General features: G+C 43.0%; 1 protein-coding gene and 1 long non-coding RNA gene across 22 annotated transcripts; one reads left to right on the forward strand and one right to left on the reverse strand.

The window, feature by feature from the left end:
* Positions 1-38,855: 38,855 nt before the first annotated feature.
* Positions 38,856-61,911, reverse strand: LOC146339449 (uncharacterized). Its single transcript, XR_014784253.1, has 3 exons — positions 61,667-61,911; positions 48,408-48,553; positions 38,856-39,593 (listed from the first exon to the last, which is right to left on the reverse strand). It is a non-coding gene; the product is annotated as an uncharacterized LOC146339449 (long non-coding RNA).
* On the forward strand, positions 56,192-100,517 carry RESF1 (retroelement silencing factor 1). 21 transcript variants are annotated; one of them, XM_084809436.1, is made up of 7 exons: positions 56,192-60,838; positions 61,926-62,095; positions 83,497-83,568; positions 87,218-87,304; positions 87,817-92,894; positions 97,232-97,309; positions 99,121-100,517. In XM_084809436.1, exons 5-7 carry the CDS (start codon positions 87,830-87,832, stop codon positions 99,270-99,272), a joined length of 5,295 nt encoding a protein of 1,764 aa, XP_084665562.1. In that variant the 5' UTR covers positions 56,192-60,838; positions 61,926-62,095; positions 83,497-83,568; positions 87,218-87,304; positions 87,817-87,829; the 3' UTR covers positions 99,273-100,517. The 21 variants fall into 21 exon arrangements, with proteins under 21 accessions (XP_084665562.1, XP_084665549.1, XP_084665564.1 ...); XM_084809423.1 differs by having other exon boundaries at positions 87,218-92,894; XM_084809438.1 differs by lacking the exon at positions 61,926-62,095.
* The last annotated feature ends 39,527 nt before the right edge of the window (positions 100,518-140,044 follow it).

Raw genomic sequence — 140,044 nt, forward strand, 5'->3', positions numbered from 1 at the left:
AAACAAAGCGGAGGTTAGCTATATCCCAAAAACTGAACTTTTTGCCCCTATGGAAAAATGTGCAAAATATTAGTGTTCCCAACCATAATTATGGGTGGCACAATCCGGCCACCCACAAATAGACCTTACTCTAACCTCATAATCCTAGATAACAACTGACACACAAACATGATGCTTTTTCAACATGTATTTATCCACAACTGATTCAACATTCAGTATCCATGTGTGAAAAAGTATGTGAACCTTTACAATCAGTAACTGGTGGCACCCCCTTGAGCAACAATGACTTTAAGTAAGCATTTCCTGGAATTGTTGGTCAGTCTCTCACTTCGGTTTTGAGGAATTTTGGCCCATTCCTCCTTACAGAACTATTTCAACTCGGTGATATTTGAGGGCTTCCTTGCATGAGCAGCTTGCTTCAGGTCCTGCCACAACATTTCAAGGGGGTTTAGGTCTGGACTTTGACTAGGCCATTCTAAAACACAGAATGTCTTCCTCCATAGCCATTCTTTTGTAAGTCTGCTTGTATGGTTAAGATCATTGTCTTGTTGCATGACCCACTTTTGGTTCAGCTTCAGCTCATGGATAGATGGCCTGACATTCTCCTCTTGAATCTTCTGGTACGGTGCAGAATTCATGGTGGTGTCAATGAAGACAAGCCATCCAGGTCCTAAGGCAGCAAAGCAGGCCCAAACTATCACATTCCCACCACCATTCTTGATGGTTGGGATGAGGTTCTTCTGTTGGAACTCAGTGTTTGTTTTTCACCAAACATCACGTTTCTCATTGAGGCCAATAGTTCTACTTTTGACTCATCTGTCCAGAGAACATTGTTCCAGAAGTCTGGGGGATCATCTATGTGATCTTTAGCGAACTTCAGATGGGCAGCAGTGTTCTTTTTAGAGAGCAGTGGTTTCCTCCTGGCTATCCTCCCATGAACACCATTCTTGTTAAGTCTTTTCCTCATTGTTGAGTCATGAACACTCACATTAGCCAAGGTGAGACTGGCCTGCAGATCCTTGGATGCTATTCTGGGGTTCTTTTTGATTTCCTAGATGATGCACCGGTTTGTTCTTGGAAAAATTTTGGTAGGATGACCGTTCCTGGGTAGAGTGACTGTGGTCTTGAACCTTCTCCATTTGTAAACTATCTTTCTAACAGTGGATTAGTGGAGCCCCAAATCCTTAAAAATAGTTTTGTAACCCTTTCTAGGCTGATGAGCAGCAATAACAGATTTTCTGAGGTCCTCAGAGATGTCTGTCTGTGGCATGACATGTTTCCACACAACTATATGGTGAAGACCAAACTCACAAAATTTCTGATTCTTTTATAGAGTGGGGCCTCCCAAACTCACCCCTGAAGATCTACATAATTACTTAAACACCTGATTCTACTTTTTCCCCTTAACTGAGTTGATGCAACCAGGGGTTCACTTACTTTTGCACATACCCTGACTCTTAAGTGCTCATTGTTCGCCTAATTTGTACATTGCTTTATTTCACAAGACGTGGAATTGGTTAATATAAACCCCATTGGGTATTAAGACAAGGAGTGGTTTTGATTCACAAAGGCTACCATGGTAAAACTATGGAATTTCTGTAATTAACATTAGGGTTCATAAACTTTTTCTCGCCACTGTAGGAGAAGACTTTTTGGGAAAAGGGTGGACTTTTAGGGAAGAGGGAGGCCTAAAGTGTGACCTAGACCAATAGATTTCAGAATTTCAGAATACGTATTAGAAATAAGGTCACCCATTAGAAAGGGGAGAGGGTTCCTCTCCACCAAGAATATCTTTAAAGAGGATGCAACTTCCAATTAATGAAGGTGGGTTCGGTTTTCCGGATCTAGCTATGTAGCATCGGGCCTATTTGTTGACCTCTACTAAATTTTGGTCTTTTCCACTCAAATTAGATTTTCCTCCGTGGTCAGTATTGGAACCTTCTTGTCTGGAGCCTCTCTTTAAATGGATGGCATTAGGTTCTCGGCATATTAAGGTAGACAGAGCTCCTCCTGCAATTTTGGCAGTTAGGGAAGTCTGGCATATAATGTCACGTCAATTACAGTTTGATCCATTTTCCCATGCTAACTTGACATTATGGGGAAATCCAGATATAAGAATTGGCAAGAAAATATTTTTATGGTGGACCTGGACAGATAAGATGATCTTTACTTTAGATCAATTAGTGGGGGTTGATGATGAGTTTTTGGTATTTTCAATTTTGCGAGATCAATTTGATCTGCCGGCTTCAACAGAATGGCAGTATTTGCAACTGAAGCATTTCATAGAATCATAGAACAGTAGGGTTGGAAGGGGCCTACAAGGCCATCGAGTCCAACCCCCTGCTCAATGCAGGAATCCAAGACAGAGCATCCCTGACAGATGGCTGTCCAGCCTCGTCTTGAATGCCTCCACTGTGGGAAAGCCCACCACCTCCCTAGGTCATTGACTGCATTGTTGTATTGCTCTAACAGTCAGGAGGTTTTTCCTGGTGTTCAGCCGGAATCTGGCTTCCTGTCACTTGAGCCCATTATTCCGTATCCTGCACTCTGGCAGATCCTGGCCTTCCTCTCTGCGACAACCTTTCAAGTACTTAAAGAGCGCTATCATATCCCCCCTCAGTCTTCTCTTCTCAAGGCTAAACATGCCCAGTTCTTTCAGTCTCTCTTCATAGGGCTTTGTTTCCAGTCCCCTGATAATCTTTGTTGCCCTCCTCTGAACCCTCTCCAGTTTGTCTGCATCCTTCTTAAAGTGTGGTGCCCAGAACTGGACACAGTACTCCAGATGAGGCCTAGCCAGTGCTGAGTAGAGCGGAACTAGTACTTCCCAGTATTTGGAACCTATGCTTCTATTAATGCAGCTCAAAATGGCATTGGCCTTTTTTGCAGCCACATCACATTGTTGGCTCATATTCAGCTTGTGATCGACAACAGTTCCAAGATCCTTCTCGCTTGTAGTGTTGTTGAGCCATGTATCCCCCATCTTGTAACTGTGCATTTGATTTCTTTTTCCTAGGTGCAGAACTTGGCATTTATCCCTATTAAATGTCATTCTGTTGTTTTCTGCCCAGTGCTCCAGTCTATTCAGATCACTTTGAATTTTGTTTTTGTCTTCCAGGGTATTAGCTATCCCGCCCAATTTTGTGTCATCTGCAAATTTGATCAGCATTCCTTGCACCTCCTCCTCCAAGTCATTAATAAAAATGTTGAAGAGCACTGGGCCCAGGACTGAACCCTGCGGTACCCCACTCGTTACCTCTTGCCAGTTTGAGAAGGCCCCACTGATAAGCACTCTTTGAGTCCAATTCTGTAGCCAACTGTGGATCCACTGGATTGTTGTTTCATGTAGCCCACTTTGAGCTAGTTTGCTTATCAGGATATCATGGGACATTTTGTTGAAAGCTTTGCTGAAGTCGAGGTATATTATGTCTACAGCATTCCCACAGTCCACAAGGGAGGTGACTTGATCAAAAAATGAGATCAGATTCGTCTGGCAGGATTTGTCTTGACAAATCCATGTTGGCTTCGAGTAATCACTGCATTGTTTTCAAGGTGCTTACAGATGGATTGCTTTATCATCTGCTCCAGAATTTTCCCAGGGATTGATGTCAGACTGACTGGTCTGTAGTTCCCAGGTTCCTCCTTTTTACCTTTTTGAAGATAGGGATGGCATTAGCGCTCCTCCAGTCATCTGGCACTTCACCTGTCCTCCATGATTTCTCAAAGAGAATAGACAGCGGTTCTGAGTGTTCTTCTGCCAGTTCCTTTATTACTCTAGGATGCAGTTCATCTGGCCCTGGAGATTTGAACTCATTCAGAGTAATTAGGTGTTCCTTGACCATATGCCTATCGATCTCAAGCTGCAATCCTGCCCCGTCAGCCTGTACTTCACCTTTGCCAGGGGGGTCATAGACGCTCTTTTGGGAGAAGACTGAGCCAAAGTAGGAATTGAGCATCTCTGCCTTTTCTTTGTCATCTGTTATCCTTTTGCTATCCTTATTTAATAGCTGAACCACCATTTCTTTCCACTGTCTTTTACTGTGCATGTAGCTGAAGAAAGCCTTTTTGTTGCTTTTAGCATCCCTCGCTAACCTCAGCTCGTTCTCAGTTTTAGCCTTCCTGACGCCATCCCTGCAATTCTGTGCTACCTGCCTGTACTCTTCCTTTGTTGCTTGGCCTTCTTTCCACTTCCTATATGTGTCCTTTTTTGTTTACAGGTCATCTCTAAGCTTTTTGTGAAACCACATTGGCTTCTTCTGTTGTCTTCCACCTTTTCTTCTTGTTGGAATTGTTGGTAGTTGTGCCTTGAGAATTTCCTTTTTTTAAAAGCTCCCACCCATCTTGGACTCCTTTTCTCGTTAGAGTCACTTGCCGTGGGACCTTACTGATCATTGTTCTGAGTTTATTAAAATCAGCTTTCCTAAAATCCAGGGTACGCGTTTGACTACACTCGGCTTTTGCTTCCCTTAGAACCAAGAACTCAAATGCAACATTTCCCCCAGAGTTCCTGTAACTGCTACTTTATCCACTAAGTCATCTCTGTTGGTTAGGATCAAGTCAAGGATAGCCGATCCTCTAGTTCCTTCCTCTACTTTCTGTAGGAGGAAGTTATCTGCCACATAAGTCAGGAATTTTCTGGAGGGGCTGTCAAGGGCTCCTTGGAGGGCTCTCTCAGTCTAATCCAGTAGCTAAGTCCAGACACAGACAAAAGGATTCCTTTCAAAGCTTTATTCTTCTTTTACAACTTAACAACTATACCGTTTGCAACTAGATCTGAGCAGCACAGTACCTATGCCCTAAGTTGGAACAGTTGGTCCCCGTTTGAAAGGGAATTACTGGCAGACCCCTGAATTTAAGGACTAGGGAGAGTCCCTCCCCTTTTCCCTTGGATCCTCTGGGCGCAGCCGTTGTTTGCGCGCCAACCGGGCACTACGCCTCCTTTCCGCGCCCTCCATCTGGCACCGCTCTCTGCGTCTGCATCGCGCATCCACCAAGTCTGCTTCCTGTGCTCGGTCACTCCCTGGACTGCTAACTAAACTAGGAATGCTGGTGGGAGGAATCTCCGTCAGCTGTTGGTCCTGGGAAAGAGGAGCGCACTCCTCTCCCAGGAGCGACTGCTCTTCCTCAGAACCAGAACTACTCTGGGATTCTATGGGCTCAGTGTCCACCCTGACAGGGGTCATGTTTTGCAGAATTTGTCTCCCAACAAATATTGAGGAAATTGAATTCCCCCATTACTAATACATCATGCTATTGGCTGTTTGCTTTTCAAAATATAAACATTGGCTATTTGCTTTTCAAAAGTTTCATCCTTGTCTTTTCCTTGATTGGGTGGCCGGTAGTAGACTCCGACCACCAGGTTCCTTTTATTCTTTGCTCCATTTATTTTGATCCAGATGCTCTCGATGGGGCTACCAAGCTCATCCTCCTGTATTTCTGTGCAGAGATATGTATTTTTCACATACAGTGCAACCCCACCTCCCTTTCTGTTCCTCCTGTTCTTTTTGAACAAGTTATATCCTTCAATTGCTGTATTCCAGTCATGGGAGTCATCCCACCAAGTCTCAGTTATACCTATCAAGTTATAATTTCCCTCTTGTATTAAGAGTTCAAGTTCGTTCTGTTTGTTTCCCATACTCTGGGCATTAGCGTATAGACATCGAAGACCATGTGCTTCATAGTCTGGCTTTCTTCCTACATGTTTCTGAAGACTATTATTGGGCACTATTAGAGCTGTTCTCTCTGTTGCAGTGCATGAGCCTTCGTCCATTGTTACCCCCAACTTTACATCTCCCTCCCCTGTAGGATTCAGTTTAAAGCCCTCCTGATGAAGTTCTTCACACTGTGGCCAAACACATTCTTCCCATCCTTTGTGAGGTGCAACCCATCCCTTGCCAACAGCCCATCTTCCAGGAAGTATAGGCCGTGGTCCCAGAATCCAAATCTCTCTCGTCGGCACCACCTTCGTAGCCAGTCATTCACCCGGAGTATTTTTCATTCCCTTTCTATCCCTCTTCTAACTATTGAAAGGATGGATGAGAAAACTATCTGGGCACCAAAGTTCTTGAGTTTCCTTCCCAAAGCTTCAAAGTCTGACATGATTTCTTCGTAGCTCCCCTTGGCGGTATCATTTGTTCCCACATGGATGAGAAATTTGTTGGTATCTAGATTCAGTCCTGCTGCTTTTACTGCCTCAGAGTTTCCTTTGCTATTGGAAATATTTATTGAAGCTGATCAGATATATCCTATGTTTATAAACATTTATTATCAATGAATAAATATGACACAAGTGGTTTACAGCAGGAATGGAACAGGGAATTGGAATGTCCTATTTTGCTTAATCAATGGACTGCTGTTTTGGCATCTGTATCAGACGTTTCAATGGATCTTTGGTTATGCTTTATTCAGCAAAAGCTCTTGTTTTGGGTCTATTGGAGGCTACAATGTCTTTTTAGTAAAGGCTTGTCAAATTCGGCAAATTGTTGGAGGTGTAATGTACCCAATGCTTCTTTTATTCATATGTTTTGGAAATGCCCAATGGCTGCCTCCTTTTGGGAGGAAGTCATTGTATGGATAAATGTTGTATTGGAAAGCTCTTTATTATTTACTGATGTAAATGTTCTTTTAAATTATTTACCTGTTTCTTGGAACGTAACACATGGTCAGTTAAATGGATTTTTTGTGCCCTTTTGGTTGCTAAAAGACTGATACTACGATATTGGAAGGATAAAAGTGCACCGCCTATAACGCAGTAGACTGAAGACTTAACACTAGCAACATTTGAAAGAGTGGTATATAGGCGTAACTTGCAAATGGACTTATATGCGGATATTTGGTCTGTTTTCACTGAAATGTATGTGTAACCTTCCCTCCCCCCTTTTTCTCTCTTGAGTATTATATTGTTAGAAACTGAGGATTTTGAACATGTTGTATTTTTATTTTTATTTCATTCTTCTTCTTTTAGGTTTTGTAATGTTTTCAGTTTGTTTTGTTTTGTAAAAATTCACAATAAAAGAGAAAAAAAATTAGAAAGGGGCATTTAATTCCGAGCACAATGAGACTTGGGGTCCTCCTCTGCATTGCAGGGCCTTGACAGTCATGTATTGTGAGAAGGTGTGAGTGGTGGCCATTTAGCCACAGGTTTTGTGAATATGTCTTATCATTGCTTTGCTGAGTGAAGGGTTTGCATGTGTGTTCAACTTTCTTTATCTTTCCTTAATAAATGCATTTTGCTTATGTTGGCGTTTTAGTCCTTATTTGTAGAATTTAAGTGAATTTGAATGAATGCGGACATTCTTGCTCAGGTCATCGAAGGAACTTTGCCTACAACATTTGGGACAAAGTGGGGCTATTTAAAGAAGGTGTGCCCAGGCATCTAATACCAGGGACCCTGAAATTTGTTTGTTACATTTATATCCTGCCTTTTTTCCTCCTTAAGGAACCCAAGGCAGTGTACATAATCCTCCTCCTCCATTTTATCCTCACAACAAGAACCCTGTGAGGTGGGTTGGGCTGAGAGTCTGTGACTGGCCCAAAGTCACCCAGTGAGCTTCCGTGGCCAAGTGGGGACTAGAACCCAGATCTCCCGGCTTCCAGTCCAACACTCTAGCCACTATACCACACTGGTGGCCTCTAGTTTTTCTCTCACACACTGATTAGGCATTTTGTGGTGGTGGCCGTGGCAGCTTCTCAAATTCCCAAATGTGCCCACAGGTCCCAAAAGGTTGAGGACCCCTGCTCTCCAGGAACACAGAAGGGTCAAACTATAGACATGCCAAGCAGAAATTTCCCTAGTGGCTGCTTCTACATATTTACATTCCCAGCACTACTACCAGTGATTTATTTCAGATTTCAAATGCAACTGCTACTTATAAAACATTGTCTGAGGATAAAGAGCATACAAACTGTGTGCTGCTGACTTGTGATGTAGCCTAATTAAAGACCCGCATTTAGTCCCAATTCCTTCTTTCCATAGAATGGCAAGGGTCATGCTTTCCATACAAAGTGTAAACAAATACATTCCCCGATTGCCTCAGAATTCCCCTTGCAGCTCCTTATCTCAAAGCCTTCCATAAACCTGTCAAATTATCCCCTTGTGCCATTCTCAGGACAGGAGTACAAAAAGGCACTTTTTCTGTTTTTTATCTGCTGTGTTTGCTAGCAAAAAATAAAATGGCAATGATAAGATGAATTGCTGCTGGATTACAAGAACACCCTGCCCCAAAACATCCTAAGTAAATTGCTCCACTCTCTTTGCCTGAGTTTGTTTGTTTATTTATTTATTCATTTCATTTCTATACTGCCCAATAGCTGAAGCTCTCTGGGCGGTTCACAAGAATTAAAACCAAACAGCACACAATACCAATTTAAAATATTTTCCAGGCATTTTAGGCATTTTTCCAAGTCTGGAAAGCTAAGATGCTAAAATGCCTGGGAAAATTTTATTTTAGAACATTAAAACCACAATATAACAATACAACCACAATAAAACCTAGCAGCAGTGCAGGAATTTAAAATACAGATTTAAAACAGCAAAGCTAAAAATCTGGAAAGCTAAAATGCTAAAATGCCTGGGAAAATAAAAAGGTCTTCACCTGGCGCCGAAAGGAATACAATGTAAGTGCCAGGCGAACCTCGCTAGGGAGCTCATTCCAGAGCCGGGGTGCCACAGCAGAAAAGGCCCTCCTCCTAGTAGCCACCCGCCTCATTTCCTTTGGCAGGGGCTCATGTTGAAGGGCCGCTGACGATGATCTTAAGGTCCAGGCAGGCACATATGGGAGGAGGCGATCCTTCAGATAACCTGGCCCCGAGCCGTTTAGGGCTTTGAATATTAATACCAGCACTTTGAATCGGGCCCAGAAATGGACTGGCAGCCAGTGCAGCTGAAAAAGTACTGGCGTAATATGAGCTCACTGGCCAGTCCCTGTTAACAGTCTTGCTGCCCTATTTTGGACCAGCTGAAGTTTCCGGACCATTTTCAAAGTTTCTACGTTTAAAACCATTTTTGTACCTCATGTTTCATCCAGCACTCTTATTATATATGCCTCCCAAATGCAGCAACCTCCCCTTGAAAAATCCCTCCCCCCAACCTTCATGATGCAATGATGTTTTTTAAAAGCCTCCATTAGTGTCAATGGAAGCTTTTTAAAATCCTAATTGCCAGTTGAGGGGAGGGCAGCATTATCAGGAGGGGGGAATGTGTAGTGTGTGTTTCTGGCCAATTATGTCAAGGAGCCACATGGCATCAGTGGGGTGGCACTGCCCATTGCTGGCATGTGCCTCCCCCCCCCCATGTGCTTGCCAGGAGTCAATTCTGCCCTGAGGCCAAAAAAGGTTACCTGCTGTAGGGAATTAGAATTTACTCAAACCACCTGTTTAAAATTGTTCCACGTTTTCATTTCCTGTCTACTAAAATTTGATGCAGGCTAGTGAGACGGGAGACCCATTCCCGTTCCATCCGACAAGCATATTTCTCTTCTTTGAACAAGTGTGTCTGTGACTCACCTGACCAAGAGAGAAAACAGCAGGGATATAGACAGACCCCACTCAGCAACAGATGTATGAATCTCAGCTGAGTATTCTGGGCTTCAAGAATTGATATCAGTTGTGGTCCCTGAAACATCCTTCACGGCAAATAACACAAGGGTAGGGTTTAGATGATCATGGGGGTAAAAGAAGCCATTGTGGCTCCCCCCCACCATGCATGTTGTGCATGTGGCCACTATTTACATAATTACCCACTATGCAGCATGGGTTGCCATGTCGTCTGAACCCGGTGCACAGCATGGCAGGGGTAGCTTTGTATCCACCCTACAACCCATGTCTTGCAAAGAATAACAAAACTTTGTTATTCTCTGCAAACAAGCAGAACAACAGATAAAACAAGCAAAACATATTACTCTATGCGATACAATTAGGATGATTAGAAGCCTAATAGCTAGCTAATGGCTAGCATATTTGCTAGTAAAATTAAAGTTCGGTTCCTCTCAACCAACAAAGCAGTTATCATTAAGATTTCATAGTTAGCTGTCTGGCAAGCATGGTTGGCAGAGCTTAGGTAATCATGTTTGGTAGGCTTCTCATTCTCCCAGGATCTCTCTGGGCAATCAGATCAAATCCTTGCCTTTTAGAACCCCTGTGTTGATGACCTCATCCCAGATTTTGGACCTGGTCATACCACTACTCCTATTTCTACCATTTTACCCTAATCTAGCAGCTCTAGATTTTTTTTTAAATCTTAAACACACAATGGCACATCTTGACTTTTTGGACTTAGTCATAGCTTCTACTCCTGACCTCAGGAGGGCCTCTCCCTAATGCAGCTGGGCTTACAGCTTACTTCAGAAGCAGCTTTGCAAAGGTCCATCATCTCATGAAGCAATGAGCTTTTCACTTCCAAGAATACATTTCTGCACTTTAAGCTATTTTATAGCATACAAAGTTAATCACTCTGTACTTACAGTTAGCGTACACAGATTATTATGAATAGCACTCCCATGAAATACAACAAATTATTATCAACAATACACGTTACATTCATACTTTGTGACGCTAGATGCGCTGATGTCTACACACCCATATAATTGTTTAACAGAACAGAATGTTTTTATTAGGAAAAAAGTAACATGTACACAAACTTTTCATGTTTAATACAGAAATAGAAAAAGAATAGAATTAGCTTACTATATTCACCGGTAAAGGACTGTCTTACTTCAAAGACACTTTGTATGGGGTTGGAAAAGACCCTAGGAAACTTGAATTAAGGCCGAACATGGCATCTGGGGTGAGGCTCTATTTCATACCCTTTCATAAAAGGCATATGCCAATTTCCATGCCTATTTCCATACTTGGTAACTATTATGTTTTAAGCTTGTAACTGATTATCATAAATTTTCCAAGCCCCTTACTCGAAAATTGAGTACTAATGTCACCTCTGACATCCTTGTTTATTCCAAAGAATCTTGAAAAGTCCCCAACTTCTCCTTAAGCATCCTCTCTCTGTACCCTGCAGTTGGGAGCTCACTGAAAAAAGGTGCATCAACCACAAGCTTTTCCCCTAGACTTCTCTCTTTTGCAAAGTCAAAATTATTCTGCTACCTAACAATCACTTCCCAAAATTCACTTTGGCTTAAACTAGGCCCATAGAACCAATCTTAAATCAGGCATAACAATCCAATCTTTGGCTCTTCTTAGCTAACCTGCCAATACCTATCTATACTATCTTATGCTGTCTTATGCTATCTGTGCTGCTCTTATTGTAAACAAAACCCTTTGGGCAGGTTCATATGACCTTCTGCCCTACATAACCTCTGTTACATTGCCTTTTAAGCTTCTTACACCACTGCTGATATATGCTCTGTAACAGCGTAGTAATTATTTCTACATTTTGCTTATTTTATTTATACCCCACTCTTCCTGACAAAGAGCCCAGGGTGGCTAACAACCTCTATAAAACACAGTACACTACATAAGCAACATTAGAATCATGACTTTAAAACAGGAGCGGGCAATTTGTGGCCCTCCATATGTTGTGGCCTACAACTCCCATGATCCCTCACCATTGGGTACACTGGCTATGGGTGATAGGAGTTGTAGGCCAAAAGATCTGGAGAGGCACAAGTTGCCTACCCCTACTCCAAAATTGCAAATATATAATAAAATAGAAGTATCGACACAATCAATTAATCCTATTCTGTTCAATTCTTATATGTTTCCCAGTATTTGTTCTGAACTGCCCAGGGAGCTCTGGCTATTGGGCGGTATAATAATAATAATAATAATAATAATATCCTCAGGCAGCGAGAAGTTTGAGGAGTAGCAGTACTACCCAAAGGTTTATTTCCTTTGGAGGACAGCGCACTGGAGGCTTATGGCATTTTTGTAATATGTGCTTTATTTACAGATATACAAATAGAGCATAAGTAGAGACAAACAGCATGCACACTCTTACCAGGGACCAGATGTGGTATTTTGCATCAGAACCACAGAAAGAGGTACCCTGTGTCACAAGATGCTTCCAGCCTTCAGCTCATATCTTCCTTGCCCTCTGTTCTAAAACTTCTGCTTCTGTTCCTGTATGCATGCACACACTATACGTCTGTCCCCTTCCTTTAGCTGGGGGTGGTGAAGGGAGCGTCACCTTCCCCAAGTTCTGATATTGTCATCACCACCACCACCACCACCACACATTTATTGTACAAGCAAAGGACCATGACAAACAAAATATCACATCAAAAAATACAAATATAAAATAAGATTTTTTTTTCAAAATTTAAAAAAAGAAATATGTATACAGTACAGTGTGGACCTAGGCCCCAGGTTCCTCCAACATACCAAAAAAAAATTGCTCTGATTTTCTTTGCTATTAGTGCAGACATTGATACTCTACATCCAGGTCTGACAACAAATTAAAAAAAATTTTTTTTTCTACATCTGAAGCAAACTCATGAGATCCTAAGATACCAGCTATAAATGTAACTCTAATGTTATTGAACAACATCTCTTTCTTGGTCAGTCACTCCTAGCTCAGACCAACTTATATACGAAGTTGGGATTTTTTGTCCCAACATGCATCACTTTACACTTGCTTATGTTGAATTGCATTTGTCACTTCATTGACCATTCTCCCAGTTTCTCGCAGTCCCTTTTCGTTTTAACCATCCTAAATAATTCATTGCCATCAGCAAATCTGGTCACCTCACTGCTCACTCCTCATTCCAGATCATTAATGAACAAGTTGAAAAGCTTTGGTTCCAATATAGATCCTTGTGAGATCCCACATTTACATCCCTCCATTAGGAGAAGTTACCGTTTATTCCTATTCTCGGCTTTCTGTTCTTTAACCAGTTTCTGATCCATAAGAGGACCTCTCCTTTTATTCCATGACTGCTAAATTTCCTCAGGAGACTTCGCTGAGAGTCTTTGTCAAAAGCCTTTTGGAAGTCAAAGTAAACAATGTCTACCGGATCATCCTTGCCTACATGTTTATTGATACTCTGAAAGAACTCCAAAAGGTTAGTGAGACAGGATTTAGCTTTCCAGAAGCCATGCTGATTTGCTTACTAGTTTTATCTTTAATCGTGCTTTCAACCAGTTTAACAGACTTTAAGGTAACTGTCCTGTAATTTCCTGGATCCCCTCTGTATTTTTAAAAATTGGCATTGCATAAATGTGTGCCTTTGTGCTGGGAAAGTCAGATTATCCAAAAACTTAGCTTTATCATGGGCCCTTCTAAGGTGAGGGTTGAGGCTTTATCATTCCAAAAGAGATCTCTGTATCAAGAAACCATCTTTTAATAATGAACTCTAATAAAGAGATATCCTGTAGTCATCCTGGGCCATTAAAAGCATTGACATTCTTTTGTCAGATCTCAGATTCTGACCACACATTGCTTTAAGGTAAAACCATAGTGATAGTCCCACTAGCAACAATCAGACAGCAAATCCATAACAGTAGCCTAAGACCTGAATAGGACTAATGTTTTATTTAAATCTTGTAACACTAGTGTTTCAAATACTTTTCTCAATGGCTGTAAAGAACCAGGTTGTATCAATGTGAAGGGAGGACAGAAAGATTTCTTGAGCATATTGTCATGTTTGTTCTTACTTATCTGTATATAAAAAGTAATATTTAAAATTGTAACAAAATGAAAAGGTCATTTCTGTTATGTAAAGGATGATGCCTGGGAATGGGTAGAGTTTGCATTTATTTAATCTCATTCAAGCTGTTGTCTGAAGGCCAGCCAGGTTGCATTATTTATCCCTTTCTCTTTCTTAATTAGAAACATTTCCCTGCTTTGCTTTATGATTGTTCATCATTTTGTACTTATAGTTTGCAGCATTAGTACACTGCTATTGATGCCATTTATTTAATTTTTATAGTGCTGTAATATTATAGCGCCATTCATTTCATTTTTATCCCACTCTTCCTCCAAGGAACTCAGGGTAACACACATGGTCCCAGTCCCTTTATCCTTACAACAACTCTCTAGGGTAAATTAGGTGGGGGGAGGGGGGAGATTGAGAGAGAGAAGATCAACCAATGACCTTCATGACTAAGTGGGGATTTGAACAGGAGACTTCTCAGCCATATTCTAGCACCCTGGCCACTATAGGCACATAACACTTTGCAGAGTAAGATAAGCAAATAATGACAGCAGCGGGGCTAGGAGTACTTTTTATCAGTTACATCTGTTGTGAGAATTTCCAGAGCATTGGTGAGCTGATTAGCATTAACAAAAAACCTTTTTCCCTATCAAGCCATAGGAGATGGTGTTTGAATTGTAACTCAGCTGTTTCACATGCATTACCTGGAGAGCTTCCTGATTCATTTTTAGTTCCTACTCCCTTTTTCTGGTCCTCTCTGGCTAAGAGATTGTTACTCATAGAAATCTAAAATTTCAGTGTAGCTGTGGATTGGGCAGGAATGTGTGTATCCTAAAACAAAAGGTAGCAACAAAGGGGTTGGACTCCATGGTCTTGTAGGCCCCTTCCAACCCTACTATTCTATGATTCTGTGAAGACAGGGATTCATGCCTTTTCTAACTCAGGCCTTATTTTATGCAAAAAAAGTCCTCCCACCCTTACGTTTGTAAACCTTAAAAAAATTACCCTGCCAATGCAAATAAAGTCTACTGTTATTATACCCATATTAGTGTAACACTGTGGCTGAGAGAGCATGAGTTACATCAGCCCAGCAAAGTAGCTCAGTGTTGTTATACCCAGATTGCTTCATTTCCCTAAAATTTCAACTGCATCTAATGAAGTGGACTATAGTCCACAAAAATCTTGTGCCAGAATAAATTTATCAGCCTTGAAGGTACCACAAGTCTCTTTGTTATTTTTTTTTCTAAAAATGAACCACCACCGCTTGAAACAACAAAGTGTGGTTTGAGCGTCAGGAATGTTAAATAGTGCTTTAAAATGCTGCAGAAGAAGTTACTATAACCACTGCTCAGCCTCATCTGATCGCGTTCTGTCAAAGGTTAGTTCATGTTTCCAGCCAAAAATTCCCACCCACAGAACAGTTCCACAGGTCACAGCAAAAGTCCAAAGAGCAGGGGGTTGGACTCGATGGTCTTGTAGGCCCCTTCCAACCCTATGATTCTGTGATTCTAGTTCAATTGTTCCCTCTCAGACTCCCTCCCAACCCAAATCCAGTATTCAGTTACATGCAGAAGCCTCATTCTCACTTGACCCGCATGCAGCCACATGCACACTGTCCAGGAAAGCATCAAACACTGGGGTGGATCCAGACATCATCATCTTCTATTTTAAACTTCCCTGTGTCTCCCCACCACGTACCAGAAAAAAAAAATTAAAGAGGAAAGAAGTGGAATCCCTGCACAGTGCCTTTTGACTAGTAGCGCTAAGAGCCCTCTGTTCGGAAGCACCCCTCAGGGTGCAATCCTATGTATGTTTAAACAGAAAAAAGTCCTACAACTCCTAGTATGCCCAAGCCCTTAGTCTTCTCTTTCAGATGCCTGAGGTAAGCCTGTAGTTGCCAACCCCACTCTTTCCCTCTCCTTCCTAATCCCATATTTCCTATCCCCATGCAGCTGACCTCCAGCCCTACAAGGAAGAGTAATAGTTCATGTTCTCAAAGGGCTTGGGGGAAGTTTGCAGAAATTTTAGTAAGTAACAGCACCATGCTATTGCATGTCTACTGAGAAGTACATCCAATTGAATTCAGTTGGCCTTACTCTCAGGTAAGTGGATACAGAATTGGAGCCTTAATATTTTTTTTGGCAGCGGTATCAGAATCAAAGATGCCTTAAAGTATTAAGACTAACAACAACAACATAAAAAAACAAAAAAGAAAGAAAATGAAAGCACCAAACTACATACAGGGAGGAATATAGTAAGGAATTTCCACAGGTCCCTTCATGGATCACTGCCTTGTTGTGGCGAAGGGGCTTGCGTAACTCAGTGAAGCCATAAGCCATGCCGTGCAGGGCCACCCAAGACGGACAGGTCATGATGGAGAGTTCTGACAAAATGTGGTCCACTGGAGATGCAAATGGCAACCCACTCCAGTATTCTTGCCAAGAAAACCCCATGGAACGTACCACAAGGATAAAAGATATGACACCGAAAGATGAGCCCCTCAGGTCAGAAGGTGTCCAATATATTACTGGGGAAGAGCAGAGGGAATTTCCAAGTAGCAGCAGAAAGAGTGAAGCGGCTGGGCCAAAGCCGAAAGGACACTCAGCTGTGGATGTGTCTGGTGGTGAAAAGAAAGTCCGATGCTGTAAAGAACAATATTGTTTAGGAACCTGGAATGTAAGATCAATGAATCAAGGTAAGCTGGAGCTGGAGGTGGTCAAACATGAGATGGCAAGATTGAACATTGACATCTTGGGAATCAGTGAACTAAAATGGACAAGCATGGGCGAATTTAATTCAGGTGACCATTATATCTACTACTTTGGGCAAGAATCCCTTAGAAGAAATGGAGTAGCACTCATTGTCAAGGGCTCCTTGGAGGCCTCTCTCAGTCTAATCCAGTAGCTAAGTCCAGACACAGACAAAAGGATTCCTTTCAAAGCTTTATTCTTCTTTTACAACTTAACAACTATACCGATTGCAACTAGATCTGAGCAGCACAGTACCTATGCCCTAAGTTGGAACAGTTGGTCCCCGTTTGAAAGGGAATTACTGGCAGACCCCTGAACTTAAGGACTAGGGAGAGTCCCTCCCCTTTTCCCTTGGATCCTCTGGGCGCAGCCGTTGTTTGCGCGCCAACCGGGCACTACGCCTCCTTTCCGCGCCCTCCATCTGGCGCCGCTCTCTGCGTCGGCGTCACGCGTCCACCAAGTCTGCTATCCGCGCTCTGTCACTCCTGGACTGCTATCTAAGCTAGGAATGCTGGTGGGAGGAATCTCTGTCAGCTGTTGGCCCTGGGAAAGAGGAGCGTGCTCCTCTCCCAGGAGCGACTGCTCTTCCTCAGAATCAGAACTACTCTGGGATTCTATGGGCTCAGTGTCCACCCTGACACTCATAGTCAACAAAAGGGTGGGAAAAGCAGTACTGGGGTACAATCTCAAAAACGATAGAATGATCTCAGTACGAATCCAAGGCAAACCATTCAACATCACAGTAATTCAAGTCTATGCCCCAACCACTGAGGCTAAGAAGCTGAGATAGATCAGTTCTATGAAGACCTACAACACCTTCTAGAACTAACACCAAAAAAAGATGTCCTCTTCATCATAGGGGACTGGAATGCTAAAGTCGGAAGTCAAGAAATCACCGGGATAACAGGCAAGCATGGCCTTGGTGTACAAAATGAAGCAGGACAAAGGCTAATAGAGTTTTGCCAAGCGAACACGCTGATCATAGAAAACACTCTTTTCCAACAGCGCAAGAGGCGACTCTACACATGGACATCACCAGATGGTCAATATCGAAATCAGATTGATTATGGTCTTTGCAGCCAAAGATGGAGAAGCTCTATACAGTCAGTAAAAACAAGACCTGGAGCTTACTGTGGCTCAGATCATGAGCTTCTTATTGGAAAATTTTGGCTGAAATTGAAGAACGTAGGGAAAACCACTAAACCATTCAGGTATAACCTAAATCATATCCCTTATGAATATACAGTGGAGGTGAGGAATAGATTTAAGGGATTAGACCTGATAGACAGAGTGCCTGAGGAACTATGGACGGAGATGTGTAACATTGTTCAGGAGGCAGCAACGAAATCCATCCCAAAGAAAAAGAAATGCAAGAAAGCAAAGTGGCTGTCTGAGGAGGCTTTACAAGTAGCTGAGGAAAGAAGGGAAGTGAAAAGCAAGGAAGAAAGGGGAAGATATACCCAATTGAATGCAGATTTCCAGAGAATAGCAAGGAGAGACAAGAAGGCCCTCTTAAATGAACAATGCAAAGAAATCGAGGAAAACAATAGAATGGGAAAGACTAGAGATCTCTTCAAGAAAATTGGAGATGTCAAGGGAACGTTTTGTGCAAAGACGGGCATGATAAAGGACAAAGAAGGCAGGGACCTAACAGAAGCAGATGAGATTAAGAAGAGGTGGCAAGAATACACAGAAGAACTATACAGGAAAGATCTGAATGACCCTGATAGCCATGATAGTGTGGTCACTGAACTTGAGCCGGAAATCCTAGAGAGTGAAGTCAAGTGGGCCTTAGGAAGCATTACTAACAACAAAGCTAGTGGAGATGACAGTATTCCAGCTGAGCTATTTAAGATCCTAAAAGATGATGCTGTTAAAGTGCTGCACTCAATATGTCAACAAATTTGGAACACTCAACAGTGGCCACAAGACTGGAAAAGGTCAGTTTACATTCAAATTCCAAAGAAGGGCAACGCCAAAGAGTGTTCAAACTACCGTACAATTGCGCTCATTTCACATGCCAGCAAGGTGATGCTCAAAATCCTACAAGCTAGGCTTCAGCAGTATGTGAACCGAGAACTACCGGAAGTACAAGCTGGGTTTCGAAGAGGCAGAGGAACTAGAGATCAAATCGCCAACATTCGCTGTGTCATGGAGAAAGCAAGAGAATTCCAGAAAAACGTCTATTTCTGCTTCATTGACTACGCTAAAGCCTTTGATTGTGTGGATCACAACAAACTGTGGCAAATTCTTAAAGAAATGGGAGTACCAGACCACCTTACCTGTCTCCTGAGAAACCTGTACGAGGGTCAAGAAGCAACAGTAAGAACCGGACATGGAACAACCGATTGGTTCAGAACTGGGAAAGGAGTACGACAAGGCTGTTTATTGTCGCCCTGCTTATTTAATTTATATGCAGAGTACATCATGAGAAACACCGGGTTGGATGAATCACAGGTCGGAATTAAGAAAGCTGGGAGAATTATCAACAACCTCAGATACGCAGACGATACCACCCTAATGGCTGAAACTGAAGAGGATCGAAAGAGCCTCTTGTTGTGGGTGAAAGAGGAGAGTACAAAAGTTGGTTTGAAACTCAACATTAAAAAAACGAAGATCATGGCATCTGGCCCCACCACTTCCTGGCATATAGAAGGGGAAGAAATGGAAGCAGTGACAGATTTTATTTTCTTGGGCTCCAAGATCACCGCAGACAGTGACTGTAGCCATGAAATTAAAAGACACTTGCTCCTTGGGAGGAAAGCTATGGCAAACCTAGACAGCATAGTAAGAAGAAGAGACATCACCTTGCTGACAAAGGTTCGTATAATCAAAGCTATGGTTTTCCCAGTAGCAACGTATGGCTGTGAGAGCTGGACTATAAGGAAGGCTGAGTGCCGAAGAATTGATGCTTTCGAACTGTGGTGCTGGAGAAGACTCTTACGAGTCCCCTGGACTGCAAGGTGGTCAAATCTGTCAATCCTAAAGGAAATCAACCCTGACTGCTCATTGGAAGGACAGATACTGAAGCTGAAGCTCAAATATCTTGGCCGCTTATGCGAAGGGAAAACTCTCTGGAAAAGACCCTGATGCTGGGAAAGATTGAACGCAAAAGGAGGAGGGGACGGCAGAGGATGAGATGGCTAGATAGCATCACTGATGCAATGAATATGAACTTGAGCACACTCCGGGAGGGAGCGCAGGACAGGAAAGCCTGGCGTGCTGTGGTCCATGGGGTCACGAAGAGTCGGACACGACTTAACGACTGAACAACAACAACAAAATAAGGAAGGACAGGTTATGAAGGATACTGTAGCCTTTGGAAGTGAGTTAAGTTTAATAATAGTGCAATTCTATACATGTTTATGCAGCGGTAAGGCACACTGTGTTCAATGGGGCTTACTCTCAGAAAAGCATGCATAGGATTGCAGCCTTAGACTTCTTAAAATATATAATTATATATTAAAGGCAGCCGTCGGCGAGATCACATCACTCTAGTGCTGAAGGAGTTGCACTGGTTACCAGTTGTTTTTTGGGCCCAATTCAAGGTGTTGGCATTGACCTTTGTGGTAAGAGTAGAAAGCTACTCAGTAGGCGCGTGTCTAGTGTGGGTCCCGAATCAACAACGGTAGACACTGGGTAAGGAACAAGATTTTATTTGCTGCAACAAAGGCTGTCTGTTTCAAAACAGAAGTCAGCCCCGAATGCTAGTTACTCAGGCCTTTTATACAGTGATACAAACATGTTATACAACATAATATAATGTGCATGCGTAGGTCATATAGGACATGCATGGAAAGTACTGATGGAAAGTACTGATTACACAACTTATGTAAACATGTCCTTCTCTTACACGGACGTGTCATGTCAATCCCTTTGGTACTTTGGCGACGTGTCTTGTTATTTGCTGACTCTCTCAGCGTGTTGTTTGTGCCACGTACACAGTTCAACATTCAGGAAAGGAGAGAGGACTGATACACACAAGATGGCAACACTTTGGCTCAAATACATTCAGGTACATGAGTAGGTTCAGGCTTATTTCAACACCTTTAAAACCCTACATGGTTGCAGCCCAGTCTATCTTAAGGCGTGCCTCCAACAACACCAGGGACACTGCTCAATGAGATTGGCCTCGGTAGGCCTTTTGTCTGCCCCATCAGCCAGGACAGCTAGGTTGGTGAGGACAAAGGAGAGGGCCTTTTCTGTGGTGGCCCCCACTCTATGGAATTCCCTCCCTAGTGACCTCCGCCATGCCCCCTCTATGATGAGCTTCCACCGGGCTTTAAAAACCTGGCTGTTTAGGCAGGCATTTGGGGTATTAGGGGTTTTCAGAGCAGTTTTTGTTTTTTGTTTTGTTGTTCAGTTGATTGTGTAAATTTGTTATTTGTATTGTACGCCGCCTAGAGTGGCAGGGTAGCCGGCCAGATGGGCAGCTTATAAGTCAAACAAACAAACAAACAAACAAATTGACTTAGTTTTTATTTAGCCTTTGAGGGTTCAAATCCATGTAACATGCAAAAATATCTAAGAAGCTCCCACTATTTCCTTCCTGTAAAGCAACTTAACAATTTCCCAACTCACCACATGACTTTCCTAGTATGCAATTTAGGTTGCCCACATTTGGGGAACTGGAATTTGGCAACCCTACCTGGGAGCTACCATCTATGTCTTTGCAGCCTCTCCATTGACTTTTGTGAGGTTCTGCTCAGGAGTGCCTTTGAAAAAGGATGGAAACGCCGTTGGAAAGCATCACTTCTGCACAATGTGGCAGCCCATCTCCCTTCAGGAACAGGAAAATGTTACCATATATAACTGGTCCTTCAGCAACTATGCTGGGCTCTGGGATGTTATCACACGCAATTCAAGGTGCTAGTTTGACCTTTAAAATCCTGGATACCTTAAGCCTTGATGAGTACCTACTGTTTTCTGTTTATTTCATGCTCAGATGCTGCCAGTCACAGAAGTTTGGTTGATGGTGGGATACAGCAGGGCCTTTTCAGTAGTAGCCCATAAACTCAGGCTTTGTGTACCTTTTGGAATCAGAAAACCCTGTGCCTCATTGGGGATAATTTAATTTATATGTACTCCTTCTCCTTTTTTCTATATGCCTGCTTTATTGTTCTGTGTTTTTATTAGCTTGCGATATATTCTCGAGAGTATTTTTTCTTTACAGTGTAAACCATAGCTTCAAATTCTTTTGGATTCCAGTATAAGGTATATTTATTTTTTGTCTATAGAAATTTGCTAATTGTACATCCTGCCTTTTCAGCAGGACAGTATTTTTGAGCAGTGGCAACAGGTTGTCAGGGCAGGAGGAGATAATGCTGCCAGTAGTCCTGCTACATCATATCCCAGCTGTTGCTAATATACATCTGCAAATCAGACATTGTAAACAACTTTGGCTTCCATAGTAGTTCTCTTATCAGCAGGTTCATTTAGCTGTTTAGCCTTGGAAACGGTCCATCGTTTTTAATTATGTTTTCTCTTTTCCAGTTTCCCAGGCTGGTTGTAAGGCTCTGAGATGCGGTAAAATATTGTGGGAATTGTTTTTCTCAGCTGGACAATTGTAGATCTTTGAGGGATTTCACCACAAAGAATATCAAGCTGGGTCTATTCAGGTGCGACTGGGGGAAGGGTGATTAGGGGAACTACGATGCAGGGGGGGTGGGAAACCATGACACGTGCACCTGTCACACGACCGTGTGGCGCGCCGTAGTTTACTTACCCATCCCCACAGAGTAGTTAGTTCCCTGGCCCCCTGCTGGTTATCACACCGGCCATTGTGCTCGGAGAACATGCGTGCCAGCCGCTCCATCCATCGCTATGCAACAGTGACCATAGTGTCCAGCTGTGATGCCTAGAGTGCCACCAGAAGTGCAGGGTGCTCTAGGCCGCCATCTCTATGGCTGTAGCTTAGAAAACACCCGGAGCCCGTTTTAACCACTGGAGAGCCTGCCACACATAGCAGTAAGACCCTTAACCTGCTGCAGGGGGGTGGTTTACTAACCACCGCTGTTGGGATTTTCTCCCCCCATACGACACGCTAAGCCATCGTGGTTCGCTTAACAATGCTAACCACGGTGGTTTAGTGTTACGTGTGAACAGGGTCAACTGACCTCTGCTTCAGATTAGTTGTTGTTGTTCAGTCGTTCAGTCGTGTCCGACTCTTCGTGACTCCATGGACCATAGCACGCCAGGCCTTCCTGTCCTCCGCTCTCTCCCGGAGTGTGCTCAAGTTCATATTCATTGCATCGGTGATGCTATCTAGCCATCTCATCCTCTGCCGTCCCCTTCTCCTTTTGCCTTCAGTCTTTCCCAGCAGAGGTATCTTCAAATAGCTTTATGGCCTTGAAGTAGTTAAACTCGCTTCAGAGTTATGCAGCTTCACTGTCCTGAGTATAGTCATGTACGCCTCTAATAATTTTGCTTCCTTACTTCTCCAAAGTGGGCTTCTATCAGCCTTGCTGATTGAAGAAAGCTCCAAACTTTTCTTCACATTGCCAAGTTTTCATAAAGTCTGTGTTCAGACAACATAGTGACCCATGGTCCAACAAACAAACCATGGTTCAAAACAACCCACACTCAACAACTGAGTGTAGGTTAGCATGTTGTGTGAACAGCCCTAAATTCTTTCTGATTGTAAGCTAATTGCTTCTTATTGATGAAAGAGAGTATCATTTTCACCTCTCCTGCATTAAGTTATTTGAAAACTGTAATGTCATACGTTCTGTTTTTCTAAACCAGATGGACTTAGGTTTTCTACATGAGCAAGTCTTGCATTCATGCCATCCCTCCCTCCTCCTGCTCCTCTCACACACCAAGATTCCCTCTCTTCCTCTGTTAGCAAATCATAGTTTGTTGGTGTGAAGGAAGAGAACTGTCCCCCATTTTTGTATTTAGTTTGGGATATGATGTGGTTAAATTTGTGTGTGTGCGTGCTGGTGAATTTCAGCCAAAAGGTTAATTGTTTAGAGGCCACACATTCAGTGAGATTACAGGAGACAGGATGTCTGGTCAATTTGCAAGAGGTTTAACAGAAGGGCAAAGAAACAGGAGAAGAAAGAGAGGGAAGGAAAGAAACCCAGGGGAGGGATCTTCACGACAACAGAATGAGAAGCATGTTGGAGTATTACCTGGATTTTCATGGATCGGCTTTGCTCCATTAGGGACACATGAAGCCAGATAAACTGAGTGTACTGTACCTTTAAAATCTGGTTTTCAGGGGTCACACAGCACTTGAAAGGAACATACTTCCAGGTGGGTGGGGGGAGTAGAACTGAAGGTAATCAAATTGGCAGGGGCTGCTCAGCCAATGAGAGAGGCTCCCCCCTGCTACTACATTATTACGAATGGAGAGCAACTAATTTTCCCCATGGGTACAGTTTTCCCTGAAGAAGCCAAAATCCCCGGTTCTTGATTGCAGCATCTGAAGGCCCTTCCTGAGAGCTTCCCTCCACCCCAATTTACCCTATTCCAGCAATCTGCTGCAGAGTTATTGCTCCCACCCCATTTTTCCCCATGTGCGTACTTTTGCCTTGAGAAGTCAAAATCCCCGATTCTCGAGTGCAGCATCTGAAAGCCCCTTGAGAACAGCTCAGCCCCTCAATTTTGCCCCATTCCAGCACTCTGCCCGAGTTATTGCTTCTGTAAGAGAAAAGTTTCTCAAATGCATACTGAGCATTCACTTGTTAGATTTTTATTCAGCTGACACAGACACACATGTGTGAGAACAGCACCAGGACAGACTCCTCGAACAGTGGTTAGCACTCTTCTTATAGTAAGAAATAAACAGGATATCTATCTGATACTTCCAACCCCCCTCCCCACCGTTTCTCCTTCTCCCTGCTCCCAATGAGAAGCTCTTGTAAACCCGAAAGACCGTTACTGCACTAAAGTGGAGAAGGAGCTTTACATAACCACGGAGACACGAATTTCCATCAGAGAAACTACAGAACATCAAAGAAGCGCAACATCACTATTTAAGAGCGCAACCGAGAAGTGGAAGAGTGCTTTAGGGTGAGTTACTAAAGTTAGCCTTTAACCCTTTCGCTGCAGGGGAGTGAGATTTATTTCTTACTTCTGAGTAAACATACGCAGAAGGAGGATATGTTAATGATTAAAAGTAGGCTAGCTAAAGTAAATGAGTATCCTCACTACTGCGTTAATGTGAGGGGTTGCTGCTGCACTTCTGGAGATTTTCTTGACAAGAAAAACTACGTCCATTGGGGAAACAAGAGGGAATGGGGTGTCCCACCCCCTTGACCACGTCACTGCCAGGTCACAGAGGCAAGCCCAGGATTTAATGCAGTGGGGACATGGCCCATGTGGTAAAACTGCCAGGGAGCTGCTTTCAGTAAAGTCAGAGTAAAAGGAGTTTCAGAAAATGTGGCTTTTTAAGAGGGAAGTGGCTGGTTGGCAGCAGATTGGTGGTGACGTCATCTTTCGTGAAGGAATTCAGACTGCTCTAACTTTGCACTAAATTGCTCGTAAAGACAGCCCCAAAGAAAAGAGTCAGAGCTGTTGGTACTGCAGAACTGGTTGAGAGAGCACTGGACCTATGACAGTAAGATATTACTTGGATAAGAGTAATCCAAGTAACTTGGGGTTAGACTTGATGGCCTTGTAGGCCCCTTCCAACCGTACTATTCTATGATTCTAAGGGACCTGGATAAAATAGAGGCACAGTCGAGTTATGTTAGCTGGATGTGTTTATCCTGGGTTGTTTTATTACCCTATGACCTGGTTCACATGCCACAATGCTGGTGGGTTGTTTAAACCATAGGCTGTTTGTGACCACACAGGAGCGAGTGAGCCAGCAAGTGTGCTGCCTCCTGATTGCTCACTGCTTCAGCTTTGTTTCCTCTTCAGTAAACAACCTGTAGTGCCTCATAATGCTCCATTCCTGGTTGTTCACAGTGATGTCCAAATTTGGCACTCTGAATTGTTGAGGGGAGAAACAACCCAGCGTTTTGGTTAAAGCCGTCACCAAAATCCCAGTGCTTTTTCTGGGAAACGAGGCATGCACACTGTATGCGCCTTTTTCCCCCAGCAGAATTGCTGGGATCAGAGGGACATAGGGCAAATGCTGCCCACACCTGCAATATAGCTTGTGCAACAGATTTTTCCATCTTCCCCCTTTATCCTCACAAACCTGTGAGGAAGGTTAGCCTGAGAGATAGCATCTGGCCCAAGGTCATCTCAGTGAACTTCAGGGCTAAATGAGGATTTGAAAACAGATGGCCCAGGTACAAGTCTTATATTCTGTTAATCAGTACTCAAGTTATGGGAGAAAAGGCAACAGGGGCTTTAATGAAACCCACAAGCCTTACCCCTGACTCCTTGCAATTTTAGCCAAATTGCAAAAAGCAAGGAAACTGGGCCTCCTTTTCTTGCCCTTTGATTTGGATCCAGGGATCTACCCAACAGCTCTCACTTTTCCAGTCTTGGCCTGTGAAATAGTTAACACCACAGAGCACATGAGGGTCACTTCCTAGATAAGATATCTCTAGCATCTGAGAAGAAAACAATACACTTTTCTACTGCATCCTTAGTGAACCCTTTTTTTCTGATTATGATAGTATAAATTCTTTAGTGAATGTATGACAAGGGAATCAAACACAGGATAGATTCAAGAAAGCTCCTATTGAGCTAATGCTGCTTGATACTTAATTTGCCACCTGCTAGGGAACGTCCAGTTTCATGGGGAGAATTTTCAGGCAACAGGGACAACAATAATCCAAGAGCTGGGGGCAATTAGTCTGTTATGATGACGAGATAGACTCTTTGTTGTTGTTCAGTCATTAAGTCATGTCCGACTCTTCGTGACCCCATGGACCATAGCACACCAGGCCTTCCTGTCCTCCGCTCTCTCCCGGAGTGTGCTCAAGTCCATATTCAATGCATCGGTGATGCTATCTAGCCATCTCATCCTCTGCCGTCCCCTTCTCCTTTTGCCTTCAGTCTTTCCCAGCATCAGGGTCTTTTCCAGGGAGTTTTCTCTTCGCATTAGGTGGCCAAAATATTTGAGCTTCAGCTTCAGTAAGAGAAAACGGAATAACAAAACATTGCGATAGCTGACCCGTGCCCACCAAGAATCACTTCTGTCTCTGAACCATGCTTTTCTTCCCACAGATTTTGATAGAGGAAAGAGATGGGTGAGGAAATTCAGGTTAAGTGCAGCACCTGTAAAACTGAGGCATTGGGGAGGAGAAGAAAGGTAGAACAATACATACTCCTAGGCCATTCCTAGGTACTTTGGTTAAATCAAGTCATTTGCAGTGAATTGGGAATGCTACCCAATTCAACCTAAGATTGTGACTCTGTCATTACTTACATCTGAGGAGAAATCAGAATAAAGGAAAATGTTCAATGTTTGCCTTGCACTTAACTTGAGTATGTAAAGAAAGCAAAATAGCCAAAAGTTGAGGATGGGAATATCAGAGTAATTGATCACAGAAAAGCCCTAAATTACAGTTGGCTGATTTGAGCTAGAATTTTGGGGGAGGTGGCATGATTGTTGCTGTGCCTTAAAGCAGCAATTCAGCAGGTGAAGTTTTCTCAGCATGTAGAAAGTTGCTACCCCTGTCTTAGAGATTAATGGTACAGGAACCACACCAGGGGGAAAAATAACCAGTCCACAGAAGTCAGCTTTGGAAGGATGACTGCCTGTCTTGTGCTCTGAACAAGCACTTACTCACTTCCCCTTTCCTTCTCTACATGTTGCCCTCTGACACCAATCTGCCATGACAAAGCTGGGTATGCGTGTCCGTGGAGGAAGAAGGTAATTATTTACACAGACAGCCAAGTGATTGCTTAGTTAGCAAGTTAAGCTAGTCCACATGGATAGTACATTTTTCATAGAAATTATCTCTAAACATTGGTGACTGTATTGATCCTTCGGGGGGGGGGGGCATGTCTGGGTATTAAATAAATGTCAGACATCAGCTACTGTGAAGCATCTGCAATCTTTTATTCAAATTATAGCAACTAAAACGGCAAAAGGAACAGCAATCGCAAACCTTAACCTTATTAAAATTGCTTGCATGATCAAGAGCCTGTTCCTAGCCATGCTTACTTGGAAGCAAGTCCTGGTGATTTAAGTGGGATTCATCCTCAAGTAAGTATGCTGCAATCCGGGGCACACTTAACTTGGAAGTGAAGTGGAAAATTGTTAGCATGGGAATGTGTTGCTGAGGTGCCGAGAGTCACATATGCAAAAGGACATAGTGATTGAATTAGTGCTAGAGGATGGTGGCTGATTATTAACTTACTGCGCATGCCTAGCAGAGCCCTTGTCTCTGGAAACGGGAAAACTTCCTTTGAAGGAAGATTGTAGCCCCTTGACTCAGTGCTGCACCAAATACTGACCAAAGCTTATGTCACGTGCCTTGTTTACTTGTGTATAAATACCAAAGTCACCCGAGAGGCCACGTTGGCAACTCTTGACTGCACCACACCTTAGTGTTTGTAGAGGAAAACCACCGGAAGGCTATTATATATCGAGGAGATAGGGATGGTGTGCCACAGTTGTTCCTTCTATTCCCACATCTCCTGGAAGACCTTAAGACTTAGGCCTCCTTAAGGCCCTTGGCTTGAAATTTATTTTCCAAAGTCAGTTGCAGGTGGGGATGGTACCACCTTGGAATGCAGGAGGATACCATCTGGCTACTGTCGACTTGCTTGGGCTAATTTTTTGAGTGGTACAGCCATGAAATATGTCATCATGAGACTTAAGCACAACAGGTGTGATTAATTGAGGTGCCGTCCTAGGTGGCATGTAGCGCTCAAGAGATTAAGGTATAAAAAAAGCTTGGCAGTTCTGCCCAAGAGGAGCTTCGATGCAGACCTGACCGGGAAGGTGCTGCATGCCTGCCGCAGACTGGGGTCTCCTCATTGTCATCCAGTGGGGCTCCCGACAACTGATTGAGGAAAGCTTGCTTGGTATTGTATGTTCCTAATATCCTTTTGCCTGCTTTAAATAAAATCCTTTGACTTCAACTCACTTGTGTGCTTATTGCTCCTGAATCCAAAAAAGAACCCTTGCCTTTGGCAAGGCAGTGTTCTGTCAATAAACATCCGCTCCAATAAAAATCGGTGTCTGTCCGCTGGCTGAGCCTGGCAGAAGGGTAAAATTCTGCAACAGAATTAAATCCCATCGACACAATTGGACTTGCTTCCAAGAAAATATGGCTAAGAGCATGGTGCATAGTTGCAAGCCTGTGCACATTTACTTCCAAGTAAGTAATGTGTTGTTCCACTTCCAAGTAAATTTGCTTAGAATTGGGCTGCCCATGCTTAAAAGTGACACACAGAACTTGTACTTACTCCCATCTAGTCCAACCCCGTTTGATGGAGGAAACACAGAGCTAGACCATCCCCAAGAAATGGCTGTCTAGAAGGCCACAAGCATGGGGTCAGGGGAGGGAACACCACTCCTCTAGGTAGTTGATTCCATTGTCGGTGACTTGGAAATTATGGTTCTATAAATGCAGCTTAAAATTGCATTAGACTTCATTGTAACTACATCATAATGCTGATTCTTGTTCAGTTTATGATTGACTACAATCCCAAGATCTTTTTCACATGTATTACTGCTGAACTGGTTATTCCCCAGCCCATCCTATACCTGTGCATTTGATCCTTTTAGTATTTAATGTTTTGCTTTAAGGCAGAGAATGCTGCATTTGTAGTTGTTGAATTTAATTTTTCTAGATTTACTCCATTCTGTTAAGCTCATTTCAAATTTTACTCTTGTCTGACGATGTGTTTTCTATTCCTCCCAGTTCTGTCTCATCCCCAGTTTTGATAAGGGCTCCGTCCACCCCTTTCTTGAAGTCATTGATAAAAATGTTGAAAAATATCAGGCTTTTACAAAAGAGCATGACGTTGTATTGGTACCTGAATAATCTATCATTACTATGTTAAAAACAATTACTAGCATATTTCATAGATTACATTACATGAATTTACAACCTATACATACCAAATTCAGTAGAAGAATTAAACAAATTATTGTCTAAGTAGGACAGGAGATAAGAAAGATACAAGCAGAATACAAGAGTGTGGAAAGAAGATAAGGAGCCACCACCCATTTGCAGTTTAGGAGATAATCTAACCTTGGGCCTCTACTCCCTCCATAATAACAGTTTCCAGAAGGATAGTCATGTGAAGTCTGTTGCAGCAAAACAAAAAAGAGGGTCAGTTTGCACTATTAAATAAGCCACCGTGGGCTGCAGTGCATGCCAGCGCATGTGGGCGGCCATTATGAATATTCAAGCTGTGCCTGCGGTTTGCCATGTTTTCCAAACCCTGGCAGTGGGGGTTGTGTGAGGGTTAAACAACCCTTGCATAACCCACGGCCTGCTCTATCATGATCATGCAAACTGAGTCAATGTCTTGTGGCACATTAAACCAAAATAAATGTGTTAAGTCTTAACAAGACTCTTTGTTGTTTCTCCATAATAACAGAAAATCTTGTCAAGTGTAAGAGACTGAAAACAGCAAATCAGTTTATACAAAGGGAGCAAACATCCTTAAAAATTAAAAAAAGTAGCTGGAATGTGTTTTGTCCTAAAAGGTATACATTATATCATAATAGACTCTCCAGATTCTGATAAACCCAGAAAGGAATTTGTATCTTACCGAAAAAGCTGTTTAGTTTACATTTCAAAGCAGTGAATATCCAGGATTGTATCCAGAATCCAACATGCATTCACTAAAACTAGATTATAACTTCCACCTAAGTCAAGACTATTTTACGCTGTACTTTCTCATTTGCCCTGGAGGAGAGGCAATGTTTTTTTAAGAAAAGATTTTATTACTTTCTTGTTCACGTTCATAGTACAATTAATGTAAATTACAAAACGTAACAATGAAACCGCTAATACAGTGTTCTATACATGATTATATGACATTTCTATTGCAAGGGTGAGGAAGGCTTTGCTTGTAAAAACAATTGGTGTAAATTCTGTTCTTTAACTTTACACTTATAGTTTCCCTTCACTATTTTTCTTGTTTTGTTTACTGCATGATCTGGAGCTACCAGAATTAGGCACATTTTATTCAATTTGGACATGCATTCATCTTTTTAGGTGTCCCACTTAGGCTGGGTCAGTCAACTTTAGCACCAGCAGCATCTCTAGCAGGGAGGAGGAAATTAATTCAGCATCTGGATAATTTCCCTGCCTACCTTTTTGTGTTCCTTTTCACCTAATTGTTGCACTATCACTGGCTAGCCTGCTACTTAAAGACATTACCACTGATATTTTTATCTTCAGAATTTTTGCTTTTAATTGTTTTTCTTTTGATATTTTATTGTACATTTTCATTTGGATTACCAAAGCCAAATTACCAAATTAAGTGCACACTGGCTCTTTGCCTGTCAAACAAACAAATGGTAGCCAAGATGAGAAAAAGGACAAGGAGCACTAGCAACTGATGGCAATGGCAGTGTTGTTGTTTTGTCCTTCTGCATTTGGAAAAAAAATCTGCATGTTTAAAAAGAAATATTTGTGCCTTTAAAAAGCTTACTTAACTCTGCAGTTGAACCACACCAGCTTCCGTATTAGAAGGTTGGCCTGGAGATGATGCCTAAGCAGGGCTGGCATCGAGGGTAGGCATGGTTGGGCACCTGCTGGGGGCCCACACCCCAATAGCGGCCCAGTGACAGGAGCCCCCTGGAGTTGCTCCTCTTCTTCACTATTGCAACCAGCTTGTTCCCCTCTCTCTTGCTGTGGCTCAAACAATGGTGGTAGTGAGAGGGAGGAGCAGTAGATGGCACTGCCGACGTGCACACTGGCTCTTTGCCTGTCAAACAAACAAGTGGTAGACATGATGAGAAAAAGGACAAGGAACACTAGCAGCTGATGGCAATGGCAGTGAGAAGGTAGACTCAGTGAGGGAGGCCACTGAAGGTGTCTTGCCCAAGGGCCCTCCAAAACCTGGAGCTGCCACTGTGCCTGAGGATGCAACCGCTCATATTGCTGTTCACTCCTCTTCTGAGTGATGCTCACATTGCTGTATGGATAAGTGGTGGTATGGGAGTGGAGGCTGTATAGGCAGCGTCTCTGAGCATGATGCACCCACATGCATTGTCCCTGTCACTTTGTCACACTATAGCAAGACAGAGACATATGCCAGAAACTGGTTTCTCTGTAGGACACATTAAAGAAGCTACTCTCCTCATTGCACATTGATTTCTTCTGACTTTTAAATTAGATTGTATTATCATTATTATTACATTTGTTACATTTATAATCCACCACTCTACAAAGGAACTCCAGCCAGCATACATGGTGCTCTCTCTCCTTTACTTGTCACAACAATCCTGTGAGATAGGTTAGGCTGAGAGGCAATGACTGGCCCAAGATCACCCAGTGAACTTCATGGCCAAGTGAGGATTTGAACCAGGGTCTCCTAGTCCAACACTAACAGAAAATCACATGGGCTAGAAACTGCAAAATGCACTCAATTTATGGCAGGAACCAAATATATCAGGAGTGGGGAAACCTCACCCCATGGGCCAGTTTCAGCCTGTGAGGCCTCCACTGAGCCCCCTTCTTATCTCCAAAGCCCATTCCCCTTCTTCAGAGGCTCTGGTGGAGGCTGGTGGCTCCGATGTCAATGGGGCGGTGAATCCATTCTAGGTTTCAGTCAGAACTGCTCAGAACTCTTAAGGACCTATTCAAGGTATTTTCAGCACCTTGGATCGCTCCTTTAGAGTTCTGACCGGTTCTGACTGAAACCCAGAGCAGACTCACCGCCCCACTGACATCAGAGCCACCAGCCTCCACTGAGAGGCTCCATGCGTGGACCCACTTCGAGGTGCTTCCAGAGAGGTCCTCGTATAGATTGGCCTGCAGTGGCATGAAGGAGCAGCTTCCGTGGAAGCTGGCTTTGCTTGCCCCTCGGTTTTGGGACAGGCAAGGGGCACACGGAGCCAGCTTCCTCAGGAACCACCCCTTCAAGGAACCTGGAACGCCTTGAAGGGGTGGTTCCTGCTTTGCCCCTCCTGCTGCAGCAGCAAAGATGGAGCTGCTCTAGCTCTGTGTGAATGAGATATAAGTGCCTGTGAGGGGGAGAGTGGGGTGGCCCTGTACACTTTGGGTTCTTGCCATGTCCACTGCTGGCATGTGGCCCCCCAGGAGGTTCCCCCGGTGGCAATACAGCCCTCAGGCCAGAAAAGGTGCTCTACAGCCTAGTGTTGTGCATTTTTCAGGCTGCACTTTGCATGAGAGAATACTTCAGGTTGATGAAGTAAATGGTCGTAAGGCATCAGCACAGGCTACAAGGTATAACATGCTATCGGCCATTCAGTTCAACGTTAATTTCTATATAATAATAATTATTTTTTTCAGTTCAATTTTATTGCATTGACAACCAGTCATTTGCGAAACAATGAACCAGGCCGTATGGCTAAAACATATTTAAATTAAAAAACAAAAACAAAAAAAACAACAACCACTGGTTACCTCCAGAAATTCAACAACCCTTAAAATTTAGTATTTAAAACCTAAGACCAAATCATTTCGTCTTATCTTACCTTGAACTAAGCACAATTTGGGGGTTTGAATTCAAAGCCCCTTGTCTCACTTTCAAAGCAGAATTAATATATTTTGCCATTCTAAAAGCAACATAATAGTCCGATCCATTTAATAACATAAGGACCTTATCCCTTGATGTTTCCAACCTCTTTTTCTTTAGTAGTGGAAAAATATATTTGGATCTCAAGTTATCATATTTAGCACACTCTAGCAGAAAGTGAATTTGATCCTCTATTGTCTTGCAACCGAATGGACATAGCCGACATGGCCTGGATACATTATGAAATCTTCCCTCTACTTCCTTCAAGGGAATACTATTCAGTCGGCATTTTGTAATAAGAACCCGTAATGAATGGGGACATGGGTGTGCCAGATATTGTGCCGCCTGGTTGAATGTAGCTGGCAACCCAGCATATAATTCATTTGACCTGCAATTAGCCACCTTGGCTGTGTCCATTTGCCACGATGCATCTGCTGTCCTCTGCTTTATGAGCGATTTGGCCACATCATAACCCTTTGAGAAAAGGAATTCATATGAAAAACCAATCTGGGTCACATACTCTCTCATTGTACCTGACCATGACCTGGCCACATGGTTCATCTCTTCAAAAGCAGACTGACGCAATGGTGAGGTTAGCTGGAAAATCAATCTGAGCCAGAGACGAGCCGCTGCCTTCATTACCAAGCCCAAGATGGGTAAGACCCCTGTTTCAGTTCTTATTATGGCCCCTGGGGTGCTTCTTGCAACATATAGAGCTCTTGTTAAAAACCCATGTTGAACTGATTCCAGCTCAGCACCGGTTTGAATTTGCCCCATAAAGCATTTGTGGCAATAGTTTACAGCGATAAAGTTCCAAAAAGTGGGGAAATTAAGTGCCCTCCCCTCCCAGCTGAAAACCTTAGTATTGCCCCAGTTGTAATCTTGCCTTTTTCTGCCCTCCCTTTTATATGTTTATCCCATTTGCCAGCTTTTGAAAAAATGATTCCCAGATATTTATATTTAGTTACTGACTCTAGGTTATGGCCATCCAGCGACCAGTGATGGATCTTTCTAGATCTACCAAATTCCATAACCTTTGTTTTCTTATAGTTCACAGTCAACATTTCTTGCTGGCAAAACTTGGAAAGAGCCACCAGCAACCGTCTCATCCCTATTGAGGATGACAGCATCATCTGCATATAATAATACAGAAACTGGATGGTGCCCCAGAGAAGGTGGAAAGAACTGTGGACCAGACAGGGCATTTATCATGTCATTCAGATATATATTAAATAACGTTGGGGCCAGCAGGCATCCCTGTCTCACCCCCCTATTGACAGGGATAACTTTGGATAATGTTCCGCTGGTATCCAGTCTAACTCGCATGATGGAATTTCTATATAGTCCCTGGATTCTCTCTCCCAACCGGGGGTCAATTGAAGATCTCTTAAGTTTCTGCCATAGTCGCACTCTTGAGATTGAATCAAATGCAGCTTTCAGATCCACAAATGTTGCAAATAGCACTTTGTATGGTGGAGAAGTATATTTCCCAACCAGATGGTGTGGGAGCAAACAATGATCTATAGTAGAGCATCCCCTCCGAAAGCCTGCTTGTTGCTCAGCCAGGATTCCAGACTCTTCTAGCCAGGACTCTAATTTCTGTAAAAGGTATTTACTATGGAGCTGGCCAATCATGTCCAGGAGACTAATTGGTCTATAATTTCTCGGGTCAGATCTAGAATCACCCTTATGGATTGGGATGACAACTGCGATAGTCCACTCCTTTGGGAATACTCCTGAGACACCAATAGGTGTAAACATCGATGCAAGCAGTGGGGCCCACCAATTAATTCGATCTTTCAAAAAGTCAGCAGTTACACCATTTAAGCTTGGGGCTTTGCCTTTCTTTAAGCCTGTAATTAAGTTAATAACTGTTTCCGCGGTTACAGGGGGCCATGCTTGCTAGTTTACCAGGTCCCCTGGCCCCACATCTATCTCTGTCCCTAATACATAAAACAGCTTTCAAAAGTGATCATCCCATCTAGATGCACTAATGGGGGATAAACTTTGTGGAGGACTTGACTTGTGATGTTGATTTATCAGCCTCCAGAATGTTGTTCTATCCTTAGACTTCAGGGCTGACCCCAGCTCTACCCACTGGGAGAGGATGTACTCCCTTTTTTTCTTTTTAATTAGAGTTTTAAAAAATTGGCGTTGCTCAAAATACCAAATTGGGAACGGGGTAGTTGCCCTTCGTTTAAGCATATTATGAGCTTTGTTTAGTTTTTTCTTTTGTAGCTTACAGTCTGAATCAAACCATGGTTTTGAAGAGGTTTTGGGGCCTAATAGTTGTGGGGTACGGAATAACAAGGGTTCCAGCTATATAATTATTATATTATTACATGCAAGTTCCATTTTTCAATAAATGTGATAAAGTGGAATGGGACACAAATCCAGTGTGTATGCAGCTGCTGTAAAAAAAGAGGCAAACTCCATATTAGGCATAATTAGGAAAGGAATTGAGAATAAACTGCCAATATCATCATACTGCCCTTATACAAATCCATGGTGCAACCACACTTGGAATACTGTGTACAGTTCTAGTCACCGACGGCCAAAAAAAGATATTGCAGAGCTGGAAAAAGTGCAGAAAAGGGCAACCTTACGAGGGAAGGTGACAAGAGCCGGGATTGTTTAGCTTGGAAAAAAGGAGGATAAGACATGACAGAGGTGTACAAAATTATGCATGGTGTGCAGAATGCGGATAGGGAGACATTTTTCTTCCTCTCTCATAATACTAGAACCCAATGGGGTCATCCCATGAAGCTGAATGGTAGGAGATTCAGGACAGATAAAAGGAAGTCCTTTCAAAAAAGGAAATTCTCAAGGCACAACTACCAACAATTCCAACAAGAAGAAAAGGTGGAAGACAACAGAAGAAGCCAATGTGGCTTCACAAAAATGCTTAGAGATGACCTGAAAACAAAAAAGGACACATACAGGAAATGGAAAGAAGGCCAAGCAACAAATGAAGTGTACAGGCAGGTAGCACAGAATTGCAGGGATGGTGTCAGGAAGGCTAAAACTGAGAATGAGCTGAGGTTAGCGAGGGATGCTAAAAGCAACAAAAAGGCTTTCTTCAGCTACATGCATAGTAAAAGACAGAGGAAAGAAATGGTGGTTCAGCTATTAAATAGGAATGGCAAAATGATAACAGATGACAAAGAAAAGGCAGAGGTGCTCAATTCCTACTTTGGCTTAGTCTTCTCCCAAAAGAGGGTCTATGACCCCCCTGGCAAAGGTGAAGTACAGGCTGAAGGGCTTGAGATTGCAGCTTGATTGCAAGATTGCAGCTTGAGATCGATAGGCATATGGTCAAGGAACACCTAATTACTTTGAAAGAGTTCAAATCTCCAGGGCCAGATGAACTGCATCCTAGAGTAATAAAGGAACTGGCAGAAGAGCTCTCAGAACCACTGTCTATTCTCTTTGAGAAATCATGGAGGATGGGTGAAGTGCCAGATGACTGGAGGAGGGCTAATGTTGTCCCTATCTTCAAAAAGGGTAAAAAGGAGGAACCTGGGAACTACAGACCAGTCAGTCTGATATCAATCCCTGGGAAAATTCTGGAGCAGATGATAAAGCAATCCATCTGTAAGCAACTTGAAAACAATGCCGTGATTACTCGAAGCCAACATGGATTTGTCAAGACAAATCCTGCCAGACGAATCTGATCTCATTTTTTGATCAAGTCACCTCCCTTGTGGACTGTGGGAATGCTGTAGACATAATATACCTCGACTTCAGCAAAGCTTTTGACAAAGTGCCCCATGATATCCAGATGAGCAAACTAGCTCAAAGTGGGCTAGATGAAACAACTGTCAGGTGGATCCACAGTTGGCTACAGAATCGGACTCAAAGAGTGCTTATCAATGGGATCTTCTCAAAGTGGGGAGAGGTAACAAGCAGGGCACCGCAGGGCTCAGTCCCAGTGCTCTTCAACATTTTTATTAATGACTTGGAATAGGAGGTGCAGGGAATGCTGATCAAATTTGCAGATGACACAAAATTGGGCGGGATAGCTAATACTTTGGAAAACAGAAACAAAAGTCAAAGTGATCTTGATAGACTGGAGCACAATGGGCAGAAAACATGATTATATGATTCTACAAGTCCTTCTTCACACAGCACATAGGTAAACTATGGAATTTGCTACCGTAAGAGATAGCAAATTGGATGGTTTTAAAAGGGGATTAGACAAATTCATGGATAAGGCTATCAGTAGCTGCTAGTCCTAATGGCTATATGCTACGTCCAGTATCAGAGGCAGAACGGCTATGTACACCAGTTGCTGGGTATCATGGGCGGGAGGGTGCTGCTGCACTCATGTCCTTCTTGTGATTTCCCGTGGGCAGCTGGTTGGCCACTGTGTGAACAGCATGCTGGATTAGATGGACCCGTGGTCTGATCTAGCATGGCTCTTCTTATGCTCTTATGTTCATGCAATAAGTATAAAAAAGATGAAAGGTGTTCTGCTAGTTGCTATTTGTCTAATCTGTTTGTTTGCAGATATCCAGATGTCATTATTCACATTTTGGGGTGAATTGCATTTTGAGGCAAAAATTCTTTAGCTTTATTTTGTGTATCTTGTATAATTTTCTGTGTTCCAGTAGAAAAAAAGCAAATTCTACAATACCAAAATGATAATTCTTTTACTATTTAATATAGTGTTACAAATGGAGTAATAAGATCTGTTGCCTATGGCAGACATTTCAGAATCATACTAAATGTGACACAATAGATTCTTGAATAGGATCTCCTGCAATTAAAAAAAAAAGTTAATACCAGCTGCAGGACAAAGGATAGGTTGGATTGAGCCTACAGTACTGGGGGGAGTTTAATCCTTTCCCCCTGCACCAATTTTGTGGTTCAGATTGCCTTCCTATAGCTGTTATTTGCCCTATAGTTGCACTTGAGTGGTATTTATCACTCCAGAGAAAGACCAAACAGCTGAAATTGGATAAATATGAATCACTTGAACTAATTTAATAAATATCAGTATTAATCTTCTAATTCAATTAATAGCTTTTTGTGATGTAATCTTTGTATTAATTGCAATTTACTAATTCCTGCTATAATGTTGGTAGGAATATTTTAAGCACAGAATTATTTATTTAGGTTTAAACCATTAATAACCTTTAAAGGATTATGTTCATCTTTTCATTGTAATCTTTCTACCTACCTCGCTTCCCTTGGGTGGTATCCAAATCGCTGCTTTTTCTGTTACCCTAGAAAAGCATTAGTTATGTTGCACTACTGTTGGTTTATGCCACTGCAATGTCATTACTAGTAGCACTGCAATACAACTGGATACTACTCTTTCTTTCTTTCTCATTGTTAATAGTGAAGTGCATGAACTTCATTTTCTTATAAATGTTAATTTTATGTCTATAATTATTGCTTGTGTAAGCAATTATATCCTATTTCACTTTTATTTGTGACTTGCATAATTTGAAACCTCAGTTAAGTTGTTAAATAGCTAAATTAATATACCTGGAAATGGTCACACATTCCAAACTTAAGGGAGGAAGCTATTGGCCCATACTGCCCAAACAACAGATCAGTGTAGGTGGCCAAAATCAGCAATAACACAGGAAAGTAGATCAACCTGCCTGGGCCATCAGTAGCTGCTGGTCCTGATGGCTATATGCTACCTCCAGTATCAGAGGCAGAATGGCTATGTACACCAGTTGCTGGGGATCATGGGTGGGAGGGTGCTGTGGCACTCCTGTCCTGTTTGTGGATTTCCTGTCGACAGCTGGTTGGCCACTGTGTGAACAGAATGCTGGACCTTTGGTCTGATCCAGCATGGCTCTTCTTATGCTCTTATGCGGCAAATAGATTCATTAAGGAGATGTCCTATTGTTATGATAAAAATTACCTCCCAGGTCTCCAGCCAAATGATCAAGCTGACCAGAGATCTATGGGACTTTATAAGAAAGTAGATAAATGATACTCCACAAAGAGATTACACTACAATTCAGTTTATTATATCAGGTTAAAAGATGTCATACAGAAGTCTCTATTCCCTAACCAAGCATGCTTATGCACATTTATGTATTTTGATGGCCAGTCAGAATAGTAGCGGGTGTTAGAGGCTGAGATCTGACTGCATGCAGTTGCCTCTCTGAACTTCTTCTGCTGATCACCACCACTAGTAATGATGACCCCTTTTCTTTTGTTCTCAGTCCATTTATACCTTATTGTCTTCTGGTATCAAGTGGCAAATGCTGATTATAGTTATGTAAGTCAGTTACAACTCAGTGTCCAAAATACAAGGTGAGGTGGCACTGGATCAGAGTACATCTGGATTTCCTGATACCCAACTTCAAAGTGGCTCATGGTAAGCCGATATTGGTCATGCCTTGATATGGTCTGGTCACATTCCAATACAGATAACAGGCACCTCTGCCTCACATCTGCAGGCCAAATGCTGACATACAGTAGATGTCTTTTGCAGCATGACATTTGACTTCTGATCAGCTCAACCCTCCCCCCCCCCCCGCCTCTGATGCTGCAATAGAGACGTCCTGGCACATTATCACTCTCTCTACCCTTGAAACACATTCAGTTGTTTACCATCTTATCAGCATATTGTCACTTGCTGTCCTTGCAGTTTTCTTGTTGGTCAACAATATTGGACAGTCAGATCTCTAGCCTCCTAAAATAGGAATACACATACACACACGTTAACTTTTAGTAACTTTTACTATTAACACACAATGGTTACATGACAGATAAGTGGTATTAGATAATAATAGCAAATAATAACAAGCTATGCCATAACACTCTTATGGATTGGTAACTGGTTAAAGAACAGGAAGCAGAGAGTAGGATTAAATGGTCATTCTTGCAGGAGACATTGTCTCAATGGAGGCATCTCCATTTCTCATAATACTAGAATCCGGGGTCATCCCATGAAACCGATTGGTGGGAGATTCAGGACACAGCACATACTTAAATTATGGAATTTGGTTCTACAAGATGTACTGATAGAGTCAACCTGGACACCTTTAAAAGGAGATTAGAGAAATTCATGAAGGATAAGCTGTCAGTATTATGAGAGAGGGAGATAAAAGGCCAAGAACAATTCCTAGGATGGAGATTATGTAAGGCAGACTTCCCCAAACTGGTGCCTACCAGATGTTTTGGACTTCAACTCCCTGCAGCTCCCACCCAACATGATAAATGGTCAGAAATACTGAGAGTTAGTCACAAAGAACTAGAGGGCACCAGGTTGGGGAAAGCTGTCTTAGTGGCTATAAAAACCCCAGGTTTGCAGTCCTGGAGAAAAAGCATGACTGACCAAAGAGAGGTGTTTTGTTCTGACCATCACTGACCTGTTGGAGAAGTAGCTAGCTCTGCAGGGGTAAACACTCTCACCAGTCCTTAGTTACTATGCTGTGCTAAGCAGATCTGAGAAACAGCTAGACATTTTAGATTTGGTTTGACTTCCTTAACTGAGTAAGTGTGCTAGAGAGTGATGTGGTTTTTATGTTCAACGTGATTAATTTCTAACCAAGCCAGCTTCTGTGGTTACAAATAAGAGTTGATATATTGCACCAGACTCTTACTTGTCTGAGTTTCTACACCAAAATAGGAGATCTGTGTCTGTCAGTTCTTACCGATGTACTGACAGAATCACCTGTTGGGAAAGATCCAAAGGAAATCCTAACACTCTCTTCCCTTGCATACCTGTGTGGGGTGTTCTGTCCTAGCACCCCAAGTTGTTGTAGTAGAATGGAGTTTGGTGTTGTTTTTTTGCGTCTCGAGTCCCAGGGCATTTCTACACCAGCTTAAAATCCTGCATTTAAAATGGAGCTTTCCGCTTCTGTTTTAAATGCAGGATCACCACTGACTCCCTTTACATGCGCTCCCCCCGCCCCAATATCTGAGTCTTCCATTATCTTTCAGTGATCTTGCTCCTCTTCTTCACGGAGGAAACTGAAGCGGAACACAATGGGGGTAATGTGATAGCTCATTATCTGTGATCTATTTAAAAATGGAAGGGCATTTAATGCAAGAGTGTCACGGCAGGGTCACTGCATCATGTAAAGAGCTTACAAACTTCTGTGAAGGAGCAATCTCAATCGCAGGATAAAAGCTCCATGTGATGAAGCCCCCACGGTGAAGTATCTGTTAAGGTTCTAAGCAGAGAACTGTTAGCAATGTGCTCAAGTTCCTGTGTGTGTTGTGAGACCAGGCTGTTTTGCACTTTACATAGTTACCCATCACTAGAGTTCTTTCTGTGTAAGCTCTAAGGGTGCATGACATGGGGCCAGAGAGATAAAGCCCAGTGCTGTATGCCCTATCATCTGAATTAGGTTGAGGTTTATATAGCAGTGATCGTATGCCGAGATTGGATGCTGAGTTATACCACATCCCATGCTCTGGCATGGTGACATAGGTCAGGCAGTTGTTGACATGTGGACAGTTATTTATCTAGAGTGAATCAGATAAATCAATGAGAGATAAAATATTTGCACTGGGTCTGGGGCTTGAAAAATGGATTTATTCCCTTTATTTTAATTTCCTCTGGGAAGCATATGGAGAGTAACCATTATAATTTGCTCTGGGGAGCATATGGAGCCAGAACTACACTAAAAAATAAAGCTAGTTTAAAAATGTATTGAAATAACAGACAAAACGGTGAAAAGCTATAGATAATAATGAAAAACAGTGAAGACATGGTATAAAATAAACAATACATTGCATAATAAATAAAATGAAGTCACTACAATGTGACTACTATAAAGGCAATGATAAAAGAATGTATACAATATAAAACTTAATTGAGGCCTGCTATATGCCACACTTCCTTATCAGAAATCAAGAGTAATAAGTATTTGCACCCAAGATTCCTCCCTGGTACCAAGTAAAGAACAGATCTTATCAGTCACCATAAATCTGTCTTCCAACTTTTAATTGAAACAGGGAATGTGAACAGCCTTTAGCTTCAAAACTAAGATTGAAATAAAATAAAAACAATTATTGAGTGTAACAGCACATCAGTAACAGAAATGATAGGGCCAATGCTAGCTCACAAGAATCCAGAAATAAAGAGGGTAATAGAGATTCAAAAGAAACATCTGTGAAAAAACCTTCAATCCTTGACAGGGCTATAAAAAAAGCAAAAACCATATAAGGAACAGGGCTATAAGCACAGAATGGAAAACCTGCCCTCAAAAAGCCAAAGAGTACTGTTAACTATTATCAGAAACATAGGCTGGATCTACACTTACCGCCTTTTTTCGCTTCCAATGAGGTTTCACCGCCTGCCTTTCACACTACGCAGTAGCTGCCTCGAATTGAAACCAGAATTTCCCACTTCCGTGCTCCCGCTTTCAATACTCTAATATCCCGATATTTCCACTTAATGTGCTCTGATTTTCCGCCTTTGCTACCATATCCAGTTGTAGTCCCCTCCGCTGCCTGTCCATATGCGGCAGTGTTTGTATTTCCCTCCTGTCCAACCACAGCTCTCGACAGCCCCATGTCTTCTTCCGGCTACCGATCGCATAGCTTCCGCAGCAGCCCCCGTTTCCTCAGCAACAAGCAAAGGGCTGGATGTGTGCGCACTTGTCTGAGCTCAGAAGCTAAGCGGGGTCGGTCCCAGTCAGTGCTTGGATGGGAGACCGCCTGGGATTCAGGCTTCCTTCATTGAGCAGGGGGTTGTTGTATCCCTTCAAATGAGACTAAGTTTTACCCCCTCCTATCCCCCGCTCTGGATTTAAAAAAAAAAAATTAAGGCGTTATCCTCGCAAAATCGGGGCTTCTCTGAGATTTTTTTTTTCTAATTGAGGCATGATCTTCAAAGCTTCGAAGATCATGCCTCAATTAGAAAAAAACCCATCATGGAGAAGCCCCGATTCTGCGAGGATAACGCCTTAATTAAAAAAAAAAAATCTGGAGCAGGGGATAGGAGGAGGTAAAACTTAGTCTCATTTGAAGGGATACAACAACCCCCTGCTCAATGCAGGAAGCCTGATTCCCAGGCGGTCTTCCATCCAACTACTGACCTGGGCTGACCCCGCTTAGCATCTGAGATCAGACAAGCACGTGCAAGAAAACAGCAGGAAAAGAGCACAGCGCTTCAGTGTGAACCGAGCTCGCGCATTCGATGAAGCACAGCAACAGGGAAAATGGATGAGTGTGAATAATCACGTTTTAATGCGAGAGCGTTTAACCCAAAGGGACACCGAATTCATTGTGATGGCAGGCGCAATGTAGATTGGCCCATAGGAAAGTAAGTGTTAACTTTCAGAGGCTTGTAAGCAAGATATATTTTAAAATCAAATCACCCATCTGTTCACCCAGAGGAAAATCTTCTATGGCGGAATGTTACATTTCAACATAGCTCTGTAAGGAGACCCATAAAACAATAACCTAAAGCATTTTAGATCATTTTAACCTAAAGCATTTTAAGATCCTTTCTTGACTCTGCTCTGCTTGCTCCTTTACTAAGCACCATCCTAATTAGCTATTTTGCCATAACCAGACAAGCACAGCCCAGAGATAGACTCTCATGTTTGATGTTTATTTTACTTGGAGAGACTTTCCAGGTGTTGTGTTACCTTGGGAAAGAATCATTAGCCTTCACAATCTTCACAGTGCCCAGCTGAAAGGAATATCCATGCTTTATTCTACCCTTCACACTTCCATGTTTTATGGCATCAGAGCCTTTTTTATGGTGTTTCCTACATACCATCCTCAAGGACAAATTGCCAGGGTTTCTCTCTCTCTCTCTCTCCCCCCTTGCTTCCAGAAAAGCAGAGGAAAGCCACCATGGCATTTGGCTCACAAGAGCAATAAAACATTGGCTCACAGGAAGTCCAGGCTTTGTGGGCCTTTGTTGTTGTTGTTCACAATTCCCCAGAACCAAGAAAACAAGTCCAGAAATGCCCCAGTTAACAGGCACATCAACAGCGTGGCCATGGATTAAAGGGGTATAGGATACGGCATAAATGTACTCCTCCCCTGCATTATCCACATCTCTGTCCCATTTTAGCTGTTCTGCTGGTGCATATTTGCAAGTGAAACAGCTCTGCCAGCAGAGAATGCTGCCAGCATATTTGGAATGTTCCCCTGGTGTATTTTTCTGTGGCAGCAGTGTATCTTCATTCCACCAGTGTATGCGGCTTCCACCACATATTAAAGACCCTCAGGTGATTTATGTTCAGAATAGAATTGTGCCCTTTAAAATATTTACAAGTAATTTTTTTTTATCTGAAGTAAAGCTTTAAATTTATTTTAATATAAAGTGTAAAGCTCATTAAGTTCACTTTTTTTCCTAATCAAGTATTTCAATTTAGATACCTTTGGCTATTGGAAAAACCTCAGAAAGATTTATGCAGCGTATTAAAAAAAAGAAGAAGCATATATTGGCTTGGAGACATCCTGCTTGAGAGAGACATCTAAAAGTTAAGCTTTGGGTGAAAGACAATGCTGGGGCATCATGTAGAGGACAGTCCTGATGACAGGGATGTATGATTAGAGATGGGCCAAAGCTTCTTTTCAGAGGCAAAACCCTATTACCAATTAATCAATTAAGTAATTTGATCTATTATTTCAACCCAGAAGGATCCCCAAGGCCACTTACATACAGTAATATACATGAAAATTGGGACTGCTCTTAAGTAGCATATCCTTCCCTTTTCCCAAAGCTGCATGTCTTTTTACTTTCCAAGAGAGAGTGCTGACCTCATGTGTGTGTGTATTGGCAAGGAAAGGAAGCAATTTCTTTGGGGAGGGAAATACATCAAGTTTGAACACAATTAGCAAAAATTAAGCTTTGGAATAAAAACAATGCTAGGGGCATCTAGAACAGAGCAGTTTCCCAGTGGCAGGAGGTATGATTTGTGGTGTGCCCCATTTTGGTGTTGTTGGCAAGCCGCTTAGCACAAAGCATGCACAGACAATAGTTCTTCAGTATTTGGCAGAATATGGTGTTTTCAGTAAGAAACTCAGCCCAGAACGGAGCAAGTCCAGACTTGGAGATATTACAGGACTGCTTAGCAAGTGATCTTGCCATAGGGACATCAGCATGGAGTCACATAGAATCATAGAATAGTATAGTAGGGATGGAAGGGGCCTACAAGACCATCAAGTCCAACCCCCAGACCATTGAGTCCAACCCCCAGCAACACTACTCAGTCAAGCAGCACTAGATGAAATCCCCCATAATTAGACTGGGCACAGCAATCAGTGAAGTAGATATGCATGCACCCCCAGGCACAGGCTGACTTCTCCTCAATCACTGACAGGAAATTTCCCAATCTTTGGGGCACAGCACTGTCCAAATTAGGTTTTGCCCACCCCCAGTAGCCCTTTCAGGACCCATGATGGTGTTAGCAATAAGTCATTCTACCCTTTGTCTGGTTGCCTGAAACCAGTATTGACTCTGCCCAAGCATCTTCTCTCCTCTTTTGTTTTATTGTCTTTATTGTGCCCAGAACCTTTTGTAGTCTTTGTTTAAACCCTATAAGAACCCCTGACTTCATGTCCACAGTGTTCTGGTGACTCCAGCCAGTCACACTTTGCGGAAATCGCTCATACGGTTCCTGGCCTTCCCCACTTAGGCAGGATACTATACTCAATCCAGGTGCATGGCAAGCTCTGTAGCCTTCCAACGGCCTGATAGTCCTCACTCTCTGGTTGCATGACAAGACCAATTGCTGTGGTTGTGCCCGTTGGCTCATGTTCCTCCACTGAAATCACTTTAAGCCACATAACTTCACTACCTGCTTGTTCCAAACCACCCAGGTCTGGCCACTAAGTTCCCTGTTCTAGCTAAAACAATGGTCCACCTGCAGCCACTTTTGAAGATTCCTTCCCTTTTTACTGAAACCTCTGGAGTTTCACCACACCCCAGCACTGTCTGCAGGAAGGATCTAATGAGATCACAGGAAAGGTATCTTTCAAGCCCGCTCCTATCTTCTAGATGTCCTGGTGCATGGCAAGAATAAAGGTTCTGTGGGTGGGGAAACCTGCTGATTTGGGCTGGGTTGCACTCCCCCAAAAGACCAACTGTGCAGCTTGGGGGCCCTTCTAGATGCAGTGCTATCTATGGAAACAGGTGGCGTCAGTTACCAGGATTGCCTTCTTTGGCTGATTCACTAGCTGCAACCCCATCTAGAGAAGGTGGACCTTACCACAGTTATTAATGTCCTGTTTATAGCCATATTACACTACTGTAATGTGCTCTTATGTGGGGTTGCTTTTACTGATGGTTGAGAAACTTCCGCTGGTACAGAAGGCAGATGCTCGGGTTACTTGTGGGAGCAAAGTGGTGGGAACCAATAGTTCCCATTCTGTACCAGCTACACTTGACAGCGTGTTTGGGTCGAATTCAAAGTACTGGTCACGACCTTTGAAGCAGGCATGTTGAGTTTCAGGCTTGGGGTCCCAATCCTGTCCTGCTGGGGTTCCCCAGATGGCCATGCCCCTTTTCCCACATTACAGAGTGGTTCCTGCTTCCCACTCTCCCCAATCATTTGGTGGTTTCCCAGCTTTTACGCCATTCCCCCCCCCCTTTTAAAAAGTTGGAATGCCTCTCAAGTCCTAGTTACTAGCAGTTGAAAGCTTTAAACTAAAATACACTGATATTTTTGTCCCACTCCCTTGCCTTTGGCCCCACTTACCACTGGAGTGCTGCTCCTGAGAGAGGTCCTGCACCCATGCTTTAAAGCCATAAACAGTTTGGAACCAGATTATTTGAAGAACCTCCTGCACTTATAGCAGTTATTGGCTGCCTGCTGGCCTGAGAGACACTGTGTCCCAGTACATCATGTAACTTTACTTTAAGAAGCTCGGCCAGGCACCATGTATAAAGAGAAGGCTGGAAGGCTTCCATCTCCAGCTGAAATGGGCAAGACCAAGCAAATGCTTGCTGCATAGGCCATGAATTACTGGTCAGGTACAGAGGATTCAGCAATGTAACATAATTAGCCACACTAAAATGGAGTGTCTCACAATGGGATTAGGGCACATTAATCAGGAGTTATGCATGAATACAGCCAAGGCAAAGAGTCGCATACCCCTAAAGATGTGCATAACTATTGAAAAGTATGGTGGTCAGGTGGAGATCCCTGCCTCTAGGTGCAGCACTACAAGAAGATTCCATTCTTGATCTGATCAGATATAGTCTGTCCTGAGTAGAATTGAACAGAGGTATCTGCACTATTGAGAATATTGCTTGTTCTGGCTAGAGCTGTGTCTCTCCCTTCTTTGTCTAAGACTGAGTGATACTCTTCCTTTGTCGGCTCCTGCCAGCTCACCGCAGCTTGTGGCAATAAATCACGGGCTGATAACAGCGTGTAAACCTGTCCAAGGCTTGGAAGTGAAAAAGCAGCTTATAGCAGGGGATGTCCTACCCAGACAGTAAGTTCAAAGCATGGAGGCAAAGAGAACTCCGTTATCCAATCCGGGATCCAAACCACATGAGGAAACACAAGCAGAAAAGCAAGCACGGCAGTGCACAAGGGCTGAGGCTGAGAACCGGTGTGTAACACAATGTTGTTTCTTCAGCGGTCTAGCCCCAGCCTGCCAACCCCTTTTAACAGCCATGACTTGAGGCAGCTGTATCTAATCAGTCCTCCTGCCTCTGAGAGCCTCTCTGTCTTAAACAGACAGGGGCTCCCCTACTCTGCTCCGGGACATGCAGCTGCCTTTGTTCTGCAGGGGTCAGTGGCATTTTGCCCTCCGAATCCTGTGGGGAGACTGCAGCTGGGCCTGGAACCTCCATAGGGGGTGAGGGGGCTTAGGCTCCTTCTGTGCTGGTCCCTTCCCATGGGTCTGGAGCCTGCTCTTCCCCTTCATCCTTGGAGGAGTCCGAGGGGGGCATGACATCCTTTTGCTTTCCTTGTTTTAAACGTTGTATGAAAAACATGGGCTTCAGTGACCATTACTCCTGGCTTTCCTAAACTCCTGGTACCATGTGTTCGTGGCAACCTCCATGTTCTTGGCTGCTCCTGTTGACGCTCATTCCTCAAATCACTCCTACACCATGGAACCTGGGGTTCTGTCAGAGAGCCTTGTCAACCCTTCCCTTGAGCTCTGCTCTTGCTCAAGTGGAGACCAAAAGTGTAGCATATAAGAGCCTTGCCTACGGACCCAACTACACATTCTACTAATCATGTTACTGTAGTTCCGCCTGCTATTTTTATTTACTTTTGTGTAAGCCAGAGTTTAAGCTTCCCCTCTGTCAAGGTTCCACTTATGACCTGGACCCCTAGAGCAACCCCTTAAGCATCTCTTGCCTTCTTAAGAGTCCTACCTTCCTTCTTTTAAACGTCCCCTTCCCAGTAACATGGGGTTTAGGCTGTAGATGCGGGGTGACTGAACCTCTAGACACAGGGCTTAACTATAACAGTTTACTAGTAAATTTAAAGCAAACAAATTACAACTAAAGGTATTTACACAATAGAGCTGAGTGATACAAAAGGGATTAAAAGTGGCAAAACACAAGTTCATTTACCTTAGCTGTCCTTAGACTTCTCCAGGCTGCTTCTTCCTGCTCCCTCTTCAGACTCTGCTCTCACTTCAGGCTCTGGCTATCTCTGCTATTACTGGCTCTCTTGCTGTCTTTATATACTTCCTCCTTCAAAACCAACTGCTTCAAACCTGAAGAAATGAAACTTAAGTGGATAAATGAAACTGACACTTAACTGGAGAAATGAAACTATTCCTTTCAGGGTTACCCCCTCCCAACTGAAAACTCCAGGCCTCTAAGCCTGACCTTTCCCCCTTTGCCTCTGTAGGCCTCAAATATTCACACACCCCATTTCCCCCCTGAAATCCCATCCTCTTGGAGGTGGTGGTTAAAAAAAAGAAAAAAGTCTCCATTGATTCAGTGGACTTTTTTTTTTTTTAACATCTCCCCCCTGCAGTGGGCTGACTTTCAGAGGCAAAAAGGTAGGGGAGAGCTTAAACTCTCTTCTCCCAAAGCACTATGGTCCCTAGCTGTCAGGAGCGCCCTAGCTGCCTCTTATAGTCACCTCCAATAGCCAACTCAAGACACAGATGAAAAGGATTCTTTTTAAGGCTTTATCCCTTTTACAACTTAATGACTCTTTCAGATGCTAATCACCAGCGACTAAGCAAGGAACAGCCCTGGGGAAAGATAGAGTAGCCTAAGCTCCAGGTAAGGCAGTTGGTCCCCGTTTGAAGGAGAATCACGGGAAGACCCTGAACGTATGGGCTACGGAGAGATCCTCCCTCTTTCCCTTGGGTCCTCGGGACATGACCATTGCTTGTGCGCCAAACGAGCGCTATGCCTCCTTTCCACGCCCTCCATCTGTCGTCGCTCCCTGCGTCGGCGCCGAGCGTCCAGCAAGCCCCGCTCCAGCGCTCTCTCGCTGCCAGGGTCACTATCTATCCCAGGAATGCTGGCAGGAAGAATCTCTGTCAGCTGCTGTGCTTGTGAGAGATGAGTGAGCTCCTCTCCCACGGATTGCTGTTCCTCCTCAGAATCAGAACTGCTCTGGGGTCCTATTGGCTCAGTTTCCACCCTGACACTAGCCAGATCAGGACTGCACATGAACGTAAACAACGCAATTAGGAGAACATGTAGTTTAAAACATTAAATACATGCATAAAAATATTAAAACCAAAACAGCAACCTAAAGGTCCCCTTCCTGCAGCTGCGGTTTTTCTACACCACAGCTTCATCTGCAGGATGGTCTGTTGGGACTCTTATTGTGCAATTTTGTCAGTGTGTGGAGAGACCTGTGCTATGCAGATCTCTCTCCTTCTCTCAGTCACTTGATTCCCTCCCTCCCTCTGAAGCCTTAAACCCCCAATTTGTTAAACTCCAACCCCATCAGCTCTCAGGAAACCACAGTTCAATCCATTCAGGACAGAACCAGACAGGCATAGCTGCAGCCTAGTTTCTAAATGAAACTACCCTTAATTTAAACATCAAGCATTCCTGAAACGAATTTCTGCACCTCTGAATCTGTGTATGGATTGCTAAGGTGTTCAGTCAGTTTTCTGCCTTGTGTTTAATATGCCTAGGATTGTTCTATATGAACTGATTAATTCCCCATCGGAGTTTATATAATGTATATAATCAACAAGCTAATTCTCCAAGACTGATCATTTGTACATTTTGATTCTTATGTGAAAAACCACACCCCTTTAGAATAGAACCTGTGTGCATACATGCGCGCGCGCAAGTCAGTCGTTGGAACAAATCTGCTTAGACGTCAAGGTTATAAGATTGCTTATATATATGTATCTTGAAATGTCATTCAACGCTGTCCAGGCCCCAAGCTCAGCTGCTCACAGGCCAGTCATTAAGGTCAATCAGATTGGTGGGCACAAGAGACAGGGTCTTTTCAGTAGTAGCTCTGTCTTTGCTTGGCCTCCTCCTTAGCTGTTTTAAATGGGCCTTAAAGACATTTTTGTTCCCATTTGCTTTTAACTGGTCATACTGGCCACTGCTTATTATTTATATTTTTTTCTGTGGGTTTCTGGTTTAGGTTGTTTTCTACTGGTTTAGGTTGCTGTTTTGGTTTTAATATTTTTATGCATGTATTTAATGTTTTAAATTGTTTTTATGTTATTTCTGTGAGCCATCTTGAGATGATTTTTCTGCACTGAAAGATGGCAGACAAGTAATTAAATATAAACAAACACCATTACCTTCAAACAAGATTATTTCTTTTCTTCTTTTTTTAAATCTATTTTTATTTTGTTTTTACAAATAAAATAAACACTACCAACAATATAATCAAAATCTTCAGTTTCTGACATTACAGTATTCTAAAGAAAAGAAAAGGATAGCAAAAGGAGAAAAAAAAAGAATTATATTAACATTCAATAAAAACAAACCAAATATTCAAACAGTCTTATAGCACAGAAATAGAAGCAAACAATCCATTTCCATTAGCCATAAATTACTACTCAGTTAACACGTATTAATAAACATTAAAGGTTTAGCCGGCAAGGAACAGCAACAACAATAATCCCATAGTGCTATTAATGTAATAATACTAATGAAAAAGGGAAAAAAGAGAAGTTTAAGAGAAAGACAAAAACAGGAACAAATCATTTATATATTTTAAGTAGTATCATATCTAAAAATAGATTTATATGTGTACTCACACATATACACACAAATATGCACTTTACTACAATGTCATAAAGAAAGAGAAAGAAGAAAAAAAATGCAAACCTTTATCTTTGGCCTACTGCCTAACCGCTTATCAGCTAAAACCCAAACAAGACTTCAAAAGAACAGTGAAAATGGCTAAGTTCCAACTCCAGAGGCTGAAAGAGTTGGTTCCCTGAATTTAATTTTAATACCAATTAAAAATATTTCTGCAGCATCAGGATCCAAGAATCTTTTCATCTGCTCTTCAAAAAGAACACAAAATGTAGCTGGATATTTAATATGATATTGCAGGTTAATTTGCTTTGCCAAACCTCTTGCCTTGGCAAATTGCCTTCTTCTGTCTGCAGTTTCTTTAGTATAATCATGAAAGAGCATAATCTTGCATTTGCTGGTCCCCACCGGAGCTCACTTCTCTTGCCAGACATATAAGGTAGTTTTTTGTGGAGACCCGTGAAAATTGAACAATAACAGTCCCAGATGTCCCTTTAGTGACACGCATTGAACCAGGAATATGATATGCATGCTCAATATCAAGTAAAAAATCAGATGGTAAAGCAAATAGCTCATGCAAAAGTTTATCTATAAATTCTGCCAAGCCTATATCAGTAGCCATGTCTTTAATACCAAAGATACATAGATTCGCTCTGTGTGTGAAGGCCTCCAGTTGAAAGATTCGAGCAGACAGATATTATGAGACACTTTCATAGCCGTTTCATGCACAACAATCTGATCTTCAAAATCATTAACCTTCACTTCCATCTTTTGAAAAGAGATATTAATTAAATCCACAGCCCCCTGAAGGGCGGTTATTGAGTCCTGCATTGTTTCAAGTTTCTTGGACTACTCTCGTAGCTGCGAAGACATTTGTTCCTCAGTCGTTAAGTCGTGTCCAACTCTTCGTGACCCCATGGACCATAGCATGCCAAGCCTTCCTGTCCTCCGCTCTCTCCCGGAATGTGCTCAAGTTCATATTCATTGCATCGGTGAGGCTATCTAGCCATCTCATCCTCTGCTGTCCCCTTCTCCTTTTGCCTTCAATCTTTCCCAGCATCAGGGTCTTTTCCAGGGAGTTTTCTCTTCACATTAGGTGGCCAAAATATTTGAGCTTCAGCTTCAGTATCTGTCCTTCCAATGAGCAGTCAGGGTTGATTTCCTTTAGGATTGACAGATTTGACCTCCTTGCAGTCCAGGGGACTTGTAAGAGTCTCCTCCAGCACCACAGTTTGAAAGCATCAATTCTTCGGCGCTCAGCCTTCCTTATAGTCCAGCTCTCACATTCATACATTACTACTGGGAAAACCATAGCTTTGATTATACAAACCTTTGTCAGCAAGGTGATGTCTCTGCTTCTTACTATGCTGTCTAGGTTTGCCATAGCTTTCCTCCCAAGGAGCAAGCGTCTTTTAATTTCATGGCTACAGTCACCGTCTGTGGTGATCTTGGAGCCCAAGAAAGTAAAATCTGTCACTGCTTCCATTTCTTCCCCTTCTATATGCCAGGGAGTGATGGGGCCAGATGCCATGATCTTAGTTTTTTTTAATGTTGAGTTTCAAACCAGCTTTTGCACTCTCCTCTTTCACCCTCAACAAGAGGCTCTTTAGATCCTCTTCACTTTCTGCCATTAGGGTGGTATCGTCTGCGTATCTGAGGTTGTTGATAATTCTCCCGGCAATCTTAATTCCAACCTGTGATTCATCCAACCCGGCGTTTCTCATGATGTACTCTGCATATAAGTTAAATAAGCAGGGCGACAATATACAGCCTTGTCGTACTCCTTTCCAAACTTTGAACCACTCGGTTGTTCCATGTCCGGTTCTTACTGTTGCTTCTTGACCCTCGTACAGGTTTCTCAGGAGACAGGTAAGATGGTCTGGTACTCCAACTCTTTCAGAATTTGCTACAGTTTGTTGTGATCCACACAATCAAAGGCTTTAGCGTAGCCAATGAAGCAAAAATAGACGTTTTTCTGGAATTCTCTTGCTTTCTCCATGATCCAGCGAATGTTGGCGATTTGATCTCTAGTTCCTCTGCCTCTTCGAAACCCAGCTTGTACTTCTGGTAGTTCTCGGTTCACATACTGCTGAAGCCTGGCTTGTAGGATTTTGAGCATAACCTTGCTGGCATGTGAAATGAGCGCAATTGTGTGGTAGTTTGAACACTCTTTGGCATTGTCCTTCTTTGGAATTGGAATGTAAACTGACCTTTTCCAGCCTTGTGGCTACTGTTGAGTGTTCCAAATTTGTTGGCATATTGACTGCAACACTTTAACAGCATCATCTTTTAGGATTTTAAATAGCTCAGCTGGAATACTGTCATCTCCGCTAGCTTTGTTGTTAGTAATGCTTCCTAAGGCCCACTTGACTTCACTCTCGAGGATGTCCAGCTCAGGTTCAGTGACCGCACTATCATGGCTATCAGGGACATTAAGATCTTTCCTGTATAGTTCTTCTGTGTATTCTTGCCACCTCTTCTTAATCTCATCTGCTTCTGTTAGGTCCCTGCCTTCTTTGTCCTTTATCATGCCATCTTTGCACAAAACGTTCCCTTGATATCTCCAATTTTCTTGAAGAGATCTCTAATCTTTCCCATTCTATTGTTTTCCTCGATTTATCATAGAATCATAGGGTTGGAAGGGGCCTACAAGACCATCGAGTCCAACGCACTGCTCAATGCAGGAAGCCTGATTCCCAGGCGGTCTCCCATCCAAGGACTAACCAGGGCTGACCCTGCTTAGCTTCTGAGATCATTCGAGATCAGGTGCATATCAAAGATCCACGATTCTTTGCATTGTTCATTTAAGAAGGCCTTCTGGTCTCTCCTTGCTATTCTCTGGAACTCTGCATTCAGTTGGGTATATCTTCCCCTTTCTCCCTTGCTTTTCGCTTCCCTTCTTTCCTCAGCTACTTGTAAAGCCTCATCAGACAGCCACTTGGCTTTCTTGCATTTCTTTTTCTTTGGGATGGATTTCGTTGCTGCCTCCTGAACAATGTTACGGACCTCCGTCCATAGTTCCTCAGGCACTCTGTCTATCAGGTCTAATCCCTGAAATCTATTCCTCACCTCCACTGCATATTCATAAGGGATATGATTGAGGTCATACCTGAATGGTTTAGTGGTTTTCCCTACGTTCTTCAATTTCAGCCGAAATTTTGCAATAAGAAGCTCATGATCTGAGCCACAGTCAGCTCCAGGTCCTGTTTTTACTGACTGTATAGAGCTTCTCCATCTTTGGCTGCAAAGGACATAATCAATCTGATTTCAATATTGACCATCTGGTGATGTCCATGTATAGAGTCGCCTCTTGTGCTTTTGGAAAAGAGTGTTTGCTATGATCAGCGTGTTCTCTTGGCAAAACTCTATTAGCCTTTGTCCTGCTTCATTTTGTACACCAAGGCCATGCTTGCCTGTCATCCCGGTGATTTCTTGACTTCCTACTTTAGCATTCCAATCCCCTATGATGAAGAGGACATTTTTTTTGGTGTTAGTTCTAGAAGGTGTTGTAGGTCTTCATAGAACTGATCTATCTCAGCTTCTTAGCCTCAGTGGTTGGGGCATAGACTTGAATTACTGTGATGTTGAATGGTTTGCCTTGGATTCGTACTGAGATCATTCTATCGTTTTTGAGATTGTACCCCAGTACTGCTTTTCCCACCCTTTTGTTGACTATGAGTGCAGGGCGACAATATACAGCCTTGTCGTACTCCTTTCCCAATTTTGAACCAATCGGTTGTTCCATGTCCGCTTCTTGACCCTCGTACAGGTTTCTCAAGAGACAGGTAAGGTGGTCTGGTACTCCCATCTCTTTAAGAATATGCCACAGTTTGTTGTGATCCACACAATCAAAGGCTTTAGCATAGTCAATGAAGCAGAAATAGACGTTTTTCTGGAACTCTCTTGCTTTCTCCATGATCCAGCAAATGTTGGTGATTTTATCTCTAGTTCCTCTGCCTCTTCGAAACCCAGCTTGTACTTCCGGTAGTTCTCGGTTCACATACTGCTGAAGCCTAGCTTGTAGGATTTTGAGCATAACCTTGCTGGCATGTGAAATGAGCGCAATTGTGCAGTAGTTTGAACGCTCTTTGGCATTCCCCTTCTTTGGAATTGGAATGTAAACTGACCTAGTTTGCTAATTATTATTATTATTATTATTATTATTATTATTATTATTTATGTCATTTCTATACCGCCCAATAGCCGAAGCTCTCTGGGCGGTTCACAAAAATTAAAATCAAATAATACACAATAAAACAATTTAAAATATATAGAACATTAAAACCACAATATAACAATACAACCACAATAATCAGGATATCATGGGGCACTCTGTCAAAAGCTTTGCTGAAGTCGAGATATGTTATGTCTACAGCATTCCCACAGTTCACAAGGGAGGTTACCTGATCAAAAAATGAGATCAGATTCGTCTGGCAGGATTTGTTCTTGACAAATACATGTTGGCTTCGAATAATCACGGCATTGTTTTCAAGGTGCTTACAGATGGATTGCTTTATAATCTGCTCCAGAATTTTCCCAGGGATTGATGTCAGACTGACTGGTCTGTAGTTCCCAGGTTCCTCCTTTTGCCCTTTTTGAAGATAGGGACAACATTAGCCCTCCTCCAGTCCTCTGGCACTTCACCCATCCTCCATGATTTCTCAAAGAGAATAGACAGTGGTTCTGAGAGCTCTTCTGCCAGTTCCTTTATTATTCTAGGATGCAGTTCATCTGGCCCTGGAGATTTGAACTCATTCAAAGTAATGAGGTGTTATTTGACCATATGCCTATCAATCTTAAGCTGCAATCCTGCCCCTTCAACCTGTACTTCGTCTTTGCAGGGTGTCATAGACCCTCTTTTGGGAGAAGACTGAACCAAGGTAGGAAATGAGCACTTCTGCCTTTTCTTTGTCATCTTATCATTTTGCCATCCTCATTGAACAGGTGAACCACCATTTCTTTCCTCTGTCTTTTACTATGCACAAATCTGAAGGAAGCCTTTTTGTTGTTTTTAGCATCCCTCACTAACCTGAGTTCATTCTCAGCTTTAGCCTTCCTGATGCCATCCCTGCAATTCTGCGTTACCTGCCTGTACTCTGTAGCTTGGTCATCCTTCCACTTCCTTTTTTGTTTTCAGGTCATCTTTTTGTGAAGCCACATTGGCTTCTTCTGTTGTCTTCCACTTTTTTTTAAATAGATAAACATTTAATTTTCCTTTAATCCCATAAAGATACAGATAGACTTTTAACTCTGTGGTGCTGAGAGCAGGAAAACTAGGGCTTGGGTGCATCAAGCCCATATTTACCACAATATCTTGTGACAAATGTGCAATAACTTGGATCCTCAGCTAACTTAAAAACATTTGCAGGATATTTTCCTGTTCACTCCTCCCTCTGCAACCCTCTGTGCCCTTTTATAAAGCCTCTCTGGAGGTTTAGGGAGACTTCCTGAACAATGCCAGATAGAGCTGTTACTGCATGTCATCTAAACCACTCACCACTCTGCCTCGTTCTTGCTGATTCCCTCTCACCCCCCATAGCCTTCTTGCCAAACTCTGCCTGGTCTCCTGTGTTCCCCTCCCTGTCTTGGCATATAGCTGAATCCTACAGCTGCTGCTGACAGTGCAGTGGGAGTTTTCAAGGGCCATCTTCTGAGCAGAGAGCATCTTCTGAGCAGAAAGCCTCTGTGCTGAAATGCATGTAACAAGCACAGCTCAGTTATCTGTTCCAGGAATCCAGTTACATACAACACCAACACAGGTGTAGATAATTGGGCTGCACAATGGTTAACGCTCATGTTTGCCCTCCCACTTGGGATGCTTCCATCTATCTGGTGAACTTTCTGGGAACCTGCACAGAAGCACCACCTGCCAATTATCAATTCTTTGATCAAGAAGTGACACAGGAGACATAACTCACTGTTTCCATGTGCTTTTCTCCTTAACCTGCCTCTCTATCAAAGTGGCCCATCACAGATCTCCTCCTTCTGCTAAGTGCTTCCACGACCACCTCAATCACCAGAGATCAAGCACTTTTGACCTCTGGAAGTACCAGTGAGTGCACCATCACATGAGCCCTAAACTTTAGAGTGCTTTGTCAAAGCACACTCAGAGCACTACCTCACCCCACCCAACTAAGCATCACTGAGATCACTAGCAGCTAAGTTTGGGGTAGATAACACTGTCCATGAAGAATTTGCCTCACCTAAGGAACAGAACTGGTAACCTCACACCATTTTTGGAGAATCATCGATGTCCCTGGACCCATTTCTGGGCAAGAAGGACACCCAAGACTCACAGATATTGAGATCCTTTGTGACCATCTCCAAGGAGACTCACACAGCCATCATGGGTGCTTTCCCAACCTCACAGGAATCCTGGCAGACCAGGTCCCACTGTATGCTGGCCAAGTTCTGGTCCTGTGAAGAGGTGGGGGTCTTCGTCAATGTCTGGACCAGATCAGAGGCTCAGCAGTGTCTGCAGAGCACTTTTAGAAACAAAGGCATCTTTGCCTGGATTTCTGTGGGGTACCATCATCCCTGCTCAGTGCAGGGAGAAGATGAATGGGTTGAAGAAGACATTGAAGGAGATCACCACCACAATAAACTGAGGCGGCTCTATATTTGGGGCAAATGGGGCTGTGTCCCTCTGCTTGTCCCTCACCCACTTATGGCAGAGATCCCTCTACAACCATGTACATTTGCTTCAAGTGCCACACATGGTCTTCTCCAGCAGTCCCCTAACAAAGTAGAATATTGAGCATCTGTCCTGCCTTCTGCTCCCCCACCCCTAATGGGCACCAGCTGCCACTGTCTGGAATGGAGCCATCGACAATGCCATTCTCCAGTAAGCTGGTAACCATCCTGTTGGACAGGAGGGATGTCATGCCCGGGAGACAAGGCAGGTTGTGGCATCCAGCTTGGTGAGCACCTCAAGGTGAGACAATGCACTAAGCCAGAGAGAGCCAATCACCATCAAGGCACCCTCACTTATTCCTGGACTATCTTAGAGGTCCCCCTCTCTACCAAAGCTACCAGCTTCAAGAACTTGTGTGTCATCCTCTGCAACTTTATTTATTACGTTTATATCCCACCTTTTTTCCTCGTTAAGGAACCCAAGGTGGTGTACATAATCCTCCTCCCCTCCATTTTATCCCCACAACAACAACCCTGTGAGGTAGGCTGGGCTGAGTCTGTGACTGGCCCAAAGTCACCCAGTGAGCTTCCATGACAAGTGGGGACTAGAACCCAGGTCTCCCAACTCCTAGTCCAACACTCTAGCCAATATGCCACACCGGCTCTCAACCTTAGCAACAATATCAAAGCCACTGAGCACAGCACCACCATACAAAGTTTCCCACCTTGCTCTAGAAAGTGAGTGCACAGTAACTGCTTCCAGGGTGCAACTAGTTGCCCAGAGAAATCACACCTCAGTGAACTTGCCAACAGTTCAATCCTGTCTGAGGAGCCAACCTCCACCAAGAATGAGCAATCCAGTGGTCAGACAAATAGTTCAGAGGCACCTAAGATGCACTCTAGGGGCCATGTGCCCAGCCTATGTTAATCTCTGCCAGTTTTTCTGGCTATGGCCATAATGCAGAAGCTATCTAGGCCAAGGGAAAGTAGATAAGTAGCAGTGTCACCCACCAGTGGTTAGTCAAATCCTACACTTTTTCTATGCCCACCACTACCACCTCCCCCCCCCCAATCCAGATCTCAAAAGTCGCTCTTCTCTGAGGAAAAAAAAAACAAGCAGTTCCTTACAGCCCATCATAAACATGATTACTGAGAAGGCTGCTTCAAAATTTAAGAAGGGAGTGTGTGGTGACTATGAAGGGGGGAAAGGGGAGGGGACAACACAGCCCATTTGACTATTTCTTGCCCATGTTGACCGAGATGAGTGCACTCACACAAAGCACCCTGAAGTGTGGGTTGTCAATTGCAATTCCTCTTGTAGTTTACGGCAGACAAGCAATGGTTTTGTAGTGCCAGAGACACCTCTGGATGAGCCGACTGCACCTTCTCTGGCCTTTTGAGCCTTCCTCTAAATAACCCAATGCCTAAACAGAAAGCAACCACTTTATAACTCAGAACAAACACAGAATGACTGGGCAGTTTCATTCCGTTACAGTGTCATAAAACTTTGATTTTAACGTCATTTGTGTTATAGTGAAACAGAACATTGGTGTGTGTTGTTGTTCAGTCGTTAAGTCATGTCCGACTCTTCGTGACCCCATGGACCATAGCACGCCAGCTCTTCCTGTCCTCCGCTCTCTCCCAGAGTGTGCTCAAGTTCATATTCATTGCATCGGTGATGCTATCTAGCCATCTCATCCTCTGCCGTCCCCTTCTCCATTTGCCTTCAATCTTTCCCAGCATCAGGGTCTTTTCCAGGGAGTTTTCTCTTCGCATTAGGTGGCCAAAATATTTGAGCTTCAGTTTCAGTATCTGTCCTTCCAATGAGCAGTCAGGGTTGATTTCCTTTAGGATGGACTGATTTGACCTCCTTGCAGTCCAGGGGACTCCTAAGAGTCTTCTCCAGCACCACAGTTTGAAAGCATCAATTCTTTGGTACTCAGCCTTCCTTATAGTCCAGCTCTGACAGCCATACACCTTATATATCTCTAGAGGCAGCCTCTATGCTAGCCTTCCCCGACTTGGTGTCTTCCAGATGTTTTGGACTACAACTCCTGGGATTCCTGATCACTGGCTATACTGGCTGTGGCTGATGGGAGCTGAAGCCCAAAACATCCAGAAAGCACCGGGTTAATGAAGGCTGCTCCAGGAGGAAAGTGTATGAAGATGAAGAAGCTCTGAAGCCAAAGAACCATGTGTATGAAGAATAACAGAGAGTGGCATCTTGTCATCCTTTGTTGATAAATCAAACTACTTTTCTTTTCAAATTGGATTCTTGCCCTTACTCTGACTCATAATGGTCATAGCTACTGGAGTAGTCCAACAAGCTACATAACTATATTTTACTCTCCCTAAATTTTTCACCTTGAAAAATCTTGAGTGGGATAGTTTTGTTTAAAAGAAAGAAATGGATAAAAACAAGTATTAATGCCACACTAACAGCACAATCTTATGCATATCTACTCAAAGTAAATCCCATTGAATTCTTTGGGGCTTACTCCCAGATTTGTATAGGATTCCAACAGACACTGCAAGCCTATAGTGTCTCCTCAGAAGTAAGCCCCATTGTGTTAAATGGGACTGACTCCCAGGTAAGCGTGCATGGGATCGCAGCCTGAATCGGTTAGGTTTTAAAGGTGGCACAGGACTTACTTTTGGTTTTGTTGGGTTTGTTTTGCCCTCACTTGCTTCTTGTGTAACTGTTTAAATTGTTTTTTTTTTTAAATTTTTATCCTGTATTTTATCTTGTTGACTGTTGTGAACCATCCAGAGAGCTTTGGCTATTGGGCGGTAATGAAATGAAATAAATAAAGCACACTGTTTCCAGCGGGGCCGCTGTCTTAAGTCTGTTGCAGCAAAAAACAACAGTCTTGTGGCATCCCAAAGACTAACCGAATTTTTCTGGCATACGCTTCGGTGGACACTGTCGCATGAACTTTTATCAATCTGGTGCAGCAAATCAGATTATTTTCTTGCATGAAGTAGTACATATGCATGATGTGTTAGCCGCAAATTGGCGGATTTCAACCGTGCGCATTTGCCAACGGCAGACGCTTCCCTGAAAAGCAGAAGCGCGGTTAGAGCGGCGGCAGGGAGCGCTACGAGAGCGCGTTACCGAGCCAGGGCGGCGTAGGCCGGAGCACAGCTTGCTTGGTCTCCTCAGGGAGGTGAGGTTTTTCTCTCCATCCCCATGTTTTTCTCCCCTCCCCCCCTTCGTGGGCGGTTCCAGGTGAAATATGGGGGGTGGGGGAGAGAAAGGGGAGCGACGCTGAAGGAAGGCGCGAATGGCTCGGGTCTCCTTCAGCCGCGGAGGTAAAGCGGAGGCATTATTGCGGCGAAGCGGGGAGGCGAGCGAGCGCGCGCGTCTTCCCCCCCGCTCTCCAGCGCCCTCGGCGCTTCGCCGGCTCCTAGCCTCGCTCGGGTGGGCGACCCCGCTAGCCTCCCCGACTCCAAAGAGCGACGCGAAGGAGAGCGAGCTGCCTTTTGAGCGCCGATGCTCTTCAGGGGGTTGTTTGTGCGGCTTTAAAGTTAGTATTGTTGCTCGCTTCCTTCCCAAGGCGCGGCGGGAAGAGCGCCCGTCGGTTCCCGGAGAAAGCTGGCGCCTGAGGCGATTGGTGCGGCCTGCCGCGCCTCGCCTCGCCGTCGCTGGGGCTCTCCGCCTTGGGAGCGGCGCGGGGCAGCAAGAGGCGGGCGGAGAGTGAGAAAAAGTGCCGGCGGGGGTGGGGGGAGAGGGGAGAGGAGGCAAGTTAAAAGTATGTGGGTTCAAAATGGCGAGCGGAGAAAGCGCCCTCTTCCTCCCCACTCGCAGCGCGGAGAGGGGCGTCTGAGCAGATCCTGGAGCCCTCTTTTTTTCCTGTTGTCGCTGCTGCGGCGAATTCCAAAGTCCTCTCCGTGAACCTCCCCGTGGGGACCTGCCGTCCCTCGTGTAGGCCGTGTGTGTGTGTGTGTGTGTGTGAAAGAGAGAAGGCGCCACCCGAGTGAAGGAGGCAACAAGCAGCTTTTCACCCGCTTCGCCTTTGCTTCCTTTCTGCCTGTGTTTTCATTCCTTCCGGCGCCTGACGAGGAAGCATCTCTGCTGCCCGCGTCTTCCTCCTCGCGGGACGGGACTGCGGGGCGCCTGCTGCTGCCGCCGCCGCCCAGCCGCTGGGTCCGCCGACTGTTCTGTGTTCTCTCTGGTGCTTTCAGCGATGGGAGGAGGTCGTCCTAACTGGCGCCTTCTTTCTTTTTCTCTCCTCGTCTCCCTCCTGCATATAGCCGTGGAAGGGGACTCGTTGCGGGGCATTGTGACACAGTGCGAGGGGTCCACTGGCGCTGTCTGTTGGTGGGGGGAGTAAAGCTCGGCATTGATCTAGAGGACCACTGGGGCCTAATGGAAGGAGACGATGTGACGCTGGGATTTTACTTCTGGCTAGGATAGTGGGCCCGTGAGTATCATTTTTATTTAGTTCTTAAAACGCTGACATCCTACTCTTGTCCTCCCAGCCCTTCCCTATTTAAATAATCCTCATGGCAGCCTTAACCAACCTGGCGCTCTCCAGATGTGTTGGGCTACAACTCCCAGCATCCTGCAGCTAACCATGCTGGACATTGTAGTCCAACACATCTGGAGGGCCCTAGGTTGGGGAAGGCTGCCATAAAGCCCTGTTGGAAGAGCTTTCCTGTGGGCTTTCTAAAGGCATGTTGTTGGTCATTGTGGGAAACAGAATGCTGGACTATATAAGCTTTTGGCCTGTTATGGAAGGGTCCTTATGTATCTTAACAATCATTAACCTTCAATCTCTTTCTATATACATACATATGAAAGATCTGCCTTTGTACTTCTGCAGTTACGAGGTTGAGGATAATTGTAGCTAGGCTCCCCTCTCCCCCTTTCATACTTTCCCTTAGGGTTCTCTTTAAGGGCTAACATGGCTATCTCTCTATGCTTTCATAACCATTTTCTCTGACTGCAAAAATAAAATTGTCTTGGAAGTTCAGAGGCTTCCAGAGTGGGGGAATCAAAAGTAACCAAAACTCTAGCAAAAAAATTCCTACCTTCTGTTGAGTTACTGTTGGTATTACTCTGGTGACCTGATTGTATCACTTGTCACAGATGTGACCTTTTGACCATCTTAGTGAGGCCTTATTTCTTGATGATGGTAAAAGCTTTTATGAATCAAAAGCAAATCTATAGCAGTCTGAAATCCTATTGCTCATGGCCGTTTTCTTTTGTTACCAAAAAAAGTGTGTTTAAAAATCTTTAACATCAGCATTATGTCTTGCTGTTTTCTAAAAGAGATTACTCTTATTTCATGTTGCATAACACGCCCCTCTTGAGTGATTTTTCCCATCCACTTATGAACTAGGGTGCAGGAAAGTAATAGGCTACAAGGAAATTAATTTTGAAAAGTGAAAAAAATAGAGATTGACCTTGTAACTTTGTATTTGCAAATGGGGGGGAGGAACAATTTTTGCTGCTCAAAGACCTAAACCAGATTTAGATTATAAATCTAACCTATGTGTGTTTTGCTTATCTTCAGCCCAGTCCTATGCATGCTTGTTTGGAAGTAAGCGCCACTGTGTTCAGTGGAGCTTAAGCCCAAGTTAGCATGTATAAAATTGCGGATGTGCAGCACAGTCCTATGCATGTTTATTTGGAAATATGTCCTGATTTCACTGGGACTTACTCCCTAGTGTGCATATGATTGCAGCCTTCAGCTAATAGTTATCATAGTATCTACATAGATAGGAATGTCAAAAGGACTATATTTGTAGACCGGGGTATTGAACCTCAGGCCCATGGACCAAATCCAGCCCTCCAGGGAGTTTCTTTTCCCCAACCACCAACTACAGTTTGGTAGTTTCTGGCTTTTTGCTAGGTTTTTCCCCATTCTAAATGGTTGAAATGTATGTCCCAGGGCTTAATTAGTGGCAGTAAGAGCTTTAGGCTAAAATACCCTAGTGTTTTTGGCCCTGCCCCTTTTGCTTGCAGCCCTATCCACCACTGAAATGTCCCCCCCCCCCCCCAGCTTTGGTCCTCAGGCTGAAAGAGGTTCGATGCCCTTGTCTTAGATCCTATTCCATCCTCTCTATTCAGTACATCATAAAGTGCCTGAACAGCTAGGTGCTATACAGTTACTTGCAGAAGTTGCTATAGTGAGCCAAGGAATGCCACCACCTTTTATATAAACGAATGTGAAGAATGGTGAGTACTTGTTATCCGCTTTCCTGTATAACAGCTATCCTGAAACCTACTATTTAGCAGTGTTAGAATGATCTTTGAAGTTTTGCATTTGCATGACAATCTAGATACCACTGTAGGCTTAAAAGAGTGGATTGGAGAGCAAGTAATAGTGAAATATGAAACATGGTTGGAACCTCATTCAGCAAGAAAGAAAATGCTGTGTATACTCTGGAATAAAATGAAATGGCTACACTTCAGTATTGAATGAAGTACGTCATGGCTTTGCAGGTCAAGTTATTCATATATTAATTCCAACCTTTCTAGATTGGTTTTTCCAAGGTGATTCATTTCAGAGTATAAAACAATTAAAAATGACCCACAATTTAATTTATTTACAGTATTTTTACCCCTCCGCAGCCAAAAAAAGTATCCCAGAGTAGCTTGCAAAGACAGTCCCTGCCCACAGGTTTACAATCTAAAAGACACAACTCAAAAGGGATTGGGAAGGAAGAGGGGGAAAAAAGCAAAACTCTGGCACCAGTTCCTAGTTCCAAAGTTCTTATGGGTGTTCTTTCTGGCAGGAGAAGAGTGAAACTCCCTGCAGCTGTTCCTTCTTTGGCTGATGTATGTGGCCAGGTTGGTTTCCCCCTTGCCATGATGTCCTTCAAGGTGCAGCCTCCCTGTGGAAAATGTAGTGCATTGGCAAGTTTAAATAGGGAGACATGTAGTGCCCAGGCAGTATATGAATCAGTAGGTTGAAAGCAGTATCTTAGCTTCTGGAAACAGTTCAAACAGGCAGCCAGTTTGTCTTTAGTAATGCCTAATACTGTGCCCTTGCCCTGGGAATAGGTGAAATACCATGCTGGGTGATGCTGAACATTTTTCAAGGACTGACCCATGTAGGCTATGTTATAGCAGTCTCTCTCCACAGCCTCACTAGGTAAAGATGATAAAGTGCATCTTCCTCTACTGCTGTCATTTGGGAGCCCAACAGCAATGCAAGATTCAAAAGAAATCCCTGCTCTGCACTCCTAATTAACCAAAGGACGTGCTCCATCAATACTGGGCCCTTCTTCCTCTTCCATTGTCTAGGGACTTGTGTCCTCCCTCCCATCTGGATTTAGCTATTTATCTTATATCTTGTGCTTTCGTTGAAACAACTGCAAGATCTGCAATTATTTGGTAGTTCCCTCTGGGAAAATTTGCAATTGAAGCATTGTTGATTGCATATTATGCCAATTGGTACTAGGCAACCAGTGTTTTTGTGGTAAAAGGAAGCGAAAATAAGTCAATATACCAGTGACACCTGGCTTGTTGTACAGATATTTATAGGTATAGTATGTGACTAAAATGTAGAAGGCAAAATCAGGGATTGTCAAGCGTATCTCTTCTGTAATTAAGAGATTGTTTTGGAAAATATTCCCATATCTTGTGCAAGCCTCAATAGTCCATTGTGCCTCTAGAAAGCATTCCTGTTGTGCAGAGAGTTGTGACCTGGCTCATCAGTCCTGTTATAGGAACTTTTATTTTAGCTATATTAATTTATTACAACTGGTGGTACTTCCAACACTCAGACTCTGCTTCAGATGAGTCCTGCAAACCCCACCCTGCAGGGAAAACCCTGGTCCTTGATTTGCTGCCTCTTCTTTGAATTGAAGAGAAAATACACACAAACTTTTAATGTCATGCTCACGCTCATGTGTGCACACACACACTCAGAGAAATAGAAGCGAGCTCTTACGGTATTTCTTGAAATTGCAACAGGTAGCAGTAATGACCCCTGTCCCAGGATCTCAAACATCGGGAACAAAACCCGGGTGTCAGAAGTGACCCCACCCTTCTCTCCTTTTAATAAACTTTTAACCAACTGCCAGACATGATTATGTTTGTTTAAATCAGTGATTGGTCATTGCATATGTTTTATTTCTGCCTATTCCCATCTGCCTACATCTCCCCCTTCACTTCAATTTTTTATCCAAAATGTCCCAGTAACCATTGGTTTTCCACTGAAATCCGACAAATTAACACACCATTTCTTGTTTTCTTGTACTGTGTTCTAACCACATCATTGATTCATTTCCTGTTTTGTATCTAGCTGGGTTCCTCTTTTTAACTTTCTAGGCGACCTGCTGCACATATAGCAACATCATTTATTGATCTGACTTTTGCTATTGCTAAGCTATAGTCATGTAGTAGGCTTTTATAACCTATGACCTGTGCCTTAAATCTAAGTTCCTTTACTATACGTATCCTACACTCTTGTTACCATTCTATGAGTGGTGTGTGTGTGCGCGTGTGCATGGGTATAAATTTGATATTACACTGTCTAGCAGTTGTGGGAAGCACTGTGACTCTTGCTAAGGATTCAGCTCAAATTAGATGTGGGAGAAATAGAGACAAGGATGTTAACTTATTGGTGAGGTTAATATATCTCAAAACAAGCAAACTCCTCTGGGAGTTCTGCTACTCTCCAAGAAGGCAGGGTTTCCTTTTTCCAAAATAAGCAGTAATCAAATTAGGATGCTTTCAACAAGTGCCTTATCCATGGATAAAATCATATAAAATAGGTAAATACAGCTATTATGGGTTGTGAAAGATCTTCATGTATTTCCAGGTGGACAAGATATGAAGTAAATTTATTACCCCAAATCATAGTTGGGAATATTGGAAAAATATCACATTGTTAAGAAGGCCTGCTCTAAATGTCCATTTGGAGAATTATCATGTAAGCACTGCTAACAAGGAATCATTTAAATATAAGAGGCAAAATATAGGAACTTCAGAACCATACATCGATTCTCACAGGATGCAACATCTGTCCTCAGGTGGACAATGGCACTAGTCCTCATTGACTTCACTACTCCATTTTGTTTCCAGCTCAGAAATATCATTGGGTAAGATGCTTTAATCTTTAAAGGCAATGCTCCTAGAACTGAATTTAGAATGTTTTAAATTAAGTTTTGTTTTCAGCCATTTTGTATCCCTAATGCTCTTATATCATGAAATGTAAAAACTGTTTGAGATTTTAAAGTAAAAGATAAAAAGATATGTCTGATCTCTGCATCCTCTATCTAAAAATTCTGTGTGTTAATATCAGGAATGTTGTAAATGTACAATTCCTTGGTGACACTTTGCTCCTAGAATATGAAATGGGATATGTTACATGCTGCTCCATGATCTAGCTAAATATGAAAGGCTAGTATCCTACAAAGTAGAGGATGTGGACAGGCTATTTGGAAGTTTGAGACCTCCCACCTGCTGGATCCTGGCCCGTCATGGTTACTAAAAGTATTCAAAGCCGATTTGAAGACCCAGACTTCAGAAGTAGTAAATGCGTCCAGAGATATAGTTCCTGCTGTCCTTAAAGAATCAGTACTGCAATCCTTACTAAAGAAACCAAATTTAGACCTCAGGACTTTTAAGTGTAGCAGAAATCAGAGTCAGAGAGACCACGGAGTGAAGGAAAATGAGTACTTCTTTATTTAACGCGCGGGCTTAAGGCTGGAATCACTTCCAAAGAGCCAGAAGCCCTGAGGCATAGCCACACATTACTTTTATAGAGATGATGACACACAAGCGACCCTTTCTCCCACTCCCTCTCCTGTGGTTTTACAGTTGGTACAGTTGTTTATAGTACAGGAAATGGGCCATAGGACATTCTATCTTGAGAACAAGGATACAGTCTTGCAGTAAGCAAAAAGGCAAAATCATGACTGTGTTGTGCAATTCGGCTTGCTGACAGGGGAAGTCTCTACATTGCTGTTCCTGCCAAACTATGCTAGCTCAGCAAGAACATGAGACCACTTAGTCTGACCCCCGACATGGCTGCTACATTCCCCCCTTAAATGCATAATTTTATTACAATTATAGCATTTCATTACACAAGTAGACATCTCGGTTGGCAAGGCATAACACAGGATTTTTATGGCAACTTTCTTATTTAATATCTTGTTGAGCTATTAAAGCATAGCGGGCGGCTGTTTTTGTGGCTGAGGCAATAAACAGATTGTTTAAGCAACGCATAAACCAGGGGATGCAGAGGCATAACAGTACCCCTACCACCGCTACTGGTAAAATCAGAACAAATAATGCTTTGAGCCAGCTGAGATCTGGAAGCCAAGAGGTCAACCAGTCGAGCCAATTATGTTGCTCTATTTTGATGTCAGCGACTATTCGGTGCAGTTTGTTGATCTGTTCATCTACAGCATTGCCATTATCAGTTAAGTTAAAGCAACAGAGCTTTTGGTGTGTCTCACAACCCAAATGATGAAGAAGGAAGAGGTAATCTATACCAGCTCTGTTTTCTAGAACCACACCTCTTAGATCACACAACTTCTTTATTTAATAATGACAATGCTCGTGAGGTGGCATTTATACTTTTGGCCAAGCTGCACGCTAACCGGTTGATTTTCAGACCATCAGCCAAGGCTAAACCTGGAACACCAACTAGTGACGTCGCTAAGGCCAATTTTTCCAAGTCAGAGTATAGCTGCACATGGCTATTACAATCTTCAGTCAGTTGCAGTGCTTGAGGCTGCCGTTGACGGATTTTTTTAGGCCACGGGGGAAGGAATGGCACTAGGCGACTGAGGCAACATGGTTGGTTATCGGACAAGTTGGCAGGAATAAATGACCAAGTGCGGGAACTACATGTCTAAAACTATCCATGAGGCAAAAGTATGTGGGCCTCATTAAAAGATATATTTTGAATTTCATTACAGTGGAAGGGGGGGACCAGGGATGGCTTTACATTTTCTGGAAGATTTTTGACAATTGGGCATTTGCGCACACGTAGCATTTGTTCCAGCAACAATGGGGGTGCGTAAATTCTGTAGGGGGTAGGATCTTTGCAACCACACCCCAATCAGCATTTTGGGAGTAAGTTAAACTTACACTATAAACTCTTAACATGGTATCTTTTTGAATTCTTTCAGGATGGTTACAGACAGGTATTAGACATGCTAATAAGCCTGTTTGCAGGTATATCTTTTGGTAAACAAAAATACTTTATCCCAGTGATGTTAGCTAAGTGAAGCCAGTAATTATCAGCAAATTGCTGGGACAAACTACCTTCTCCAGGGGCAGGCCCCCCTTTTTTACATCTTATTAGGGAAACACAATACAACACTACTAACACTACAACACGCATGTTTGATCTTCTTTCGGATCTGACCGTACGCCGGGCAGCTATTCACCTGGCTAGCTGCAGCAGGGTCTAGTCCCCTTCTTCAATTCTCCAGGTGCAGGTCTGACCGTACGCTGGGTGGACAGTCTCCAGGTGTGCCCACAGTAAGGTCTAGCCTGAGTCTTCTTACTGCCTTTTCAGAATGATTTTTAAAGGATTTTTAGGATGTCTGTTTACCGTCCATTCCCCTCCTTTCGCTCTCTTGACTCGTGTTTAATGTACACGAGTTCATAGCTGTGGGGGTGGAAAGTATAACAGTTTTTGGTCCTCTCCATCTGGGAGTCAAAGGGTCATTTTTCCCTCTTTAACTCATACTTTATCTCCTGGTTGGAAAGGATGAATCTCTGTAATGGGAATTGGGGCTTATTTTCTAAGACAAAGCGACGCTGGGCTTGAAGAACTTTGCCCAGTGTTTGGACTTCTTGTTTAAGGCTAACGTTTGCTCGCTCTTGATGCTGCTCCAGTGTCAATTATGAAGTCAATGTCATGGCCCCTCACAGTGGCAGTGAGTAGGGGCTTCCCGGGGCTGAGATTAAGGGGGCCCGGTCTGTCTTATTTAAGACTTTTGGCTTTAGCCACTTTAATGAAGGGGGCTTCTTTATACATTGTTATAGACCCCTGCTTTCCAGTTTGGTTGCTAACTAAGCTGTCTCCTCCCTCGCCCGTTCTGGCCCCTTTGGTTTTCTCTTTCATGTATTTGATTTATTTCATTTGGGCATTTACGCCACCAATGTCCATCTTGTCCGCACTGGGCACACTGGTTTTTTCTTAAGAATCTTCTGCCTCTGCCGGGTCTTTTTCATTTCTTCGTCTATGTTTTCTCGGGCCTCTGGGTCGAGGGGGGCATACTGGCGATAGGCATTTAAAAGACGCTCCAAGTATGCTCTGGGGGCTTCGGTGGCACCTTGCAGCACTTTAGACACTTTGGTTATATTAACTGACTTTTTCATACTTGCTCTCATGGCTTCTAACAGCAGGGTTTGATACTGGGTGAGGCGCTTTAGCCCCGCTTGTGTGTTGGGAGAGAGAAACCTCTCTCCCTCTCTTGCTTTTTCTCTCTTTTGCTGATCTGCCTGTATTGCAGATCATGTTTCAAACTTTCCGCTCTATGCACCAGCCTTGTCTTTTTGCAAGTTAAACTCACTTACTTAAACTTTTCTGCCCTACACTAGTCCCAATGACGCACATTTGGGATAGGGTGTTCTTCTCCTTCTACTTACATTTCCTCATCTTAAAGAACTATTACATTATTGTGGCTACTTTATACACTGGTAATAAGCTCTAGGCATAATCAGCTGCTTCCAATTTACCCTGGGGCAACTATGGCCACGCTTTTTCTTTATAAATGTTTTCTCTCTTTGCTTCTTGCCTCCTTTTTCTTCTTTTTTTTTCTTCTCTATCTGTCTGCCACTTTTTCGATTTCTCTGTCTTTTTCTACTTGTCAACCATTGGGAACCACACTCAGTATCATTTGGAGTTGCAACTAACAGTAAAAACATCTGCAAATATCACATATATTTTATGATATCTAAGAAATCATAAAATATACACAATAAACTTTTTTTTGCAATTTAACACAATGAATGGAAAACACTTTTTGCATGGGTAAGGCATGATGGAGCAGATCCAGCAATTATACTGCTCTTCTGGCTGAAAGCTCAGGGCCCATTAAAATCAAGGGACGGGCATACTCACACACGCAAAGAGTTTTAGGTCACCATTTTTGCATCGGCAACTCTATGCTGCATGAGTTCTGGCAGAAGGAAATCTAAAAATTATAGATCAAACTTAGCCTGCTGTACACTGAGCTGACTACAAACACAGACACACTGTCTACAGCAATGCGAGTTCAAGTTTATGAAAAGCTTCACAGCACTGTCCATGGAAAGTATTTGACAGTTCAAAATTTTAGTCCACGTGCAGAGTGTCTAAGAAGCCCAGATGATGGAGCCAAACAGAGAAGGCTCTGGGCAATGAAGATGAGATGTTTCCAGCAAAGGCTCCCCACTTTTGCATCAGTTTAAAAAAGAAGTGTGGCCCTACACCCCTTCTGACAGACAAGGGCCTTTAACTTTTTAGCAAGGCCTCTGTCTAAACAGCGGCACAGCTCAGCTCTCTAGCCGTGACACTTTAACCTGGGCAACTCCTCTGTAAATTTTATTTTACTTCCGTCAGGTTCTCACAGACATCTTTTCTAGCTTCTCTGCCTGCCAAGGTCAGACCAGCTAGGGAGTTGGGTGACTCCCCCTGGCTCTGAGAACCTGACGGAGATAAGCTCATACAGACTTTGACATTTTAAAAATTTACTCTTTTTTCTCTTTCCTTTAATCTGGTACACGAAAGCGAAGTGCTGAAACTCAGGACACTGGGGGGGTGATGGGCATCGCCTTATACTTGCATTTTTTTCAGGCAGCCATTAATCTTCTTCGGGGAGGCGGTGGGGTGATTTGCAGGACTTCAAAGGCAAGCTTCCCAGTTTGTTTGTATTTGTAAGTCCCAAGCTTAAAACAGGACACGATGAGGAACAGGGCAGCCAAATCTTTGCTTTGGCACGGGCAACAAATAACTCAGGTTAGCTTTCTTCGCTGGGGTCCCAAATAGGAAAACAGTCTTAATTTAAAGTTGTAACATCACTGACAGCATCAGCCAGCCAGCTACACAGATTTCACTGTTTTTCAAGACAGTTACTCCAATATCATCTTCTCAATCAGGTTGGGTCTCCCAGCTTACACAGTTTATTGCAGCTTCCAGGAGCATGGTAGTAGCGTAATTTTGGCTTGGCCAGGAACATGCTGTCTGGTTTCTCGATCTCTTCAGCACACACACTCAGGCAGTTTAACACTGGACACTCAAATCAGTGAGATTTCTTCATTGCAGGGAATCCCACGGCAAAAGCTTAATGGTTACGCTCTTCAGAAATCATATAGCTGATGGTCTACAGGCTCTATGAAATTCTAGGACAGTTCAAAGCTAAACACGGCTACCTTGACAGAGATCTTCATCATGGTCTCTCCGCTTCATTCTGCCTTGGGACCGTCCTATGGGCATGGCACACTTTCCACTCGAAGAGGGGTCTAGCCTGTGCCCTGGGGGCTGATTCTTCACCTTTATTTCATTTTGCGCCTTCATCTTCTGGGTCTTCATTTTCAGTTTCCATTTCTTAGGGATTTCATCTCAATTAGGCGAGGTGATGATGTTGCACAACTCAGAACGTTGTGGGCAATTCTCCTGCTGCCCTGGCGCACTAGGCTAACAGTTACTTCTTCAGCCTCACACTCCCACGCTTTGTCAAAAGCCAGGCTGTCTTGCAACATTTCTCTGATTAACAGCCTCAGATCTTGTTCTTTTTTTTCTCTCAGCTCGACCTTGAGCTTTTTTGCTATTCCCTCTCTCTATTCTGAATCCTTTAAAAAAAATCTTTTTCCTTTTTTTTTTTTAACATACATCTCAAGGGGGTGCAAGTCTTGCTTCCCCCACCTCCCATAGCCTCTCTCCTAAGATAAAGACAGACAAAAGGAGGGAAAGGGGATTGGTCAGTGAGTAAGGGGTCTCACTGGCCGACACAAAAGGAATTTCACACCACACACTTTGCTACTGGCCTGGGCACCCGGACGGTCAACGGTATGCATCAGAAACCGCAGTAGCCACTCACACCATCATCAATCTCTCCACTGCATTCATATGTCCCTGCCACCCACTTTTCCCACTTTTCACTAGAGCGGAAAGCGGCTTCCTCAGCTTCCTGCTGAGTACTGGCGCCCGCTCGGGGGTGTGATCAGGCCCCCCTTCTACCTGCAAGGAGTAGGTTCTTTTCGTATATGTATACCAACACTGACCTTCTTCATAAGGCGGGGCCCTCTTTTTTTCTGCCCAGTGGCCTTTCTCCCTAAAGGCGGGGCCCACTTTTACTCTGTACTTGCCTTACTCCTGAAGGCTTCCAATGTGGGTTTCACCTCAATTCCAGCTGTAATACAGGCAGGGCTCAAGTTCCTTCCTCCGCTTCCCAAGGTTCTCTTGCTGCTCGCTGCCGTTTGGGCGATCCCGGCGCAGGCTCCCTCCCGTTTACCCGACAAAAAGGTCGGTGGCGCCAAGAAAGGGAGGCATGCGCCGAGCTCTCCCTCCCGGTGCGACGATCAAGAGCAGGCAACTGCCACCTCTCTGTCTGAGAGCCTGCCACATCCGAGTCACGGCACCATTTATGTAGCAGAAATCAGAGTCAGAGAGACCACGGAGTGAAGGAAAATGAGTACTTCTTTATTTAACGCGCGGGCTTAAGGCTGGAATCACTTCCAAAGAGCCAGAAGCCCCGAGGCATAGCCACACATTACTTTTATAGAGATGATGACACACAAGCGACCCTTTCTCCCACTCCCTCTCCTGTGGTTTTACAGTTGGTACAGTTGTTTATAGTACAGGAAATGGGCCATAGGACATTCTATCTTGAGAACAAGGATACAGTCTTGCAGTAAGCAAAAAGGCAAAATCATGACTGCGTTGTGCAATTCGGCTTGCTGACAGGGGAAGTCTCTACATTGCTGTTCCTGCCAAACTATGCTAGCTCAGCAAGAACATGAGACCACTTAGTCTGACCCCCAACATGGCTGCTACATAAGAACTATTTCTGGTCTCTAACCTGCCCTTTCTGAGTAAGCTGTTGGAGAGGGTCAAGGCCTATCTGCTCCAGGTGGTTTTGGAGGAAATTGATTATCTAGATCGGTTGTAGTCTTGGTTCTGTTCTGCATTTGGATGGAAACAACCTTGGTTGCTCTGGTGGATGACCTCTTAGTGACTTGATACCATTAACCATGGTATGATCCTATCCTGTCTGTCTGGCCTGTGCTTATGAGGTACATTACTAAAGTGATTGTGGTCCTTCCTAGATGGTTCGTTTCAGAAAGTAGTATTGGCTGATTTTTGTTCCGTGGCCTTTGGCTTGTGGGGTGCTGCATGGTTCCATCTTATCCCCAATACTATTCAACAGATAATAGAAGTTGTAACAGAAAAAACTATTCCATGTTGTACCAGCCATTATTTGTGGTCACATGAGCCACCAACAGCATGTTCTGGACCAATAACAACATTTGTATTTCTCTCCCAGGTACTCTGGGCTCTGCCACCTCTTTTACAATACAAACGTATGCCAGCAACATACCTGCTATTGTGAGTCAATATTCACATCCTTCAAGTTACATAGAAATTGTGCTCAAGCGACATGCTAAAAATAAATACATTGGAAGTTCTGCTGTGTATCTACGCATTTAAAGTAGAGCCATGCACAAATGGCCTTTTGAAATTCTCCACCTTACTTATGGACAGAGAAATTTGGGAAACAATTTCGCTGAATTTTTCCAGGGGGAGGAGAAATTCTTAATTCTTACAAGCCCACGGCTCCCCATTGCCAGGGCTTGTAGCACGAAAAAAGAAGCTGTAAGGGTTTCTAGTTTTTTCGTGCTGCAACAGCATAAATGGTCTTGGCAGGCTGGACCACAGTTTGCATCCACCACAATGCAGATGGGGACCATGATCTGTCTAGCTCCAGGGATGAAGTGGAGCTAGTGCTCTGCCAAAATCTGTTCCCCAGTTTCCTGGAAGTTTTCTCTCCCCATTCTCCCATTCCCTTCCACTGTTCTGCTTTATTCAGGATGATTTATAGGTTATTTTGTGGTGTTTTTGAGCATACCTAATCACAGCTAGCCTCCCATGCTGCCTGCATGTCCTGATCTGAAAAAACCCTATGGGAGGAATTACCTCATGGTGCCTTAAACTAGGCTTTAATTGAAGGGTAGGAAGCTGAAGAGGCTACAGGCTGCCAGAGAGATGATTGTACAATGAAATGGAACACTTGCGTTCACTGCTCGACCACCTCCTAAGTAAGGAAACTCGACCCGAACCCATGAGAATTTCTCCAAAATTTCTTCATTGTATTTCATTTCAAAAGCAATTTATCTTCTATCAAATTGAATGAGAATGGTCAAAAAATGTGTGAGAAATTTTCAGCACAGCACTAATTTAAACCTGCCCTCCCAAAAACTTCAAGTTAGATCCACTCTTTAAAATGTACTACACGTATATATTGCCTTTTTGCCAAAGCACTCAATATGATTTATAGTTTTAAAATAATGGCTTACTTGGATATGATGCAAAAGGAAAAAAGAATGGGGAAGGAAGAGGAAAACAAGCCCATTAAAGTGCATTCTTTCACACGGTCACAAAAAAAGTTAACTGCAAACCAGGTGGACTGTTGACCACAGGAGATGGTGCATGATATCCACAATCTTTGCACAAGGCAGGCAATTTACCATGCGGTCTACACGCCCATCACAAACCCAGTGGTCTATGTGTCCAATGACCAAATCTCCCACTACCACAAGTCCACCACCACCCCACCCCCTGGAGGCACATCCTTGGCATGAAAGGATATTTGTTTGTCTTCCAAGGGTTGGGTCCCTTCTAAGGGATCATTTCCCTTCTTCCCCAAGACCCCCATTCTCCATGACAGTGGAGGAACAGTCACTCAGGGATTGGGATACCACTATTAGGTCCCTGAAAGTCTTGTCCACCAACCTCTGTAGCTCTCTCAGCTTCACCAGGTCAGCAAGTTTGACTTCAAGGAAACATACTTGTTCCCTGAGAGGCAAGGGCTCATTACATCAAGCACACTCCCATGACTTCTGGCTAGCTAGCAGATACTCATACCTGTGGCACTCAGTGCGATACACTGGATAGCCCGCACACCTTTGCTGGCTTTCCACCTGCATAAGTGCTTTTTTGTTACTGGGTTTGTTTACTTGGAAAACAAAGTCATTTACTAGGAGAAGGCAGGGAAGAGTCGACTGCCCTGGCCTCCTTGCCCTGTTGCTAAGCTTGTATGGGTGCTTAACTTGCTTCTATGCTAAAAAAAAACAACCTTATTACGTTGATGCTTTGTCACAGGCTCCTTGCACTCTGGTGAGCTGGGCTCCCTCTCAAGCCTACCTTATATAGCTCTAGCTAGCTTTCTCCAACTGCTGATACAGCCAATCAGGTTAGAGGGTCTCATTTGAAAAGCAAGGGAGGGTGTGGCTTAATTACTGGTTTTCACTAGTTTCAAGTGAATGGAAATCTAGGTTAATTGAGCCTCCTGGAAACAGATTTCTAATCAGGGGAGAGAACAATAGTTAGTGGTAGTTGGAGGGCACAGTAAACCATGCGTAGGTGGTTAAGGAAAGGTTGTGGTTTGAGCTCCCCTGGGAATGCAAGGGGCTGAGTCACTGAGCCTGGCTCAGTGTGCACTTTTTAGACTTAAGTTCTGTATTTTTTTAAAAACTAAATGTAAAGGTGAACTCTCAACTTGGGATGGGGCCTATTCCTAAACTTTAGTTTAAGAGCTGCCCTTTAGGACCTAAAACCTGAGTCTTAAAATAGAGCACCAAGAGTAAGTATGCTTAGAAAAGATAGCAGCTGACTACCTAAGAGTTAATAATAACATGACATACATCAGTATGGTCGCAATTATCACTGTGGAGAGAAATAGAAATCTAGACCGGCAATTTCATACATGAACATTGCTGCTATTAAATAGGAAGGGGGAATCAGCAGCTGCAGACTGTTGTAGTGTTTGGCTGTTATGATGACTGTTTTATCTTGTGGTTTAGTTTAGCTTTGGTAACTTCAAAAGAACAAAAATGTCAGGCAGATGTTATAGTTATGGCTATGCTATAGAATTGTATCTCTTGCTTAAACAGAAAATACGGAGTTTAAAATTAGAATGGGTAGGAAGTGATAATGGGTAGTGAAAATGGATAGTTTGCATACTAATAAGATCACTTGTCACTGTACATCTATGGAGATGTTAAAGGCAAGAAGCCTAGGTACTAGGTAACACATCTGTTAGCACAGAAAAAGTATCTACTCTTTAATGGATGCTATTATGTATTGATACCAAGTATACCAAGGCACTCTTGAAACTTTTCAGATCATTTTGTGATGTGTGCCTTTTAAAAGGCTTTAGTATCTGGTGAAGACATATGTAGGCCCCCAGGCCTGTAAGCAAGCTAATAGTGGTTCTAGAGATGCTTAGAGATCCGTAATGCTCTCTGCTTTTGCTTATTAGTTGCCATTCCTTGCAGTTGGGCTTCCTGGCTCATAAGATGAGTGAAAAGCCGGTGTAGTACCCCCTCAGCACATTCCAGAGCTAACAAGCTCTGGTACTGTTTATCTTATCAGAGCCTAGGATGTGCCAGAAAGTAAAGCTATGTTTATCTTAAGCTACAGGTGTCTATGCTGAGAAAATTATGATAGTCTTGCTTCTGCCAAACATGTTATCAAGCACTGCTAGGCTATGCTGGGAAGTTGTAGATAAACTCTAACACACATGATTAATGCTTGTACCGGTCATATTACTTCACTGCTATGCCTGAACAACATGTATGATATAAAAGTCATCTTGCAGCACAGTTCTTGGTTCAGAGCCTTGTCTGATCCAATCATTGGGTATGCCTGTGCGCTCAATAAAAATCTCCTTGTAAACAAACCTGGACCTGACTTATCACTTTCTCGGTACCCCTAAATTTTGGAAGCCCACGGCCAGGGCATACAACATGTAAATTCTATCATCCAATGCTATGTGATGATGTTTGTTGGTCTTCTCACAAGATTGCCACTTGGGAAACAAGATTGGCTTCTTAGCTAAATCTATACATAATTCATCCATAATCTGAGTTGATATCATTTGGATATCATTTGTAAATGTATTAAGATTTGGGTATATCTTGAGTTTCTCTGGATTATAATTTGCTAATTGAAATTCTTAGTGATATATGATACCAAAAAAATTGTTTATGTGTTAAGGAAATTTCAGGATGCTACACAGAATAGAACCTATAGGGAGAAGAAGAATTTTCTGAGACAAATGACAATGATTTGGCAAAGACTATAGTCCTCAGACCTGCTTTGAGGTATTTTGGCGCCTGTCATAGAAATGAACCACGATTCTGTTCTGGAGTACAAATCCTTCAGAGACTTTATTGGCCAAAGTCAGGACAAACTCAAACAGCTGTTGAGGAGAAACCCAAGCAACACTGAGTTCTGTGTTACAGTACAAGGCTCTCTGTTACAAACAGTCCATTATATAGTCTTGCAAGCCAGCATATGGATTAACTGATGCATCAGCAAGATACAGGAGGTGTCAAACAAACAGTCAAGAAAAAACATGCTTATCAGCACCAGACAGTTCTTTCCCAACTTGTTACCACCCAGCTGCAAACAGCTGGTAACCACACTTTGTACTTCTCTTTTTCAAAACTATATGTTTAGCATTTAGCATATTTTTCCACCATTAACATATTTTTCACCCTTGACCCTCTTTCTTGCAAACTGCCTTTTCAGCATCTTAAACGTCTTACTTCTGCACACCTGAGGCAAAAATATGAGTATCTCAGTTGTATTCTCTAGGCTGCAGAAGTCCCTAATTAGCAATTGCAACAATTCAGAGAGGAGAGAGTCTGCACGCTCTCATTACTTTTCTTAGCCCACTAGTACACAGACATTGGGGAAGGGAGCAACAGTGAGAGAGGCTTTCATCTTGGCTCTCGGTCATTCCTATGGCTGCTGCTACTATCTTCATGTTGATGATTCTCTAATTTTCTAGCACATTTCTTCTTTCTGGCTAGTGCCAAAGCTGCATCATCCTGAACATCCCCTCATACCTCAAGCTGAATGTTGCGAAGATGAAGCTCCTAATGTTTCCACCCATGACCTTCATCCTCCCATGCTATCGTCATTGTTGAAGATGGAGCAATATATCCTCTTTCTCTTTGACTCACAGCGGTTGGGGTCATCTTCAAATCTCCCTTTTCTAACATGAAAGTGGTTGCCAAAACTTTCTGCTGCTTCTTCAGCTCTCTTATATTAGTCCTTTGTTACCATTCTCTGTTTATATTTTGTCTAGATCACTGTAACTTTATCCTTGTTTTCATTGTCCCCTCTGTTCAAATCATTTGCAGCCTAAGACTGTGTATGTTTGCTAGAGTAATGCCTTATTGTAGACACTGCCATGGAAAAAAATCAGGGAAAAAGCTATCCCCACAAGGGTTTTGTTCCTAATTTTTCCAATGGAAAATTTGGGGAACATTGAAAAAAACTCATATACATATTTTTTCACTCAGAATAAGTGAAATTCTTTTAAAGGAAACACTAAAAAGAGTTCCAAATTCCCATGCAACCAGTTGGATTTTATTTTTCTAGTTTGAATATCACTGTAGCAGTTTCCATTCCTCTTTCAAGGCCACGAACCACTGTTGTGCAACCAGATAAAAGAAAGTAATCTAATCTAGACTATGACTTTCAACATAGGTCTTCTGTCTAAGTCTAGTAAAATATAACCGGCTAGTAGTTTGTTATCCAGAGTGTTTGCATAATTATGGCTACATCAAAGCAAAATTAAGGGGTGATTGTAGGATGACTAATTACATCCAGTCATTATGGTAGACATTTTACTTCCAATCAGATGTTATGGTGGATACTACCACTTGGCAATTTAAAAAACCTTCATAATCACATGAGTACAAGCTACGTGCCATCATGTTGATCTAACTGGTAATTTCTTCGTAAGGGTTGCAACATTATTATGTCTGTTCTTCCTCTGTTTACTTTACCGGATATCTTTCCAGAAGAGCAGAATTCATGGTATGTTCTGTCTATATGTTCTGGTTGATGTTCATATCTTATCAGAACAGAATGTTTATCCACCAAAATGTCCTCTCGTCAGACTCTGTTATATCTTTTGTTATGTATATGCCTCAGTAGGGTTTTGCTAGTCTGTTCTGGAAAGAAGGTAATATTATAGACAACAGGTTAGAGCTTTATTTGTAAAATGTTAATATGTACTACATATTTGCATTTTTTAGGGTTTCATTGTATAATTGTATTCCTTGAATGTGCTGATTTGGACACAACACTAAATCATAATTTAACATTGTGAGAACAAGCCTTGGGCTTGCATACTCTTTGCTCCATTGCAGCCATGAGGCAGCCTTACTTCCACTTTATATTAATCACAGTTTGCTGTGTCATCCAAACCCAGACAAACAGTTGTTAATCATGGTTGCTGGAAGTATGCCAACTTCATAGCAAAGAGTTACTACAGTTTAGGGTTTGGACAACATACTGAGATTAATTTAAAATGGAAACAAAAGCTTTAAATTTCTTAATTGAAACTGCCAGAGGAGCAGGAACGGAGTGTGTGAGCCTGAGGCTATGGCTGAGCACAGGGGCAGGCAACCTGGTTTAGCACAGGGGCAGGCAACCTGGTGCTCTCCAGCTGATGATGGAATACAGCTCATGATCCCTGACCATTTGCCATGTTGGCTGGAGTTGTTGTCCAGGACATCTGAAGGGCACCAGGTTACCTACCCTGGTTTAGCATTGCATAGAAACATACCCATTGTGTCTTTCAAACAGTACATAACCACTTGTGCTATAGGTTGAAGACCTTGAAAGATAGTAGTGGTGAGAAAGCCGGTGTGGATGTTCTTTACACAATAAAAAGCAGAATATATATTTTGATACTTTTGCTGTGGCCTAGATACAAAGAGCCTAGTGGAACTGTTGACTTATTTTCTTTTGAACAATGAGCCGTAATGCCATACACTAAGTTTCAGTAGTGGTTTGCAATGTGGCAGTGTGTGTACTGCTGTTCAAGAAACATAAACTCCACTTTTCCTTGGGTGTGCAGAACAAGTTGTGCGGTTTTTTAGATCCTTGTCTAAGTACTTTACTAATGCAAATGGATTTTACCAACTGAATGGCATTGCCAGTATTTTGAGCTTAATTCTGTTACAACTACGTTTTGGGGCTAGTTCAACCGTTTTATTGAGCAGCGGAGAAAGGGGAAGATATATCCAACTGAATGCAGATTTCCGAGAATAGCAAGGAGAGACAAGAAGGCCTTCTTAAATGAACAATGCAAAGAAATCGAGGAAAACAATACAATGGGGAAGACTAGAGATCTCTTCAAGAAAATCGGAGATCTCAAGGGAACGTTTTCTGCAAAGATGGGCATGATAAAGGACCAAGAAGGCAGGGACCTAACAGAAGCAGATGAGATTAAGAAGAGGTGGAAAGAATACACAGAAGAACTATACAGGAAAGATCTTAATGTCCCTGATAGCCATGACAGTGCGGTCACTGAACTTGAGCCGGACATCCTCGAGAGTGAAGTCAACTGGGCCTTAGGAAGCATTACTAACAACAAAGCTAGCGGAGATGACAGTATTCCAGCTGAGCTATTTAAAATCCTAAAAGATGATGCTGTTAAAGTGCTGCACTCAATATGCCAACAAATTTGGAACACTCAGCAGTGGCCACAAGACTGGAAAAGGTCAGTTTACATTCCAATTCTGAAGAAGGGCAATGCCAAAGAATGTTCAAACTACCGTACAATTGCGCTCATTTCACATGCCCGCAAGGTGATGCTCAAAATCCTACAAGCTAGGCTTCAGCAGCATGTGAACTGAGAACTACCAGAAGTACAAGCTGGGTTTCGAAGAGGCAGAGGAACTAGAGATCAAATCGCCAACATTCGCTGGATCATGGAGAAAGCAAGAGAATTCCAGAAAAACGTCTATTTTTGCTTCATTGGCTACGCTAAAGCCTTTGAAAACTGTGGCAAATACTTAAAGAGATGGGAGTACCAGACCACCTTACCTGTCTCCTGAGAAACCTGTACGAGGGTCAAGAAGCAACAGTAAGAACTGGACATGGAACAACCGATTGGTTCAAAATTGCAGAAGGAGTATGACTGTCATCCTGCTTATTTAATTTATATGCAGAGTACATCATGAGAAACGCCGGGTTGGATGAATTTCCAGATCGGAATTAAGATTGCTGGGAGAATTATCAACAGCCTCAGACACGTAGACGATACCACCCTAATGGCTGAATGTGAAGAGGATCTAAAGAGCTTCTTGTTGAGGGTGAAAGTGGAGAGTGCAAAAGCTGGTTTGAAACTCAACATTAAAAAAACTAAGTTCATGGCATCTGGCCCCATCACTTTCTGGCATATAGAAGGGGAAGAAATGGAAGCAGTGACAGATTTTATTTTCTTGGGCTCCGAGGTCACCGTAGCCATGAAATTAAAAGACGCTTGCTCCTTGGGAGGAAAGCTATGGCAAACCTAGACAGCATAGTAAGAAGCAGAGACATCACCTTGCTGACAAAGATTCGTATAATCAAAGCTATGGTTTTCCCAGTAGTAATGTATGAATGTGAGAGCTGGACTATAAGGAAGGCTGAGCGCCGAAGAATTGATGCTTTCGAACTGTGGTGCTGGAGAAGACTCTTACGAGTCCCCTGGACTGCAAGGAGGTCAAATCAGTCCATCCTAAAGGAAACCAACCCTGAGTGCTCATTGGAAGGACAGATACTGAAGCTGAAGCTCAAATATTTTGGCCACCTAATGCGAAGAGAAAACTCCCTGGAAAAGACCCTGATGCTGGGAAAGATTGAAGGCAAAAGGAGAAGGGGACGGCAGAGGATGAGATGGCTAGATAGCATCACCGATGCAATGAATATAAACTTGAGCACACTCCGGGAGAGAGTGGAGGACAGGAAGGCCTGGCGTGCTATGGTCCATGGGGTCAGGAAGAGTCGGACACGACTTAACGACTGAACAACAACAAACTTAAATCCAGAGTTAAGGGAAGTTAATTTTGCTTGTACCATCTAGTAATGCAGCCTTCACTTTGCGATGGATCATGAAGTTATTGGGTTTTTAAATTGAGATTTGCAAAATAAAAAATGCTTACTTTTAACTGCTTCTTTTACAATAGTTAAATGGAACATTGTTTGGGCATCATAGAAAAAAGCATATGAAGACCGGGGGAAAGAGTTATAACTAGGACTAGAAAAATATTTTAAAGTTGTAGGTCTTAACACCAGACTTTTAGGGGATCAGATTGTTAGGATTTTTTTCATGATGATATGCTCAGTAGCCAGCCCCATAAGCCATTTGATAGCTGAACAAAATGTAGAAACATCTGAGTTGTGGTTTTTATAATCTGTAAGCCTACATCTAAGCTTTAATTGCATTTTAACACAATTAAATGTACCTATTTTACATGGCTGATAGTTGTCCTTTCAACGTTGTAGAGGAAATGATCCCTTTTACCATTTCATATCACACTGTAGAGTTGAGGCTTGCCACAGAGGGCAGAAATGGCTTATTTTCCATTTCTTTGTTTGGGGGTATTATCCTAACCTTTGCTTAGAGAAATCTTGTTTTCTCGCCCTTACCTGTTTTCTCATGCAACCTTTTCTTTTGAGGTGACACTGTGTATTGAGGCAGATCAGCCTTAACCAAAATTAGTGTAATAACTTCTGTTTGAATATCTAGTATTCTCTTTCTATATAGAAATTCTACAAATTTGTGTGGAAAAGTTCATTGTTCAAAAGTTCATACTTTGGAAACCATATATTTTTTCTTTGGGTTTATTTTTCAGAAAATCTTACCGTATGACACTGATAACACTGAAGATCAAACAAGCTTGGATAAAATCTAAATTAGCAAACCGGTACTTACAATTTATTGTCTTAATTCAGTTAGTTAGTCTCTATGTGCCACAAAGAAACTAACAGAATACGTATATGCATTTAACGTATTATGCTGCAGTGTCTTGTTTTGGCTAATCACAGCTTTCACAGTTCTTTGGGATTCCAATGAAACAAACATACATGCAGAACCTGATCTAGTATTTTGCAAATTCTTTTGGTGTATTTAAGCACAGTAGCGTAAAACACTAGCTACAACGCAACTAACAATACACTATATTATAAAACCCTTGACTCTCACCTACTTAGATCATAGACATGCATCTGGATTTACTAGGATAGTTGTTTATTTCATGACCAGCAGCAGGGAGCAAAGACTGAACAAGGTACCATGGTTGTTTGTACCTATGATTTATCTTCTGAGTGGTGCTTTTTCTCTCATGGAGTTTGCTCCCTTTTTGCTCTGAGCTGGGAACTTCTCCAGCATAAATCTTTACAAAAGAAATGTTTTTTTCATTCTAATCAGAGACTGTTCAAAAGACACTGAAAATATTTCCTTGTGACAGGGAGTATAGGATGCTCCCTTATACCAAATGAGACGATTGGGCTATTTAGTGCAGTATTGTCTACACTGTGACTGACCAAGGTCTCAGATAGGAGTCTGTCCCAGCCCTGGCTAGAGATGCAAGGGACTGAACCTTGGACCCTGTGGATGCAAAGCATGTAGACCTCTACTGAGCTGTGGTTCTTCCCTTTTGCAAGTGGCTTGAGAAAGGCAGCTAAACAGATTCTGCAATTCTGATTGCTTCCTCCATGACTTCTAGGAGATTTTTTTCTGTATGACCTATATATTGCTTACGATCCAAACCAATTCTCACGTATGGCTGGGGTTTTTTTAATGAGCAGCTGGCACAGCCCCCCCCCCCCGGTATCAGGACCGTCCCAAGAGGGAGGGGGGCTTTATTTCTTTGTCCCTGCCACAGTCCCAGTTGGAATCTCCCAGTTGTGACTGCTGTTCACCCCTGTGCTGGCTGTTCATTAATAGCAAAAATTAGCCCTACAAAGGTTAAAGATGGGGAAAAGTGCCACTTCAACTTTGGCCCTAAACATAGGTATAAATAATTGTGTTAACTAGATCATCTAAATTACACATGATTCCTTATCTCTGAAGGCAGCACTACAGAAGGACTCCAATGGGGGTGGATTACCTGCACAGGACAGATTAACTGCACTCTTAAATATACTCTTGCTGCATCATCATACCTTCATTATAGCATGTAGGCTACTTAGAGCTTAGAAACTTTCTATATTCCCTTTCCCTTCTACGTATCCATTGGATTAGATATTTAGCTATCTTCTCAAGCTTGGGAGAATACCTCCAGCCCTTTGGGGTGGGGAGAGTGTGAATGAGAAAGAGAGAGAGAGCTTCAAACAGATGCTTTGTCCTTGGATGCCTTGTCACTGGGTCTTCCTCATTCATCTCCCCCTTTTAAGCATAAGATGTTGATTGTAGTAGCAGATGTATGGCACATGTTACAAGCAAGTGAGAGCAACAAGTAGCGTAGTTCATGTCTGGTATATAGATAGATCAGCCTTCCCCCAACCTGTTGCCCTCCAGATGTTTTGGACTATAATTCCTAGAATTCCTGACCATTGGCTATGCTGCCTGGGGCTGATGGGCATTCAGGTTCAACACATCTGGAGGAAGACACCAGGTTGAGGAAGGCTGAGATAGGATTCCAGCTAACATGTGAGTAGTCATTTTGAAACTCCTTGCTGCTTACCCAGACTACATCCTTACATATGTCATCACTCCCTGCAGTAGTAAAACTCACCTGTGAGTGTTACAGGATTGTAGCCAAAATGGGGCCACTGGGAAACAAGAGGGAGGTATAGGCATTCTCTGATGGGACAACAAGGTTAAATCATTAGAAAACACTTAAGGGGACTGAGCATGCTGAGTGGCTATGGAATGCCGAGCATGTTGGGGGAATGGAATGAAGTATCCCAAAGGAGGGCATGGCCAACTGGTTGAAACACAACAGGGATGCTCCACACTACAGCATTTGGTTGCAGGTCTTGCTTTCCCCTTCTAATAGCAAAAACTGTGGTACTGTGCCTACCGTTTGGAAGTAAAATGGGGTCATCGACAGACAAGGGGTGCTGCAAACCTTGGAGAACCCCAGGGGTGTGTGCATATTTACTCCTCAAAAGAAGTAGTTCTTTAAAAAAAAAGAACACACCTTCACTGAAGACTGCACATGTGAGGGTTTGCACCGGAGGTGTAGGGGGAAGCATGCACACAGCTTTGAAGCAAAGCAGTTACTTGAGCTTCATTTGCAGCCCAACAGTTCTTCCAGAGTAGATGTTGCTCCAGAGTTTTGTTGGGGTGAGTGAGTAAACAAGACAGGAGAAGAGAAGGGGAATGGAGGCTGGAAAAGGAGTAGATCCAAGGAGAGTGTGTACACACTCGTGTTCAGAGTAGGGATGTGTTCAGAGTGGGGAATGAGGTATTTTGAATGTATAGTGATCTTGACTTTATCATTTTATTGATAATAATGATTTATGTGGAAGTGTGACATATAGGTAGGATTTGCACGCAACACTAAACCATAATTTAGCAATATATATGCACAAGCAGAAAGGAGTCTGTTCAAAACGCCACACTCATGTATTCACTCCTCTCCTCTTCCTACATGACTGGGAGGAGGAGTAAACCAGAATTCAGTTTTGCTTTAGTGTGTTCCTGGCTTGTTGCATGTGGAACAGGAATTGTGGCTTAAAATAAACTTTAGTTTGTTAAACAAGCCAGCAAAACAATCTAGGGTTTGTTGTTGTCTTGTTTAGTAATTAACTAGAATTCCCTTTAAGTCAGAATCAACAAGCCAGGAACCTGTTTTATCCCTTCTCCTGTCCTGGTCACTCAGGAGGAGAGTGGAGAAGGGTGCGCAAAAGAGCCCTAAGCTTCATGCAGGCTCCTTTCTGCTTATGTGTAGTTTAGTGTTCTGTGCGAATGCTCCCATAGGCTTGCTCTGTGAAATACATTAAGAGAGCAATTCTGTGGTCTCTCGGAGAGCATCCCAACAACATAGCATTGCTTGGAAAAGCCTCTCCAATGTAGGAGACAGTGTTCTGACCTCGGAAGGGGGAGACTGAGATTCGAGCCCATGCTCCCTCGCAGCCTGTGTGGAAAGAACTGCACTGGCTGCCTCCTGAGGTTGGAAAAGCAACCTCAGAGGAGGAGGAAAGGGGGTGTTCTGGTGGGCGGTGAGGGAAGGAGACCGGTCAGGATACGAGATATCCTGAGCCTCCTCCTGCCTCCTTTGCTCCCTCTCCAATGTCTAATGAAAATCACCAAAGATGGAGGACAGGGAGACAAAGATAGGCTCCACCGCTCCTCCTACCCCGCTGGCCTCAGCACAGCAGGGCATAGGAATCTCAGAAGCCCCGAGTTAGGAGGCTTCTTGGCAACTTGCTTATAGCTGTTGGCGCTAAATTTTTAAAATCCTTAAAATCTGTTAGGACTATATGGCCCAAAATGGTAGCACAATTATTTGAAATCTCTTCATACATATAGCCAGTAAAACAGCAATTTCATTCTTGGGGGAAACATAAATTCCTGCATTACTGAAATTATATTGGTATAATCTTTATTTTCTCCTCCACATTTAGATTCCTGAAAATAAAGACATTATCAACACGATGGATTGGAACATAAGACCACCCTCCACCTCCAGCTTGCAGACTAAGAACTTTCAGGTTCGGGGACCATACCCGTCGCAGCAATTTACTGCTGCAGCTGGCTTTTCTCAAGTAAATGCATCTGCACAGGATTCTTGTACTTACCTTGGAAATAACCAAACCATAAACTTTCAATCTAGTATGAAGAATGTGGTTGCAAATAAAATGCCATTTCAAACTACTGGAGGCTCCAAAAGAGTAGAGCCAGTTTTTCCTAAAACATCAGTATCTAGTAATGGCTCTGTTCCATCCCAGTATATACTTAGTGTACCTCCAGTTTCACTTCCCAGTGTGCCTGTCCAGATGACAGGTGGCGTGCCTCAGAATTCCAGTTTGACAAGGAATGTGCATGTTTCTTCCTCTGTAGCATTACGTGGTAGTACTGTAAATCCTATGCAAAACATACCTCAAACAGTGAATCCATATATGGCTGTGGACAGTTACAGTAATCAACCCCTACAGAATTGTTCTAATTCTATGAGAACATCAGTATATCAGCAGGCTAACAAAAATAATTTATCTCCCAAAAGGCTGCCGACATTGATGCCCTACTGTTATGTGAATGGACCTGCTACCTCCCAGACAGGAGCTACAGTGCCTTTTAACTCTGCATCAGGTCATTACTTGAATTCTCAGCAGAACTTTTCATACCTTGTTTTCCCTTTAGGGAAAAATATTCAAAACCAAATAAATGGCCCTAATTCAAGCCTAGCAGTACCTATGCAGTCACAGAACTATGCCTCTGATCAGGTAAACCCTCCACAGTACACTGTCCTTACTCGTCAAGAGTCGAGAAATGCAACCCAGATCTTCCCTCAAGTTACTAATATGAATCATCCACCAGCATATCCGGTGCCTCCTATACAAGCAAACCATGGTCAATTTGTACTACCACAGCCAGTTGCAAATACATCTAATGAAAATATTCGAATCTATCAAAGTCCTATGTCAGATCAAACTAGTAATTCATATTCTACTCAGCATGGCCAGAAACCTCAATCTGTACAAATCACTAGAGAAACCAATGAAGTAGGCAGCACTACATATAGTATCAGTGGACATAGGGCTGAAAATCAGCTTTCTAATGAGTCAGCAAAGTCATCTGTTGAAGTTGGAGAGAGCCTTGATAACAGTGAGCAAGCAGCTGGAACAGTTCTTTCTGATGAAGCTTCAACACCACAGACAAGTGGAACTCTGGAACAAGAAAAGACTCTAGGTAATGGCTCAGGAAATTTTCCTGAGAACTTCCCGAAGGACAAACTTAAAATAACAAGAGAGAGTCTACAACTGGATTTCCAAAAACTGTATGAAATGAAAGCTGCATTCTTAAAACTTAAAGCAGCCTGTACCATAAAACGTAAAATATATCTATCTACAGTACTGAACAAGCAGGCCTCTGACATTTCCGTTCACAATCAAAACCCTAACCGCTCGCTTCCGTCTCCTTGCAATACCAATCAAAACCAGCCTTTACCACTTCCACGTGCGGATCAAGCATTTCAGCTTCCTTCATATAATGCCACTCAGAATCAATTGTTTTCACCTGTTTCCTGTGATTCTAGCCAGATCAAAGATGTTCCCTTATTAGCACAGATGACTGATCATCACTTAATGCCAATTCTAAGGAATATGCTTGAAGGTACTGTTGATGAAAATATGTTATCTGATACTTATGTTGAAAAAGGAGACATACATCAACATAGACATTTGGGTGTTCAAGAGAATTCATCTAACACTCCCTTGGTTTCCAGTGGTGGTAAATCTGGAAACTGTGTGAATAACACTGACAGAGCATCTAGGCAGAGCCCCAAAGCCTCTCCAGTTGATCCTGCCCAAGAACCTTTGACATGCATAAAAAATGATCTAGGCTTTCAACAAACTTCTAGACCTGCTAACAACCACTTGGAGAAAAGAGCAGCTACATCTGAGGGAGACTTGTTTCATCACTTTAATGTGAACAATGATACAATAGAAAGTTCCAATAAAATTGTGACCAACAATCTTCAGAGTTCAGTTCAAAACCCACCCGCCTCACATGGATCTTCCTTATCAATGGGAAAAGTACTAAATGAAGGCAGTGAAAAAATCTACTGTTACGGATCTACAGGTCCTGCATTGATTCAGCAGAGTAAAAATCCTTGTCTTCAAAAATCTGAGAACAATGTTACAACTGGTGGCAGTGAAAGCGTCTCTGGTACATCTGGTTCAGTTTCTAAAATAGCTCTAGCTGTTCAAGAAGCAGGCACAGTTCAGAAGCCCCCAATTACTGGAAATTCTTGTAGAGTGGGAAGAACCTGTTCTTTGGAGGAGCTAGAAACAAGTCTTGCTTTATGGAGGAAGCGCCTTCCAGCATCTCTAAACAGACAGTTAAGTCAAAGTATGGAATCAACGGTGAGTTTGTCCTCCTCAGATGATGGAGTAGATGGCAAAAAATCACAGCAAACTTTGGAAAATGTCCCTAATACATTCACTCAGAATGACCAAACTAAAGTTACAATTGGATCAAATGAAACAACCCAGTCTTCTGCTCCTTCATCTCTTGGAAAAAACTTTGATACAGGAAGTTCCAATTTGTTAAAGGGTTCTGAACCTCAAGTAGCTATTGTTACGCCCTTAATACTGGCAAAAGAGAGTACTCAAAATGAAGTGCAGAAAAATAGTCCATCTTTGGAAATAATGTATCCAGTTATTGAAGAAGGCAGTGTACATAGTTTAGAAGTATCAGATGCTGATAACGGGGTTGGAAAAACTGTTTGTTTACCATCAGACTCCTGGAAATACTGTAAAGACTTAGATAAGCAACAGAAAGCACCCAAATCCACAGAAGAAAATGCAGTACCGAAAGCTGAAAGTGGGACAAACTACTCTTATGACCTAAAACAGGGGATAGGTAGTTACTCTCCTCTAGAGTTAAAAATGTTTAAGTCCCAACTCAGTTCAGGAGACAACTTTTCACCTGAAATGAACACTGGCTTCTCAAGTCCAGTTCCTCAAAAAGGTGTAAAATCTCAAACTGGTCCAGATTTGCTAGAACCAGGAGGTACTGCTGAAGTTGTACATAATGACACTGAGTTGCAGATATCCAGTGTGTGTACTCTTGTACAAGGTGATGCATTTTATAATTCACAAATAGCTAGCATCTTTAGTACTAGCCCTTTGAAATCTAGCATGGAAAATGGCATTTCTTCAGAAGAACTTAAGCCTTATCTACAACATAATAAACAACAGCCTATTTTGAAAAGTGATTCTAAAATAAACATGAATGCCTCAGAGTTTAATGCCATCTTGCCTTCATCAGATAGTTTAACGAAAGCCATTGCAGAAAAGTTTGAAGACTTCCCAGGTTTAGAGATGCCTCAAAGTGACAAGACTTCAGATGAGATGAATATAAGAAATTCGGAGGAAGAAAAAAGCAATTATCTTCATGAATGTATGACTCTTTCAGGAAAGAAGCTTGAGCAAAATGTGTCTTGTAATGAGTGCCACACGACAGACTTGGCCAATGATAACCAGAAATTATCTGGAAATAAAGACCTAATCAGTTCAAGTGCTGCAGATAGCACGTGTGCTACTAAAAAAGAGAATGCCCTAGAGCACATACCAGTTGAAGAGAATCCACATTCTGGAACTCCTGTAACATTACTGAATGATCAGCTGACTGAACTTTCAAAAGAATTTCCTTATGGAATTGGTGATTTGAAGGCACTGAAAGAATTGGAAAGTAAAGATTCTATTACTAAACTGACTGAGAGGGAAGATAAAGGAAATACTAAAACCTGTGGAAAAAATCCTGATTCTAGTGATGCAGTAGACCAAATTAAAATAATAATATTAAATTCTCAGCAAATGAAAGAAGTGTTTCCTGAGCATGATCAACGATCCTCTAGCAAACCAGAAGATCATGAAGATGACCAGCTCATAATAGATTCAAAGGATAACTTGACAAGAGACTACATAAGCCATATTGAAACTGAGCAGGCCACAGATGTTGGTAGAAACATCCCAGCAGAAACAGCTGTAAAAAACAGAAAGCATACATATTGTTGCTTACATGGTTGGTTAGCTTCAGTTTATGCAATGGAGCCTTGTTCATGCATGCTGGGTAAAGAAGCTGCTTCCAAGAAGAAAGTAGATCTGTGTTCAGAATCTAAAACTATGTTTAAGGACAGACCAAAAGCCAGCAAAAATATTAAGTCTGACTGTATACTAAACAATGAACTGCAAGTGTCTACGGTAGATCCAGTTAGCAATAACCCTTCAGGAGACCAAAGTAACAAAATTTTCAATAAAAACAGAGAAACTAACCTTCAAGTAAACAAATATAAACCATCTGAAGTAAATCAAGAAGCTGTTCCACTTCCATTCTTGGAAAAAGTAGATTCTCAGAAAGCTAAAAGAACTAATGAGGAGGTGATGAAAGAATTGCCATTCCATGCAGCTTCTATACCTTTGAAGACAGAACCAGTGGAAATTAATAAAATACATGACCAGACATATACAAGAGAGCATTTCTCCACAGAGCAAGCACAGTGTCCTTCAAGCACAGAAGACTTAAAAATTGTGGTTGCCAGAAATCTTGATAAGATGGAATCCTCTGACAAACTGAAAACTCCAAGTCTTGTAAAATCAAAGACAGATTCTCGACGACACAGAAGAATAGAAATCAAACACAGTCCAAACTATGAACGATATAAAATTAAACGGGATTCCAGTGAAACACACATAATTAAGGGACCCACTTCGAGAAAGGGTTTGAAGAAACAAATGGCAATGGAAAGAAAGCGTAAAGCCTTGGGAATCCAGCATAGTGATGCCATAAACTCCTCAAACATAAGCAGTGTTGGTTTAATTTCTGGAAGTTATGAGAACTCTCAGCATAACTCTGCCTTGCATTCACAAGGGCATTTGAATGGGAAGAGATGGCAAAAACTCAAAGACTTGAAAAATTATGCCTACAGAAAAGTAGAGCATAATGAATCAACTTGTTCTGAGCATACCCAACCCAACTCTGAGCATACCCAACCCAACTCTGAGCATACCCAGCACAGTATTAAAAAGATAAATCTAGAAAAATATGCCTATTCAAAAGAGAGGAAAAATGCATGGAAACAGAGAACTTACTTGGATAATAACAAAACTACACCACAAAAACAAAGGGGACGTCCCAATATATCTAAAACTTTCTCTCCGGGCAAGGAGGCTGTACTGGATGCTCATAATAGAGACAAGTGGTCTGAGAGATCTCTTTCTGATAAAAAAGTATGTTTTAATAGAAAAACTACTAAACTGTCCATATCTCTTCAAAGGGAACAAAAGAAAAACTATTTGAACAGAGTTGCTTTCAAACGGACTGCACAGAAAACCATTCGTTTGACAAACATAGAATCATCACATTTCAAATCAGTTTGGCATGTGAAATCAAGCAGTGTTTCTGGATGGCCTGATGACCAAAAAAAGAGCAGCTCACCTTCCCAACAGCCTAAAGCAGAGAATCCACAAATGCTTGAATTCAAAATATGCCCAGAGATACTATTTAGAAATTCAGTCTCGGAAGAACAAATTTTAGATGCAAAGAAGCTTCCTGAAAGAGACGGAACCCCTGTCACAGGTACAGTATGATTTTTTAGTAGCTCACTCTAACCTCTAACATTAACGTCTAGGTTAAATATATAACGTTACAGTTTGCAAATGCAGAGTAGTATTGGCTTTAGTATAGATTTTTTGAATATATTTTTTGTTATATTAAAAAAATATTTTGGTATGCATGTTGGTGAGCAGGGTTATATAAAGAAACTGACTTTTCATGCTACCCCCAATCATTGCCTAGGAGGTAAACTACTACAAGTAATGTTGGTGGCACTAAAGTGACAAATGAACATGGCTTTAGTGACCTACGTAACCCACAGTCGGATGAGACTAGAATATATTTCTTTAAAGTCAAGTGTGATTAATATGGATATATCAAAATTCTGGATTCTGAATATCAGCCAGTTGCAAATATTGGGGTCAGGTGTTTGTTGGTTGACTTACCCACATCTGTCTGCAGCCTATTTCTTTCCTAAAGAGCTCAGCATATCCTTGGGGATTATCCTGTTTTGTGTTGTCATCACAGCCTTGTCAGATAGGTTAGGCAGAGAGACAGGCCCAAGGTCACCAGTGAATTTCATTGCTCGCTAGTAGTTTGAACCCAAGTCTTCCTGTTCCAAGCCCATCCTATCGTTTTACAACATACTAGCTCTCCATTTTTATTACTTTATTTTCTCTTTCCTCCAAGGAGCTCAAGGTGGCATAGATGGTTACGTCCACTCTCAGTTTATGTTGAACTGTGTATTTTCCTGGATTCTGCCAAAACAGGTTCTGGAATCCGTTGTGGATTCCAGTGCATTTATCCTGAATCCTTCTTAAAGTGTGGTGTCCAGAACTGGATACGGTATTCAAGGAGAGGTCTGACCAGCGCAGAGTAGTAGACCTATTACTTCCTGTGATTTTGAAACTATACTTCTATTGATGCAATGTAAAATTGTATTTGCCCTTTTTGCATCCACATCACACCGCTGACTCCTACTTTAGCTTGTGATCGACTGCAACCCCAAGATCCTTTTCACATGTACTACTGCCAAGCTAGGTATCTCCCATCTTATACCTGTGCTTTTGATTTCTTCCTAAATGAAGAACTTTGCACTTGTCACTGTTAAATTGCATTCTGTTATTTTCTCCCTAGTATTCTAACCTATCAAGATCATTTTGAACTTTGATTTCTGTTTTCTAAGGTATTAGCTATCACACCCAATTTTATCTTATCTGCAAATTTGATACGCATTCTCCCTACCTTTTTCTACAAGTTACTTCTAAAAACATTGAAGAGTACAGGACTCGGGACCAAGCCTTGCAGCACCCCATTCAGTACCTCTCTCCAGTTTGATGAGGTACCATCGATGATCACTCCTTGAGCACAGTTCTCCAGCTAGCTCTGGATCCACCTAGAAGTAGTGCCATCCAGCCCACACTTAACTAGCTTGCTAAGCAGGATATCATGGAGCATTTCGTCAAATGCCTTGCTGAATTCAAGATACGTTATGTTCACAGCATTTCCATGATCTAAGGAAAAATTAAATAAGATTAGTCTGGTAGGACTTGTGGGGCACATCTCAGTCATTTGACCCTCCATCTCCTAAACTGGTCTGACCAAATTCCAGCACCATATCTCTCCCTGTCCCGTTAATGAGTGTCTCTCCCACCCTAGAACACTTCTAACATATCTATCAAGGTACACTATAAAATGAGGCTCTAAGGCAGAGCTTTCCAAGCTTTTCATGTTGGTGACACACTTTTTAGACATGCATCATTTCGTGACACGGTAATTCAGTTTTACTAGCAAACCGGACGTTAAACTAACCTGTTATAAGAGATATTGACACATACATAAATTGTAATAACGAAATGTATGGGGATATAACATATCTCATGAAAACCTTTCATTTATATTTTTAAAAATATATGATTTGTAAGATAATAACATACATTGTTGTCATTTATGAGTAACAGTATGTAAATATGTGCAAGAAAATGTGAAAAATAAACAAAATTAACTGAAGTATTTATGATACATATTAGGACACATAGGCCCAGGTAGGAGCTCAGCTGCAAAAACACATGAAGAAGAGAAGCAAAACTCCAACAAAAATGGTGTAAATATATATGTCTCACTACAAGGCTATATTGCTGTAAATATTTGCAGTGCCTATGTCCAGAGTCCAGTTCCAGCACTGGGTGGTGGGTGGTTAATCCACAATTACAGCAGACTAAAAATAAAAATAAATGGCAGAAATCAAATTATAAGTGCCACGTGGTGGGTGGCTTGCCACATTGCCACATTTTTGCCACATTGGGTTTGGGAGGGTAGCCTTCCTTCAGCCAGCAGCAGGTGATTGGGAGCACGCTGATTCTGAGGCTTCTGGCCTCCACTGAGCTCCGTTTTGACTGGCCAAGATGGCGGACGGCCCGCTTGGTGCAGTCCCAGCCCCAGGTGGCGTTTCCACCTGCGCGCTACTCTGGCCTAGCCGCACAGGAGCGTGGTGCAGAAGTCCGCAAAGGGTGCGCTCGAAATCTCGCAGGGCTGGTGGCCGCTGGCACTTCTCTGCACCGGCGTTGGCCAAGCTCTGCTTCCAGGGCGGCGCCTCCCCTCCCCTCTCTTCACCTCGCGCCTCTACCTCGCCTTACTGCTCCAACACCGCCAATCACGTGCGTCCTACATCAAGACGCCACATGATCCTAAAGCAGCTAATGTTAAAGCAGCTAAGCCTTAGCTACTTTAACATTAGCTACTTTAGGAAGTTCCGGGGGAGGGGCCAAGGGAAGCAAACGCGAGTAAGGGAGCTCCGCAGTGCCCTTCTGCACAATTTTCTGCATTTCGCGCGACACACCTACACACTGTCGCCGACACACTAATGTGTCGCGGCATACAGTTTGGAAAGCTCTGCTCTAAGGAATATAAAACATCTGTGCTTTCTCACATTTTTGAATGGTTTAGGGGCCAATCCCCCCCCCCCACTCCACTAGGGACTGCAGCCTCCACTGCTGAATCGCCTTTGTGTTAAAGGGAAATCTGCCTCTCCCCCCCGCCCGCAAATTCAGTAGTGGGGCATTATGGGTCACAAAATCAGCCAATAGGTTTAGAGTATTTTGAAGAAATGCATATTAACTTGCAGAATTATTGTAATGTCTTAATAGAAAACTATTAAAACACTGCTCTGGAATCTGTTTAGATGTTGAGCAGTATGTTAGTGTTGTAAATAAATAAATAAAAACTAGTTGTGGAACAGCAAAGATAGGAAAAAATGTACAAGTATCTATGCAAATGCCCCTCTAAATTGTGGTAACATCTTGTGAGGAAATAAATCAGTGAAGCTTGTTAGTCTTAACACACACTTTACACTGTCACATGTTCAATTTAAGTGAAAGAATTATGGTAGATTTAAAACTAGCCTTGTTAATATAATTACCACAAGTAGCTATACTAACTTGTGAGACCTGCAACAAACTCTTAACAGTATGTAGTGCCCCTGCTCAGTGTTCCAGCCAGTCATCCTTGCCTTCCTCCAGAGTACTCCGTTTCACCTTTCCTGACCCTGGTTTTCTACTCCTCCCACAAGAATCAGAATTCTTTGTTCACTGAGCAAGCTCAGTCCTCCATTGGGCTGTTTTGGATCCCCCACCCCTTACGGGTTTTCTAACTGTGTTGTATTTCTGCAAACCTTGGGGTCCTGCAGGCCTGCAGATTCCTTCAGCATTGAGTGAATGCTGCCATTTCATAAGGACTGGCACTTAAGAATGAGTGCATTATTGTTATATAGAAATAATTGCAGCTGCTTGAAAATACCTGTATCTTTCTGGTTTGATTTTGAGGCTTCTTTCTTAGATGTCTGGATATAGGGTTAATATGGATTGTACATTACATAAAGCCATAAAACACAGGCACTTAAAAATTAAATAATTGAATGAAAATATCTGTGCATCTGACCATGATTAAACTCCAAACTTAGTGCCATCCCAACTGTCCCCATACCTTCTTAACTCCAGGTCTCTTAAAAGCCAATAGAAAAGTTTAAAGAGCATAACTGAAAGGTCTGCTGGAATAGATCAAAGGTCCATGTTTGTCCTCAGTTTTCAGCAATGGCTAGCTAGCTATCTCTGGGTATAGACAAGCAAGATATGTAGGGTGTTTGAAAGATGCTGATGCTCAAGTTCTAGAGGGTTTCCAAACAAACAGGATTGTAGTTATGAAACAGCAATTGCTGCATATTTTGTGTATACCATGGTGGCTTTGGTTCATCAGACTATGTAGAAGATGCAGTGATATCATGGGTAGCCATGGCTCAAACATATTAACCTGAATTTCATTGACAATTGACTGCTACATTGGTCACTTGTAATTACTATTTACAGCTGTCAAAAGTAAAAGAGAAGACTGGTTAAATTATATTCCTGTAAAAAGAAGAAAAACTGAGGAAGCTGAAGCTGAAGGTAACTTTGTTTTCCACGTTAAAGATGACCTGATTTTTGGAGGGTTGGAGGATAGCTTGGAACTGATTTAACAGATTGAGCCCAGGCTGCTGAATTATGAATTGCCCTCCTTTTTTCCATATCTATGCTTTTTGTGCCCCATCTCCTTACAGACAGGTATATTTGGAAATAAGTAGATCAATGGGAAGAGCTGTCCTATGTCCCCTAGGCAGCCTCTGGGAGGCCATAGGACAGTTTGGATTCCTTAATCCGAGGTCAGAGACAGTACTCCGACCTCAGACTCTGGAGTCTGAGTTCCCTGCCCCCTCCCCCTTGCACCCGGTGCAGATAGAACCGTGCCAGCTGCCTCTCCAAGGTCACAAAGCTACCTCGGAGGGAAGGTAAAGGGGGCGTTCCCATGGGAGGGGAGGGGACTGAGGAGGCCAGCTTATAAGGAATCCTCCAGCATTCACAGCCTCCTTCCCTCCCCTTTCCCGACGCCCCAGCTAGATGGGCAAAAAACTCTGTTTAGCTGAAATGCAGAGTGGGAGGATCGTGGAGGCAAAGGTTGCCTCTGCCACTCCTGCTCTGCATTGGATGGCCATAAGCCTCCCGAGTTTGGAGGCTTACGGCCATCCCCATAGGATGGCACCGTTAATTATAAAAAGTTTAATGGGTGGAATTCACAAGGTGAATGGATGTGAAGTGACTCCAGAAACCTCTTATGTGTTGTTTGCTGAATCTACCCAATATCTAAGATTAGACTGGCTTCTTACCCACCCTATGCTTAGTAAGGTACAAAAACATAATAAAATGTAACATTCCTCTAGTCCTTTGGACTAGAAATCACTTCACATTTTCCCTGAATTCTCAGTGGTCTGGGAGCTTAGTACTGGAAGAACTACATACATGCTTCCATACAGACTAATCTGAAAGGGGAGGCAGTTGAGATCCTCTTTGGAGGTCTTCCTATGCGGTGGCCCTGCCTACAGAGATTAGGCAGATAGAAGAGGGCCTTCTGTGTGACTGCACCCTGACTGGAAATCTCTCCCAGGGGAGATATGCCTCCCCCTTCTGAGTTAACCTTTCAGCACCAGGCAAAGTCCATCCTACTTTACTGGGTGTTTAATATTTAATATAGGTGTGTTATCAATTCTGCTTTTGCAGTGTCTGTATGTTTTGTTTTGGTAGTTTAATAGGTTTATTACTTTTTTATGGCTTTGTCTCTGTTTTTGCATGTTTTTAGTCTTCCTGCAGCTACCTATTTTGTAACTTTATCATATTTTTTTTTCCTTCTCAAATTTTTGAATGCTTTTTGTGAAAGGCGGCACATAATTTTTAAAATAAATAAATCTAGGTATATGTAGCATTTGTTCCAGGGGACCCTATGGTTTTAGTTGTATGGAAGGGTCCCGGTGTTAGCAGCTTAGACTATCAGCTTGATTGCATCAGAAATGTACCAAAATACAAGGAATCATCTTGTTGTTTTCAAGCAGACAGTATAAGCAAATGAGAGCAACATCTAGCAAAGTTCATGCCTGATACAAGTAAGAAATATGCTGTGTCTGGAACAGAGTTAAAGAAAGGCCAAGAACTAACTCTCTCTAGTTCTCCCATATGTAATGTATGTCTTTATTGAATGAGTAACACCGTAATCCAATACATATCTACCCGGAAGTAAGTCTCAGTGAGTTCAGCAACACTTACTCCAGGTAAATGGGTTTAGGACTCCAGTCTTAGTGGAAACACCTGTATTATGTAAATCAATGCTTTCAAACTATATAAGCACCTCAAATTAAAACAGTGGAATGGTTTTGTCATTATTATTGCAGTTGATGATGACATTCCACTTGATACTGCAATAAAATTATTGGATGGAAATGAAGCTTTTCATATACCTGTGAAGGATTCCTTATTTCAGACCTACAGGAAATTGCATCTGGAAAAAAGAAGTCGAAGCCTGGATAGCAATCCCTTGAACTAGATGTCAGTAAGCTTCAGCGACCTCATGGGCACGTTTGTGAATTATATATACTTTTGACTGTGTTTATATTAATAATCTAATGGCTTCAGCCATACAATAAAATTTGACAGATCTGGGCACTGTAGAAATCAAACGTTTGATTTCATGTTTGTGTATGGACTGTGTTTTGTTAAGGAAAATATTCAAAATTTGTTTCCCTATAACTACTTAAATTATTTTGTAAATTCTTGGAACATTTGAATGTGTCACAATTTCAACTGATAAACTTCCATGGGTGTTTTTAATTCCAACATCTGATGTAATTTCAGTCCAAAAAGAAGCCAAGGTCTCTGGCCTGTCTTTTTACTTAGGCGTTTTTAATGGACAGAATGGTATTTTTTAAACTTTGGGGGAATAGTCGAGACACGAACAAAGCAGGTAAGCTTTCACATATTTATCGAGGGACACTGAACTATATATGCTGCTATCCAGTTTAGCTGGATCATTATAAACTTAATAGAAAGTCACCTTTTATTTTATATGTAATTTCAGTTATTTGGGACATGCTTTGTGTGAGTTTCTTCTAATTAAAAAAAAAAAGCAAAGGCTAGTGTTTGATATCACTACTCTGGTTGAAATTTCAGTGTATTTGAAAACCCAGTTTGCGTTTTGACTAAAACTTTAGTGAGGATCAAGATTTCATTTGGATTCATCAGCCAGTTATCTTAACTAGACAAATCCTCTGTAAGCTATATTAGCTAAATGTTTCCAGATGCATGCCCTTAAAAATATTGTGATGTTGAATATTCGTTTTAAGTGCCTTTTATATTGTTTGGTATTTTTGTTGATATTTTGTAATTTTCTGGCCGTTATAAATATTTTATTATTTTGTAAAATATTCATTTAGTTATACTCAAAATAGTATTTTTTTGTTAATGAAATTAAACGCACATTTATTTTGACAACAGTGTGTTTTGTATATTGGTAAAAGTTGCTTGAATTTTAAACTGAATGGCTAAGGTTATAAATGACATGAGGCTTGATCCAAAGTTTCCTTTGAGCAGAAAGACACTAATACTTACATAAGATGCCCCCCAAATCCCACTAATATTTCCCCCTTCTGTTGCAGCAGAGCTTTTCCTTTGTTCAGATCCAACTCACAATGCTAAATGAGACTGGGATCTTAGATTGCTTTTAAGTAGGGTAGACAGCATTACGAATTGAATTGTTTCATAATTTTGTATTAAAAGTAATGCATATCTTTGATTTGGCTCTTGGCAAATTAATTTATGCATGCAGTGATTCTGTAGAGAAGAAAGGAAAAAAGAACAGACACGGAGCAGGGGAAACAGCATGTTTGATGCTTACAGAAAGATTATATAAGGACAGGACACCGTTATCATGCATAAGCAGCCTATCAGTCTAAAGACCTGCATTAATTTCGAGACCATGGCACAAGACATGGGTATGTTACTGCTGCCTGTAGCAGTTTCTTGTACCGTTTCCTTTGTTGGAAAACTTGCCCTTCTCTAAGCCAGGTGCTCAAGGAGATTCTGCTATACAAATTTCAGCTTTGGGAATTTTCTGCAGCCATCTATTAAGGTTTTTATCTAGCATGATCCTTATTGCAAGGGATGGTGAGACCATACCCTACCATTGCATGCTATCACTATGTATCCTTGCTGTTCTCCATGCTTGGCACATCCAGCGGTCCACACACTGGGGTGTTCTCTGCTCTGCCCAGCACGAGGCAGGATCTTTTAAAATTGAATACTAGCCTCAGGGACTGTGCTACAAGGCACCTCCCAATTCCTCCTAAGGCCAATCTTTCTCCTGCCTCCTTGATGTTTGGAAGCAGGTTGTTTTTCTGGGCTGGCTCCCATACTGCTGGCATAGCGACTTGTGGTGTAGTAGCTAATTCCTTGATCAAGGCTACGTACCCTACTAGGACCAAGTACACCTGCCAAACAAGAGCATCCTGTAACATCATATGCATGAAAGACAGTGAAGCCGTGCCAAAAGGAGAAGACCACTTTGTATGTCACAGCTTGGTTATGTTGTGCAAAATGAAATGGCCAACCACATATCAATTTTTCTTGAATTGGAACATTGTATACTGCAGCTGGTAGGATCATTTCAGAAAGGAGATTCCACAAAGTGTCTTGAACCACTTGTACAGCTAATTCCATGGTAGTTGAACCTTAATAATGTCACATATGCACTTTGCCTTTCAGTCCACATAAGAGATATATGGAGAGAGAGATAGAGAGAGAGGTTGATTGATTGATTGATGGATTGATTTACTGTTTACCACAGACTCCCCATGAGTTCTCTGGACAATTTGTAGTGCACCAAAAAAAAATGTCCTTTCTCTGTTGTGACACTAGCTCAGCTGAATGCCCTAATAAAAGGAAGTGGAGATACGGTGGGATTGACAGCTCTTCCTCACCTAGACACCAGACCTTGGCAGGGCCAGAAGTATCCAGAAAGATACAGGACTTTGGAGAGTCTGTCAGCAGCAAAGAATGCAGAATGTACTGTGAAGAAGTGCTAGGTGTCATTGTGTGTCCTTATTAACATATGAACATGAACTCCATGTGTCACAATAAACATAGGATTATAGCACTCTTTTCCAGAGGTGTGCACACACAGTGGATCACACACTCCAACAAAGTGGTAAAATCACTACTTGAGCTAATCTTGCCCATTTGAACAACTAGTAAGAGTGAATAATATACTACAAATGTTTTACAAAAGACAAAACACTTAGTTTCTGTACCAGTCCCCTAACACATAACAGAGATAGGGGAATTTACCTTTGCCAGATAAAGAGGGGAGAGCATGGGGAGTGGTGAGGCAGGCTTTGGAAGGCTATATGCTGGGAGCTGAAGTGCAGATGGCATGGGGTAGGCCACATGAAGAGCGGAAAGGATAGATCCAGAAAAAAGAAAAAAATAGATTCAAGTGAACATTTACCTTGTTCCAGAGCAAGGGGAACACTCATCCTCGTGGCATCCTTGGAAATGCAGAGAGCACAGGCTTCCCTCTGGTTTACAGGCTGTTGGTTGCAAAAATAGAATTTTGAATGGAAAGCCTAAACATGGGAGGAAAACTAAATAAGAGTGTAGGTATGGAGGTGGTTAAGCTTGACTCGGAGCCCTTAGGACAACCCCAGCTCAATGCCCAGGACACACCCATGACCACTTGTCAACTGAACAAGCAGGCTATTCGATTAAGCACCTTATACGGGAGCCGCAGCTCTCTGCATGACATGGAGCCTCTGCGAAACAATGGAATGATCTCAAAGGGACGGCTTATAGAAGCTGGCTAGAGAACCTCAGTGCTTGCTTCACCAAGAGCTGAAGCCCTATCTGGGTATACAAGGGAATGGATCTCCCTATGCAAACAAGGTGGTTCAAGTGGAAGAGAGAGAGGAACTCTAGCCCTTGAACATGAGCTAGGCCACCAAAGTAGGGAAAGGGAGGATTCTAGGAAGGATAACAAGGAATGGGCTTGTGCAATAGCGATAGCTTAACCATCAAGCTGTGAGTCCTGCAAGACTTGGTCCCTGTTCCTCTACCTGGCTCATTTCCACCTGACTTGGAAGGGTGAGACCCTGATAGACTCCAGCTACAAAGGCTGCTGCTTCTCCTGAAGCTGCCATCAGGATGGGGTCTCGTGTTTGTGACTAGGGCTACATTCAGCATTGATAAGATGTATTATTTTTGCTACCATTTAGATTATTTTTTGTATTTCTCTTTTGTGAAGCCTTAGTATGAGTGTTTAATCTTAGTGAATTGTTTAATCTTACTGTGTATTTATTAATGTGAAATGTTTAGCCTATTTGTATGACTAAATTTTGTTATGATTTGTAATGGTTAGTGACTTTTCTGAAAATGTTGCTTTATTTTATTATGTTTCTCCCCCCACCCATATTGCTGTAAGCTCCTTTGAGCACAGTTTTACCTTGGAAAATGGCATACAAATAAAGTGATGATGATGATGATGACTGGAGAATGAAAGGAAACCTCAAGGTTCTTGGCTACTTGACTGAGTTAAAGCTAGCTAACTAAGCATTACAGAAACTGTGCATCTGGGAGACAGGTTATATACAGAACAAAAGGTACCATGAGGGCTGCTCAGGTAATACTTTAACCAGCTGATCTATCTTGGGGTGGGACACCAGGATTCATCCATTTTCCTACCAAGCCTCTGGATTAGCTGATGTAGAGATAATCTTGTGGTTTCTTTGCCTGGGGTGGTGACCTGATAGTCAGGTAGCCATTTGCATGTATCTGGAGTTCCAGTGGGGTGGAACCATCAATGTATAGAAGACACACATAGGTAATTGGCATGCGCACGCACACACACACTACCATCTGGAGCTTTTGTTTGAAGAGGTCTTTAACCATGTTACTCTTATTGCCTTTCTCAGAACAAAATTGATTGTTTAGCTAAGGTGCCAAGGTGATGCCAACCAAAAATATAGAACACAAACTACACGTTTATCAGGTATCAAGTGGGGTGCTGCAGGGCTTGGTCCTGGGCCCTGTACTCTTCAACATTTTTATTAATGACTTGGAGGAAGAGGTGGGGGGAATGCTTAACAGATTTGCAGATCACACAAAATTGAGTAGGATAGCTAATACCTTCAAGAACAGAAACAAAAATCAAGTTGATAGTTTAGAAAACTGAGCAGAAAACAACAGAAAAATTTAAGAGAGTCTTCATTTAGGAAAAAAATCAAAGCACAGGTATAAGATGGGGGATACCTGACTTGGCAATAGTATGAGTGAAAAGGATTTGAGTTGCAGGTGATTACAAGCTGAATATGAGTCAGCAGTGTGATGTGGCTGCAAAAAAAGGCAAATGCAATTTTAGGCTTCATCAATAGAAATGTTTCAAAATCATGGGAAGTAATAATTCCACTCTACTCTGGGCTGATCAGATCTCACCTCAAATACTGTGCCCAGTTCTGGACACCACACTCAGATGGATTCAGATACATTGGAATGAGTTTAGAGAAGGGCAACAAAGATAATCGGGGGATGAGAAGCCCCCATGAGAAAAGACTGAAGGAAATGGGTATGTTTAACCTTGAGAAGAGAAGACTGAGGAAGGATATGGTGGCACTTTTCAAGTAGCTAAAGCGTTGTCCCACAGAAGAAGGCTGCAACCTGTTCTTTATCAAGCAAGAATGAAGAACACAAAATAACGGGCTTAAGTTACAGGAAGGCAGATTTCAGAGGACCATCAGGAAATACTTCCTAACAGAACAGTCAGATAATGGAACCAACTGCCCAGCAAAGTTGGAAGTATTCAAGAAGAACCTGGACAGCTATTTGTCAGGGATGCTTTAAACTGGATTCTTGCACTTGTTATGTCCCCGCTAGAGGAATCCTCAAAGGAAGAGCTAAAGCCTGGGCCCTTGAGGAAGATGGCCATGATTCCATCCACATAAGAAGAGGGGAACTCTTGACTCTGAGACAGAGGCTGAGCGATCACCTAGCTCCCCGATGTGTTGTAATCTCAAGAGGCAGGCCAACATCACTCCTAAGAGAAGTAGTGCTCAGCTGAAAAGCAGGGCTCCTCATGAGTAAAGGACTTCTCATGAGTAGGGTCCTCCTGAGGAGGACTTCTGATGTGGCTGGGTGGAGGCTCTGGAGGCTCCAGCTTATATGCCTTGAACTGATATCTTGTGCTGCTGACTCTTGGATCCCTGTAAATAACTCTGGACCACCTTTGACAACTCTGTTTTTACAAAATCCTTGGCTAACACTGTGCTCTGTGAACTTGCTGGCTTTGACCTTGGACTGAATTGACTTTTTTAATTGCTCCTTGACTCCATTGGACTCTGTGGTCTTTGAGGGTTTCAACTTTGGATCCTTGTTCCCTATCTAAATCTCAGTTCTTGTAAAACAGGACAGCACTGAGCAAGGGGTTGGACTCAATGGTCTAAATGGCCCTTCCAATGCTTATTATTCTGTGGCCATGACTCTGTAATGGTGTCTTCAACATTCAAAAGACTCTTCAACATTTTTTATTAAAGACTTGAATGAGGAGGTGCAGGGAATGCTGATCAAATTTGCAGATGATGCAAAATTGGGCGGGATAGCTAATATCCTGGAAAACAGAAACAAAATTCAAAGTGATCTTGATAGGCTGGAGCGCTGGGCAGAAAGCAACAGAATGACATTTAATAGGGATAAATGCAAAGTTCTGCACCTAGAAAAAGAAACCAAATGCACAGTTACAAGATGGGAGATACTTGGCTCAGCAATACTACAAGCGAGAAGGATCTTGGAATTGTAGATTACAAGGTGAATATGAGCCAGTGGTGTGATGTGGCTGCAAATGCTACTTTGGGCTGCATTAATAGAAGTATAGCTTCCATATCACATGAAGTACCATTTCCCCTCAACACTGGTCAGGCCTCATCTTGAGTACTGTGTCCAGTTCTGGGCGCCACACTTTAAGAAGGATGCAGACAAACTGGAGAGGGTTCAGAGGAGGGCAACAAAGATGATCAGGGGACTGGAAACAAAGCCCTATGAAGAGAGACTGAAAGAACTGGGCATGTTTAGCCTTGAGAAGAGAAGACTGAGGGGAGATAGGATAGCGCTCTTCAACTACTTGGAAGGTTGCCACAGAAAGGAAGGCCAGGATCTCTTCTCGATCATCCCAGAGTGCAGGACACGGAAGAATGGGCTCAAGTTACAGGAAGCCAGATTCTGGCTGAACATCAGGAAAAACTTCCTGACTGTTACAGTAATACGACAATGGAACCAATTACCTAGGGAGATAGTGGGCTCTCCCACACTGGAGGCATTCAAGATGAGGCTGGACAGCCATCTGTCGGATGATTTGACTTGGATTCCTGCATTGAGCGAGAGGTTGGACTCGATGGTTTTATAGGCCCCTTCCAACCCTACTATTGTATGATTCTATGGTTCTAAATGAAATATCAATACGTCAGTATTGCCATAACAATGCAGCACTTAAATATCATGTTCAGGACATAAAACACAAATGTGGTTGCCATCATTGTGTCCAGCTTGCAAGAGATTCCAGTGACTGAGGTGTAGATATCCTTTTGTGTGGGCAAACAATGCAGATATATTGCAGCACATAAAATTGAAGCAACCTTGGACCTAACTGTATTTCATGCATGTTCGGAGTGTGTTGTGACCTCATTCTTTACTGAGAAAAACAAAAAGTCAATTTGGGACACATGTAACAAATGTAACAACTATATTTCTGACACTGGCAGAAACCCCTTGCACGGATGGTTAGAACATATGCATCATATTGAAATATAGACATACAAAGTGCTACAAATGATAAATGACATTGTAGAAAGAACAAGATACTACTCTCAATTGTATTTGTATCAAATAGGCTGAAAATTGCCATGATGAAAGAGAATCATATACATATAGAAAAATCTCTTCAGCAGTGTGTTGTTTATTTGGTCAGTCACTTCCGACTCTTCGTGACTTCATGGACCAGCCCACGCCAGAGCTTCCTATCGGCTGTCGCCACCCCCAGCTCCCCCAAGGTCGAGTCCGTCACCTCCAGAATATCATCCATCCATCTTGCCCTTGGTTGGCCCCTTTTGCTCCTGCTGCAGTGTACAAAAACATAAAAGGCCTAAATCCAAGGTACCATTAGTGGAAGAAATTGCTGGCTAGCAGAGCTCCCCTGCCTTCTCCCATTGCACAAGGCTAGTGGGCCACTGGTAAACCTAAGATCTGCAATCAGTTGCACAAGCAGAACTTTAGTTGGATTTTCCCCTTGTATTTACTTTGGAACTGGGTTTCCACTAGTGAAATGTCATTTGTGCTAGTGAAATGACACCACTGAATACAACCCAAATAGTCCAGTGCCACATATCCCTGTGGATTGTGCAAAGTCAATGGGGCAAGGCAGCATCTGTTTTGGAGGATATTCCATAAGAACAACCATGCTGGATCAGACCAAGGGTCCATCTAGTCCAGCATTCTGTTCATGCAGTGGCCAACCAGCTGTCGACTGGGAGCCCACAAGCAGGGAATCCACTAACACAGGCAGCTCACAAACAAAATATAATCTGTTCAATCATTCAGGGAGGACATATATGGGAAAATGTATTTCAAAGAATCCAAAAGTAACCAATCCTGCAGACTCCGGTTGGAAGAGGAAAGGTAGGTCCTAGTGGCAAAGAAGATGGACAACTCTTGGTGAAGCTCAGGAAAAATGCTGTAACTAACTGTACAAAGGATGCAGGTGCTACGAAGCCAGCCTTAATTGCACTGCTGTTTGCAACCATGAAGACAACTGTTTTCAGGAATAACTTCTCTTGAATAGTAATGGCGACGTTACATACGTCACAGAGTGAATATATGCCATAAACCAAACAAGTATCTAAGTTTCCAGCTAGAGTTTATCCAGAAAAACATGGGTACATAACCATGATCATATCTATGTCTGTATCAGTTTGCCGATATACCCAAGAAATCTGCAAGTTTGTTTGGAGGTATGAATGTTTGGTGTTATTATAAACTTTGTTGTTTTGCTGCAACAGCTACCCCTCCGGAAACTGGTGTTGTTAGGTCAGTGATGGATATATGATTTTTATGTGGGTTAACAATGTTTTCTAATGAACCACTTTAATAGGTATTTATGTAATTTAAAGTTATGTGTTACTCATATTGCATTGTAAATATGCACACTCCATTTTTGTGGCTCTTGCCTGTGCTCATCCATTTTATATTTGTTATCTCATTCTGTTGGGACCCTACAGTCACCATTTCAAGCATTCTCTTGAAGCAAGAGAATGTTTGTTATAAAGGCTGGAGTTAAAATTGCTGGAAGAAACATTAACAATCTCAGATATGCAGATGATACCACTTCGATGGCTGAAAGCGAGGAGGAGCTGAGGAACCTTATGACGAAGGTGAAAGAAGAAAGTGCAAAAGCTGGGTTGCAGTGAAACCTCAAAAAAACCAAGATTATGGCAACCAGCTTGATTGATAACTGGCAAATAGAGGGAGAAAACATGGAGGCAGTGACAGACTTTGTATTTCTAGCCGCAAAGATTGCTGCAGACACTGACTGCAGCCAGGAAATCAGAAGTCGTTTACTTCTTGGGAGGACAGCAATGACAAATCTTGATAAAATAGTTAAGAGCAGAGACATCACACTGGCAACAAAGGTCCGCATAGTTAAAGCAGTGGTATTCCCCGTGGTAACCTACGGCTGCGAGAGCTGGGCCATAAGGCTGAGCGAAGGAAGATAGATGCTTTTGAACTGTGGTGTTGGAGGAGAATTCTGAGAGTGCCTTGGACTGTAAGAAGATCAAACCAGTCCATACTCCAGGAAATAAAGCCAGACTGCTCACTTGAGGGAATGATATTAAAGGCAAAACTGAAGTACTTTTGCCACATAATGAGAAGACAGGAGACCCTGGAGAAGATGCTGATGCTAGGGAAAGTGGAAGGCAAAAGGAAGAGGGGCCGACCAAGGGCAAGATGGATGGATGACAACAACAATGGTGTAAAAACAAAACACTCATTGTAAGGCCCTAGGCCTGAACTATTAGTAGTTGTAAAATGGCTTCAATCCATAATGCTCTCTGCCTTTGGTCAGAGGGCTGCTATTTTCCCTTAACCTGACTCCTGATGTAGCCAGATGAATAAAAAGGGTGAGAAGCAGCTCCAAGAACATTCCTCGCTAATGAGGAGAATGTATCACTGATGAACCTGAGAAGCAGAGTTTGTTTACCTTAAAGCTGCAGGTGGCTGTGCTTGAGAACCAAGTGCTGTTAGTTTATGCTGAGAATGACCGCTAGGGGTGCGTGCTGCTGAAACACTGCTTATTGCTAACCTGTAGAGTATAAGACCCATTGTACCCTATGGCTTGTGGTTCAGAGAAGCTGTCTGATCCAACTAGTGGGTATGCCTGTGTGCTGTAGGTTACCCAATAAAGTACTCCTTGTAAGTAAACCTTTTTGAGTCTGATTTATCACTATCTTGGCACCTCTAACCTAAGAGTTCAACGCCCACGGCCGGGGCGACACTTTTGGCACAGTGAGCAGGGTGCCAAAAATACTCCTATGTTCAGATTCAGAGGAAAAGAGGATCGAGGGGTTGGTGTGTTAAATCGACTCCCAGGCTGGCCACAGGAGGGACTGTGGGGTCCAGCTGCAAAGCAATTGGTGGCCCTGAGTGGCCCGATTGCATGGCCAGAGGTCAAAGAGGACTGCACTCGTGGGTCTGGAAACTGCGTTAGAATCTCTGCAGCTGGAGTGGTCAGCTAAAGAGAAGCAGCGTGCAGGACCTCTAGCATGGTGATTGCTGACAGCTTTAGGAGCTGTTGGGCAGAAGGAGTTAGAATGGAGGGAGGAAACAGCAGAAAAGCCCAAGGACGAGCTGAGAAAAGAGCAGGATCGGAGGCTGTTAATTAGAGAAATGTTGCAGGACAGCCTGACCTCTAACAAGGCGTGGGAGCGTGAAGCCGAAGAAGTAGCCGTTAGCCTGGTATGCTGGGGGGGGGGGATTGCCCTGAAGGGTGCAACCTCATCACCTCGCCTGATTGGGATGAAATCCCTAAGAAGTGGAAACTGAAAATGAAGACCCTGAAGATGAAGACATGGAATGGAGTAAAGGTGAAGAATCAGTGTGCCCAGAGCACGGGCTAGACCCTTAGAGTGAGGAGCGCGCCAGAGGACGGTCCCAAAGCAGAATGAAGGGGAAAGACCACGTTGAAGATTTCTGTCAAGGTAACAGTGTTTAACTTTGAACTGTACTAGAATTCATAGAGCCTGTAGCTACTGATCATCAGCAATATGATTTCTGAAGAGTGTAACCATTAAGCTTTTGCCATGGGATTCCCTGCCAATAAAGAAATGCCACTGATTTGAGTGTCCAGTGTTAGACTGCCTGAGCGTGTGTGCTGAAGAGATCAAGATACCTGGCAGCATGTTCCTGGCCAGGCCAAACGCTACTACCATGCTCCTGCAAGCTGCCAATAAACTGTGTAAGCTGGGAGACCCAACCTGATTGAGAAGAAAAGATACTGTAGTAGCTGTACCTGTATAGCTGGCTAGCTGATGCTGTAAGTGATGTTACAGTTGAAAACTAAGACTGTTTTCCTGTTTGAGACCCCAGCAGAAAAAAGCTGACCTGAGTTATTTGTCACCCCTGACAGAGCAAGAATTTGGCTGCCCTGTATCTCATCATATCCTGTTTCGAACTTGGGATTTACAAATACAAACTGTGGAAGTTTTTCTTTGAAGCCCTGCAAATCATCACGCCACCGCCTCCTCCCAAAGAAGATTAATGGCTGCGTAAAGAATGCAAGTATGACGTGACCCCCACCTCCCTGTTCGGCACTTTGTTGCTGTGTGCCAGGTTAAGGGAGAAGAAAAAGAGTGTATGTGTGTCATGTTGTGAATCCCTAGCTAGCCTGTCTAGTGATAGAGAGCCCCCAAAGCTTACTCCTTGTTTAAGAAGTGTTTAAAAGCACAGTTGTTGTTCTGTTGTTGTTAAGTGTTATGAGAGCGAACATAATGTAAAGGCCTAGCTTCAGCAATGTAGTAAGGCCTTGTAAGTTATAGCAAAGATCTAGTTAGAAGTAGACTAAGAGAGTTTAGACCTATTAGTTTTTAGAATGTCAGAGTTTGTGTGAGCTTATCTCTGTGTGTTCTCAGAGCGGAGCCAGGGGGAGTCACCCAACTCTCTAGCCACCACTGGTCTAGCCTTGGCAGAGGCTGGAAGATGTCTGGTGAGAACCTGACAGAAGTAGAGTAAGATTTAGAGAAAGGTTGCCCAAGTTGAAGCATCACAGCTGGAGAGCTGAGCTGTGCCACTCTGTTTAGTCAGAAGCCTTGCTAAAAGGCTAAAGGCCCTTGTCTGTCAAGGGATCTGGAAGGGGTGTAGGGTCTCACCTTCCCCTTTAAGCTGATGCATAGGCGAGGAGCCTTTGCTGGAAACATCCTGTCTTCATTGCCCAAAGCCTCCTCTGTTTGGATCCATCATCATTTGGGCTTTTTAGAGACACTCTGCACATGGACTGGAACTTTGAATTGTCAGAGACTTGCCATAGACAGTATTGCGAGGCTTTTCATAGCCTTGGACTCTTGTTGCTGTAGACTGTGTGTCTGTGTTTGTAATCAGCTCAGTGTACGGCAGGCTGAGTCTGATCCATGACTTTTGGACTTTCTTCTGCCAGAACTCATGCAGCATGGAGTTGCTGATGCAAAAATGGTGGCCTAGAACTCTTTGCATGTGTGGGTATGCCCATCCCTTGATCTTGATGGGCCTTGACCTTGCATCCTAGAGGAGCAAGACGATTGCTGAATCTGCTCCATCATGCCTCACCATGCAATAAATGTTTTCCAGTCACGGTGTTAAATTTCAGTGAAAGTTTGTTGTGTGTATTTTATGATTTGTTAACTACTATGTAATATTGGTAAATGTTTTTATTGTCAGTTGCAACTCCGAATGACACTGAGTGTAGTTCCCAGTGGTTTGATATTAGTACCACCCAGGACAGGGCCTTCAGAGTTACAAGGACAGAGAGAAAGACAGAGAGAAGGAGAAATAACGTCTGTAGAGAAAAAGCATGGCAGTGGGTGCCTCCACGGTTAATTGGAAGCAGCTGGTTATGCCTGGAGCCTATTACCTGGGGGTGGAGTAGCCACAACAGTGTAAGAGTTTTCTAGAAGGCAAAAAAGAGCCTATCCCAAATGTGTGTCATTGGGACTAGTGTAAAGCAAAAAGGTTTAAGTAAGTGAGTTTCTGTTGAGACAAAGGCAAACAACCTAACTTGCAGAGAAGACAAGTGAAGGGTTAAAGCTGGTGCATGGCACAGAGAGTTTTATGTTTGAAACACAATCTGCAGAACAGGCAGGTCAGAAAGAAAGAGAGAGAGAAGAGTTCACAAGTGGGGGGGGGGAGTGGGGTAATAGCCCACCTCTGGGCTGGTACATACAAGCAAAGTGAGAAGACACATCACCTAGAAGAGGAGTTCCTCTTTGAACCAATTTCAGAATGGTTTCAAGGGAGCGGGGGGGGGGGGTTGGCAGTGAGTGGTTGCAATAATTTTGACTGCTATTAGCAGCTTTGTGTGCTTGCTGATATGGCTGTCGCATGTTAAAGTATATATTTAAGTAGATGTCAGCCCCCTAGTGATCAAGCGGCAGAGCAGACTGTTATTGGCCTTTGATCATCTAGGGGTGGAATGTATTGGCCCCAGGAGTGTAGCCAAGTCATGTATAGTGTTAAAGGGGCCTAGAGATCCATAATGCTTTCTTAAGTTCATTACTGGTGCAATGCTCATGCTAGTAAGCCGCTGAGCATGTGCAGAGAATGAATACTAGGGGCTATGCTGCTGTTACGCTGCTTACTGCTAACCTGTATTGTATAAAACCCATTGTGCCCCATGGCTCGGGGTTCAGAGAAGCTGTCTCATCCAACCACTGGGTACGCCTGTGTGCTGTAAGTCACCAAATGAAAGTCTCCTTATAAGCAAACCTTTGAGTCTGATTTTTCACTATCTTGGCACTTCTAACCTAAGAGCTCAACACCCACTGCAGGGGTGACACGCTCATTTATTTCAAAGCGGGAGTAGAATGTGAGGGTAGATTCATAACAAGAAATGTTAGGCATTGTTACTACTGCTATGCATGACATTTGATGTTTTTAACCTAAATTGCGCAATTTGATCAAACATCCTAGCTTCACCACACCACTAGAATTAGCACATGATGAGGAAGGGAGGAAGAGGAAGTGTGTGGACTTGTGAACTGTTTCTGCTCTTGTAACCATAGACAGAGATCGGGAATGTAACATTTGCACTAGATCTATTTCCTCATATTTGTTTCTTCTGATGGAACACAACCATTCATGAAACTGACTCTTAGGTCATCCTTGCAGAATTGTGCTGATTAATTTGTAGTTGTGATTCATTTTGGTAAATAAACCATATGGATCATGACTGAGATCCAGATTAATCATACCTAAAGAACATACATTCACTTATTAGAGTTTTAACATTTGGCTGAGAACCAGGTAAGTTCTTTACTCAGGCACAAACCTTGTTTTTCCCTTTCCTTTCACTGAACAGCAGACTGGCTCCCCTACCATGTTGCATTACAAACCATATTTTGAAGCAAGGACATTTCAAAATGGCGGATGATATGACACAGGAAACAGCTGTTCTGTGCATGCCACAAGGCTTTTTCTCTCATCTCTTTGCCCATCTCTGAATTTCAAGCTATGCAGAAAGCTGTGTGTACTCTATGAAGATGATGACGACGATTTTTAATTCTATGCCTACTCAATCCAATCTTTGTTGTTGTTCAGTCGTGTCCGACTCTTCATGACTCCATGGACCATAGCACGCAAGGCCTTCCTGTCCTGCGCACTCTCCCGGAGTGTGCTCAAGTTCATATTCATTGCATCAGTGATGCTATCTAGCCATCTCATCCTCTGCCGTCCCCTTCTCCTTTTGCCTTCAGTCTTTCCCAGCATCAGGGTCTTTTCCAGAGAGTTTTCTCTTCGCATTAGGTGGCCAAAATATTTGAGCGTCAGCTTCAGTATCTGTCCTTCCAATGAGCACTCAGGGTTGATTTCCTTTAGGATGGACTGATTTGACCTCCTTGCAGTCCAGGGGACTCGTAAGAGTCTTCTCCAGCACCACAGTTCGAAAGCATCAATTCTTCGGTGCTCAGCCTTCCTTATAGTCCAGCTCTCACAGCCATACATTACTACTGGGAAAACCATAGCTTTGATTAGACGGACCTTTGTTGGCAAGGTGATGTCTCTGCTTCTTACTATGCTGTCTAGGTTTGCCATAGCTTTCCTCCCAAGGAGCAAGCGTCTTTTAATTTAATGGCTACAGTCACCGTCTGCGGTGATCTTGGAGCCCAAGAAAGTAAAATCTGTCACTGCTTCCATTTCTTCCCCTTCTATATGCCAGGAAGTGATAGGGCCAGATGCCATGATCTTAGTTTTTTTAAAGTTGAGTTTCAAACCAGCTTTTGCAGTCTCCTCTTTCACCCTCAACAAGAGGCTCTTTAGATCCTCTTCACTTTCTGCCATTAGGGTGGTATCGTCTGCATATCGGAGGTTGTTGATAATTCTCCCAGCAATCTTAATTCCGACCTCTGATTCATCCAACCCGGCATTTCTCATGATGTACTCTGCATATAAGTTAAATAAGCAGGGCGACAATATGCAGCCTTGTCATATTCCTTTCCCAATTTTGAACCACTCGGTTGTTCCATGTCCGGTTCTTACTGTTGCTTCTTGACCCTCGTACAGGTTTCTCAGGAGACAGGTAAGGTGGTCTGGTACTCCCATCACTTTAAGAATTTGCCACAGTTTGTTGTGATCCACACAATCAAAGGCTTTAGCGTAGTCAATGAAGCAGAAATAGACGTTTTTCTGGAATTCTCTTGCTTTCTCCATGATGCAGCGAATGTTGGCGATTTGATCTCTAGTTCCTCTGCCTCTTCGAAACCCAGCTTGTACTTCCGGTAGTTCTCAGTTCGCATACTGCTGAAGCCTAGCTTGTAGGATTTTGAGCATCACCTTGCTGGCATGTGAAATGAGCGCAATTGTGCGGTAGTTTGAACACTCTTTGGCGTTGCCCTTCTTCAGAATTGGAATGTAAACTGACCTTTTCCAGTCTTGCGGCCATTGCTGAGTGTTCCAAATTTGTTGGCATATTGAATGCAGCACTTTAACAGCATCATCTTTTAGGACTTTAAATAGCTCAGCTGGAATACTGTCATCTCCGCTAGCTTTGTTGTTACTAATGCTTCCTAAGGCCCACTTGACTTCACTCTCGAGGATGTCCGGCTCAAGTTCAGTGACTGCACTATCATGGCTATCAAGGACATTACTATCATGGCTATCAAGGACATTAAGATCTTTGCTGTATAGTTCTTCTGTGTATTCTTTCCACCTCTTCTTAATCTCATCTGCTTCTGTGAGGTCCCTGCCTTCTTTGTCCTTTATCATGCCCGTCTTTGCACAAAACGTTCCCTTGAGATCTCCAATTTTCTTGAAGAGATCTCTAGTCTTTCCCATTCTGTTGTTTTCCTCGATTTCCTTGCATTGTTCATTTAAGAAGGCCTTCTTGTCTCTCCTTGCTATTCTCTGGAACTCTGCATTCAGTTGGATATATCTTCCCCTTTCTCCCTTGCTTTTTGCTCCCTTCTTTCCTCAGCTACTTGTAAAGCCTCCTCAGACAGCCACTTGGCTTTCTTGCATTTCTTTTTCTTTGGGATGGATTTCGTTGCTGCCTCCTGAACAATGTTACGGACCTCTGTCCATAGTTCCTCAGGCACTCTGTCTATCAGGTCTAATCCCTGAAATCTATTCCTCACCTCCACTGTATATTCATAAGGGATATGATTTAGATCATACCTGAATGGTTTAGTGGTTTTCCCTATGTTCTTCAATTTCAGCTGAAATTTTGCAAGAAGCAACTCATGATCTGAGCCACAGTCAGCTCCAGGTCTTGTTTTTACTGACTGTATGGAGCTTCTCCATCTTTGGCTGCAAAGGACATAATCAATCTGATTTCGATATTGACCATCTGGTGATGTCCATGTGTAGAGTCGTCTCTTGTGCTGTTGGAAAAGAGTGTTTGCTATGATCAGCGTGTTCTCTTGGCAAAACTCTATTAGCTTTTGTCCTGCTTCATTTTGTACACCAAGGCCATGCCTGCCTGTTATCCCGGTGATTTCTTGACTTCCTACTTTAGCATTTCAGTCCCCTATGATGAAGAGGACATCTTTTTTTGGTGTTAGTTCTAGAAGGTGTTGGAGGTCTTCATAGAACCGATCAACCTCAGCTTCTTCGGCATCAGTGGTTGGGGCATAGACTTGAATTACTGTGATGTTGAATGGTTTGCCTTGGATTCGTACTGAGATCATTCTATCATTTTTGAGATTGTACCCCAGTACTGCTTTTCCCACCCTTTTGTTGACTATGAGTGCAGGGCGACAATATACAGCCTTGTCGTACTCCTTTCCCAATTTTGAACCAATCGGTTGTTCCATGTCCGGTTCTTACTGTCGCTTCTTGACCCTCGTACAGGTTTCTCAAGAGACAGGTAAGGTGGTCTGGTACTCCCATCTCTTTAAGAATATGCCACAGTTTGTTGTGATCCACACAATCAAAGGCTTTAGCATAGTCAATGAAGCAGAAATAGATGTTTTTCTGGAACTCTCTTGCTTTCTCCATGATCCAGCAAATGTTGGTGATTTTATCTGCTTTTTGTACTGCTTTTCCCACCCTTTTGTTGACTATGAGTGCTACTCCATTTCTTCTAAGGGATTCTTGGCCACAATAGTAGATATGATGGTCACCTGAATTAAATTCGCCCATTCCTGTCCATTTTAGTTCGCTGATTCCCAAGATGTCGATGTTCAATCTTGCCATCTCATGTTCGACCACCTCCAGCTTACCTTGATTCATTGATCTTACATTCCAGGTTCCTAAACAATATTGTTCTTTACAGCATCGGATTTTCTTTTCACCACCAGACACATCCACAGCTGAGTGTCCTTTCGGCTTTGGCCCAGCCGCTTCACTCTTTCTGGCGCTACTTGGAAATACCCTCTGCTCTTCCCCAGTAGTATATAGGACACCTTCCAACCTGAGGGGCTCATCTTTCGGTGTCATATCTTTTAGCCTTGTGATACATTTTGTGGGGTTTTCTTGGCAAGAATACTGGAGTGGGTTGCCATTTCCTTCTCCAATGGACCACATTTTGTCAGAACTCTCTGTCATGACCTGTTCGTCTTGGGTGGCCCTGCACGGCATAGCTTATGGCTTCACTGAGTTACGCAAGCCCCTTTGCCACAACAAGGCAGTGATCCATGAAGGGGAACAATACTGTACTCTATTCATATTTCTCAATTGTCCGTATGCTAACAAAACTAGCAAATCAACAATAAGATCCCTACAAAATTCCCTCCAACTCTTCTGTTTAGCATTTCAAATAATGTTTTTACAGTAACTCTAAATTACTTATATTTCATCAAATCCTCACCTGCTAAAGTACATACAATTTTTATGTATTTTATTGTTGTAAGCCGCCTTGGGAGGACTTCTACCCTGAAAGGCGGACAAGGAATATTTTAAATAAATAAATAAATAAAGTACACCTAACTTTCTGTATGCACAAATGAATTGTGTGCATGCAACAAATTTTTATTTTCCATCATGCGTATTTAGGTGGGATACCCATATTTAGCACCCAAAATTGGCCATAGCTCCCTGCTAGAGGCAACATGCATTTGCTGAAATTAGGCATGTACGAAAGGTACTTACCTTTCGAGGATTATGCTGATGGTTGGGGGGGAGGCGTTCCATCCCTCCCCCCAGAATCCTCGCCGGGGGGGAAGGCGCGCCGTTCCTCCCCCCCCGGAATCCTGGCAGGCTGGCTGTGCTCCGCAGCAATTCTGCAGAGCCGCCAGCCAGCTCCGCCAGCAGCTGGACATCCAGCTGCTGGCTAGCAGGGATGCAAATGGCGGCGGCCGTAGACGCTGCCGTTTGCGTCCCTGCAATCAGCCGTGATAGGCTACATAAATGTTTACGTAGCCTATCACGGCTGATTAAAAACAAAAAACGCGCATACGCAAATGGCGGTGCCCATGGGCGCCGCCATTTGCGTTCCTTATTTTGGCACGTCTTAGTCTACGTAAATATTTACGTAGACTAAGACGGCGAAAATAAGGGGAACGCAAATAGCGTAGCGTCTACGCTATTTGCGTTCCCCTTATTTTCGCCGTCTTAGTCGACATAAATGTTTACGTAGACTAAGACGTGCCAAAATAAGGAACACAAATGGCGGCGCTCATGGGCGCCGCCATTTATGTACACGTGGTTTTTTGTTTTTTGTTTAAATCAGCCGTGATAGGCTACGTAAATATTTACGTAGCCTATCACGGTGTTTTTTTAAAAAATTAGCCGTGATAGGCTACATAAATCTTTACGTAGCCTATCACGTTTTTTTTTTTTTTTTTAAACTTGGAAATGGTAGTGGCGGCAACCGGTCGGAAGACCAGCCGCCGCCGCCGCTGCGCCGCCGCCGGAGCCGCTGCCAGAGCCGCCACCGCCAGGAAGATCCGCCCCAGGTAAGTCCCGTCCCGGGGGGGTGGCGGGCCGTTCCGCCACCGATTTCGGGGGGCCGAATGCGCTGTTAGAAAGGCAGTTAGCAGAGAAAAACAAAAGGCAGAATGAGCATTTACCAGTCCCACATGCACACAAGGCTGTGGCTAAGTGGCAGAGCACCTGCTTTGCATGCAGAAGGTCCCAGGTTTGATCCCCGGCATCACCAGATAGGTCTGGAAAAGTTCCTCTCTGAAGAACCAGTGCTTCCATCAGTGTTGACAGTACTGGGCTAGATGGACCAATACAGCAGCTTCCAGTGTGCTTATCAGAAAAAGGATGTTCAGTTGCATAGCAGAAACTGTTCAGCCATGCTTATTAAGAAGGAGCAATTGTTGGGAGCTCACTTCTTCCTCCCTGCCAGAAAGAACAGTCTGCTCCAATGGACTGTAGCTCTGGGACTGCAGAAGTAGGGAAAGAGTGCTCTGGCCCCATCTGTCAACCAGAGGAACAAGAGCCACCAATTGCTATCCAAGCAAGAACAATAGCAAGGGAAGATGAGCCTGGCCCAAACCTGATATAAATGTCAACCTATAGCTCACCACTTTGTACTGTGGAAGTAAATTGTGAGCTAAGATGGTGATGAGAAGCCATTTCAAGCTCAGACATCTGCATGCTGTTTACATGTAACTAGCTTCCTGCAACTAGTTCAAACCACAGACTGTCCTACTTAGCCTTGTGGTTAGGCCTATCCTTCCTGAGTTGTAAACAAGTTGTTATATCTGTGAAAGAAATCTCTTAGCCTATGTTCCTCCATCTTGAGAGCCTGCGTAGTTCTAATTGAAAATAGCAGAACACACTCCGCTGTCTTTCCTGTCCTTATATGACAACACAATTATAAGGAAGCCCCTGGCAACCTGCCAAAGGGCGCTGGCTGTAGCTTGCTTTTTGGTTTGATTCAGTGCCAAAATATATCCAACCAAGCAAAAGGTTATGCCTGATGCTGTACATCCTGTTTAAAAAGGTAAAGGTAAAGGTGTCCCCAGCCAGTTGTGTCCGACTCTAGGGGGTGGCGCTTATCTCCATTTCTAAGCCGAAGAGCCAGCGCTGTCCAAAGACGCTTCCGTGGTCATGTGGCCGGCGTGACGGAACACCGAGTTGCACGGAACGCTGTTACCTGTTTACATGACTATAAATCATCCTGTTTATGTGACTATAATTGTGAGTGCTACCTATTAAATGGCGCGCATCCTGTGCAACTTTGCTCATGTTGCGTCCACACATGTGTGTTCTCCAATAAATGCATGCTCCTATAAACCCATTCGTGAGTCTCGTAGAGTTTTCTACAACAGTACTGGCCTTGGAGAACTGATCTCCCTTTTCTATCTTTTCCTCTCATTTCCTTCCCTCTATTTTTTCCCTCAATTCCCTTCCCTTTTTAGTTTGTAGGCCTCTCTCTCGCTCTCTTTTTACTGACATGAGCTTCTTTGGGAGGCAATAATTCTCTGAAAAGTGGGATAATAAATAATAATAAACAGAGGCTGATCTTAGGGACATATTACATATTTTTGTTAGAAGATCAGCAATTTCTCATTTGAGTTCAGAGAACTCTAGGATGGATACCATCTCTACCTGGTGATTTCTTACCTTTCAATTTGTCAATAAGGTCTAGAACAAGGGTGGACAATGTGTGGCCTATGGGCTGCATGCAGCTCCTGCCACACCTCCCTTTGTTAAAGATTAAAAGCAGGCTAGCTAAGGTGAATGAGTGTCCCCACTACTGCAGTAATGTGAGGGGTCACTGCTGCGCTCCTGGGGAAAAACTACTTCTCAATGGGAAAAACTACTTCCTTTGGGGAAACGAGAGAACGGGACGTCCCATCCCCTTGACCACATCACTGCCAGGTCACCAAGGCACACCTGTGGGGGGGGGGGGCATGGCACACTGTGGTAAAACTGCCAGGGAGCTGCTTTCAGTTAAAAACTGAGTAAAAGGAGTTTCAGAAAATTCACCTTCTCAAGAGGGCAGCGGCTAGTTGGCAGTGGATTGGTGATGACATCATCTGTGGTAAAGAAATTCAGACTGCTCTAACTTCACACTAAATCGCTTGTGAAGACAGCCCTCTGGTCTAGAACTTTATCTCTTGTCACTGCTATTTGCTTAAGTTCCTCAGACTCCTTTCCTGAAAATGTCAGTTCATCTGCCCTACATCTTCTGCAGTGAAGACAAATTAAAAGAATTCATCTGTCTTTTCTGCAATCTCCTTATTCGCCTTTACTACTTCTTTAACTCTGTAGTCACTCAACAGTCCAACTGGCTCTATAACTGGTTTCCTGCTTCTGGTGTAAAGTATTGTTGGCTTTGATGTTATTTGCGATATGCTCCTCCAATAAGGAAAGCTATTGAGGGCCAGTACTTCAGCATGTACTTGGGAACATCTGATCCCAAAAGCTGATTTCAGTTATGAAAGCACTTGTAAGGTTTGGTTTGTAAGGTCTATTTATAGGTCTATGAATATGGTCTATTTCAGTATTGAACTAATATGAAATACCAGCTTGGCATGTCCAGAATCTACATAAGATGGCAATAATTTGATATAGATTTAAGCTTTAACATAATTGTCATCTTCTGTATTTTTTGCATTTCATTTCTTCTGATCTCACTGCTTACATTTCTCTCTGTCTACATCCATGTGTACCTGCCTACTGAGGATAACATTTCAGGCATCTGATGAAGTGGATGCTAGTCCATGAAACCTTATACGATAATAAAATGGTTAGTCTTTAAGATGTCACTAGAATCACACTGATAGAAATTACTCTAACTACAAGGGAGGTGAACATAATATGCAGTCTGACATCTGTTTACTAGTATTTTACACAGTGAAATTTGAACAGATTTGAACAGAAAATCCTCCATGCTCCAAATAACCATGACACATGGTCACACGTGATATACAATAGAACATGCTGCAGCAACAGACAGCAAAAGGGAAGCCATACCATTCCATTGCAGGTGATGTCACAACATGGTAATCCATGGACTTTGATGCTCTTCCACCCCCTTGTATTCAGCATGGGGTGAAGGTGGGATATGGGAATGGAGGGAGGGGGCACCCCCTCAAAAAAACAGGCCATGAAGTTACTAGGAGAGAAGCTACTGGGGCTTGTACTGGGACCCTTTTGATGTGTGTGTGGCTGTCCTGTATGGTCAGCTATAACTCAAGGTTGGATTAGGGAGTTCTCTTAGGCACTGGACTGCCATACCCACCCAAACTGACTAGTGCACCTTCCTGGTCAAGAAGAAATTTCAAAAAGCCTTCTTATTTGGACTAGGCTCTTGCTTGTTGTTGTTGTTAAATTTTCCTGGCTCTGGTGTGTTGCTGCTTGTTCTTTGGTCCTGTATCCCAGCTTCACCTTTTGGTCATAGAAAAATAGAATCATAGAATAGTAGTGTTGGAAGGGGCCTACAAGGCCATCGAGTCCAACCCCCTGCTCAGTGCAGGAATCCAAGTCAGAGCATCCCCGACAGATGGCTGTCCAGCCTCGTCTTGAATGCCTCCAGTGTGGGAGAGCCCACCACCTCCCTAGGTCATTGGTTCCATTGTCGTATTGCTCTAACAGTCAGGAAGTTTTTCCTGATGTTCAACCGGAATCCAGCTTCCTTTAACTCGCTCCAAGGACGGTTCCCAGAAAACTGCCTCCCCCCACTCCTCATAGGCGGTGCGAATCGTCCTGGGCTCTGCGCTCATAATAGCAGCACGAAGCAGGAGGAAAGGGGGTGTTCCAGGGGGCAGGGTGGGGAGGGGACCTTGGAAGGGCCGGTACGACGCTTCCTATGCGTCATCTGGCTGGCCCCCCTCCTGCTCTGAAGTGCTGCTGCCAGAAAGCCAAAATTGGCTGTCTAGCCTCAAATGCAGGGTGGCCAGAGTGTAGAGGCAAAGATCCCCTCTGTGCTCTGGCCACCTATCCCCACAGGACTGCACTCTCCACATGCATAGGATTGCGCCCTCAGTCTTATTATCCCCAAACCACATTCAAAGAATAAGCACCCATTGAGGAATTTGGTGCTTCCCGATGCTTCAAATTATTATTGAACAATGTCCTTAAAAAAGAGGTCTAGAAAAATGCACACATTCAAAGCAGTAATGAATATTAATTTTAAGAGCCTTTTTTGTTTTAAAGAGCAAATTATATTTTCTACAGTTTCTAAGCATGCTAACTCATGCAGCCCTCATGCAGCAGTTTCCTTCTTGAACTGAGCTCCTCATTCAGGCCTGGTGCTCTGGATCAGTATTGCTGGGCACTTGCTGAGTGCCATTGCCTATAAGAGTGTCAGGAGCGCCCTAGTGGCCTCTTTCAGTAGACCCCAATAGCCAACTCAAGACACAGATGAAAGGATTCTTTTCAAGGCTTTAATCCTTTTACAACTTAATGACTCTTTCAGATGCTATTTACCAGCGACTAAGCAAGGAACAGCAGAGTGGCCTATGTGTCGAGTAGGCAGTTGATCCCCGTTTGAAGGAGAGTCACGTGAAGACCCTGACTTTATGGGCTAGGGAGATATCCTCCCTCTTTCCTTGGGTCCACGGGAGGCGGCCATTGCTTGCGTGCCAAACGGGCACTACGCCTCCTTTCCGTGCCCTCCATCGCTCGTCACTCTTGCGTCTGCGTCGAGCGTCCAGCAAGCCCCCCTCCCTCACTTTCTCACTACTAGTATCACTATCTATCTCAGGAATGCTGGCAGGAGGAATCTCTGCCAGCTGCTGTGCCAGTGAGGGATGAGCGGGCTCCTCTCCCATGGATTGCTGTTCCTTCTCAGAATCAGAACTGCTCTGGGGCTCTATTGGCTCAGTCTCCACCCTGACAAAGAGCCACCCAAAATGGCTGCTGGATGCCAGTATCTGCTGATGCTCCTCCCCCTCCTGCTCCTCACTACTACCATTATCATCAGTTACTTCCCTCTCTGGTTGGTTGGTTGCTTGCTTCTTCATTCTCTGGGGCCAATCTAGCATTGGCCAAGAAGAACCGCAACAGCCATTGCTCCTGCCACTTGTGGTCTTACCATTCACCAACCCACTCTTTCTCCCTCCCTCCTCTGAGTAACGAAGTCACATTTGCAATGGCAGCAACCTAAAGCACAACTATGAGGCATTGTAGCACAATACTAAGCATGTGTAAGTACATATCAGAAATATATATAAGTTCAATGGAATTGTTCTCTCAGAAGAATGTTTACGATTGCAGCATTAAGAACTACTGAAGTAAAAGGAAATTCTCTGGGGCAGATTCTAAGGCACTAGCTATCTTAGTCTGCTGTGATACCAACAACCAAGAGTCTTCTGCCACTTCAATGGCCATGGCCAACAGATTTATTGTGGCATATCTTTTCATTGATGAGAGACCAATTCCCCAGATACATGAATCTGATTCTGGAGTCCCTTCCAAAGTGATTTAACATTAACCCCACTCAGTCAGGCTTCCCTTTTCTGTTCGCCCCATATCTCTAATACAGGTATACTAACATGCAGAAGGACTTGTGTTTTCATTCCAGTCTGTCACTATTTGCCCTGAAGAAGAAGGACAATGGCAAAGAGTGTTCAAACTACCATACAATTGCACTCATTTCACATGCCAGCAAGGTTATGCTCAAAATCCTACAAGCCAGGCTTCAGCAGTATGTGAACCGAGAACTACCAGAAGTACAAGCTGGGTTTCGAAGAGGCAGAGGAACTAGAGATCAAATCGCCAACATTCACTGGATCATGGAGAAAGCAAGAGAATTCCAGAAAAACGTCTATTTCTGCTTCATTGACTACACTAAAGCCTTTGATTGTGTGGATCACAACAAACTGTGGCAAATTCTTAAAGAGATGGGAGTACCAGACCACCTTACCTGTCTCCTGAGAAACCTGTACGAGGGTCAAGAAGCAACAGTAAGAACCGGACATGGAACAACCGATTGGTTCAAAATTGGGAAAGGACTACGACAAGGCTGTATATTGTCCCCCTGCTTATTTAATTTATATGCAGAGTACATCATGAGAAACGCCGGGTTAGATGAATCAGAGGTCAGAATTAAGATTGCTGTGAGAATTATCAACAACCTTAGATACGCAGATGATACCACCCTAATGGCAGAAAGTGAAGAGGATCTAAAGAGCCTCTTGTTGAGGGTGAAAGTGGAGAGTGCAAAAGCTGGTTTGAAACTCAACATTAAAAAAACTAAGATCATGGCATCTGGCCCCATCACTTCCTGGCATATAGAAGGGGAAGAAATGGAAGCAGTGACAGATTTTATTTTCTTGGGCTCCAAGATCACCGCAGACGGTGACTGTAGCCATGAAATTAAAAGACGCTTGCTCCTTGGGAGGAAAGCTATGGCAAACCTAGACAGCATAGTAAGAAGCAGAGACATCATCTTGCTGACAAAGGTTCGTATAATCAAAGCTATGGTTTTCCCAGTAGCAACCTATGGCTGTGAGAGCTGGACTATAAGGAAGGCTGAGTGCCGAAGAATTGATGCTTTCGAACTGTGGTGCTGGAGAAGACTCTTACGAGTCTCCTGGACTGCAAGGAGGTCAAATCAGTCAATCCTAAAGGAAATCAACCCTGAGTGCTCAATGGAAGGACAGATACTGAAGCTGAAGCTCAAAAAATTTGGCCACCTAATGTGAAGAGAAAACTCCCTGGAAAAGACCCTGATGCTGGGGAAGATTGAAGGCAAAAGGAGAAGGGGACGGCAGAGGATGAGATGGCTAGATAGCATCACCGATGCAATGAATATGGACTTGAGCACACTCCGGGAGAGAGCGGAGGACAGGAAGGCCTGGTGTGCTATGGTCCATGGGGTCACGAAGAGTCGGACACGACTGAACGACTGAACAACAAGAACAATGCTTTGAGGAGAAGGAAGAAGCCCAGGCCAAGGAACTTATGCCATGGGCTTCTGAAGATATCACCAACGCCCTGAGAGAATTCTGTTCTGCAATTTTCTTTTGTGTTAGTGTTCTTAAACTGAAATGCACTTTAGTCAATTGGCAGAAAGGTGGTGTACAAATGTCATAAAGAAGTAAACAGACAAAACCATACTAGGACAGCTCAGTAAGCCCGAGTGTTTTAATTGCAGTTGTATCTGAGGCCCAAACTGGACATGTGACATGGCTGCATATATCTTTTGTACAAATTTAAAAAAAAAAAAACTTCAGAGGCTGTGAAAGTAGATTTCAAAATCACCTCCTCAAGCTGCTTTGACAACAGTGTGCATGACTATCAGTTGCTGGGAAAGATGAGTGGGAGAGTGCTATTGCACTCATGTCCTGTGTATGGGCTTCCCATAGGCTTGCACAGCCTTCCTTGATTCAGACATTACAGAGAAATAGAGCTGGGTGTCATCAGCACATTGAGGGCACCTTGCTCCAAATCCCCTAATGAACACTCCCAACAGCTTCATATAGATGTTAAACAGCAATGGGGACAAAATCGTGCCATGTGGCACCCCACAGCCTAAACACCAGGAGTGTAGGGGTGTGTGTTGGGTTTTTTTAAGGTAATTTGTTGTTAATCTTTTACTTGCTTTTGTGCAGCTTGTCTTGGTGTTATGGACCACAGCTAAGGCCCCTATTTGTTTTAGTGCATCTCTGGTGTCACCTTCTTGAGCCCTTTGTGAGGATGTGTCATGGGCCTGATCTTTCTAGCACACGCACTGGCACTCTGACACAGGACCCCCAAGTCAGTAGGATAATTCATTGTAGCAAATCTCACGGTAAAAGCTTAATGGTTACACACTTCAGAAATCTCATAGCTCCATGACAGCTATAGACCCATGGCTTAGTTCAATGAACAATTCAAAGCCCTAGATCTACAACCATGTCAGAGATCAGTCTCACATTAGTTTCCCCAGTCAGAATCTCTGTGGTTCACAGTACAAGGCAAGTTCAAAGGCTACAATAAATCCAGACAGGAAAACATTCCAGGCAATTCAAGATTTGGTTCAAAAGCAAGTTACAACCTAGAATGCGCACACCCACAGGAAGAGATCAGTCCAGCAATAGAGTCTCCATTGGAATTTCCTCAGGACATGTGTCAAGGCAGATCAAAAGTCAAAGGACATGGTAAGTCCAAGCTAGAGAGAATGAGGGTACCAGGCAGTAGCAACATTCCCTTTCAGGGCCTTCCATTCCATGCTCTCAGGCAGACTAAGCCCATGTCTCAAGGTTACAGCAGGCAGGTAGAAGTCTCAAGTAGGAGAGCTATTCCCTCCTGGGGCCTTTACTACACTAGATCCCTGGTAGGCTAAAAACCCAGGTGTTGTGATGATCCCAGGCACTAAGAGAGGTTAAGTTCAAACAAGAAAGTGCCCCAGGCAATAGAGGAGTTGTTTCCAGCATTATATTCCATGGCAGGTTCTTAATGATACAAGGTTCAAGCAGACAAGGGTCCAGATTGGATGGAGAGTCCAGGTGAAGAGTGTTTTGAGTGGTTCAGATGGTGCTAACTCCAAACAGAAAGAATTTGGGGCAGTAAAGACAAAATGTTCCCAGCAAAGTGCTGTAGCCTTGGCACCTGCTTAAATGTAAGGGTGGGGGCCGCAAGAGCCCTCTTTCTTCATGGCCGGACTGACAGGGGATCCTGGCCCATAAGCCAGCAATATGTTAAAGAAGGCTTTTTTTTACTCTGCTTTCTATAGACACTTCCATTCTCAAGAAACAAGTTTGAAACCCCTTCTTTCTTTACTGAATCTTCCCTAGTCTGTCTGGTTCCCACAGGGGTGCATTCAACTTTCTTAATTGTAGGCATGTCATTCAAGGCTGAACTTTGCAGCTGGCCAGGAGTGATTCAACTCCCCTCACTGCAAAAGCTAGACAGAGTGAAGTTCCCACCATTCTGACACCCCACAGCCTGAGCAAGCTCAAACAGCCCCCCCCACACACACACACCTGCTCCCTCAGCCTGTCATCAGATAAGGAACAGGCCAAGCTAAGCTCTCTCAGGACCCAGGCTTTCTATGATTTAATTGGATGCCAGGTGTAGCCAGATCACACCCCCCTCCATTTCCCCCAACCCACCCCCTTCACTCTGCTCCCAACTCACCCCGCTCTCATATCCCCTTTCATTTCCTACTTCCATGACTGTTGGAGACTCCACATTACCTAATCCTCACCTTCTTGTGCTATCACCCCAATCTACTCCCCTTGAAGAACAGACTGTTCATGCATGTCCACAGCCTCGTTTTGTATTACAGAATGGGCCTTGTTGAGAATGTAGCTAATTTCCCCACAGTACAATACAGTTCTCATGGAAGGTTTGCAGGTTCATCATTAGTATCAAGCTTATGTTTAGAATGCATTGCTCTACCAAGTTAATTTCCCAAAAATTGATTTGTGCATTTTAAATCCATGCTTGTAACTAATAAATGTGCAGTGGCTTTCCCCGCTACAGTGTGTGTGTATTCTTGGGTGGAGCCTCCTCTTAGCTACAGAAGCTCTATGAACAACGTCTAAAGTTCCTTTTGGTTGAGCAAATGTGTGTCTGTGAGAACATGGGCTAGAGTATACCTGTGTATAAAAGGGACTACATTTGGTAACACAGTTAACACTTTTCTTTTTATAATCTCAGAATCATAGTGTTAGAAAGGACCCCAGGATAGCATCCAGACCACCCCACATCTTATTATCATATATACTTTCAAATTCTCATGACCACAGAGTAGCCATTTTTACCACCATGGGGGTGGGGGCATTTGGATTTTCTACCTCAGGCACCAACATGTTTTGGGCTGACTTTGTTTAGCAGAGACCAGTGATAGATTATGTGGCTTTTTTTTTTCTTTTTGAGGGAAGGGCTTTATATTTATTAAGAAGCATTTAACAGTAAGGGATGCTGCACCCCTTGCCTTCCAGAAAGAACGTCATGGCAGAGGGGAGACCAACCAGATTTTATTAGCTGTCCTCAGAATTCTGTTGAAGGGCAGAATAAAAACACCCAAGATGGAGAGTTAATTTCTGGCATACAAATACTGGTATCTGCAGTTGATGGGGCACATGGATATAAACTCAGTCCAAAATGTTTTATGCTTCAAACCTTATGTTTTTATGAATGGATCTTGGCTGATGAATGTAATAAACAATAAATAGTTTCAGGCATCTGGCCATGAGCTGCAATTTGCTAGGTATATTTGGTCAGACTATGTGGATTTTTGCCCTCATCCAGAAAGGCAACTCTCACATTTCTCTGTGCAAAGGACAGTGTCAATTGCTGGTGACAGAAGGGTTAAAAACCTAAGAGATTTCTGGAGAATAAGATAACTGTCAGAAGTCTTGCAAAAGTCCTCGCATTTCCCAGTAACCAAGACTGTTGAACAGAACAAAAAACAAGAAGCAACTAATAAAGGAAGGAAGTTAGCCTGTACATACCAATCGATTGGACTGGAACACTGTGATAAGGACAGAATCATAAATTACAAAAGGGAGTGGAGGGGATACAATCCTACTTATTTGTGGCTTGGATTGACACGACCTCTATGTGCGCTCATGCACTTCCAAGTTCACCCTAAGCTTGCTCAGTTTCCTGATCAAACTTAAACTCCTCATGTGGCATTAGACATTATTCCAGGCAGGACCAGCCCAAGGTATTTTGCTGCCTAAGGCAGAGCAGCAAATGACCCCCCTCCCAATGTCAAGATGCTAGAACCCAATACACACCAAGTTATTTTGGCACACGATGCAGAACATTCCAGAAGCACTTCTTCCTCTCCTTGGCAGTAAAAATGCAATGATAATAAATTAAATAACTAACAGTTTCATGACACCCAAAATCTGGTTGCCTCACTCTACCTAATAGCAGGGCCAGTCCTGAGTTTCTGAAGGATCTTCTGTATTTTGGAAGCAGCTCTTCGCAGGGAATCGGGGCTTAAGTATGATGGGGGACTGCAGAAATTCTGGTAGGTTCAAAAGCGGTCCATTCATGACTGTACAGTCTGTGTACATAGGTCAGACTACTTGTCCATCTCAAGCCCAATATTGTCTATCCTGACCAGCAGCTGTGGCTCTCCAGGGACCCAGGCAGAAGTCTTTCCTGTCACTGGCGGTCTGATCCTTTTAATTGGAGATGTCAGGGAGTGATCTTTGGACCTTCGGCATGCAAAGGATGTATTCTATCACTGAGCTATAGTCCTTCCCCACATCGTTCTATATATAATCTGAACTGCCTGTATCCCCAAACTATGAGACATTGTAGAGGCCCATAGAAATGCATCCTCCTACTGGCAGCCTTAATACTTGGCTTCAGAGGACAATGCCCTTGTCTGGTATGTTCCCCCAGGTGCCCAAACACTCATCTATTAATGGAGTGCTGCCCTCATTATTGACTATGGCTAGATATAGGCCAGATCTACACCTTGCGTCATATCATGATGCCATTGTGATAAAGCTATATCCCTCTTGCACATTTATACCTCGTAGGACACACAATGACATGTGTTGTGGTATACTGGATAACGTGGAATAAAAAGCAGGAAATAACACTATGATAGAGGTATATAGAATGTGTAACGTGCCCCAACAGTTATCAGTGCACTTCAATACCGTTATAAAGCAGTAGTGTAGGGCTAGTTCTACACTACTGCTTTATAGCAGTAGATCTGGCCCATGTCACTCAAGTTAGTAGCTTTCATCCCAGTCTCAGGTCAACCTCCTTGCTATATGGTATATATGCCTTCTGCATATATAGCAGGGAGGTGAGAGACTGCAGATTAATGATCCCAACATCTTAAGGGGCTACTGAATCCCTGGTGGAAATGGAGCTGTAGAATTGCTTGGATGGAACCATGTTTATCCCAGGGCCTGAACCTGCCTTATCCCTTACTGTCTACTCTCCGGAGTTATGTTGGAGGCCACACATCCTCCCTGCTTCCATTATCTATAGATACTATTTCTAAGGCCTGCTGAATTAAGTGTATGTTTGTTGATGCAAATAGCCTTGCTGACAAAGAAAACATTTGGGTAAATAGCACTATTGTTTACATAGGGCCACATGGAAAACATTCCAGTGCCATTCACGATATGCAACTTTCTTCAAGATGTTGTAAGATCAATCATAGTTGTTTACTGATGTGCACCAAAATGGCTTCTGTCATGCAATGCTTTGATAAGACTCTAAATATCAGCTGCTTCCAGCAAAAGAAGGTTTGTGGAGAAACAGTGGAGACAGATGGGTTAATTAATTATTAGGAATGGCCCAGCTGCTTTTCCAGCTCCTAACTGACAAAGAGAATGTGTTGCATCTAGACTAACTTAGTCACACTTATGTCACACATTGATTCTATACAGATTAAGATCACCTGAACAGGGCTATTGTCTAAAACACATTCAGGATCCAAACTTTAATCTTCCACCTATTCTCTAGCATCCTTCTTTGTGCTGGATCAAAATACATGTCATGATGGCCCATATAGCCTCTCTGCAAGTCTGCATTTTTTGTAACATGTTTAAGCAAACACCAGACATGCAGTACAGGATGTTTGGACAAATCTAACGAACTCCAACCATATATGAGATTGTCATAAATCTGACATTTTCTCCAGACATGAAACTTATATAATACTATTTTAAAAAATGTCTTGGTGATGTTATCCTCCCTTCTTCATTTGCTTATATCCATCATCCTTTAATCATTGACCCACTTAATCCTGCTCAATGTCCTAATGGGAAAAGAGATTTGATGCCAGGCTGCTCTGCTGACTAACCATGAAATGTGACAATGGGAAAGACTCTATAGAAAGACACCCTGATGTATGGTTTTATTAATCACCATGGCTCATCAAAAGGGGTTCAATGCCCTTTCCCCATGAACAGGAGCAGCTCACATCTTAAAGAACTCCCTGCATGCAGGTGCTATCTCATGCATGCATAAGGTGATAGTTGAGTTAGGTTTCCATAATCTTGGGCAACTCTACTCACATTTAATCCTACTAAAACCTTATGCAGGCATTTACCTGCAACTCAAGAGAGCTAAATCAGGGAGTGGATGTGGGTGTGCATGCAAACCCCAACCCCAATGGCCCTGCATGCCTGGCTGCTTTAGAGCTCTTCACAAGTTTAGTGTGAAGATCTTAAAGAGGATTGCAACCATGTTCAACTGAACTGGAAATACAGATAAAGTGAAAGAAGAGGCAAGCATAGATTCTGTGGTGGTGGCAGCTCAACTCAGATGGCATGATGGTGCCTCAGGAGTCATGCAATGTAGCAGCCTGGTCTAATGAACTTCTTTCACTATGGTTCCTCTAAGCCTAACTTCTGCTTTATGTGATTGGGACAATATGCTTGCATTAATGCAGCCTAAGAGTGCATTAGCTTATTTAGCAACCACATCACACTGCTGGCTCATGGTCAGCTTGTGACTAAGAAACTTAGCTCCTGATCAAATCTACTGCTGCCAAGCCAGGTCATCCCCTTTCTATATTTATGCTTTTGTTTTGTTTTTGTATTTAAATGCAGGACTTTATATTTTTCTCCTTTGTATTTAATCCTGTTGGTCTGGGCCCAACATTCCAACTTGTCAAGATCACTTTAAATCTTGAGTCTGCCTTCTATGCTGTTAGCTATCCCTTCCAGCCTTCCTATCAGAGGCTTTAAAGTTGTCAAGGCAGCAGATAAATATCATGCCATCAAGTCAATTGCAACTTGAAGGTACTGGTTGGATCCATAGCCTTACGTTGCCACACCTCATTGAGGTTGTCCAGCCTCCCACAGGAAACCAGGAACCACACTGAGGAATTGCCCTTCGATGGGCAGGGATTGTTTAATACTAAGACTGATGATGCTCTTGATTCGGTACAGAAGGCCTGTACCATGGCGCGTTGTATGGGATTCATGTCCCAACAGCTTCCAAGACACCTATGCTGGTTCCAGTCATTGACCACTTGTAACCAACCCAATCAACCATAGCTACAACAGCAACAACAATGGTCACAGGCAGGACAGTCGGGGAATTCATTGTTGTTGTTGTTGTTCAGTTGTTAAGTCGTGTCCAACTCCAGTCATGCAAACCACACCACTATTTCTGATGTTCAGTGACACTGTCAGGAGCTGCTGGATTTATCTGCAGCTCTTCCATGTGGTGTATCACCTGAACTTCAGGTGACAACTTCTCAATGAAATACCTTCAGGCCCTAGATTAACTCCACCCACCCAGGCTGGTCATTGAATCCTCCTGAGCAGAAAAGCATATAAAGGGATTCCTGTTCCAGTTGAACCTTGCTTTAACAACATGGCCTTCCTGAGTTTCTGTATTGTTGGTTATTCTTCAGTCCTTCCTCCTGATTTGCCCTTTAGTCATGACTTTGACTTTCATCATGACTTCTGGCTTGTCCTGTGGTTTGTGTTTTCCAGCTTGTGGCTCACCTCAGGCTCAGACCCATCCCTGACAGATCAAGCCTAATCTGTTGTTTTTTTACTGGGTATCCTTGACTCAGGCTGTGAGCAGACAGTCTCTTTTCAGATAACGTAAAGGTGATGTGATAGAATTGTTGCCTGTTATACACACACTGTGTGTCTCCCTCCTCTGTCCCTCTTTGATCTCTGATCAAACAGGTTTTACAAGTTTTGAACTACTATAAAAGCTTCATAAATATCTGTAATTCTGTTAGCTATCTCCAGCACATCTAATTGTATGCACACCAGTCCCATGACCTGAAAACAACCCAGCAGAAATAGCTCTGGTGCTTCTATCTAGCACATAGCAGTGTTTGCTTTTTCTACAAGACCAGCCTGAAGTAGATTTCAGATATGAAGTTTTATTTGACATGGTTTCTCATGATATACCTGTTGACAAGATGGTAAAATGTGGATTGGACAATACTACAGTTAGGTAGATCCATAGGTAGTTGAGCAACCATACTCAATGAGTCTGAATTAATGGCTTGCATCCTCCTGGAAGGAGGTCTCAAGTGGAATGCTGCAGAGCTCTGTCCTAGGCCCTGTGCTGTTCAACATTTTTATAAATAACTTGGATGAGAGTGTAGACGAGTTGCTTATCAAATTGCAGATGACACAAAGCTAAGAGGAATATCCAGCACCACAGAAGACAGGATCAGGATTCAAAGGGATCTAGATGGGCTGGAACACTGGGCCAAATCTAAGAAGATGAGATGCAACAGAAATAAATATAAAGTCTTGCATTTAGGTTTTAAAAAGACACAAGTATAGGATGGGGATGACTTGGCTTGGCATCAGTACATGCGAAAAGGACCTACATGTATTAGCGAATCAGAAGCTGAATATGAGCCAGCAGTGTGATGAGGCAGCTAAGAAAGCTAATGTAATCTTGGGCTACATTAACAGAAGCATAGTTTCCAGATCATGGAAAGCAATAGTACTGCCCTATTCTGTGTTAGTCAGACTGCATTTGGAGTACTGTGTCCAGTTCAGGGTGCCCCATTTTAAGAAGGACAATGACAAGTTGGAGCATGTCCAGAGAAGAGCAACCATGATGATGAGGGGTCTGGAAACCAAGTCCTATAAGGAATGGTTGAAAGATCTGAGCCTGGAGAAGAAAAGGGAAGACATGATAGCTCACTTCAAATATCTGAAAGATCTCCAAATATCTGAAATGCTGTCATGCAGAAGATGGAGCAGACTTATCAGACTGGAACAGACTGTCTTGAGAGGTGGTGGGCTCTCCTTCGCTGGAGGTATTTAAACAGAGGCTCGATGGCCATCTGTCAGGGATGCTGTAGCTGTGCCCAGCAATGCAGAGCTGACAATGAGCAGGGGGTTGGACTAGATAATTTCTGAGGTTGCTTCCAACCCTATGAGTCTCTGATTTAGATCAGGGATGAGCAACATGTGACCTGCAAACCTGCAACAAAATGTAGCAATGGGGAGTCCCCCTGTTCAAAGTTGCAGCCAGCCAGCCATGCCCCTTTCCAAAATACTACAGTCTATGCCCCCTCCCTCGGGTTTTTCATTCTACCCCCTGCAATAGTCACTCACCATTCTGTAGCTACTGTACCATCTGTTTGAGGGTCAGGTTGTTTGTTTTTGCCCCCTTAATTATCCCCCCATATTTCTTCTACTTTTGCAAACCTTGGGATTTTTGCTTCCCTCTTGTGCGAGGGTGCTTCCATTTTGGCTACGTAAGTGCAGGCACTCTCCCCTGAAAATCAGAAATAGAACATTAGATGATGCATTGTATTAAAATTAAAAAAAACCATGCCACTGTGGGCTCACCATCTCATTACTGCAGATAGGTTTATGCCTATAGTTTTGCTTAAAGCAATGTCTGATTAGAGTCTGGGATTTGACAAGAGAATGTTAATATTTCTTAACAGCTATCAGAGTTTGGGGAAAGTGACACATCGCACCATCTCCGGCTATTTATTTATTTATTTACTTAAAAACATTTGTATCCCACCCTATACTCACTGGAAAAGACCCTGATGCTGGGAAAGATTGAAGGCAAAAGGAGAAGGGGACAGCAGAGGATGAGATGGCTAGATAGCATCACCAATGCAATGAATATGAACTTGAGCACACTCCGGGAGAGAGTGGAGGACAGGAAGGCCTGGCGTGCTATGGTCCATGGGGTCACGAAGAGTCGGACACGACTTAATGACTGAACAACAACAACATCCCACCCTATATCATTAAGATCTCAGGGCAGCTAAAGGGAAGATGCAGGCACCTCTTGTGTCCTGTGGCACCTTAAAGACTAACAGGTTTATTGTAGCATAAGCTTTTGTGGGCTAGAGTCCACTTAATCAGATAGATAAAATGTTGTCCTCAGTTGAGAGATATGTGGATTGGAGGGCAAAGACCAATAAATGGGACCAAATTGCAGTGAAATGTAAAACGTACAATCTGTGACAATTTTACATAAAAGGTTTAGCTAAGCAAAGTGACTATAGAGTACTTAGTGCAACCATCCCAGTTTTGCTATTTATACCTGTAGTGGCAGGGCAGGAAACTGTTTACTTTATTCAACCCTAAACTGATAGAATAAAACTTCTTGACTTGTTAATTCAGCAGTTTCACACTTGAGACCACTTTTGAAATTCCATTTTGGAGAACGGCAACTTTCAGGTCAGCAGTGGCGTGTTTTGGAAGATTGAAGTGTTGTCCCACTGATTTCTGAATGTTGCCATTTCTGATGTCAAATTAACGCCCACTTTCTTTTTTGTATAGAGACAGACCCTTTTGTCCTATGTAGAATGCAGAAGGGCACTGTTGGCAGATGGTAGCATATATTGCGTTGGAAGATGAGCAGGTGAATGACCCCTTGCTGTTGTAGCTGATATAATTAAGTCCTGTAATAGTGTTGCCTGAATGGTTATGGGGACAGAATTAGCCCGTGGGTTTATTGCAGGATCTGATCCCTATGTTTGTGTATCTATTGTGTGCCTGTTCCGGGTGAGCAGCTGGTTTAGACTAGGGGTCTGACTGTAAGGAAGTATAGGCATGCCATCCAAGGCATTTGAGAAGGAAAAACATTCTCCAAGATGGGCTGTAGTTCATTGATGACACATTGGCTTAATTTCTAGAGGGGTAGCTGTGTTAGTCTATTACAGCAAAAGCAACAAATAGTCCTTAAAGACTCTTAACGACTAACAAGTTTATTATAGCACAAGCTTTCATGAACTACAGCCCACTTCATCAGATGCAAGAAGGATTATTCTGAGTTCCATGTGTGTATATATATACACACATGGTTGGAGAGTATGTGTGAGGGAAATCATGAACAGTGAGGTCAGAGGGATAGAAATGCAGAAAGTACAGACAGTGAAAATTACCTTATTTACAGTGGTCATTTACAAAGTTGTTGTGTGATAACACAGACATCCTTGCCTTGATGAGCTGATTAACAGATGTAGTGTAATAAATAATAATAAAAACTCTTTGTCCCTATTTTCAAAAACTCTTTGTCCCTATGTCGCCATAGGCGATAAAGTTGAACCTCTTGATGAATTGTAGTTCAGCTGTTTTGCATTTAGAGCTGTTTCTAAAGTTCCTTTGTTCAAGAATGGCCCCCTTAAATGTCCTGGGAGGTTGAAGCGTTCCCACTGGTTTTTGAATATTGCCATTTTTTGATAGATGTGTGTCCATTTATTCTTTTGTGTGAGGCTGGCCTGTTTTGCTGGCAAATGATGGCATATATCACATTGGAAGATGAGCAAGTGTATGAACCTGATATTATTTATTATTAAATTTATTAATCGCCCATCTGGCTGGTCACCCAGCCACTCTGGGCGATGTACAGCGTACAATAAAACAGTTTAAACCAATAAAATTCTACAGTAAAAACATTTTCTAAAATACCCTAACCAACCCCAAATGCCTGCCTGAACAACCACGTTTTTAATGCATGGCGGAAGCTCATTAAAGATATTATGAATGACATTATTAGGTCCTGTGATAGCATTCCTATGATGAACACTTTTTCATATGAAGCAAGCCTAATATTCTGAGACATGTGTTTGTTTTTTGCAAGTAAGGCTCAAAGTGGTCAAAATATGAAGATATTTGTGTCAGTGGCAAAACCTATATATTTTTTTCAGTTGAGTGATGCTTCTTACTTCCCAAACCTGACTTTATGAGAATTATAGCTGGTAACATGTCTCTTCTGTGATTGGACCAGACTATTATACCATGGCAACCAGCTTGTGAAATAGCAGGTGAACCCTATAGGCTGTGTTTTTGTCCATGCCACTGAGAAAACTGATGGAATGAATCTCAGCTTCTGTTTATAACAGTACAGTCAGTACTGTAATCATTGCTGAAACATGCCTGAAAAAAACAAAAGGGTTAAAGCAGCATTGCAATTTTTCAGCTTTCTTTCACTGTCAAGGGAGAGAGTGAGTATGAACCAGAGACATAATGACACAACAAAACACATGGTTTTTGCTGAGTTTGTTTTCTTCTTTTTAACAAAACCAAGTGTAAGACATACGCATGATTTAGCAGCGGACATCATGGACAGTGGCTTCTGGACAAGACAACATGTTCAGGAAGAAGGATTAGATGTGATGTTTATTTATTTATTTATTGCATTTATACCCCGCCTTTTTTCCTCTTGCAAGGAACCCAAGGCGGCTTACATTATCCTCCTCTCCATTTCATCCTCACAACAACAACCCTGTGAGGTGGGTTGGGCTGAGAGTGTGTGACTGGCCCAAAGTCACCCAGTGAGCTTCCATGGCCGAGTGGGGACTAGAACCCGGATCTCCCAGCTCCTAGTCCAATGATGAGGTATCTTATAAAGCGATTGCTATGGTACTATGGGAACACAGTGGGAAGTAATAAAAGGCTGAAAAGATATGATGGTTTCTTTCTTTTTTTCTAGAACTGAGGGCAATTTGAGAAGGAGGGATTGCTGCTCATGGCTCACATTTTCCCTGGGTAAACAGTTTTGCAGGTTTTATATTGTGTTAAAAATTGGCAAATCTGTATGACCAGGGGCAACAGTGAGCCAAAAGAAACACAAAGATGTAAACCCATGTGTTAGTTCTGCTGGACCTCTTGTCAGTTTTTGATTCCTTTGACTATGGTATCTTTCTGAAGCATCTGTCTGGGCTGGAACTTGGAGGCACTGTTCTAGACTGGCCCTGGTCTTTCTTGAAGGGGCGATTTCAGAAGGTTGTGGTAGTGGACTCCTGTTGGATGCCATGAGTGTTAGCCTATGGTGTCCCTCAGGGTTCCCACATGCTATTTAACATTTACATGCTGGGAGAGGTTGTCTGGTCTGGAGTTTTGGAGTTCAGTGCCACTAATATGCTGATGACACCCAACTGCATCTCTCCTTTCCATCTAAAGCCAAGGAAGCTGTTCTAGTTATAAATCAGTGTCTGATGGAGGTAATGGATTGGATGAAGGTGAACAAATTGAAGCTTAATCCAGACAAGACAGAGGTGCTCCTGGTTAGTCAAACAGATCACGGAATAGGGATTCAACCTGTGCTGGATGAGGCTGTACTCCTCTTAGGTTTGCAGTTTGGATGTATTCCTGGATTCAGCCCTGAACGCGGATGCTCAGGTTTTGGCAGTGGCCAAGAGTGCATTTGCACAGCTAAGGGTAGTGTGCTAACTGTGCCTGATCCTAGAGATGTCTCTTCTGGCCATGGTGACACATGCTTTAGTTACATCCCTTTTGAACTGCAGTAACCCAATCTACATGGGGCTGCCTTTGAAACTTTCAGACTGTTTGGAAACTTCAGCCAGCCCAGAATGCTGCAGCCAAACTGTTGACCAGAGCTGGTTACAGGGAGCATGTGGCTGCCCTGTTACAACAGCTTTACAGTCTTCCAGCCTGTTTCTGGGCAACTCAAAGTGCTGGTTATGACCTATAAAGCCCTATATGACTTGGGATCAGGCTATTTGAAAGACCACATTCTCCAACACAAGCCTGTCTGGGTTTTAAGATTTTCAGGAGAGGCCCTTCTCTTGGTCCCCTTGATGTTAGATGCACGTATGATGGGGATGTAAGAGAGGGCCTTCTCAGTGGCCACTCTCAGGCTCTGGTACTCCCTGCCAAGGGAGCTTAGGTTGGGCTTCCTCTCTGTTGTCCTTCTGCTGGTAAGAGTTTTAAACACAGGATGTTTTTATTCAAGCAGACTTCTGGCATGTAGGGTGGTCTACTGCTGAAAGCAGTTTTAACTGGTGGCGTGCTGTCTACTTGTTGCAGTGTTTTTAATTAATTAGTTTTTTGTTATGATTTAATTAAGTTTGGTTTTAATCTGTATTTTATTATCATTAGCTGCCTTGAGTGCCAATTTTGGCTGAAAGGTGGGATATAAATTTAATAAATAAAATACAAATAAAAGCCTTCCTAAAAATGAAGGCAAAGCTGTCCTTGTGTCATGTAACATCAAATAAAGAAGATCTGTTTGAAGAAATACTTCCTTTTAACTTTCCTGAATCTCCCACAATTTAGCTTTACTGGATATCTCCAGGTTCTACTTTGCTGCTTATCCACTGGAGTGCTTTCTCCCTATCTACTATGCATAATTTTATACACCTCTATCATGTCTCCCCTTATTTGCGTTTTCCTCCCATTCATTCATTCATTCATTTTTAATACCTATATACCTCTTAATATAATAACATCTTCTAAACTAAAGAGCCCCAAATGTTATAACCTTTCCTCATAGGGGACTTTCTTCAGCCCCTTTATCACTTACAGTTACCCTTTTCTGAAACTTTTCTAGCTCTACAATATCCTTTTTTGAGGTGGAGTGACCAGGGAGTGTTTCCACCAGCAATTTACTCTGAGCTGGCTGCATGTTGAGGTCACTAGGGATACATGACATCGTGGCCAGCCAACAGCCACCCTCGAGCTTATCAGAGAAAAACCAAATTTCCTGAGACTGCTTAAAGTCCAATTCTTTTCCTCAAGTTGTGTTCTCCCCGGTATAATTGCTGTGTGACCCAATCCCCACATTGACTTCAGAGATGCTAGCCCTGCCCAGGGGTGTGCCTTTTACCATGACACCGGTCAAGGGGCATTTCCTTTCATTGTGCTGAATGAGGCTTGCCCTCTGAATGCCCACATCAGAACTTACAGAGATCCCCCTCAATTGACATGGCACAGTTTAAAGCGTTAAAGTGTGATCTCGAGGCTCTGGTTCTCCTTTGTTTGGTTTATTGCCTTAGGAAAAAATTACTTTGACCCTTCCTTTTAGAGATCCTGCAGG

The sequence above is a fragment of the Heloderma suspectum genome, chromosome 7 (assembly GCF_057233095.1).
Source record: "Heloderma suspectum isolate Gila_16-S chromosome 7, 16-S_ref, whole genome shotgun sequence".
Taxonomy (NCBI): domain Eukaryota; kingdom Metazoa; phylum Chordata; class Lepidosauria; order Squamata; family Helodermatidae; genus Heloderma; species Heloderma suspectum.

Excerpts from the sequence above, each read along its gene's own strand:
- RESF1 (XM_084809423.1), top strand. The coding sequence starts at position 87,248 with ATGGATTGGAACATAAGACCACCCTCCACCTCCAGCTTGCAGACTAAG. Across the intron at positions 92,895-97,231 it reads AGACGGAACCCCTGTCACAG|CTGTCAAAAGTAAAAGAGAA; the intron begins GTACAGTATGAT and ends TACTATTTACAG. Across the intron at positions 97,310-99,120 it reads TGAGGAAGCTGAAGCTGAAG|TTGATGATGACATTCCACTT; the intron begins GTAACTTTGTTT and ends TTATTATTGCAG.